Genomic DNA, 127,783 nt, shown 5'->3' on the forward strand with positions numbered 1-127,783 from the left:
TCTAAGGATTCAGAACTTACTGATAAAATGGCATGCACCTCGGAAGGTAACCTTTGCAGCCATAATGATTTTAAAAATTCGTCAGTTATACATTTTCCACCCAATTCTCTCATTTTTCTCACTAAATGAGATGGTTTGTCATCCCCTAAATGCAATTCCGAAAGAAGTCTGCGTATTTGTTCGTTTTCCGAATCCGAAAATTCCGCTATTAACCTAGCTTTTGGGGCATTATATTTTTCCGTCGCGGGGGGATTAAATAAGATATCCGATACTGCAGAAAGAGTTTCAGGGTCTATGGAAGAAATCACGTGGTTATATTTCGTAATATCGTTACTAATCTTTGCTAGAGCAAAGTTACTTTCAACTTGAATAAACCAAAGTTTAACATTATTTTTCCATAAAGGGGGAATTTTAACCGCCACATGTGAGATTTGTGGCTCCTGTGCCACCACATTCGATTCGTCGTTGGTTTGGCCTTCCGATCCTGGCATGTTTAACAATTATAAATATATCATAAATCGTTAACTTAATGTTTTGCACTATGCTTGAGGACTTACGTATCAGTTTAGAATAAAATAATGAAGTCATTCAATATCTCAATAAAATTGCGTACACCAATATTACACAAAGATAAATTTTAAACAATGAATAATTAAATTTAAATTAAAACTATAATTTTAGAGCAAAATATATCACAAAAGCACATTAAGAACAATCACAGATAAGGAAAAAAATTTAACCTTATACCTGTAAATCCTTCTTAACAGTGTGATAAACCACGTGTAATCCCTACCATAAAATGAGAAAGAAATTAAGGAAAATAAAGAGGATGGAGCAGTTATCACTCAGAAAAAAGAGCATTCTCATCAAAATAAGGCATATTTTTAGTTTTATAAGAAAGATTGAGACAGATAGCCATTAGGAATCTGAAATAGAAGGAGCGAGAGACAGGGTCACCAGTGAGGTACGCGTGCCTACAAAAGTATAGATAACCTTACGTACAAAAATAGCGATCTTAATTGAGGTAGGCATTTAACATTAAGAATGAGATTTAATAAGGAGAAATAATATACATACATAATAATGGCTTAAGGAAGCGTACAGTCCCAACACAGCTCAAAGTTACATATCACGTGGAAGGCACAAGACGAGTTGTTTCACAGACGCGCACACACAGACTAAAGTTGTTACCCAGAACTGCCGAGGAAAATTCTTCTCTTCCCGTCAGCCCGTAGGATAGTCAAGTAGGTTTACTGTTTCGCCAATTGGCGCTTTTCTCCAGAGTTTTTGAGTCTGTATCCCCTGTTTGGCGCTGCCGCTACAGGTTGAAGGCATGCGGATGAACCGCTCTCGATTGGAAAGTTTGAAAACATCATATGGACCTTACAGTTCAACTGACGTAAAGTATGTAAAGCCATACAATAATATAGCAAGGAAGGGAAATCTATATACCATATGCATGATATTTTTCTTGTTTTTTTTTAAACTCCTTAAAAAATATATATATATGATGTACCAGCTTTTGTCCGGCATAAACAGAATGGTGAAGAATCATAAATGTAGTCGTAGCTTAAATTATCAGACGATAAGTTTAAAAAACAGGATCCATTTATTATTATTCAGGAGAAAATAGCAGTTACAAAAATCAGATATCCGGAGTAAATAAAAAGAATTACTAATAACTTTTTGTATGAAGTTTACTGCATCGTGACATTTAAGAAAAAGCCCCGATATTCCTTTTGCGAGTCCTTTTACAGCCTCTGGAAAGGCGGAGCTTCCAAGAAATGACGTCAACCATTCCAGTTCGCATTAAATACTTCCAGAACATTCTAAAACTGTACGTGTAGAAAAGGCGGGAAAAACAACTTGACTACAGGGCTGTGGATTTAATTCCACGTACTTTCAAACAAGAGAACGTCGCCATTAAAAATGAAAAGAACATACAGTTAGAATTTAAGTGTAATCTTGATTATGGAATTTTATTATTACATATATATACTTTAAAAATAATTCTACGTTAATTAGGATTCACTCTTTTAAAATAATTCTATGTTAATTAGGATTCACTCTTTTAAAATAATTCTACGTTAATTAGGATTCACTCTTTTAAAATAATTCTACGTTAATTAGGATTCACTCTTTTAAAATAATTCTACGTTAATTAGGATTCACTCTTTTAAAATAATTCTACGTTAATTAAACTTAGGAGATAATATAATCAATTAATCAATATTGTTTAGAAAATAAATTGTGTATATATATATATATATATATATATATATATATACAGATGGAAAAAAGGCTTCATATAATCTTTCCTTGTTTTTGCCTTATAAATGCAGAGGAGGTTTGTCATAATGTTTACTTGCTCTTAATATTTATTAATTCATTCACATAATATGTTCAACCATCGAATTGTTGCCAAAGCAAAATTTATAAGTTCTATTTACATCTGGAAAGAAAATGTATAAAAATATTTCAATATGAAATATTTAAACTTTATTTTGGCTTGCTAAACAATTTTCTGCATACAAAGCAGGGTTGTATCCGTATTGTCGTGCAGTCACTCTGTGACTATAAAACTGCTACTCTGTGTACTACTGTTTAACTCTGAATCCTTGATCATCATGAGGGAAGAAAATTATGTATGTGATCAATTTCAGGTTAAAATTTAAAGTACTGATATTAATGAGACCAACACCTTCTGCCATGTGTTACAATATCTCTGTTTGATGGAGTAACGCCATCTGCACTCTTGAAAACAACTGCAACTTCATCTTCTTTAAGAGCGTTGTAACGTCATCTGTGATCACCTGTAACAACACTTTCGCCCTTGATGTATATATGGATAGTAGCAGCAGTTTCAAGACTTTGCTATCCTAGAGTTCCTTCAAATTGTTTTCAGAATCTTGTAGGCTTCTACATATGGATTCACATTCCTTAAAACTACATCCAATTGTGTCAACATTCAGAGCACCATTTCCAAGTATATTTATTCTGTGAAAACCGTTAGACCACGAAGGCAGGCTGGAAAGGAGGGAGAAAATACTGTTACGTTCTTTTCTTCCTACACGTTCGTAGATTTGGAGTGAATAACGACGATACTTGATGAAGTATCGAAACACACTTTATTTACCAGTATTGTCAGGACAGCTCCAAAACACGCTTTACAGTCGTCGAAGAACTACTATAAACACTCTGTCACGATCAGCGACACAACCTTCAGGTTATCAGGCTATCACGGTGGAGACAGCTTCCTGCAAAGCACCCGACTCTCCTTTCCGGAGTACAAACTGACTGCGGACCAGCAGGGTTTATATAGCTTTCGGCTTGTTTACGAGAACATTCTGGGCTAAACTGGTAAGAATTCGTTCCAGAAGGTTCTCCATCCGTCCATGGCATATCGCCAATTTTGTAACCAAATGGACGATTTCTCGCCAAATGTGGCAACCCTGCCCTCCTTTGCCATTTTATGGCAACCCTTAAACTGCTTTGCGGGGAAGCTATCTCACCGACATTCCATAACCATACCTTATAACATTAAAATACAAATTGTGGTGAGGACAATGGCTACGATTTCAGTAACAACCGCGCAGACTTAAAGACGAAGAATTTTATGAAATTTGCATGAAGTTGCGTTAAAAATATGAACTTCGTTTCAAGCATTTCAAAATTTATTGTTTCAAATTCAGTTTTATGTTACTCTTTGGCTTCTGTTTGTCGCAGAACTTCCCTGCCGTGTTTGTTTCAATTGTTATTATCAAACCATGAGTACGTGTACATGCACTGTTATTCATCATCATAACTTTATTATACAATTTAAACCGAAATCTTTTTCTTGAAGTACCTAATTTAGTTATCTAGTTAATATGTACCATCATTTTGCTCCAGAGGTTATAGTATCCAGCCTATATTTTAACTAGAAACGCTCTTACTGACGTAAGCGTGTCCAAAGACGCTCACCTTTCCCTACAGAGAAGCAAATATAACCATCCTACACCAAACATTACCCTTAGAGCACACATTAATCATCCTTTAATCTTTTCTGCATTTGAAACATCATAATTCATTTAAAGTTCGCTTTTTTGCAAACTATTTGAAATCTGATCTTAAACCCCTGCCGGATTCCTGTGTCACCAGTTTTGTTGGCTTTCAGTGATATATGCAATTTTGCATTTTCTACTAATTTCCGAAACTAAACTTCTAACTTTGTACGGAGCAAAGGCAGCTTCACCCCCATTCCTTCATATATCTGATAATCAAGTCAAGTCAAGGACGAGTTGTATTAGTTATTATTCAACAGCGAGATTTAGCTAAATTGTGAGTTTACTCTGCATATGAATCCGGCTATGGCCAATATTTCTCGTCAACTAAGGCAAATTTTTTACAATGGTTATCATTAATTAAGGGAAAACCACAAAAATGACAATTACTCAAAAAGTTGCATGTAGAATTTAATGAAACTGATCCACAGTATACAACACATAGTAAGGTAAAAACAACATGAAAAGAAATTACCAGACAATTATGGCGCTGTAGAAATTAGCATATATATAAAATAAACGGTAAAAGTATAGTTTAGGGTACCCCTTGGCGAAACTTGACGATTTTTGGCTGTACATGGATACCGATTTTGTGCAATTCTTTGACTCGTTATTTTGGCTTGTGAAGCGGCGGCTACACAAAGCCAAAATAACAAGACAAACAATTGCACAAACCTGGCATCCATGTACACATCGACTTATTTTCACTTAAAAAAAAAAAAAAAAAAAAAAAAAAAAAAAAAAAAAAAACCAAATTGCACAAAAATGGCATTGCGCACTTCTTTGACTTTATCCATGTACACGTCGACCTATTTTCGCTTCAAAAAAATCCCCGAATTGCACAAAAATGTCATCGCGCATTCTTTAAACTTTGTCCATATACACGTCGACCTATTTTCACTTAAAAAAAATCCCAGAATTGCACAAACTTGCATTGCGCACTCCCTTTACTTTGTCCATGTACACATCGATATATTTTCACTTAAAAAGTCAAAGGAGCACCAAAGACACAATATAGGCAAACAAAAAATACATAATCTCAATAAAAAATACATTTTAAACCAAACAATAAAATAACATAAAAAAGGAAAAACATGTTATACATTTAAGCACTACCAAAAGCAAATATTCACTTATCATGATTTTCGAGTTCCCTTCGTACACCCAGAGCCACGTAAAAATCAAAATATCAATCATACTTAAATGAGTTTTTTCAAGTCAGGTATTCTTTCTGATCGAACGCTTCACATATTGACCATCTGAGCCTTTCTTCCTACAAACCCATTCAAATCCATCTAAACGGTTTTAACACACACCACAAAAACGCTTACAAAACATCCCGTTATTCAAAACTTCCCAGAATCATGCACCCTATTACGTCACAATAGGGTTTCCATAACATTCAACTACTCAGGCTACCATAAATGAAACAAAAACTTGGCGATAAATCAAACAACTTCGCCATGATACAAGGGGTACCTTAAAGTGTACTTTACCCAAATAAACAAATTGGATGTGTCAGTTTGGTATAGGAAATTTACCTTCAATATGAAGTATGATCTCCCCAGGAGCAATACAACACGTACAGCGATGTGCCATGCTGTCAATTATGCAGTCTATCAGTTCTAGGAAGTGAGAACCATTGCTCTTGCAAAGCAGTTGCAAGCATGGCAAGACTCTGAAGAGGAAGATTGAGAGCCGCTATGCGCCTTCTTAAAGCATCCCAAACATACTTGATACAATCCAGGTCCGGTGATCGAGCTGGCCACTCCATGCGCTGAATTGTTTGCTGCTGAAGATAATCACTCGCGATGTGAGCCCTGTGCGGTCTAGCATTGTCGTTCTGTTGCAGAAAATTATCACCTATTGCCCCGGTGTAAGGATGCACATAAGCATTTAGGATGTCACCTCTGTAGGTCTGAACATTCATGGTTCCACGTGGAAAGACATGGAGGTCTTTGCGTCCACTTAAAGAGATACCACCCAAAACACAGACACTATCTCCTCCATGTGCATTTTTTTTCACGAATGTTTGATGGAAGATAATGGGTTCCAGGTTATCTCCAAATCAAATAATGCCTACTATCACTTTGGAGGCTAAATCTAGATTCATCCGTAAAGAGAACAGCCCTCCACTGATCTGCCATCCAATGGACATGTTGATGTGCCTACTTCAAATGCTCCCTTCTATGACGTGAAACGAGTGACACGCAAATGGTTGGTCGCCTTGCTTCCATTGTGAAAGCTTGCTACGCACTGTTCACGTTGACACCAACCTTCCAGTGGTTCCAGATTATTTTCCTTCGTGCGCATAACAATAAATATCGGCTATGAGCACTCGTCATAACGGTTAGCCATCCTTTGCTGAACCTTCTGGATGTCGAATCTGCAGTTAGAAATTGTTGCCAAAGTCTGAGAATCACAGAGGGGCTTGCATTTAGCCATCTGGCTACTTCTGTCTGAAGCCTTCTATGCAAGACCAACCTTCCAGTGGCTGCAGCAAGGGAGGAAATCTGAGTTGAATCGGAGTTGCCGTTCTATTCCTTTGTGCGCATAATAACAAATATCGGTCATCAGCGCTCATCGTAGCTGTTGGCTGAACCTCCTGGATGCCAAATCTGTGGTTAGAAATTGTTGCCAAATTCTATGAACCACAGAATAACTCACAATTAGCCATCTGGCCACTTCTAACTTCCTGCCTCTATTCTCCAAATACCTCTTTATCGCAGTTTTTCGTGCAAAGGTGCCTCGAGGTCATTGTTACAAATTGGCTATCTCAGATTTCTTATACCAGTATCACAGCGAAATTTGCAGACTTGCTCTGAAACATGCAATTTTATCCTCCTCGCAGATGACATATTTCGATAGCAGCGCTACTAATTTGCATAATGCAGTCTCATTCAGAAATTCTTATTTTATAAGAACTGGCTTATTTTTGAACGAGTTATCACTATTTTTGTGATTTTTCCTTAATTTTTGGAACCAGTGTATATCTGCGTTCTGCTTAAACTGCTGAAGGAAGTTGCTGTGCTGTTTGTAACTAATTTTTATAGTAAATTTTTAATTTCTTTCTGTGTATATCTCTGCATAGTGATCCTTAGATTTAAACGAATTAATAGTCCGCAACAGTATGTTTGAATATATTAAAAAATGATGTAATAAACAAAACAAACGAACAAAAAAATGTTGAAGACAAATACAGAGCAGTGGTGTGATGGATAAATCAGTAATTTTGCATGTGCATATGACACATCCTAATATTCTGATTGGTCGATGAAAATCTTTGAGCTCCATGTGCTTTTTTCGATAGATTCAATGAATTATTATATTCTACAACATACATTTTCCGTACTAATTTAATGTTTTGTGAAATTTGACAGTCATAATACCGTAATGAATGCAAATTAAAGATGACATTAATGCAACTGCGTTCCCCCTTTCCCAACTTTAGGAGATTTAAGACTTTCAAATAACTTAGTTCCTAGTTTTTTGCAAAGAAGCCTCTCCTCTCTGAAATTATAATCTACCAGCTGTTACTCATTTGAATACTGAATTGTGAGCATAAATAAAAGGCTACTGGTTTCAGATAACTGGCCGACTGCTGGTTATTTGCATATCAAAATGTGAGGTTGTAGGTTATTTTGAAGTAAAGGCATAAAAAATTAGCAATGCCCTCACCAAGACTCGGACCTGGACAAGGAGACCCAATCGCCAAATCCTGGTAGTGATGAATTATCGACCACCACCTTTCAGTTCAGCCGCAACTGTAGAATCATTATATTATTTTGAAGCGGAAGACACGAAAAATGAGTAATGCCCTCGCAGGGACTCGAGCCTGGTCCTTTCGAATACGCGCAGAGTGTGCTACCGTTACACCACGAAGGCATGCTGAAAGGAGGGAGAAAATACATCATAAGGTTATGAAAAGATTAAAATTTTGGACGCAGGGGTTTTTGAATTCTTTGTAGAGTGATATATGTACGTTAATATCTGAGTAAACGAGATAGAAAATAGGGGAAGTGCATCTCCCTGCACCTCACTGGCTATGCCCATTAAATCACCCTATATACTTCGTAATTAAAAAAGTTATAAAAATTAACTTTGCTTTAACAAATAAATTTAGTTATTGTTTGATAATATTCAATACAAAATCTGAATAATAACTCCATTTATTTTATGAACATTTTCTTCACGTACAAATAAAATGACATTTTGTTGACAGGCATTGATTATTATTGACATTTACCGAAATGGTTTGGTAAAAGACTAAAATGGAAACATTATTCGGACTTTTACCGCCGCACTATGGAAAATACTAGGATTTGCCCCCAAAATGCATGTAGAACTTATGAAATCCAAAACTAAAGACCAGTCAAACCTCAAAGTGTACAGCTTTTTTGTTATTTTTATCTTCATTTATGAACAGAATTATTTTTCAGGCTTTCAGAATTATTTTTCAATATGTACAGGCTGTGTCATAAATTAGTACAAACTTCAGAAATTCATAATAAAAAAATAGGTTCAGAAAAAATTTCGGTTTGTGCGAATAATGATCAATTCCAAACGTAACAGAAAGAGAGCGCTCACTGCATACATTTTTCATATCTATTTATCACTGATGATTTCAAAAGTAAAAATAAATAAATAAATAAATAAAAAATGAATGAATGAAAAAAAATGATTTCAAAAGTAACCGAAAGATGGTGCTCACACGTCATACTGAGACGTTTTTAGCGAATTAAACAAACACAAATAGACAGTGAAACAAATAATGATAACCTGAAACTGTGCATTTATTTTAAAGTAAAAATAAGTTCTATATGAACACAAACACAAGGTATAGGCAAATAAGGCGCATCACTATGCCTATTGCAGCTGAGTGTAGCATGTCGACATCGATGCCAAAGACGATCCACGGAATGTCATCTTTTCAGTTCCACCAAAATGGCTGGGATGCCCGAGTTACACAAGGCTTTAAGTATACTCACAATCAAAAATCTGCCGGGGTCAAGGCTGGTTATCGTGATGGCAACTTAAACTTACAACATCGACTTACGACTCGAACGTCAGTGAAATTTCCAACAGGAAAATCTTTCCTTAATGTGCAATGTGGGGGAGGAGCACTATCCTGCATGAAGGTGATGACAGGTAACGCATATCTTTCCTGGAATGCATGCCCAACATGGTGACGCAAAAGCGTAACATAACGTTTTGCAGTGACTGTACAAGTTTCCCAGCCAGATATAGGACAACATCTTCAAACAGAAAGGGCTGAGAATGAAAGACACAGTGAAATGAAAGATGCAAACAGTCGCAAGAGGAAAATGCAGTAGCTTGATCAGGCAGTTGCGAGGGTTCGACATCGGCCATATGCAAATATTTTGCGTATGGACGTGCAGTGAAAAGTGGGCTTCATCAATCCACATGACGTTCTGCAACTATTGTGGGCCACATTCTATTTGTGCCAGCGCCAATATTAAATCTGCCGGGGTCAAGGCTGGTTATTGTGATGGCAACTTAAACTTACAACATCGACTTATGACTCGAACGTCAGTGAAATTTCCAACAGGAAAATCTTTCCTTAACGTGCAATGTTGGGGAGGAGCACTATCCTGCATGAAGGTGATGACAGGTAACGCATATCTTTCCTGGAATGCATGCCCAACATGGTGACGCAAAAGCGTAACATAACGTTTTGCAGTGACTGTACAAGTTTCCCAGCCAGATATAGGACAACATCTTCAAACAGAAAGGGCTGAGAATGAAAGACACAGTGAAATGAAAGATGCAAACAGTCGCATGAGGAAAATGCAGTGGCTTGATCAGGCAGTTACGAGGGTTCGACATCGCCCATATGCAAATATTTTGCGTATGGACGTGCAGTGAAAAGTGGGCTTCATCAATCCACATGACGTTCAGCAACTATTGTGGGCCACATTCTATTTGTGCCAGCGCCAATATTCTTTTATCTGTATCTGCCGGTAATAACCGGTGAAGTGCCTGTGTTTTGGCAGATTCAAGATTCCGTGCAGAATACTTCGATTCCGGAATCCCCATTAATCTTCTACTTCATGAGCATTTCAACTTCCCGCTAATGTCACTGCTGCCAATTTTTCCCTGACACACTGTACAACATGGAAGCTGTCCGCACTCTAGGATGATCTGCCACTTCACGTTTAACCACCAACGATCGATCTGGTGATGACAGTATGTTCCCGGCATAGAATGATGAATTCATTCCCAGCCAGGTGTTTTACTGCTAGTCTGATTTGCATAAAAATGTCTCAGTATGACGTGTGAGCACCCTTTTTCCGAATAATTTTTTTGATCAATCATCATTTACTTTTGGAATCTTTTTTTTTTTAATACATGGAAAAAATATTCCAATGTCCCTCATCATATTTGTGCAAACAGACATTTTTTCCAAACATTACTTCTTTTATGACGAATTTATGGCGCACCCTGTATCTTTCCAGTATAATGGAAATTGAGAAAAATGAGTTGCATAGCATTTTTCTGTGTTAAACAGATGTCAAAAATGTACATCTGATTTCTTGTAATTAAATCTGTTACACAAAAAAAGATAGTGAGTCATTCGTGAAAGACAGTTATTAAATCACTTAAAGCATTGAGAAGGCACTTTAAAAATAATATACACTGATGGGAAAAGAAATTCTAACGTCAAGGATTTGTGCATGATAAATGGAATTTGGATGATGTGTTTGCCCATCTGAAAGATAATGTCTACTTAAATTTCGCACTAGATGAATAAGTGTGTCGCTAGTTAGCACCCCTTATGAACATGCTCGCTTTAAATGCGCCATGTAAATTTTGTTTACTTTATTTATCTTCCGAACTAGGCCTTGTGAGCAAGAATTGAGTAAGGAACGCCTTTAAGGAGAAAAAGGCAGTATCCCCAGTTTACTGAATTTGAACGAAGCTGTGTAGCAGGGCTATGAGAAGATAGATTTTCTTTTTTCGTGATATTGCAGAAAGACTTGGCAAGGAATGTATCCACTGTGCATGTGTGTTGGCAGTAAGGTGGCCACGGAAAGGTATTGTCTAAGAAAGCTGGGGGGTCTGGCCGCTCACATAACACCACTCAATGGGAAGACAGCGTATCTGCCGCATATCCGTGGCGGATCGCACTGCGTCTTAAGCAGACATTCCAGCTTTTGTTGGCACTAAAAGGCATAGCAAACCATAACAAATTGATTATTTGAGGGACTCTGAGCCACACACCCTGTAGCCACTATACCAATAACTCAAAATCTCCGCCATCTGCGACTTCGGTGGTGTCAAGCTAAAGCTCATTGGAAAGCTCAGTAGAGATATATTGTGCTCTTAGATGACAGCTGTTCCTGTCTTGGTGGATCTAGGGATGGTCGTATGTTGGTTTAGAAGGTGAGCACTTAGAACCAAGTTATCTGCAACATAGACACACTGGAGATATATCAGGAGTTATGGTCTGATGAGCAATTTCATGGGACAGTAGGGAGCACTTTCTTCGTTAACCGACACACATTGACAGCCCATCTGTCCGTCAGACTAGTGACCGCACAGGTTATGGTACCATTCTTAGGCAATATTCTAAGGGGCATTTTCCAACAGAATAACCTCATCCCCATAACACTACTATCAGATAGTGTCATGGGGATGAGGTTATTCTGTTAGAGAAGTGCCTACAAAGAGTTGAGATGTTGCCTTGGCCTGCTAGATCACCCAATCTTTCATTCATTGAACACATAAGGTACTTGATTGGATGTCAAATCCAGGATCATCCCAACCAGTATGCTCAGTTGCTGATTTGATTGACCGAGTGCAACAGGCATGGAAACCATCTCACAAAATGGCATGCAGTGCCTGTATGACATAATGCATGTGCATTTACAAGCTTTTATTTAATTAACAACTACAACAATTATTAATTAATGCCAGTGTGGTTTAATTCACATTGGCCAAATTAAGAGAGCCTTAAAATTTCGCATCAAGGAACATGAGGCATATGTTAAGAAAAAGGAAACACAGAAGTCTTCTGTTGCCCAACATTGCTGACCCAAAAATCACACTTTCAGTTTTTCTGCTGCCAAAATTATTCAACAACAGAAAAAAAAAAAAAAAAAAAAAACTTCCATTGGAGAACTGGATTTTCTAGAGGCATTTTACATTAAAAAAAATCTTTCTGTTCTAGTTAACGATCCTAATTCCAATCCATCTTTGCCTTCGGCCTTTAAAGAAATTATGTTTTAGTTCTGGTTTCATCAACATATGGCGCCACTAGAATATTTTTTGTCCAGGTTTTCTTATCTTATCTGAGCAGTATATATTATCTCGTTCATTTGCGCTTTTTGCAGCTGATGATGGTGGTTCGGTAAAACCATCGAAACTAGTCCTGTGAAAATTTGAAAATATAACGCTGATTTTTGTTGTTTGACTTATGAATTAGTATTTTTTCCATATTTATATAATAAAACACTGCCATGCTAAATTTTCTAAAAATTGAAGTTTTGTTTGTTTGCATCCAAAAATGACTGCAAATTATATATATTCATGGATTAAGCAGTATTTAATTATAAAAATCATTAAGAGGTATAAAACAGTAATAAAGGAAGAACTGGCAATTCTGAAAATAGTACAAAGATTTGCTTTTATTAAATCTCTGAAAGAAAATGATAAAACATTTATAATATGATTCACACACACACACAAAAAAAAAAAAAAAAAAAAAAAAAAAAAAAAAAAAAAAAAAGCTTCATTTTCATACAAAAATACTGACAAACAACAAAAGTAATCATACTCATAACAAATGACTTAATTTTACAGAACTTAATAATCATTTTCACTTTGATCAACAATATGATCTTCTTACATATAAATCACACAAATGAGCAAAATTTGTTCATACATCATAAAACACACGAGAAAGTCCATATCTGATACAAAAAGCAATACATGTGCACAGCACCTAAATAAAGAAAAAGTTAAAATTATTAGCACTGAATTAAACTGCACATAAAGAAAAAACAAGTTTACAGCTTTATAAGCTTAAGTTTATATATAAAATGTTTAATTAAGAAATTAGGATGTTTTATTATAAGAAAATTTTGAGCACCTGGAAATACTATGTCATAAGGGTTGTTCTTGAGATCAATGCAATAATTCAGTTACACTTTTAGAGTAAACATTATTATTAATAATGCCAGTTTTATTCGGATAAATACTGGCCAAAATAATCATTTTTTAGAAAAATGAATATAACTTAAAATTTGAATATTTCTTTCTTGAGATGTCTTGAGAAGTTTATAAAAACATATAGCTAGTAACCAAACAGTACACATTCATGTATATTTCAGTAGCACAGATTTTACTACTCAGGCATGAGCATTATAGAAGTTAGCCCGCTGTTATTTATCTACAATTATTTAATAATATTTTTTGCCCCACTACTTTTAAAATGTATTAATAAAATACAGTCAAAAGTCATTAATCCGGACTTGTCGGGACTTTGGCGATTCCGGATTATCGATTTTTCCGGATTATAGATCATCAGTTTAAATCTGGTAAGATGGTATGCAGAAATTATAAAATTAAATATATGAAACCGTAATTTATGAAATAAAGAACAATTATGATCTAAATGGTATCAAAATTAACAAAAAAAAGCTTAATATTTATTTGTTTACTTTACTTTCTTCGCTATCAGAAGCGAATTATAATGACGAGGAATTTGATTTAAATCATATCAAAGACAGAGTACATCGAGATGAAATACCACATTTAGTAAGGAATTATAAGTCAAATAAAATAGAAACATCTGCCCTAAAGATAAAGATAGTGCTGACAGATCAACTTCCAATTCATTGCACGCCGCGGCGTCCCCCTGCCGCAGAGCAGCGTGAAATTGATAAACAGATTTCGGAATGCTTAGATAAACAAAGGATATGCCTTTATCCATTTTTTGCAGCAATTCACTTTTTGTTTAATGGTCTTCGAAACATACTTTTGCTTTGTAGATCCTTTACATATTAGTAAATATATATTGGAAATTCTATTTGACATAATCGAAAGTTCAAGCTTACTTTTATAAAATTGCTCTAACAGTCTGCAAAAAATAATAAGCCGGATCCAATTCGAAGATTAAGGAACAACGCAATCTGCAACATTAACTGAAATAGATAATTAGATAATTTTAGCTTAGCTTATACCATCCGTTGTACATTAAACGTGCACTCGTAAACGTATTTTGGGCATGCGCACACGCATACTCGCAGCCTCTTATGCGCATGCGTCAATGCGACGCATGCGCAGTAAGTTTGGAGCTTTGAGGTCCGGATTATAGATCATTCCGGATTATGGGTGTCCGAATTAACGACTTTTGACTGTACCATTAAAATATATATGAAAGAGAAACCTACTACTTTGAAATTTAAAATCATGAAAAATTCATCCTTAGACAGGCATTAATTTTATGGAAAAACCCACAAGGTATTTAAAATCAGACTGCTACAAATATATGCTAATTAAATAAACAAAATAAAATGAGATAATGAACAATGCAAAAATTTAAGTGCCATGTCTTAAATGAATATACGAATGAAAAGATTTTAAAAAATTATAAGGCTTCTGTACAATTTGGGAAAAACTTGATTAAAGTTCAGATCAAATATTAAAGATGATAAATTTTGGTGAATGTGGAAAACTTCAATGAACAAACATTACAATCTTATAAATTCCATTTTTACTTTCTATTGGTTAAAAAACATGAGCAAACTAACAGTGTGCAATTTAAAAGTAAAAAATGAAATCATTCAACTTTATAATTAGCACAAATAAACAATAACTTTATTGCTGACCATTCAAAGTTCCATTGCAGCTTGGTCTAACATTATAAACATTAAGACACAATAACACGCCGAATAAATACTGATTCAGAAGTCAAACAACAAAAATCAGCGTTAATTCACAAAATTTTCACAGGACTAGTTTCGATGGTTTTACCGAACCATCATCTTCAGCTGCAAAACCGCAAATGAACAAGATAGGAAATAATGTTTAGATAAGATAAGAAAGCCCGGACAAGAATAAGCAAGTGGCGCCATCTGTTGGCGAAACCAGAACTAAAACATAATTTCTCTAAAAGCCGAAGGCAAATTTGGATTGGAATTAGGATCGTTAACTAGAACAGAAAGATTTTTATGAATGTGAAATGCCTCTAGAAAATCCAGTTCTCCAATGGAAGATGTTTTTTGAATAATTTTGGCAGCAGAAAAATTGAAAGTGTGATTTTCGGACCAACAATGTTGAGCAACAGAAGACTTCTGTGTTTCCTTTTTTCTAACATATGCCTCATGTTCTTTGACGCGAAATTTTAAGGCTCTCTTAGTTTGGCCAATGTAAATTAAACCGCACTGGCAAGGAATCCTATAAATACCCCAGGAATTCATATCCGGAATGGGGTCCTTGAGTATAGAAGTTGGAACGTTCCAACTTCTCAATGTAAATTACTCAATGTTCTTCTCATGTACTCAATGTACTCAACTTCTCAATGTTCAACAATGTAAATTAAACCACACCGTTGCCGGTGTGGTTTAATTTACATTGGCCAAACTAAGAGAGCCTTAAAATTTCGCGTCAAAGAACATGAGGCATATGTTAGAAAAAAGGAAACACAGAAGTCTTTTGTTGCTCAACATTGTTGGTCCGAAAATCACACTTTCAATTTTTCTGCTGCCAAAATTATTCAAAAAACATCTTCCATTGGAGAACTGGATTTTCTAGAGGCATTTCACATTCATAAAAATCTTTCTGTTCCAGTTAACGATCCTAATTCCAATCCAAATTTGCCTTCGGCTTTTAGAGAAATTATGTTTTAGTTCTGGTTTCGCCAACAGATGGCGCCACTTGCTTATTCTTGTCCAGGCTTTCTTATCTTATCTAAACATTATTTCCTATCTTGTTCATTTGCGGTTTTGCAGCTGAAGATGATGGTTCGGTAAAACCATCGAAACTAGTCCTGTGAAAATTTTGTGAATTAACGCTGATTTTTGTTGTTTGACTTCTGAATCAGTATTATAAACATTGTTATGAAGCTGAATGTCGTAGAGGTATAATGGTTGATGTGGAAGTTTAGGTATTTAGTCAAAAGAAGAGAAATGAGGTTGAAATTTTCATTCATTCAGTATTTATAAAATTTTTTTTTAAAGTACTTTTGCATATACAGAATAAACCTACAAATCCTTAATACGTAATCTCCTTAATACATAATTATGTAACATATGATATGTTATATAGGAGGAACTTAAGTCTTCAGTAATTTCTTATTGGTAGAATAAAAAGAATAAAAAACACAAATTTAAATTCTTGGATGTAAAAAAAAAAAAAAAAAAAAAAAAAAAAAAAAAAAAAAAAAAAAACACCCATTTCAAGCCTGACCTTTTCCTTTTTTCAACAAAATACTATAACTTTCAATCAAATACTTCTACTGCATTCGCCACTTCAACAAAGTTGAACTAAACTCGGAGGAAACTGAAATCAAAGAGAAAATATTTGGCAATTTGTACTATTTAAATAAAACTTCATTTTCGATTTCATACAAATTTCAGCTTCCATATTATTTTCTCTTCTTGAAACAAAATTTCTTCAGTCATTAAAAACTATATTTCAGATTTTTAATTCTTGGGAAATTTATAAAACTTTTAGCAATAATGCATTTCAGCTAAGCTAGGACAAGTCTTTTTTCCTTATGAAATTATCATCTTCTATGAATAAAAATTTTAAAAAAGCTTTCATAAATAATAATTTTTGGTTCTTTAATAATTTTTAATTCACAAAGACTTCTTACGTTCCAACATCAGAATTTTTTTAAGAGTTTTTCACATTCACCAAGATTTGTTAGCTTTTAAATATTTACTTTATTCCACTCCAGGTTCTTTCAAGAACGTTTAAAAACTGTCAAAAGAAACAAGAAATGGAAACAGAAATGAAACATCCTACTGCTATGACAGAAGAAATATGGTTCATTTATATTAAATTAAAGCATTATGATCCTTTGTCTTGATTAAATCATACAAAGTGCTGATGACTCATTTAACCATTTAGTCAATAGTCATAAATTAAATCAAGAATTAACTAAATCATTAGGTTGATCTAATAACAGGAACAAGATCCAATCCACAAAACATAGCAAGGACATCCATAATGAGGAGACTAATAAAACTTGAAAAGTGAAGCAAGATAAGGAAGGAGGAATTACTACATGGATGGAATATTGAAAAATTTGCTGGAATAATTTGAACTGCAGAAAGCAAAATGCTTGTCAATAAATGACAAAGTTCAGGCAGCTAGACCAGACTTATACAATAGCAATAAAATTATTATATTTTCAAATCTTTAACCAAATCAATGCTTAACAATATACTGACTTAAAAAGGTTATACAGTCAAAAGTTGTTAATTCGGACACCCATAATCCGGAATGATCTATAATCCGAACCTCAAAGCCAAAAACTTTCTGCGCATGTGCCGCGTTGACACATGCGCATAGGCGTTTACGCGTGCGCGTAAGACCTCTTACGACTGCGCATTTGCGTGTGCGCAAGTGCAGAATACGTTTTCGCGTGCACGTTTTATGTATAACGGACGGTATAAGCTAAAATTATCTAATTATCTATTTCAGTTAATGTTGATGATTGCATTGTTCCTTAATTTTCGAATTGGATCCGGCTTATTATTTTTTGCAGACTGTAAGAGCAATACTATAAAAGCAAACTTGAACTTTCGATTATGTCAAATAGATTTTCCGATTCTGGAGCTCCCAAAGGATCGTACAAAACGAAAGTATGTTTCGATGTCCATCAAACAAAAAGTGGAATTGCTACAAAAAATGGATAAAGACATGAATAATCTGACAGAGAGGTTAGTGAAAACGAAAAAATTTCGATTGACAAGTTAGTCGATATTCTCGGCACAGCAATTAACGGGACTTGAACAGCGGAACTTTGTAATTGAACAAAAAATTATGTCTGTTTATTGAATTAAAGAGAAAGTATTATCACATAAAACGAAGCAACTTAAACAACTTACATTGAAAGAAATGTTTAATAAAGTAAACAAATAAATATTAAGCTTTTTTTTTGTAAATTTTGATACCCTTAGATCATAATTGTTCTTTATTTCATAAATTACGGTTTCATATTTTTAATTTTAGAATTTCTGCATGCCATCTTACCAGATTTAAACTGATGATCTATAATCCGGAAAAATCGATAATCCGGAATCGCCGAAGTCCCGACAAGTCTGGATTAACGACTTTTGACTGTATCTCATTTTTAAAAATCTTTTTGTTTTTATTTATTCAACAGATTTCACTAGAACTGTTGCTTCCCTTATTATTCCTTTTTTTTTTTCATCCTTTCTCCCCTTTTTCTTTTTTAAATTCAAGTTTTGCACATATATGACAAAGAATACTTTTGCTCCATGAAATAGGAGAATCTATTAAATTCTCTCAATATGTAAAACCTTCTACAAAACCAATGCCACTCTGAAGCTGAATTTTGTTCAATTTTAAATCATTACTCCATACAATTATTGCTCTACATAACAAAAAAGGCATATTTTATGTTTAAAAAGAGACTCATTATAAATATGATAAATATACTGATTAAGGAAACAACATGAGGTAAATTAAAAAATTAACTAGGAGTAGCTAAACCAAGCCCTGAAGCTTAGTATGATGATGAAAAAATTAATATCATAAACTATCCAGTGCAAAACAAAACTGTTTCTGAAAAAAATATAAAAATGAAAAAAAAAAAAAAAAAAAAAAAAAAAAAGTGAGTGACAATAGAGAATGTCAGAATATCTGGAAGTCATTTTTATTTGTATTCACAACAGTACATAAATTACTTGTGCATAATTCAGAATATATTAATATTGAAGAATAAACAACAAAAAATTCTAATCAACTGTTTATTACATAAGTTCGAACTCGGTTCAAGTTCTTTGTAAATATTGGTCTTTAAGTCATTTAATTCTCTTTCTTCTATTATTTACAGTGTTCTTTTTATTTTGAATACTGACTTAATTTACATAATTAAATAAACTTCTGTAAAGACTAAATTGCTTGAAAACACAGGTAAACTGTTAATATTATTTCCATATTAATTACATTATAGGCTATTTCTCCTTGCAGTTTCTTAACTGTATTCAAATTAACCATAAGCGCCATCCCCATTAGTAACAATTGGGAGCTGTTGGATATGAAACTGAGGTTAGGTTATTTTAATTACGGCAAAGCCTCAAGGGCTATCTGCCCAAGGGGAGGGTTGAATTCATGGAGGACTTTTTAAGGGAAACTGGCTCGTATACACGTTACACATTGGGAAAACCACAAAAACACCCATGCAGCCAGCCCGTTCGTGGGATTCGAACCGGATATGAAACTGAAGAATAGCATTTACTAGTAAATTGAACACAAAATATAAAGCCAGTATTAACAAGAAGCAGAAAGAATTTTTATTGAATTCACATTTTCATTTCACATTTCAGACTTTAATATAGAAATAAGTATCTACTTACAATTTATGATGTATTAAATTTTTTTTATTTAACTACTTTGATTATTAGAATAATATAATTCTTAATATCATATATAATTTTAATCACTAATTCAGTCTATTAAAATAGATTATCATTGCTAATGACCGCTGATTATTTTAAAACAAAATATTTAATAATTATATAATTAAAGCAAAACACTTACCTGAATTGTAAGCAAATATTTTGTAAGAACTTTTTCATAGGTTGGACCAGCAACTTTCAAGGTGAAATTAATAAGAGTAAAATTGGTACACTCAGCAATGACTTCATCACCTTGAATTTTTTCATTATAATTCACAAGATGAAAATTTCTGGCAATGGATAAACACAGTTTTCCCAGGAAGGACAGAGACTTTGGTTTAAATATCACAGAACTAGTTTCCATTAAGTCAGTTTCTTTATTGTGCCTTATAAGAAGTAGAAGATATATGATATTATATAGAATATATTATATAGAAATGATATTATATAGAAACTTAAAGGATAAAATAACAGTCAAACGTTGCTCACAATTTACTAGCTAGAAATTGTAAAATTAATAAACAAAATGAAAGCAAATTACCTATTTAAAACAAATATGTGTTACAAAATGGAAATGTTTTTAAATATTCTTTCAAAATATAACATTGTCCTACAGATATTGCTATAAGTCAGTGACGGCAAACCTATAGCATGCATGCCACAGTCGGCACACAGAGGGTCATCAGCCAGCATATGCCTAAAATATTACTTCCTTAATCAATAATCACAATAAAATGATAGTACGTAATTTAAATAAGTGTTTTAGCCTGTTCTTGAATGTTTCACTTACTTGTTATTGCATAATGCCAATGGCATAGGGCCTAAGCCCAGACAGAAGATTTTCATATATTGCCATAGAAATGATATACATATTTACTGACCCAATTTAAGACATTTCAGTTGTTTGTGCCAAATATATTACTTGTTACATGGCACAGAATATGCCAAAGTTGAAGCAGCTAATGTTTGCTAAATGAATTTAAATTTATTGCAGACTGCCGGCGAGTTTTAATACTTTCATTGTTAAATAGATTCCAGTTTTCAGATCTAAGCATTTTGAAGTGACTTATGAATAATTCTAATTTAATATCTTAAATGGAATGGCATGCAGCCATTCCATTTTGGGCATACAGCCCAAAAAGGTTCGCCACCACTGCTATAAGTGGTAGAATTTTAGATGGATACCTTTTAAATTAAAAGAAAATAATAATTTAAAGTAATATTGTATAATGACCATGCTTCGTAAGTTTAAAATAGGTTCACGTGCACACACATACAGGCAGCCACAAAAGGAGCTAAAATATAACGAACTAAACTACTAACACTAAAATAAATATGATTTTTATAAGAAAAGAAATTTGATAACGACATAAACTTTTTTAATTAAAAGTTATGTACCAAGCATTTTCTTTTACTTCTTCCAGTGGATATAAAAAATTTAAAATTATAAGGAAATATGACTAACTTTTCTGTTTACTGCAACTTCTGCATGGTGTTCTTTTGGTTTACCAAGCCATGAATGTTTTTAATAAATTCATGAAATCAATAAAAAATTAAGAGGTATTAAAAAAGTGAGATGGAGAACTGATAAATTAAAAAGATTTAAAATATTTATAAAATGAACAAAACATAGAGGAATTTTAAAAATATAACTTTAAAATAAAAATATAATCAAATTAATTCTTTATAAAGACACTTAATTTGATAAGGTAGATTAAAACTATTATTTATCCATTCAGACAAAATACTTATAAGGAAGAAAGCTACACATCTCTTCTGCATACCACTGAGTAGTCTGATTGGGAATCAACAGCATTTTAAAATCTTCCCTCCATATGGAAAAGCATTTAGCAGTTTAGTCAACAATCTCTGCATTTCCCTTTCATTTAAGTAAATGCAACTCTTATCAAATTACCGAAAAGGGCTATTTTTGCAAACAGCAAGAGACTCATTGAAAGAGGGGGAGAACAAAATACACACTCCAACACCTGTCTTTTTAAGGATCTTACAAGCGTCAAATTCCCTAGCTCAAATGGTTAATTGCATAGGTGTGTTCTACCTCCCCAACAATACAACATCCCATATGGCAAGGACAATCATGGATATCATTCAGCAACTCAGGTAGGAGACACTGTGCTCATTAGAACAAGTGCTTACAAATTACTTGCTATTCCCTTCTCTGGACAACCACTTCCATGAGAAATCCTTTAACAATAAGGTAGACCTGCAACATGTACTCATGGACTCCTTTGCTTTTAAAATTTCAGAGTTTTATCCCATGGTGTTACTCAACTGCAGGAATGTTGGAAATGGGTACTGGAAGCTGATGGAAATTACTTGAGACCTAATACCTTGAGTACCATCTGCTGTATGTCTCTTTCTGATAATAATAAATTGCAAAAAATTTCTGGTTACCTTCTAAAAAAATCAAAAGATGTATTTTAAAAGGAAAAACTTAAAAGGTTTCACAGTAAAAAAATAGTTATCAGAACGAAAGGCATGATATTGAAAATCCTGAAGAGAATGAATCTGAGATTGGTAAGAACACTCCAAATTTAGAAGTACTTATAATGTTTCCTGTATCAAACAGAATAACATATGTGTTGTATGTTCAGATACTTTCGAAACAGTTGTTGTGTCACCGAATTTTGCAAATGGCCATGCCTATGTTACTCATTGGTAGTACTGATTATTATATTTTTATTTCTGTTAAAAATAAGATGTCATATATGTAACTGCAATTTAAAACATGTAACTGTAAGTGTAGTATAGAACAGTAGCCAACAATACTGATTAAATGATGTTTTAATGATCCTGATACATCTAATTTTCAGTTAAACACATAAGTATATGACAAACACACACACTTATATAAATACTTTTGCATAAACTGAAATAAATTCAAGGAATTATAATAAATTTATTAAATTTGAAATTTAAAGAATTCTTTCTTCCTACTGCAGAGTTGCTCAAATTATGATTCCATTTTATTACACCGACTTACCTATCTCATGTTTGATATACAAGATGTGACACACACACAAAAGAGACTGGTCCAATAGATCATTGTACTTATAGAATCAGTTCTCTAAGACATTATCACCTTCAAAGTAGTTCCCTTCTTTCGCACACTTCTGCATTCGGTGCTGCCATTGCTGGTAACAGTTCTGGAATGAGGTTTTTAGAAAGCCCTTCAGGAGATTCTCTGTTTTTGCATGAACTTCTTCAGCTGAAGTAAAATTGGTTCCCTTTAAGTAAGATTTAACTTTAGAAAATAAAAAAGTCGCATGGGAAAAAATCAGGTGAATAAGGAGGATGCCCTATCACAATGTTTTTGCCGGTCAGAAACTGCTTAACAGTTAGGGCTGTGTGAGGGGGTGCATTGTCCTGGTGCAACAGCCATCCATCACTTCACAACTATAGCCTTTTTTTCCCTAATTTTTCATGAAGTCTTTTTAATACTTCAGTGTAGTAGTAGTATTGGTTAACAGTCTGACCACTGGGAATCCATTCAATGATGATAAACATGATAGGTGCCCCTTTGGGTGTGCTATGAGCCCAAAGAGGCACCCAGCATGTTCACCATCTTCCACATTGTCTCTTCACCATGAAACGACTTATGCCATTCAAACACATGCGCATAAGACAAAGTTTCATTTTTATAAGCTTTGGTTAACATTTGAAATGTTTCCTCCGTGGCTGATTTCTTAAGCTTCACAAGAAACTTCATATTGATTCACTGTTCGGTTTTTACATTAGACATTTTTTGGGCAGAATGGCAGTTGCATGTGTTCACTCAATGACACAGTATTCCCCACTAGTATGGTTGGTTAAGTCGAAACTGGCCGCATGGATAGAGGAGGCGTGTGGCATGACGTCACCAAAACAGTTGTAGCCAACTCCATTCTGTTTTCAAATTACACATTTACTCTCTTTTTTTTTTTTTTTTTTTTTTTTTTTTGTGTCACACCTTGTAAGCAATGACTGAAATCTATAAAGTATTACGATAAAATTATGAAATTTTGTAATTATACCTAGAATAGATATTTAAGGAAATATTTAAATACACAGGTGGTTTGAAAACGTAGCATGCAGCAGCTTTTTCTGAATATCATGTATGAGAAAAAGCAACGAATTATTTATGTTAAAAATGTTTAACATAAAGACGTAGTGATAATTTCTAAAAATATGAATGTGCTTTACCTAGGCAGCCTGTGACGAGGACATGGCACAAAATGAAATAATTGTGGGCAGGAAAATAGAAAATTAATAATCTGGGGAATGAAGAACAGTAGCATGGTTTTGCTAAAATGCCCTAAAATGCCTACGACTGCAAATGTCATCCCAGCAAAATAGCAGAAAGTATCTCCCACAAAAACAGAAGCTGGATACCTGTGAAAGAAAAAGAAATTTTAGAATGCAAGTATAAAATATACAGAAGAAAAGCAATGGTAGTTTCAAAGGTAAATCAAGGCAAAATCTAATCTCAGACTGTCACTGGTTTCATATGAAACACCTATAGTGGACACAAGCACTATGCCTCTTTTCATCAAGCAGCAGCCACCAGCAGCCGAGCACATAAGATCGCTGAACATTCAGAGTTTGATCTAGGTGCACATCCAGTGAATGGGCTGATTACATGGGAGTTTTCATGTTTTCTTCCCCTTATGTGACATAAATATGAACCAGTTTTTCTTAGGAAACCCTCCACAAAAGACACCCATCCCTGTAAGCATATAGTACAAGTGTATTTTGCCATAAGAAATTCAATCTAAGTCTACCAGAGGTTGAGTATTAAAATTGCTGAATGCTAGTAGTATGACTTGGGCTCAAGTTTCAACAAACAGGCCGGCTGCATGGGAATTTCCATGGTTTTCTCCATGTATAATGTGCATATCAGTTAGTTTTTTTTCTCATAAAGGCATTCTTACCCTTAAAAAAAGGTATACTTTAACATAATCCAAATAATTCAAATCATGAAGTGGCAGAATATTTCTGTACTTTGAAGAAAAGGGACTTCTTGACCATCTTCTTCAAAATGCATATAATTTTCTTACAAACCAGTGCCAATCTAAAGCTGAATCTAACCTTATTTTAAACAAACATAAAAAATAAAACACAGTATACTCCAAACGGAACATAATATAAAAATACAGTCAAAAGTCTTTAATCCAGATGTCCATAATCCGGAATGATCTATAATCCGGACCTCAAAGCTACAAACTTACTGCGCATACACAAACGCATAATGCATTTACGCATGCACATAATACCTTTATGCATGCGCATTTAATGTATAACTCTCGGTATAAGCTAAGCTAAAATTATCTAATTATCTATTTCAAATAATGTTGCAGATTGCGTTTTTCCTTAATCTTCTAATTGGATCCGGCTTATTATTATCCGGGGGGGGGGGGTTGACATCGCGGCGCATAATGAACTGGAAGTTTATCTGTTAGCACTATCCTTATCTTCAGGGCAGATGTTTTTATTTTATTCTGCTTATAATTTCGGCTTATAATGTAGTATTTCATCTCGATGTACTCTGTCTTTGATATGATTTAAATCAAATTCCTCGTCATTATACATATCACGAATACAAATCAAATAGTTTTCTGGTTGCAATTTTCTAATTTCGAATATGCATAATGTATGCTTTACACATGTGCCCATTGAAAGAAATGTTTAATAAAGTAAACAAATAAATATTAAGCTTTTTTTTTGTAAATTTTGATACCCTTTAGATCATAATTGCTCTTTATTTCATAAATTACGGTTTCATATTTTTAATTTTATAATTTCTGCGTGCCATCTTATCAGATTTAAACTGATGATCTATAATCTGGAAAAACTGATAATCCGGAATCACCGATGTCTCGACGAATCCGGATTAAAGACTTTTGACTGTATTTAATTTATACGTAAGAAGTACAGATTTACAGCTGCCTATATGGTGCCCAAAAATATTAGAAATATTCTTCACCACAGAATTCAAAATCAGTCTTAATAGTTTTCATTTTTCTTTTTACTCCCCCTCCTCTTCTCATTTTTTCCCCTTACTTTTTTTAAAGATTTTTCTCTTAACTTTTAACTATAGCTTTAATTTATATTATAAATACTGCTACTGCTACTCTACATCATGAAGACCAGCTAACATCTTGATGTATTTATTTATTCCTACTATACATACATGTTTGTGGATTTAAATTGTGATCACTTAATAAGGGACTGATGCTTATTACTACTAGAGTTTTGGCAATCATATTTTTCAAATTACCTTAAATGTCTAAATATGTAAATATTGAATAAGGACCTGATACATCTGATATGTAATAAGATCAAAATTCACTCTAAGGAAATATCAACTGTCAAAGCTGAGGACAAAAACTTGCAAAGTTTGAAGTATTAGTCAAGAGTTAAATGAAGTGTTTTTTGCTACTTTACATGTTGATGTCGATGTAATACATACATCAGACATGCAAGGTAGTGAAAAATATATGTATGTAGTTTATAAGAATAAATAGTAAAGTTAAATTAAATTTAAATAATTCTCTTGCGCATTTGCTGCAAGGAATGAAATTTGAATTTAACAAACATTCTCTATTCGTAAAAAGCAAATTTAAAGTTAATTAAAATTTAAATTATGAAATTTTAATTGCATACAAATAAATGATTAATTATTGCTGCGAACTAATCTACAATATCATTTAAATTCTGAGAGCATATGTAAATTAAGTGAAAGTATCTAAATCCATGAATAAATATTTTTACAATATGTATATAATTTCTATACATAATGCATCTGTACAGAGAGTAATGTTACCATGGTATTTGTATGCATCTAGCACATGATCCTTCATACAAGTTTTACTTGTCATGCATAAATAAATCCTGAGAATTTTCCATCGTGTATGGATACTACACATAAGCTAAATATTTCGCTTTTTATTCATATATAGTTATTATAAAGTTAACTACACTTTGTACAAAATTTTCAAACAACAGATGTTTGACTTTAAGGGTTTATACTTTTTATTGCCTTTTTACTTCCTTTATACATGTGAGTGTTACATTATATCTGAAATACAAATGATACATTTTGATTGAATTAAGTATGACCATAGAATTTTGATTATCCAGTATTTTACTTTACCTGACATACTAAGAAAATCTAATTCATGCTACAAATTATTATCATTACTGTGTTTTCATTCAAGATACACAATCAGTATTGCTGACGAGTCACAATTTTAAAGTCAGCAAGCCTGATTTCTCATAGCTAAGGCCATAGCAATTCATTTTAACAATCTATTTATATCAATTACCCATATTATACTGGCTCATGTAAATATTTTTGGTAATGAGAAGGCCGATGAGCTTGCAAAGGCATCCCGTGATTCTCCTCAGCCATCCAACTGCCTAACCCTCATGGATGCCAATGCAGTTGCCAGCCAAAGACTAATCGGTCAAGTTAAAGGAAACTCCATCCCGGAATTGAACTGTGACAGAGCCATATCGACTATCATAACCAGACTTAGGACAAATCACTTGAAAGGGACGAGGATTTCTGCAGGCGGACAGCGTAGTTACACCAACATTTGTCCTCATTGACCAGATGACATCCCACTGTCTCGCCATCACATCTTCAACTGCCCAGCAATTCAGGCCAGACTGTTTAACATCAGCATTGAAGATCCAGTGGACCTACTTTATACTGATAAAGCTGCTGAGGCTGCAAAAGCTGTCTTTGACAGCTTCGGTGGTGGTGGTGTGGTGGTGTATTTAATTATGGCAAAGCACACTAGGGCTATCTGCCTAAGGGGAGGGATGCCTTCGTGGAGGACTTTCTTTGAGAAACTGGCTCGTATGCACGTTACAAATGGGGAAAACTACGAAAACACCCATGCAGCCATCCCGTTTGCTGGATTCAAACCTCGGACCGAACTACCAGTGTTCAGCAACTTTACCGCTCGGCCGCTGGTGGGCCCATTGACAGCTTCGGAGCTATATAATTGCACTTTGCCATAGACACGACATCATCATCACCCATATTATTATAACATAGTTCAACTAGCCCATGTTTTAGTCTAACATGGGTGCTACAATAAAGAAGAAAAAACAAGTGGAAGAAAATAGTTCTTATTATCGAATAAAAACTTAACAATTTCCAGATAAAAGTACTATTATGCAATGCAAGAAAATGAGCTTTTTAAAACATGATTTTTTAGCCTATTTCTTCCCCCAGCAGATTTATTTTACCAACCAATATTTGGTAATTCTGTGTTATTACACATTCCTGATTATACAACCACTATTGAATCCCATTTGTATTAGAATCAGAGTTTCACTGTATCCACAATTCAGAAATGCTTTTTTCCTGCATAATTTATAATTCCTTCACTTTTATTTAAGATTTTTATTGAGTTTATTTCATCCCATTAATCTGATCAAGCATTGATAGATTTTGACATCTAAGTTTTCCAAAAAACATAAGCTTGAACATTTCAAACAGTGACATCTTGCATAACAAAAGTAATCTATGTAAAGACAGTGTTTTTTTTTTTTTTCTGCAAATCCTTTGCTATTTCAGGATGGTTTTCCTATAAGTTACTAAGGGAATGGTGTTAATTCATTTCTGATCTCAGTTCAGAAATCACGAAATGTTATCAAAACATATACATATACACAAAGTGTATTAAAAATCTCACCAAGCCTGAGAATGCTACAAATGTATTTATTTTTTAGTTATAAAAACATTTATGTGCATAATGTATGTATGAAGTCTCACAGTTTTTCCAGTTCAGTCTAATGTCACTTTCAGTCTTCATTAGAGGTAGAAGACTGTCTTTGACATTTTTATACATCTAGTTTCGATATTTTAGGCGATCATGGTTCCAAGAAAGTGCCTAAAATATTTGCTTGCCCTGTTCCTTCAGGATGATTTTAAAGCAATGCATGCCACTGTGATAAAAAAAAATCTTCCTCTTTTAATAACTGAGAAGGTACCACTCAGTTTTGGCTTATATTATTTTGCACTTCATCAGAATATCCTTGATGGTTGCAGCAGAATGGAAACTTTATGTGTTTTTCTTCTCCACCAGAAAAATTTCCTCGTGTTCCTGTTCAAACAGATCCTGCTATTCTTCACTAATAGTACAGTATTAAGAAATGTGTTAGTTCCTGGTCCTAGGTTTGACACAGATGCATTTTCTGCATTTATGGGCTGCCTGAGCAGAAACATTAGAAATGTTTTCTAATTAGATATCACACAGATACAGAAATAATGTTATTCAGACATATTAATTACATTATTTTCACACATTAGTTGCAATACATTAATAATTAATTAGGACATCTGCATACAATTTATATGCAGGACTTGCTATATGAGACATTTTTCAGTCTGCAAGTGTCTTCAGCAAGCAAGGCATTAGTTATGCCAAGCATCATGGTACTAAGAAAAAAAGAACAGTTGAATTTCTTCTGCTAATGAGGGAAATGATAATCGGAAATTCGAAAAATCATAAAAGGAGTCATATTTAAATATAAGAAAAATCTGCTTTGGAGATGCATCATGCAAATTTTTTAAATCTGAATATTAGGAATGTATAGCATGTACTCATATTAAGTTTTTATTTTGTTAACTTATATATCATCTTAATTTGATTTATTATCTGCTCACACTTTATATAATACAAGGTGAGCTCATAAAGTAACCACAAATAACTGATTAATAACTGATAAATAAATCACAAAGAACTGATAAATAAATAAATATGAATACGAAAAAGATTACTAACCTCAAAATAAATTTATCTCCTTCAAAATAACTGCCAGAGGAGTTTATAAAATTTTTTCAACATTTTTTCAAGTCATTGAAATACTGTTCATAGATGTTGAAAACTGTTTGCAAAATAAGCGTAACATTTGTAACTGAAGGGTGCTCTATCTTTAGTTCACCTTCAATTCTTTCTGTCTCATATTCCATACAGTTATACTACTCACATACTTGTGCCCTTGATAATGATGCATCACCATATACAGTCAAAAGTCGTTAATCCGGACTCGCCGGGACTTCGGCGATTCCGGATTATTGATTTTTCCGGATTATAGATCATCAGTTTAAATCTGGTAAGATGACATGCAGAAATTATAAAATTAAAAATATGAAGCCGTAATTTATGAAATAAAGAACAATTATGATCTAAAGGGTATCAAAATTTACAAAAAAAAAAAAGCTTAATATTTATTTGTTTACTTTATTAAACATTTCTTTCAATGTAAGTTGTTTAAGTTGCTTTGTTTTTTATGTGATAATACATTCTCTTTAATTCTATAAACAGACATAATTTCTTGTTCAGTTACAAAGTTCCGCTGTTCAAGTCCTATAATTGCTGTGTCGAGAATACCGACTAATTTGTCAATCGAAATTTTTTCGTTTTCAATAACTGTCACTTTTTTCGCTATCGGAAGCGAATTATAATGACAAGGAATTTGATTTAAATCATATCAAAGACGGAGTACATCGAGATGAAATACTACATTTAGTAAGGAATTATAAGCCAAATAAAATAAAAACATCTGCCCTGAAGATAAGGATAGTGCTTACAGATCAACTTCCAATTCATTACGTGCCGCGGCGTTAAAGATAAACAAAGTTTAGATAAACAAAGGATATGCCTTTATCCATTTTTTGCAGCAATTCCACTTTTTGTTTAATGGACTTCGAAACATACTTTCACTTTATAGATCCTTTACATGTTAGTAAATAGATATCAGATATTCACTTTGACATAATCGAAAGTTCAAGCTTACTTTTATAAAATTGCTCTAACAGTCTGCAAAAAATAATAAGCCGAATCCAATCTGAAGATTAAGGAACAATGCAATCTGCAACATTAACTGAATTAGATAATTTTAGCTTAGTTTATACTGTCCGTTATACATTAAACGCGCATTCGTAAACGTATTTTGCACACGCATATTCGCAGCCGTAAAGGTCTTACGCGCATGCATTAACACGACGCATGCGCAGAAAGTTTGTAGCTTTGAGGTCCGGATTATGGGTGTCCGAATTAACAACTTTTGACTGTATTGTTCAAATCATCTCTAATTGTTTCGGTAACAGATTTACCTAATTTATAATAAAATTTAATGGTAGAACATTATTCCATCAAAGCAAATTTTTTTTGTACAATGCCTTTTCAGTATATGAAAATGACTCTGACATTTTAGCATGCAAATGACAAAATAACCAGCTTAAACTGGCTTTGACAAGAGTTGAGATGACACTATGCATAAACACACATTTATTCTTTCACATTTATATTTCATCGTTTGGTCTTTTAATTTGTCCAGTTATTTTATGGGTGCACCTTGTATATCTTCATACATAAATGAAGGAGAAATTAAACATGTAGATGTACTTTAACTCAGTCATCTCAAACTTGTGGCAACTGAAGCGATTTTATGCAGCCCATGAACACATTGAATGTGTTCATGGCATGGTTCATGTGTTAAGAGATATAAAGCTTATGTGTGCTACTGCTGAAAGAAAAAGAGAGGTGGAGCTACCTCTTTGCCATTGTATGCTTGTACTCTTCGCAAAAAAAAAGGGGGGGGAGACAGTTCTATATCTCCCATTCTACTACTCCAATTGACGAAATTCAAATTGCATTTTACATGTCTTGAAAGTGCAACTTAGGATTTGTATTAGACTTACATATAGCTTTGTTCTAATATAGGTATTTTGACACAAAATCAGATTTTTTCTGAAATGAGATGCCAATTTTTTTCCATATTTCGATTCTATGACTCAAATTATGCCAAACTATGAAGTTTTGTTAAAATTGCACGAGTAGTTTTTAAAAAACAGTTTTAGCTCCTCAATGTTAATTGAATCTGATATATATTTATTAATATCTCTTTTTTTTATATAAAACTTACTTGATTCATTCTTCCAGGATCCGAAATTTTGGCTTAATCCAAACATAGTAATTTGCACATTTATTATTATTTACTATTAAAATTTGTATTTTTAAATATGTTTTACAATTTTTTTAAAAAACATTATTCACATTTATTCAAAATTTTCTAAGATATACATGAATTTACATATTGGAGCATTTTGAAATTTGGCATCTTTTTTTTTTAGCGATAATAATGCACTTTATTAAAATTATTCGAAAATATGAAGGATGACTTTTTTCTGCTTATTTACAATGAAAAAAAGAAAAGGAAAATTGTTTGCCATAAATTAAGAAGTTTGCAAAGTAAATTATTCTTGGCGAAAAGAGAAAAAACTACACCAAAATAAATTTTTGAATTTCTCCATAAATTTTGAACCAAATTTTACAAAATTTAATATTTAGGCATAACTTGAGTCATTGAATCTACATATGGAAAGAAAAACTGGCAAGTCATTTCAGGAAAAGTCTGATTTTGTGTCAAAATACCTATGTTAAAATGACTATATATATATATATATGTAATACATATCGTAAGTCATGCTTTCGAGACATGAAAAAGGCAATTTGAATTTCATCAATTGGCCCAGTAGAGCGGGAGATATAAAACTGTCCCCCCCTTTTTTTGCACAGTGTACAACACATCACGATTAGGGTAAGATGGGAGAATATCCCACATTGATATTATGAGTAAATTTAGTTTGTCAGCTGATAGCTGGTGGCCCTTCAGTATTTTAAAATTTCTGGTTTAGATTAAAATAAAGTTATATAGAGTTAATTTAACATACTGAAATTACCTGAAATAAGTACCAGTCTAAAATTTAATATTTAGCTATAAAATGTTTGAATTAAAAAGTATAACCAAAATATATTTCATGGAAGAACCAACCTTTAGATTTCAAATACAAAATATAAATTTGAATTTTTTCTTTGTTATTATTATTATTTATGTATGTTTTGATAAATATTTGGGAAGTGAAATTTAAAATTTATTTTTTTGTTTTGTTAAAAAAACTGTAAATTTTGTTAAAAGAAGTGCTCTTGCCAGTTCGCTGCTTTCGGATAAAACATTCGACCAGTATGCAATTTGAGTTTGAGACCAGTGCTTTAACTGATGATTTTAGCTATAATTTCAGCACAGAACAAGCGATTTCCTTGTGTTGTTGCTATACTAGCAAGCAGTGATAATTTATATTAAAGTTGCTTTTAAAAAAATTATAGCCATTCTGATTTGGATTTGTGTAAGGTAAGTATGGTTTAAAATAATTTTTATACAATAGGAAATAGTGAGAGCTAGAGTAACAACATTTCTCAAAATTCTAGCTAAATTTCTATGACTTCAAAAATAATTACACTGTGACTGTGCAGGTCATTGTGTTTTCAGACTGTACGCTACATATGACAATTTACTAAAACAGAATAAAACTTCAAAAATTAGCAAGAGAATATAGCAAGTTCTTTATAACTATGTAATATTTTCTGATTCTAAGAAATACATCTTAAAACTTTAAAATTGGTATGGAGGAATTAAATCTGCAATAAAAATGCCATAATTGGCAAAAACTCATAAATGACTAAACTCTCTTGCAGAATAGTAAATAGTAGAGAGAAATTTATTTTAAAACTAAACAAGTTTACCTATAACACTGAAAATATTTATTCAAAGTTCATATAGCAGAAGATTCATACTCAAGTTTTGCCTGACCTTTTCCATGGAATAATTTACAAGAAAAGACCAATTTTGCTGCTGTTTCAAAACTCGAAGAAATTTTAATTTGTTCTGAATTAATGACAATCTGGAAAATATTCATTGATCAGTACTAGTGGGCAATATCATTCATTATCAAATAACTGAAAGTTATTAATCTTCATATGCATAATCTTAATATAAGATCACTATATAGAAGCTAAAACATTTTATGAGCTTTCATTGCAGAAAACTGTGTTGGGAAAAGGAGTTGACTTTGAGAGAAAAACTATGATATAAGGCACAGAATATGGATTTGGGTATGAACGCTTTCTTCTCTTCATAATTTAGTTTTTTATTACTTTGAATGAAATACATAAGCTAGCATATAATGTTGAGTTATTATCTAATTTAAACTATTTTTTCTAGCTCTTTTTCAGAAGGGAGGACTGTATTCTTTTATTCATTGTTAAAGATTAATGTTACACACATAATTTTTCAGAAATATACTGATCTAAAAAACAAATAAAAAACTGAATATATTTACAATTTTGCCATTATTAGAATAATGTGCTTATTAAAACAATAATTGTTTCTATTAACATGTATTAATTAAATACATACTGTTTTCACATATTAAAATTAAGCAAGCATTACTAATTAATACTATAAATACTTTTATTATTTTCTGAGGTTTTTGCTATTCAATGCAGGTTAAAACTGTTTAAAACCAATTTATGAAAGAGGCAGGGCAAAAACAGTTTTCTGTTGGCAGAAAGCCAGCGTTGCTTCTAGATAAAAAATTTCTAATTTTAGGTAATAAATAAGATAAATGTCTCACCAGTTGTAGTAAAGTAATGCTAATGTTATGAAAAGAAATGGAAGCATAAAGTATAAAGAAAAGAGATGAGCTTTCCAACAGTCTCCTAAAATAGATGACAAATCAAAATCAGGATATTTATACAATTTTTAAAAACTAAATAAAAAATTATCAATGCTATTAAAATGATAAAATGAAGCACAATTAAAATTAATTAAAAAAAATTTTGAATTGGTATACCAGAAAGCTCTATGAAGTTGAAGATCATAATTGAAAAACCAATTACAACAGCTTGTCCCACTTCGAGTCCATTGACACCAGCAAATATATTGATGGCATTAGTACAAAAAACAGCAAGCATGCCCATATACACATAATACAAAGGACCTGTAATAAAATGGGCATGTTAATGTATATATTGTATGTTTTTGTACATATAATATATATATATATATATATATATATGTATATATATACATATACATACACATACACACATTGCTCAAAATAATTAGGGGGTATTGTGCATTCGATATGACTTAACCATATAATCAACAACTTTTTTAACAAAATGAAATAAAAGAGGTTAAAAGGAAAATTATAATATTTACGAATTTGGGAACATGCAAATTTTGCCTGTGACACTGAAAAATATGCATTTTAGATAAGCAGTGAAAAGCAACCTACAGTATTCTTTCTGTAGGAGATTAAAAACAATAAACATGCACTGAATATTTTGTAACAGTGAATACAATGTTTCAGCAAGATGACTTAGCTGAATCGGTAGCCTGGACGGCCACTGGTCATTTAGAGATGGTCAAATGTAATCCATTATAGTGGAAACATTATGAGTTTCTCAAAGTATCCTTTCCAGACTATGGAATTAGTTTCTGGAAATTGTAAATGTTTGCTGACGATCGAGACAAGATCGTACGTCTGCAACAATGAAAAATGCACAAAATGAAAATTGGTATTAAACACTATTGCCAAAAGAAACCACACTATGAATGGCACTTTCCTGCAACAGCACCTACTGGTACCAAGATTTTGACTCAAACTGTTCAAAACCAACTCTACCATGTGGGCTTGTATGCTCACAGACCTATGATTTGTGTTTTGTTTTCATAAGACCACGATGCTGCCCGCAGAAGGTAAGCACAGGAGCATCTCAGGTGGAGACAAGATGAGGGGGGCAACGTGCTCTTCACAGACGAGTCCCACTTTAATGTATAGCCTGATAATATGCGGATTCTCATTTGGAGAGAAGATGGTACATGGAATATTCCAGTATGAAAGTGTCAGTTTTGGCAGAGGTAGTGTAATGGTCTGAGCTGGTATTTCTATTAATGGCTGCACCGACCTGTACATTATCAGGAATGCAGCACTAACAGCTCAGCAATATAGGAAGCTTCAGCAATAACAAATTCACAGTATCTAGTGGGAGTAGCCATAACAGAAACACGACCAAATCTTTTTTTTCAGTAAGTCCATTCTTCTAATCTGGCTTTTAAGTAGCTTTAAATAAATGCTGATATCACCAAATCAAATCATCCTCTTATTATTTCACTTGTAAGAGTTTCAGAAGAATCAGTATTTTGCTTACACTCAACCTCTAATTCTAGCTTTCTCAATCAATTTTCTCCTCCTCTTTCCAAGCTATATTCAATAAATTGTAATGATTTTGATTTTCTCCATGAACTTAAATATTAATTTCAAAATACAAATGTGATTGGCTTCTAATTCGAATAAGATTTAATTATCGTCTGCAGCATTAAAAATATTCTTTTTTTAAAAATGTTGCTGAAAAAAAAAAAAATGGATCAAAGGCTACATTTTTGCACTCGTTCGAAAAGAAATACTCTTATTCAATTATTAAAAAAGATCTGAAAAGCACGGTTTTAATATTTCTACACATAAAATAAGTGACATAATATGAAAGGAAAGAAATGTCAAAGTTTACGCCTGACTGAGAAAAAGGCAAAAACGTCATACCCAACAAAGGTACTAACAGCTCTTATTAAATCTAAAGTCGCATCTCATGTTTTAAAAGGAAATTCAGCCCCCCAAAGAGCTACTGCAAAGTTTTTAAATATCTCTGTAGGAACTGTGAATAAAATTATGAAATCTGATCTCATGCTAATAAAAACACAAAAACATGGTGTTGATCACCTAACATCGGAACATGTTTCTCAGCACAAGACTGTGCAGATTGCTGTATAAAAATTATTTGGCATGTGAAAAATGGAAATAAGAAAATTTATGAGGCTTGAATATACTTATCTGATTGTAATAGAAAAAGATCGATTTACTACTGAAAAAGAGGAGAGAAAGACTTAATATGTTGTTTCAGAGAAAACAAGGAATGTTTTTCTAAAGGTTTTATGGCTATTACTGGATTCTCATATAACATAAAACTTAAAATAAAGAAAGTAGAAAAAAATGTCAAAATTAATTCGGATTACTATCAGAAATATGTTTCAACACCTATTTTTAAAGAAGAAACTCCATTTCTTTACCCAAACAATCTTCATTGCATTAAGTTCCATCAGGATAAGGCTCCAAGCCATACCTTTAAATCTACTGCTCTATTTTTTGGGGAAAAAAAAAAAAAAAGAGAAACAAAATCGAAATTGAAGCTATTCCCTTTAAAAAACATCCCACCCTAGTCTCCTGTGGATTATTGTGCATCTGGACTTTTAAAACAAGCTCTTTATAAGCAGCATCCCAAAACATTGGATGAATTCTGGAAGACTGTGAAGGAGGAATGGATTAAAAACAACCTTGATGTTTTAAGAAATGGACTTTTATCTTGGAAATGAAGATGTAATACGATAGTTCAACAAAAGGGCTATTAGAAGAATATTGGAAAATAAAATTCTAAGGTTTGTTAATACATAAATCTTTTCAAAATCATTACAAAAATGTGTGAACACCCTCTGTAATCTTTACCTTAATTGAAACAGTTTCATTTCTTGGAAAATTAAAAGATTGCAATTAATTTTATTTATGTTTTATTGCAATCAAAGAAAAATCAGAGAAAAAGACAAGTAAAATAACCTTTCAAAGTGTAGACTTAATGCTAGGCATATTGTTAAGATGATTCAGATGTTGAGGGATTATTAATGTGCTTTAAAAGATAATTAAGCGTTAAATGCGAGTTGGAAATAGTATAACACAAAATAAGTAATGTAAAAATATTTCCTCAAGCAACAATGAAATATGAATAAAATTTTCACACTAGATTTCTGATTGATAAAAAATACATATAAATCTTAAATTTTGACTAAATATTCCATTAAAAATACAGTGCTTACATATTATCCCATGAAGCATGACAGTTAGTTACATGAAACCATGAAAGTCAGTGGAGAACTGCCAAAGTTGCACCAATCACTCCTGCAGAACTCTGAGCTGCACTTCTGACTGCAACTCTTACAAGTAATATAATAATACATTCGTTAGTCTCTCTGTACAATTCTCCAAACAACCATTGCTGTAGAAATATTCAACCCTCTTTGTTTTTGCACTTCCCGAAAAGGCTTTCGTAGATTTCTATTTTATTACCAGGCCTTCCGATTTTACTGGAAGCTTTGTTTAGAACGCTATGAGTACAAACTTCCTACAGGCAATTGCTCCAATCTATTACTGTTTTGTCAGCTGGCTGTTTTTACCCCATTTAACAGGCATTAATTCTCTCAACTAGCTATAAATGGAGAGTTGTAAGTGCAATTACAAATGTGCTTCTACAGTTCTCAAACTCACTTTTTTTTTTTTAAATGCAAGAAAAAATACAGCAAGAACATATAATATACATGTATAATGTATAACAAACAAATAACATATATCCTTATTCATAAAAGCAAAAGGTGGCTTATCAAAAATCCATCAAGGTTACACTAAATGAAAGTGCAAATGTTACGAGTGTGTTGTGATATTATACTCATTCACAGCCGATGCTCAATCACGCTGCTTAGTGACAGTTTCACAGCTGACAGGATAATACATAAGTACCAAAAATACTACTATTAATGATCTGATACTAAGAAAACACCAGTCATTAATTATACACCAGAAATACACAGCTGCCAACCTTGAAATATGAGAAACTGGGAGAATTTTAGACACACAGCAATGAAGCTTCTATGATAAATATGAGTTAAATGATACTTTGTAATGCATCCTTTGAATTATTAAACCGGTTGTAAGATGACTGTGATTTAAAATATATTAACTTAATATTAAATTCATTATTATAAATTTCAATTTTGTTTTAAATTGAGCTTTTTTCCCCATTTTATTTTGCAACTTTTATATTGATGAAAAAAGGAAAAAAAGTTCTCATGTATAAAAGTGCTTTTAAACACAATAAAAATCAAATTTACATATGTAGAGAAAGTTAGTGCTGCATCATCTACAGATGTAAAGAAAACTTAATGAATTTTTACCCATTAAATACTGGTAAAATCTTCATAAAATGTTCAACAGTCTTTCATAATGGATAACAAAAGTTTAGATTGAATACAATTTAAACAGAAAAATTCTATTGAAAATCACTTGGAAAAATATGAAATTTATAACTTATTCTATTGAAAATCATTTGGAAAAATATGAAATTTATAACTTATTCTATTGAAAATCACTTGGAAAAATATGAAATTTATAACTTAAGTTTTACTAAGAGATGATAAACCCTTTATCTTTCTTTAAGGATTTGCCACAACATTTTTTTTTTCATATTTTCAATATTTCATACTTTCTTTTCCTTTGATACTTACTGATCACAGAAATGCATTTGAAACAGATAACTTAAATTCAAAGAAACTTAATACTAGAAGATCTAGAGATTAACTAAGAGATCAGAAAATAGAATGAAAATTTAGAAATCTTTCAGCAAAATTAGAAAGGTTTTCAGTTCTGTAAATATACACAATGTTAGATAATTATTATTAACATGCATATTATTTTTAAAAATAGCAGAATTCTGTTTACCTAACCAAACATCGTTACCAAAAAATACCCTGAATGGCTTTGGTATTATTACAGTGGTGCCATTGTAAGTGACATAGTAAACCATAAGTAAAGGTAGTGAAGCCATCGTAGGAAGTAGCAATTTGTAACGCCATTTCAAGTCCAAGACATCATCAGCAAAGCCCAAGAGAAGCATGCAGCAAATAGATAATAGAGCAGCAACCAGTTCAACAAACTGAAAGAATAAATATTTAGATAAATTAATGGTACTGACAATCAAAGAACATGTACAAAGATATTTTAATACATTCACTACTCACGTGTAAAAAGAAACTGCCCCTCTTAGGCCAAAGAAATGTTTTTCGATACTATCGCGTTATCCAACCAACTCTGACAAGAATCATTGGGCAAAGCGCTATGTTGCCAGAATTGGCAACACAGAATTTTATGAAAATGGCATTATCTGGCAGCCCACTAATGGTTCCATATGCATTATGCCAGTGCATAATGCTGCCATCTGTCTCGATAATGGTAGTAATGTGCATGGTTTTGAAATTCGAGAGTCATGTTTGTGGCTTCTGTGTATTGTAATTAGTATGTGGAGATTTTTTTTCTTGTGATGGATGAATCATAATGTCACAATGGAGCTTGCCTGTTAATGAAAATGTTGCATTTTTCAGAAATATCAAATTTTGATTAATAGTAGACAGTGCAGGAATGTGCATTCCATCAAGTTAATTTGTGCAATTATTTGATGTTTTTTTAAGTTAAAATAGGTCAATGGGTACACATGGGAAGTCCTGCAATGTTGAGAATTCTGAAATTTTCTGATGTTTCATCAAATCAAAATGAATCACAGATGATCTATCATATGTGCATCTAGTTTCTTGAAATTTTTTACTAAATCATTTTTACTGAACCAGTCATACAGTTTTTATGGAAGATGGACTTCCTCTCAGCTTATGATTTCATTGACAAACTCACACTGATTTGGCAGCATTTTCCATGTTTAGATAAAACATCAGTTTACCTCATTGTTTCCCTGTAAGTGTCCTCTTGTCAGCATGTTCGAACACCTGACTGAAGAAACAATCTTCTCAGACTGCTTATTAAAGATTTTTCAAAAGCAATGCTTTGCATATGGTGTTCTGCGACTGGTGCTTCTACTGTCTATACCTGCGAATTATGCAAAGTGTATCAATGCAGCTCTTCTCTGTGTATCACTGGTCCTTTACAATGCTCTTCTTTGCAAATGTTTTATGCGGACAATTTTCTTCATACAAGGCCATTAATGGCTTGTCAATGGACTAATCAATTTGTGTAGGAAAAAAGTGGGTGTTGCCATTCAAAAATTTTGAAATGTTTTCACTATAACCATAACCACGTGAGCTCTGTTGCTTTTAAATTATCACAATCTCGAGCGCATACCTTCAAACAACAATATCTGAAATTTCTTTTCCACTGGTTGAGCAGATAGGTTGCTAGAGTTTCATGTACTAGGGAAGTTTTTTTATGACAACAATGCATAAATGTTCAAAATATATTTGTTATTACATCTTTAAGTACACAAACATGCATCTTGAAATATGTTCAGACAATTAAGGTAGTAATATATTTAAAGAAAATTAATCAACGTACAATGTAGAAGGGTCATTTTAGAATTAAGATCATGAAAATACCATTTGCTCATGCCCAAATTCTAGGCCACATACATGGTTAAATATTCTGGATTTGTAATTCAAGCAAAGCTTTTTTTATTGTTTCCTTTTGCAGTGTGTGCATGCATACACACACACACACATATGGCACTTATGTGTTACTGCAATAATCACCTTAATAGAAATTACTAAATTTTCAGAACATGCCTAACTCTGGTAGCCATTCCCTTAATCATTCCTCAGGCAACCATACTGATAACAATCCTTCAGTCAAGCAATAGCTGCATTTCGTTTGCATTCTTTTTGTTCTCTTATTTGAATTCTTTGTTCTATTCCAAGTTCCAACTTTCAAATTTGAATTTTCAAATTTCAAATTCCAAATTTGAATGACTTTTGTTCATTACAAGTTCCAACGGTTTTTATAAACAAGTCATGATAATTTTGCTTTAAACTTAAATTTAAAATATGCTCCTGTGGAATTTGCTAGCAAAGAAAAAGTGCAGTCAAATTTCTGCACGGATAGAAAATTTTGGCACAAAATCTCTAAAAGGATCAAGATGTGTTTGGTAGAGCCTGTATTGCTTAGTCTCTTTAATTCTCTGATTTTTTTAAGCAAAAACAGATCACTGTGTACTTGAGAAGAAGAATAGTGCAATTAATTATAGAATGATTTGGTGAAGAATGTAAGTAATTTATTTTTTTAAAGTGTCATATAATCCTTATTTAATAGTTAAAATTTGTATTTTAAATTGCTAAAGTATGTTTCCTCTACATACATTGATAATGTTTGTAGACTTATGTATCAACAGTTTGGGAATCTTTAAAAAAAAAAAAAAAAAAACTTGCATCTGAAAAATCGCTTTACCTTTTCATCAGCAAAAAATCATCAGATTACGCTAAAACAGTTGCATTAATAAGTATGTACCATATATATGTATGATAAAAAATATGTGAATCAAAATTATAATTTAAACTAATAGTAAAGTCTTTACTTCTCCCTCTCTGTTCTAAAAATCGTAAAAATTTCTCTCGATTATGTCATTTCTAGATCTCTCCTTTGCATGGCCTGCTCAGTGCTTATTGTGCTCAGCATTGCAAGAACCAGATTTTCAATGCAATGCAATCACGTAACCAATCACATCATATTAGTGTTTCCACAGCATTCAACTACTAAGGTTAAATTAAATTAAACAAAAATTTGGCGATAAATAAAGCAACAAACATTGCGAAAATCCAAGGGTTACACTAAAATGTAAACTAACGATGAATGCTATCCAAAGCCGCCCATGAGTTAATGACGTTTCTACGGGAATGAAGATAATCAGAAAGTGCCTCTTCTCGTATCTAATTCTAATCCCAAAATAATTTCAGTATGAAAATTCAGGACTGTTTTAATCGAAGGTATAATATTATTTATACAAGTCAGAACATGAGAAGATATAGATGAAAAGATTTATCTGGTGCAAGTTGGAAACTTTTGTGACTTATTTAAAAAAAAAAAAAAAAAATTCCAAACTATTGTCATTTATCATAAATTGGAAAATATCAACATTTATTTTAAAATTTTAAATACAAATTTTAATTTTTTAATGAGTATTATATGACATGTTAAAAATAATTAAAAACACTTTTTTTTTAAATCCTTCTCTAATACTTTAACAGTGTTCTTCCCCCCCCATACACTCATCTGTTTTCAGATTTAAAAAATCACAAAACTGAACAAACTCAGATTTGTGTACTGGCAGTCTACTAAACACATCTCATCGTTTCTTTTCATGATTTTGCGGCGAAATATTGTATTATTGCACAACTTTTATCGCAGCTTTTACCATAATTACTTGCAAATTTCCCAAGTCATATTTTAAAATTTAAAGCAAAATCCATAATGATTTGTTGATAAAAAGCAGTGGAACTTGAAATACAACAAAAAGAATGCAAACAAAATGTGTACAGTTTCCAGATTTTGGCATACTCTGATTATTCGGAAACATCTACTAAGATAGTTACAATAACATTTAAATACCCTTTCTGATTATTTCCACCCTTCTCTCGAAAAGTAACCAATTGCTGGTGACTAATTTTTCGCCAGAATAACATACAAAAGACAACAGACATTTTAAAAAATGGCAGCATATTACCATAATAAGAATTGCTAGCTAGATATGCTACTGTCTGCTAGATAGATAAGCTACCTTTTACATTATGAGAACTTGCAGCAGGGAAAGTGAAAATTTCTTTTCTCCACTTAAAAGATGATTATGCTGGGAGAAGAAACAGTTGCCAAATCTAGGTGGTGAAGAATTATCACACATATTTTAGTCATTGAGTAAGTATTAGATTATTTATTATTTATCTGTGTATTAGATTTTTTTAGAACCAGAAACGTAAGAAAGATATGCCATGAAAGCATGCAGAGGAAAAAGCAGAAATTCTTTATGAGTCATCTCATTGCCTAGAACTTTTTTTTAGTAACATGTCACTTGATATATTTTGTAGGGAAACTGCTAAATATTGAATGGAAAATCAACAATGAATCTTAGTCTGAATATTAAAAACAATGATTGTTGGTTATTTAGTTACGGGAAAATGTGAGAATTACCTGTCTAAAAAGGTACATCTTCCATAGAGAATTTTATAAGAAATAAGAGACTTGCATTTGCACTATGCAGGAAGTAAAGAATAATAAACTCACACAGTTAATCATTTCATCATTGGGATATGAACTAAGGATATATAACTACAATGGTTTCACAGCTTTGTTTACATAAAGACAGAAAAATACTAAAATTATATCCAACTGCAACCCAGGGATTAATACACCACATTGCTGTATTGCCAATAAAATAATTTTTTTTAACGGTGTGGATTAGTTACCTTGGTGACATATGTATTGTCGGGTGAATTCTTTTCAGGGTTGGGTGGATAATCAGAAAATACCTAGAACAGTTATACCACCATGAATAAGTTGATCTGGTCTTAAACAAGAAACGCGTTTCACTACTAAGTGACTCAGAAAAATTTAAGACAATAATTATGGTATATATAATCATTGCATATTCTTAATCAGACCTGTTAAAGCTATACTATTTTTTTATTAAAAACAAATTTAAAAGAAAATAAGTATTTACCTGATGATGAGGAAATGGAACTTTAGTATTTACAGTCCAGTATTGTATGAATGGAATTGGAATGAAGAGAAACATAACAGTAAGAAACACAGATCCACATACAACACCCATCGCTTCTGGTCTGAAAACATAAAGAAATCATGGAAATGACAATACAGAAATTTGAAAACTTCAAAAATTAAGAACAGAAATGAAAGAAGCATAAATATCTTACATGTGCACAAATTATATCATCTGCATATATAATCCATCATTTAATATCTATTACATATTGTAATTTTTAAAGTAACTATAAATAAGAATAACTACAAAATATATTTCCCACTTGATATCTTTCAATGTCTGACAGATTAAAAAAAAAATACAAAAATCTCTTATTTTCACAAGGACAGGGAGAAGTGAGTAGTACACTAGAATTTCACCACTGCCCCCTTGTAAAGGTATAGTCCCACTACACTAGCTACACAGCTGTACTCCAATTCTAATGGACAGCAATCTGGGAGAAAAATTGGGAAGTCTTCCAGACCTCTTCCCCAATGACCAAACCATTCGAGAGAACTTCCCGGCTTGTCAGTACTTTAAGTGCCAATGCCACAAAAGAAACTATACATTACAAACATCCATACTTTCTCTGGGATACAAACCCATGTCTATTGGTATCGCGGACAGAAAATTCTACATTTTCTATTATAATAAAAAAAAATTATAACTAATTCCATATTAGAAGCTCATGATGTGATGGAAATTTGTTGCACTGCTATCGATTGCCATTTCTAATTCCAGTCTTCATTTCAGGCTTTTTCTTACAAATTGATTTAGCAGGCAAATTTCACCACTGGTTGTACAGGTATGGTTCCACCATACAAAGTATACAGCTTTTTTCCTATTCTGATAGACAGTATTACAGGAGAAAAGAACTGGATGGTCTTCCACCCCTCTTCCCCAACTAACAAATTACTTGCAAAAATAGTACAACTTATTCCATCGGCAGACAGGTTGCAAATTTTCATCGTAATTAAACTTATTGAATTTCTGGTAAAATAATCAAATTTAAAATAAAAAATAATCAAATCTGAGCAGAGTACGATGGGAAGCATTTGCAGTATCAATGTTACAGGCAAAGTATGAAACACCAGCATTTTATATAATGCTGGATGTTTTTAGGCAAAATATGAGAATTATTACATACTTTCTCTAGGCATTTATATAATACCTAGTCATTCTTTAGAACAGCAAATGCTATTTAAGCAATTTATGAAAAAAGGTTATGATAAGGCTATTATTAAAAGACATGCATTCCTCAAAAATACAAATGTTATTACTTCCTTGTACGAAGTAAAAAGGAAGTATTTTTAAAAATTAATGAAAGAGTGCCATTAAACACTGTTATTCAAAATATGTAAAACAAGATAGTGAGATGATCTTGATACAAAATAATAAATTTGTATTTTCTATCTGGCTGAGACTGGGAATCTGTAATATATATCTGACAATGGAAATTAAATTCAGAAACAGTCATAAGTTCCACAACAATGCTCTTTTTAATACTTTTATGTTCTTTCTAGCAGGGCTCATAAAGGTGGTTGTACAATTCAATATCTTTATGTGTAACCTTTTTGTATTTGTTTGAAAAGTTCTTTTAACATTCTGTCACATAGTCTGTGGCCAGTACTCAAATCAGGTTTCATGAACTACAGGAAATAACTCAGAATCTGTGACGTAATACTATATAGTACTGAAGCTTTCTTTAACAGGATAAATGAATGTACTTTTGTTTTCCGCAAATATTGCTATTCAGCGGCCATTAGTCCCATGATTCCTTCTCAATAGTCATTTTGGCTTTTTTTACATCATTTATTAACTTCTGGTGAGTAGTTTCGGTTCTTCGAAACGAATCGCAGATGTATTTCATACTTTGCCGGTTTACCATTTGGCATTCTATAGAATGTCTATTAAATGTGTGAAATATGAATCATTTCATACATTGCCAGCTAGGTTTAGGCATTATGTACAATGCCTAGGCATTCTATAGAATGCCAGATTTAAAACTTTGCTAGTAACATCAATAATGGCAGGTGAAATAATAGTTGGCACTATATCACTTGTGTCCAGCTAGAGATAAAATACCCAAAGATTTACAGAAAACATCAAAGTTCCAATATGACAAAATACAAATAGCATATGGATAAACTAGCATAAAGAGATCTATTTTTTACATCAACTTTTATGTAATTCATTATTAGTTCTTTAAATCTCCAGTTTCTAAAAAATATTATAACACCAAACTGCATCTATATAAATAAGTCATTTTTAAATTTTCTGTTTAACTGCATACATTGTTGTTTACCTATAACAAATTCTACAGCAAATACTGTTGATAAAAACACTGTTTGCAATTTTAATTGTTCAAATGGAAATACACAAGTAGCCATTATATGCCAAAAGCTTCTTTACTTTCAAATACATGAATCAGATTAAAACCACAAATAAAAAAAAAATTAATAAACCAATATTTATTTGGTTAAAAGTTTCAGAAAAATTAGCAAAATTTCCAAAGCTTATTAAAATTTATATTTAACAAATTACATATATAGCACCCAATTACAATGAACTCTCTGATTACTGAAAGTGCCAGAGGATTTGATTGAATTAAGGCAAAGCACATGATGGCTATCTGCTTATGAAGAATACATCCATGGAGGACTTTTCCAGAAAAACTAGCTAGCATTTACACTGCACACGAGAATGCAGCCATCCTGTTTGCTACCAACTGAACCCAGATCAAAATGCCAGTATTCGGCAATTTCATTATTCAGCCATTGGTAAGCTGACTATTTCATAGATTTTGGTCTTTTGCGATGACAGTTGTCTTAGAAAGATGATGATCTCTAGTGGTTAATTTTTACAACAGCTTCTTTCTACAGATTAGAAAATGATCTTTACATCAGTGAGGGCATCCTTATGAAGGTTTCTTTTTGAACAATAGTTATCTTGCATAAATTTCACTGTTCAAAATAACTGTAAAAGTGCCAGCACTTTTATGATGATATTGCAGGGCATCATTGTGAAAGCATTCCTTCTGAAATATCAGATAATTAATTTTAGATGAAGACTTTTAATCTATCATAAATGAACATAAAACTTGGATTACACTGAAGAGTGCAAAAGATTCTATCTACATGACTATAAATCAAATTAAACTACGAAATTTCAAATCCTTATTTCTTAAATTCACATTTAGCGATTTTCACGAAAATGGTGATGAAATATATGAAAATCAAGCACAGTGTTTCCATTAATAGTTAAAAAAAAAAATAGGTAACAGGCTTGTTAGAAAGCAAAGATTATTATTGCAGATACATGCTGAATGTTATACTGTGAAAGTATACAGGGATCACAAATTGGAGTGGTCTGAAACTGGTGGCCCATGAGCTGCATACAGCCCATGAAGACATATTCAAAGATGTATTAATTCCAAATACTATGCTGCAAAGATTTCAAAATTTTCATCATTTGAAGTCCGAGCTTATATTATTTTCATTTCCATTAATAATAAACAAAAATAATGCACCAGAAAACCTGTAGATAGATTTAATAAATTTACAATGTGATAAAAATTTCATTAAAATATTTGAAAATACAGGTTTCATTAACCCGCGGGAAGGCACGTGGTGTGTATCATACCCCAACCCTAGATAAAAGTGGAATATTCCTAACCTGTAAAACTGAAATTCTGTGCTGCTTTCAGTAGCTGAGTTTCTAGTTGTGGATGACTTTCAGAACCGCTTTTTCTTTGCCTGTGTGTTTCAGAAAAAGATTTATCGGTATTTTGTTGGAACTGAGGTATGACACACCCCACGTGCCTGTCCGTGTAAGTGTTTTTCTGACTGAATATTTAGTTCAGAAATTTATTTCTAGATTGTAACAGTAAATATTTCTACTCGCAAGTGATTTTAAAGTACTTGACATTAAATTCTTAAAAATTTCTAACTGCATTATGGTAAAAAGAATGAGTCCCTATGAACTGGAGATGCAACGCATGTGAGATTTATTATTAATATTTGAAAGCGATGAAGATTGCATTTCGGAAACTGAAGATGAAACTAAGAATATTTTCCACAATGTTTTGGTTTTGAAAAAGATAAAACATTAATTCCTGATGTTCCTAAAAAAGGAAAAACTGTTCTTATGCTTTCAACATTATATAATGATCATACTATTGGAGAAAATAAAACGTCAGGAATGTTTTAATAATATGACTAAAGGAGCAGTGGATATGGGGGAAGAAATGTCAGCCAATTATTCAATTGCCAGAATAACAAGAAGATGGCCAATGGTAATTTTCTTTCGGGCACTGAATGCTTGAATTATATTACATTCAACTGCTAATCCACCAACAAGAAATAGAAGTCTGTTTTTGAAGGACTTAGCATTACAATTAATGAAAAAAAGTATTGAACAAAGATCAGAGATTAATACTTTTCCAAGAAATTGACATACTGCATGCAAAACAAAAGCAGAAGTTTCGACGAAGAATTAAAACGAATACATGAAATTTGAAACAACTAAGTATGAAAGATGTGTTGAATTTTTCGCCCTCATGCCAATTACAGAAGAACGTGAATGTGAATGCAATGTTTAAAATGTGAAAACATTCTGTGCCAAGAACACATGAATGCAATGTTTAAAATGTGAAAACATTCTGTGCCAAGAACACATGAATGCAATGTTTAAAATGTGAAAACATTCTGTGCCAAGAACACATGAATGTATTTCGTTCAAAGTGTGAAGAAATAAAATAAGCATGGTATATTAGAGATGCAATGAAACTTAGAGGCATGATGTTTATTATTTTCATTTATCTTAATTTTGACTCTAAGATTATTTCGGAAATTAATTTTTTGAAACCCAATTATTATTCATTTATTTATAATACACGAGAACAAAAAAAAAAAAAAAAAAAAAAAAAAAAAAAAATTAAAACTAAATAATACTATTTTTATTGTATTTTAAATATTGGGGTATGTGATACCCCACGCACTCACTCTAGTAACTTTTCTTGGTGCGACTTCCGCCGGGTTAACTTTTATTCGCATGCATCAAAAATAAATGAGCTTAGTTATGACTTTTCGCACTAAAAATAACCGTTTTGTTTGGGAAAACATTTATATGTGTATAGCCTTTTCCTGCAATTCAATACTATTCAGAAAAGAGCTCAATTGATCAATGTCCATGACAATAATTTCTAATAATTTCTTTCCAAGGTTATAAACTTTACCAGAAGTGAAATGCCATCAAGTGTCAAGTTATAGCAAGAAATAAAGAAGTTTTATTTCTTGTACAAACATATGTAGTTTTATTTATGCATCTAAAAAATTCTATAAATAACAGAAAGAGACCAGGTTATTGTCATTTATTTTGAAGTTTTGTCTTGCTTGGTAAATTTTCTCTAGAAACTTAAAATAAGTAGTTAACTTAAACTGGTTAAAGTAAGTTATTCATAGATTAATTACACTTGTTATAATTATTTGAAGGGGGGAAAAAAAAGGTCAGTATTTAGTATTTAACTACCAATATACTTGAATTACAAAATGTTACCAAAAAAAACAAGTCTTACAGGTACTAAACATCAGATTTCATATTAAAAATAAATATAAGTTTTTCCCTCTTTGCTATGTTATTATGTATGTTCTGATAAATATTTAGTAAGCAAAATTTTAAATTTATCTAAAATATTTATTTTATTCAAAAAAAAAAAAAAAAAAAAAAAAAAAAAAAAAAAAAACTTGTGGCCTGTCAATTGTTTTCAGATTGTTCATTGAGGCCACATGCAATTTGAGTTTGAGACCACTCACATATAAGATTAAAACAACAAAAGCAACTTTACTATCAGGGTAAAATAAACACAAAATTCATTGGAAAAAAAATTTTGAATATGTAAACAAGAAAGCCTTCTTCTTAACCCGGAAATGTTCATGCCAAAAACTAGCAGTTTATGGGATGTTAAGTTTTTTCCTCTTTGCTATGTTATTTATTGTTTATGTATGTATGTTAAATATTTAGTTTTATTAGTTAATTTAGCAAGCAAAATTTTAAATTTATCTAAAATATTTATTTTATTAAAAAAAAATTGTGGGGCTGCAGAATTTCGAAAGAAGTCAATTTTGTAATTTTCTAGCACAATTTTAAACAGAAAAAATCCTAAACAGGGAAGGAAAGATTTAATTTTTAATTTATCAAAGTAATTTTAAACACAATAAAAATAAAATTAATTATTTAACATACACTGTTGGGTGGATAAACTTATAATGTACCATATTTGATACAGTACAACAAAATTGAACACAATTATTTATTGACTAAGCATTGGTTGAATCTTCATATACAGTTCTACAGATGTCTACAGTAGATTAAGACAATTCAAATCAAATAAAATTTATTTAAAAAAATTATGCTGAAAATCATTATAGATGGAGGAATGAAATTCATTCAATGTAAGCTTTATTACCAAAAACACTATCCTTAGTAAAGGCATCAAAAATTGGAAATTTAGTGATCTGACGAGAAATCAGGATATGAAATGAAAAACTGCAAGTTGAACAGTAAAATGACAAAACTAGATGGCAAGAGTATTTTTGGTAATTACGTATTAATGCAACCACCTTAGTGCAATTTTCTTGACTTTCCATACAGAGACTTTAAGCATTGATATTTATTGTAAAACACACTTTAACAATTTAAAATACAAATTTTAACTATTAAATACAGATTATACAATAATTACGGAATGATTGATTAAAGTTTTCTTTAACCAATCTTTTTTACTTTTATAAATCTTTGATGGTTTATCATTTGCATTAAAAATTAGATTATCATGATAATCACCACGTTGTTCAATTCTTCAGAATTGATTTGAAAAGATTTTGCAGTATGAATATCTGCACATCCTCTTTTTTTCTCAAGAACCACATTCTTTTAAAGCGATTCACTTTTTTAAATGTGTTTTCTTATTTTAAATTTAGCTTAATTTCTAAACCAGCATAAATCTGAATATTTGTAAAATGGAAGCTAATTGTATATGATTAGTAAAGGGGTTTTCACAGTTTCAGGGACGAATGCCATCAGCTTTTATTCATCTGTTAAGTATTTAGTTTTAGTTTATAAATGTAAAAAAACTACTTTTAATTTTGGTATTTATAAAAATTTTCCGTATATTTTACTTGTTAAATTTATAAAACACATTAAAAATAATCTAAATAAATTTATACGTATTTTTCGAGTTTTGGAAAGAAAAGGGGGACTGATCATCTAGCAGAGATTAAAGAGTACATGTAGTAAAAAAGGTTAAGAACTACTGGGCTTGACAATACCATTATTCATTTTATGCTTTATAATTTATACAATGTTTTATTTAATGTGATTATTATCAATATGATGTTATTAAAGATATGACTAGTTCCACTTCACTGCATATGGCTTCAAAAAGAAGAGAAAAAAAAAATGACTACTTTAAAATTATTATGAAGGAGGGCATAGCACATTTAATAATCAAAGAATATAAATGCAAATTTGTCAACAATCTGGTAATTTTTAGATCCGTGTCTCAAGATAGGAATACATGAAATTCATTTAATTTGAAATATACATGTTTTATTTCAGGTGAAAGTATAAGAAGAAACCAGTAAAAGTAACACAAAAAAAAATGAAATAAGTAACGTCAATTTATAGCAGAATGAGAGATTCGACATGTTTCAAAGTACATAAATATTAAAATTTAAAATTTAGCACTTTATTTAATGCTCACATTTTTTCAGTAGTCTGTTTGCCTAAATCTATGCCAAAAAGATTAGCTTTCAAGAACATATTCTTAAGTTTTGGCAGAAAATGAAAAGTTATCACAAATCCCAAAAAGGATAACATTATATTAACAACTAAAGTAAGAATAATGGTCATTATGCCTAATCTATTAAAAAAACTATACTAAATCAGAAGAAAACTAATAATTGCATTGTACTAATAATGTACCACGTATATTTTCGCAAACTTATCAATCATTTTTTCGTGCTATAGTACTTAACGACTTCCGAAAGACAAATAGCGGTAATGCCAGCCACAGGTTAAGTTTGGAGTTATTAGTGAAGTTTGGAGTTTAAACCCATTATTTTGTTTACAGAATTGGGATTTATGAATAACACAGAGAAAAATTATGTTCCTTTAAATTAATAGACTGCGAAGAAACTACAGATAAAAATGATATCATATTATCTTCAGAACAAAATTTAATCATTTCTATATTATTTTTTGAACTTTTTAAGAATTAAGATTTGGCAACATGGCCACTTATTTGTTCTGGTGGCAGACGAATTCCGGGTTCAAGTATGAATCTAATTAATGAAAGAGCTCAACTCAGCATGAGGTATCTTGAATTCAGTTTCTTAATGCTTATGAAGACTTGTAAGACCGTCTAGTTAGACATGCGAAGGTGTGTTCTATGCTTATTTTTAGCTAAATTACGTGCCTGCTTGTGACATACGCTTTTATACTTGCATCTGCTTTTCTCTTGCATCATAACGCTAAAATGTTTGCTAGAGCCTCATTTTATCCTACTTTAATGTACAATGTAGTAATGGAAAAATTGACGTCTAGAAGGTGGTATGATCGTATAGATGAAAATGTTATTCTCGGAGCTTTACCTTTTCGAAGTATAACTGAAAAGGTAAGTAAATAGTATTGAATGCTTGAAGATTTATTGTCTCCTGTAATGTTAATAGCTTACCAGATTATCTTTGTAGCATTGTACGTTTAATGAATGATTTTTGCTTTATCTTAAGAAATATTTTTGGGAGAAGAGATTTTAGGCGATGATTTAATTCTCAATTTTATTTTTCATAGTATACACTTTATTGATAGTTTCTGCATAAAAAACTTCGTAAAATTCATTAATTGTATTTTACATTATTTCTTTTAGCTAACTATTTTGTATAGAAAATGACTGCATTTAGTATGAAATAAACTAAGAAATTATTTGGGTAGCGAAATGGAATTTTGGTTATTAAAGAAGTTTTACCAATCTTCCTGAAAATGCATACCTTTCCTAACATCCAGCATTAGTTTAAGGAGAATTTTTTTCAGTTTTAAGAAAAAATGCGTTTCAAATGATGCACCATTATTGAACAGAAACATGAATGTGAATAAGAATAATACAACTAAACATAAAAAGCATGTCTACATAAAACGAAAGCAATTTTGTAATTAATACTATAGATCGAACGTACATTATTAAAGAGAATTTATCTGGCATAATAGTAATATTTTATGTTTGTGATTTATTTATCTTTCATGTATGTAAAACTTCAAAATAGGTCCTGGTTTAAATTCTTTATCATAGGCATATTGCTGTATAACACTGGTATATACTTTTAACATTCATACATTGACACTTTCCTTGTAACTATTTTATTTTGTCATGTATTTTACCTTTTATTTTATGTGTGATAAAAAATCATATTTGTCTTCATCACTTTGATGTGTATACTGTTTTATAGTTCTATTAGATATAAATACAGGGTGAGGCAACTAAAAGTGGCCCGGAGAATAGAGTTACTGGTAAAATCCTAGTATACGGTGCAGCCTTGGCACGATTTTGAAAATTATCACCAACACCAAAAATTATCCAAAGAACATCTAAATATACTATGTGTGTATATACATAGTATATACATTATGCTATATATCTTGAATGACCCGTTGACTACATCGTATATGTCTCGTTTTTACTGCTCGTCATAAAGTCGCCAAAAGTAGCCAAATCCCGTGTGCACCGGATACTAGGATTAAACCGAGTTACTCTGTTTTCCGGGCCATTTTTATTAGCCTCATCATCCTACAGAAAACATAATTCTAAGGATTTTTACTTAAAAAGAGAAACTCATTGAAAGACTATAATTTGAAGGAAATATTAAATTTTAAAAATATTTGAAGACCTAATTTAATGAGTTTTCATTATATATATGATTATGTATGGAAACCAATCTCTGTTGTCTTTTACAGCAAATGTCTCCGTTTATCCATAAGGCATACTGAGAATTAAAACAGTTTTTAACTCTTGTTAAGTAGCATATTTTGAATTCAAAATATAACTTTGAAATTTTGCTTATTTAAAAGAATTACTCATATATTTTTCTTATGCATCATTAATAATAATCAGACATAGATGCCATTTTAGGTGATTGTGTAGTTGACAAAAAACACGCTTGTATAAGTTGTGAATTTATACACAGTTTATAATTTTTCGTTTCAGTTAATAGAGGAAGAAAATGTTAGAGGAGTTATCTCAATGAATGAAGATTTTGAGCTACAGAGATGGGTAACTACAGAAGAAGTAATTGTGATTTTTGAAAATATTGCACAATATGAAATGTATAAATTACAGTCAGTAACAGACTTTGTCTTAGTTACTATTTTGTTTATTGTACTTATATTATTAGCATTTGATTCTAATTGTATTTTAATAGGCATAACTCTTAAGAAAATTTTATCAATTAAAAGAAGAAATGCTAGTTCTATTAGTAAACAGTTTTATGTAATTTAAAAGTTCTGTATTCACATTTTCAAATAAATATCTGCTGATTTAGTTTAAAATTATTTATCTTTTATCATAGTAAATAAATAAATAAATGTAGTTTGCAGAGATTTTCAGATAATTTCATTTGTGTCATTCTGTTTTTATCGATGATAATCTAAATCTTACAATCTGAAAAATTGTAAGTTTTTTTTTTTTTTTTTTTTTTTTTTTAATGCCATCTTAACATAAGACTCAAAATGAGGAGGAAAGCATTTCATTTAAAATGAAAATCTTAGCTTATCTGTGCCTCCAGCTATCTTAATAATAGTATGCCACTCTCAAGACTTTTTTTTTATGTTATAATGTAGATTTTACTACTTTCCACCATTATTTTCCCATTATATTAAAAAAAAAAAAAAAAAAAAAAAACAATAATATTCATAAAATTTTGAAGTTTTGTTTTTTTGTAAGTGAAATAAGTTCTTCACTGTTCTGCATAAAATAATTGTTGGTAAATGTATGATCATTGGAATTTTGTCTAGTATGTAAATAGCTTCCGATAACAAATTTTCATCGTAATTGTGGCTGTAAAATCGTAAAATTAAATGTACTGTTAATCCTAACATGCAGTAGCCATACTAATTGTGAGTGTGCCTTTTAGTGTTTTAGGAGATTACTCTTGTTTTAGGAGATTATAAAAATTCCGTTGTCATTCCCTTCTTTCCATCAATTAGCTATAACGTTGCACGTATTTTGCAGAAATTTAACTTTCGCGTTGTTCATTCTCCCATCAATAAAATTCCGAGTTTCATACTCAAGGACCCCATTCCGGATATGAATTCTTGGGGTATTTATAGGATTCCTTGCCGGTGTGGTTTAATTTACATTGGCCAAACTAAGAGAGCCTTAAAATTTCGTGTCAAAGAACATGAGGCATATGTTAGAAAAAAGGAAACACAGAAGTCTTCTGTTGCTCAACATTGTTGGTCCGAAAATCACACTTTCAATTTTTCTGCTGCCAAAATTATTCAAAAAACATCTTCCATTGGAGAACTGGATTTTCTAGAGGCATTTCACATTCATAAAAATCTTTCTGTTCTAGTTAACGATCCTAATTCCAATCCAAATTTGCCTTCGGCTTTTAAAGAAATTATGTTTTAGTTCTGGTTTCACCAACAGATGGCGCCACTTGCTTATTCTTGTCCAGGCTTTCTTATCTTATCTAATCATTATTTATCTTGTTCATTTGCAGTTTTGCAAAAGAGGATGGTGGTTCGGTAAAACCATTGAAACTAGTCCTGTGAAAATTTTGAAAATATAACACTGATTTTTGTTGTTTGACTTCTGAATTAGTATTTATTTGACGTGTTATTGTGTCTTAATTATGCAATAGCCATGTTACCAAACAACAGGCATTATAATAAGTTTACTTACTTATTAATGCAACCACTTTATTAGGTTACCAGATTTTCAGAATGTGTCAGTTTTTGGCAACTAAGTGCATAACCATTCTTCAGAGAACCATGTTCATAACAATATTTCAGTCAAGCAGTGTCGCCATTTGCATTCTTTTTGTTGTATACTGATGGCTTTTATAAACAAACCGTGATATTTTTGCCTAGAACATAGTTTAAAAATACAAGCTTGTGGAACTTTCAGCATCAAAAGAAACTGTGTTAAAATTTCTGCAAAAACACAGAATTTTGATACAAAATCTCTAAAGGGCTCAAGAGGAGAAGCATTTGGTAGGTAGCTGATATTGCTAAAATTTCTGCAGTGGCAAGTCTCTGAAATCCTCCAACTTTTTTTAAGCAAATATAGATTGTGTTGTGTACTTGGAGAGAAAATAGCACAAAAAAAAAAAAAAAAAAAAAAAAAAAAAGAAAGAAAGATTTAGGTGAAGATTGTGTTATTTTTTTAATATATCACATAATCCTTATTTAATAATTAAAATTTGAATTTTACGTTGCTGAAGTATGCTTCCTTCCATATGTAGGTAATGTTTCCTGACTTTTTAAGAAAAGTCTCAAAAACCACCAGCTTGTACCCAATAAGTAATTTTATCTTTTCATCTGCAAAATATGATCCAGTTAGATTCAATTTAAAAAAGTGTTTATTTTTTAATAATAAATTATCCTTTATTCAGAAGGAAAATTGCTTTGTAGTCTTGATAAATATTATATATTTTTAATTTTGTTTTATGTAAGAAGAATTAGATTAAATGAAAACTTCATTAGGTGTTGATTACATTTAATTTTACCAAATTCAAGCATAAAAATTGAACTGTTTACATTCTGTTTAGAACAAATTTGTATTATATTATCTTTAAGATTCTTAAAAAATTAAAGAAATTCTGCTTTTCTTTGAAACAGGAATGGAAGAGAAGAGGTGTAAAATTTCTTCAGCTTCACACACAAGATATTTTTCATGCTCCAAGCCAAGAAAAGCTAGCTCGTGGTGTGCAATTTATAAATGAATTTGTTGGTACTGGTAGTAGCGTTTATGTCCATTGTAAAGCTGGAAGAACACGCAGTGCAACATTAGTCGGATGCTACTTAATGAAAGTTTGTTTCCTTCTTAATAATTTATATCGATTTTAATTTGAAAATGTACATCTTAAGTTTTATATTATATGTTTTGAACACACAATTGTTGTTTAATTTTTCTCCTATAAAATTATTTGCATGGAAGATGAAATAAGAAATTTTGTGGGCTAATCTTTGGAATATGGTACAGGTAGTTCGGCGACATTTTGGTAAGGCGATAAAGGTTACTAGCTAGGACTTTAGCAGTGTACATAGATAGACAAAGTCGAGTGTGCGCAATGCCATTTTTGTGCAATTCTTGAATTTTTTTTAAGTGAAAATAAGTCAACGTGTACATAGATACCCTGTATGCGCAATTCTTAAAAACGCAGCAAGCAGTTTGCGATTCTGCACTTTCTCCCAATTTCGCACCTAATCTTCGTCATGATTAAGCACTTTTGTTCCATAAAAGTTCTAGCATAAGCGTAATTTGGCTAGCAGATTGTTGGAAAAAAATGTTGAGTAAAAAAAAAAAAAAAGCATGCCTTTACTTCGTGAAAACAAAATGGCGTCCAAAACAAAACTAGCAGGTTGCTGTAGTAGGGTTGGTTGCCAAATTTTAGCCAAAAAATTGCCAAGTTACCATAATCCAAAGATTAACCATTTTGTGACCTTTCAAAATAATTTCCAATTAAGACTTATCTAGATGAATATATATAAAGGCATCATTTTAACATATCATAGCAAACTGGAAAAAAATCTAAATTTCATCGCGCGGGGGTAATATGCATTATTTCTTTTATTAGTATTATTGTAAAAATGTATGGCTATATTATAAAACAAATAAAATTTTGTGTGGACTTTAAAATCTAGTTTACGTTTAGTAAACATATTCAAAAGTATTTTCAAGTTCTAATTGCTAAACTAAATTTTTAATAATTATTATGGAAACAATTATGTTCATGAACAAATTATCTGAGCAAAAAATGCCTTGGCTGGTAAATGATGTCTTTAGTTATGAACACTCGGGTCGGCACGAAGTGATTTTTCAAATGTGTCTTGAAGTAAACTCCGATACAGAATTGATACTCAGCAGCTTTTAGAAATATCATTTTAATATTTTCTGTTATTTAGTTGTGATTAACAAGATGGCGCAGCAAATGATTTAAAGGGCCATGAATTCAGACTGGGGAAAATTATGGCCTGATTGCATTGTAGGCAGAAATTTCGAGTGCTTTAACACAGAGATTTCTTTAGTATCTATGATATTGTGTCTGTAGCCAAAACCATATGTAAAAAAAAAAAAAAAAATAATAATTATAAGCAGACAAAGCTCATCTCTTTAACTTGCCAAGTTAAATGTTCGCGTTTCTATATCTCTTTGATAATAGAATTGCACATACAGGGTATCTATGTACACGTCGACTTATTTTCACTTAAAAAAACATTCAAGAATTGCACAAAAATGGTGTACTATGATTCTAAACTAATAAGTGGACTGTATAGCAAAAGAACTAACTAATTTATTTACAGTAATTAACTATTCAGATCTAATACATGCTCTGGCATGTTGCTTAGCCGAATCCAGATGGCCAAGTGAGAGTTTCTCTCCCTATCCAATAGGTAGAGAAACTCTCACTTGGCCATCTGGTGGCGCTATATTCTAACTTAACATGCCGCCGCCCGTTGAAATTACAAATTTCAACATGTAAATTACAAACAAACATACAATTTAACAAATCAAGAACAACTAATTCTACAATACAATATGAAAGCTAATAGATAATCTTTCATCATGAATATAATATAAAATAATGTAACATTTTAAGAACATAAACATTCACTATGCTACAATCGAACTTAATTCTTTAAACAATTCCATTTTAATGTAAAGCACAATTTTCAATAAGAACATAATAATGTAAACTAAGCATTATTATCCTGGATAGGTAATAAACAAATTTTACTAATACATCGAATATACACACCATTTGATGTTTTCACTTTAACAACTCTGGCCTTATTATCTTTACCAGGTAAAACTTCTAGAATTCTAGCTAAAGACCATTTAAATGGAGGAAGATTATCTTCCTTTAACACAACTAACATACCTGCCTTTAAATTTTCTTTATTAATAAACCATTTGGTGCATTGTTGTAGATGATTTAAATAATCAGTTTGCCAACGTTTCCAAATAACTTAAATGAACTTGGTAATAACTTGCCATTTAGACAGTCTATTATCTGTAAGATGAGACAAATCTGGTTCAGGATATGAAGTAATGGAACGTCCAATTAAGAAATGACCCGGCGTTAAGGCTTCAAAGTCATTTGCATCTGTTGATAAGGGTAAAATTGGACGAGAATTGAGAATACCTTCAATCTGTGTGACAACAGTCCAAAATTCTTCTAAAGTTAATTTATAACTGCTGATTGTACGCTGAAGATGGTATTTAAATGACTTAATACCTGCTTCCCATAAACCACCGAAATTTGGTGCTCTAGGTGGAATTAGTTTCCAATTTATACCTTCAGATGTTAAGAAATCTGCTATATCAGAATTAGATTTAAGGACTAAACTATGCAATTTTTTCAGTTCTGATTTTGCACCAACCATATTAGTACCGTTATCTGACATTATGGTATTACATTTTCCACGTCTAGCAATAAATCTTTTAATAGTAGCAAGTAATGAATCTGTGGTTAAATCAGTTACTACCTCTAAATGTACTGCTTTAGTAGCTAAACATATGAATATAGCTATGTAGACTTTTGCATAATTACCCTTTCTCTGATTTTTATACTTGATGAGGAATGGACCAGAAAAATCGAGTCCACAAGTATTAAATACAAACCCTGGGTTAACTCTTTCACCAGGTAAATTTCCCATAAGTTGTTCACATACAATTGGTTTAATCTTAAAACATGTTACACATTCATGTACAACCTTTCGAGCTACATCTCGACCATTAATAACCCAAAATTTACTACAAACCTGATGCAATAGTGCTTGAGCACCAAGATGTAAATATTTAACATGGTAATACTGAAAAATTAATCTAGTAAATACATGATCTTTTGGCATTACATAAGGAAACTTTTGGTTGTAATTAAGATTACTATTGGCAAGTCTGCCTCCTACTCTCAGAAGAGAATCATTATCTAGAAATGGACATAAAAATTTTAACTTACTTTTGGAAGAAACACAATTCTTATTTTTTAAAGACAGAATATCCTTGCTAAAATGCTGTAACTGTACATACCTGATAATGATTTTCTCAGCGTCATCCAATTCTTTAACAATTTCCTTACAGTTAGAGAACCTATTAAATGTTTTCCCTTACAATTGGCTATAAATCTACAAACAAAACTTAATACACGAATAATACGAATATAGTTATTACTAATGTTAAGAATATGATCTAAAACAAGGGAATTAGAGTTCACATTTAGATTAACTAAGTCATTATCCTTAAGTTTGAGTTCTTTGACGTATTCCACATCATCCATATCAGATGAAATTAATTCACAAGGATTAGTCAAAAACCTCTCCTTAGTCAAGAAAGTTGGTCCATACCACCATAAATCATTATGAAGAAGATCTTTAGGTTCAGCTCCACGTGATATTAAATCAGCTGGATTATTGTGAGTGCTAACATGGTACCGCTCATGAACCGCAGTCATGCTTCGAATAACAGATACTCTATTAGCAACAAATGTCTTTAGTTGATAAGGTTCCTTCTTAATCCATGCTAATACTATTGACGAATCAGTGAAGTAATACACCTTGACAATAGATAGCTGAATGGCTTTTAATATTCTTTTCATTAGTTTTACCAACAGAACTGCACCACAAAGCTCCAAACGAGGAATGGTAATTGACTTCAGAGGTGACACACGAGACTTGCTGCACAGAAGTCTTGATGAACATTCATTTGAAGATGACATACATTTCACATAAATTGCAGCACCATAGGCTTTCTGACTAGCATCACAGAATCCTATAATTTCTATTTGTTGTAATCCATTGGCTAGAACAAATCTAGGGATGCGATAATCGTTGACTATTTTGAGACTATGCAGAAATGCCTTCCATTCTTCAGAGTAGGAAGAGGTGTATTCCAATTTAATTTTAGAAGCCAAAGTTTTTGTAGAAATATTTTAGCTTTTGTCGTAACAGGTCCAATTAAACCTAACGGATCAAACAGGCGACCTATCGTTGATAAGACATCTCTTTTCGTGCTTGTTTCTTCAAAGTCAGGTATCTTTAGATTGTAAGAAAAACAGTCTGTAGACGTATTCCATGACATTCCTAAGGCCTTTGTAATCTGAGGCTTATCCATAACTTGAAAGAAGTAATCCTGACTAGCACTTTCTTTATTCTTCAATAATTCTGGATTGTTTGAACACCATTTGTGTAACTGCATTCCACCACGTTCTAGAAGACAGGTTAACTGTGTCTGCAACTCCTTGGCTTCTTGCATGGTATTAGCTCCAGTAATAATGTCGTCCACATAAGAGTCCTTCAGTATGGCTCTTGAGGCATGAGGAAAGTCTGTCGCTTCATCCATTGCTAACTGCTTCAGGACCCTTGTTGCAAGGAATGGTGCACTTGCTGTTCCGTATGTTACAGTCCTTAGACGGTAAGTCTGCACAGGACTACCAACTGATTCCTCCCACAAGATCAACTGCAGGTTTCGTTGAGATGGTTCAATAAGTATTTGTCTGTACATCTTCTGAACATCAGCTCCTAATGCATAGTTGTACTTTCGAAATCTAATAATAATAGAAAATAAATCTTCTTGAGGTATTCGCCCTTTCATTAATATTGAGTTCAGTGACTTTGCATTGCTAGTAGCAGCGGATGCATTAAACACAACGCGAAGCTTGGTAGAGGCTTTCTCTGGCCGATAAACTCCATGATGACTAAGATAATTGCAAGTCGATGTTTCAATTTCTTGAACTTCTTCCATGTGATTTAGATCCTTATATTCTTTAATAAAATTCTTATATAATGTTTTCATATTCGAATCACTTTCTAGTCGATTCCACACTTGATGCAATCTTTTCTCAGCCAGCGTTTTCGATTCTCCTAATTCTACGTCTTCCCTTATGGGTAACTGAACTACGTATCTTCCATCATTTTGTCTATAGTGAGTACGCTTGAAATGTTCTTCACAGTATTTTTCTTCTTCACTCAAAGCATCCTCGATATTTTCAATGGATTCAACTTCCCAAAATCTTTGCAAAATTTCTTCAACTCTTTCTTCACTATTTAGAACTAAACCACAATAATTTACTTCTGAGTCACTCTTGCATGCACCAGACGCGATATATCCAAAAACTGTTTCTTGAAATATCAACAGTTGATTTTCTAATTGAAATTTTCCTTCTTTTAAAATCTCAAAGAACAATTCGGCTCCTAGTAACATATCTATTTTGTTAGGTGTTCCAAATTGCGGATCCGCTAATTCAATATCAATGGGAATATTTAATGACTTTACATCTAAACACCTTGATGGAGTTACATTGGTTATTTTAGAAATAACTAAGCAATTAACTGATCTTACATATGTTAAATCCTTATTCGAAATCTGTACATCTAGTTGATAATTAATATTTATAACGTTCTCGTTAATTCCGGATACAGATGCATAAATTCTTTCTTTCTTTAAATTTAACAAATTAGCAACTCCTTCACTCAAGAAACAACTCATGCTGCCGTTATCAAGTATTGCGCGAACTGGGATTCTTTTTCCTTCGGAATTGCAAATATATATTATTGCAGTCGCCAATAAGACGTTTTTTCTGCGTGTCAAAAGACAACTTGATTGATTTTTATTAGAGGCATCTGCGTTTTTGTTTATAATTTTGTCACTCATTGCTTCCGTTTTTGTTTTGTCTAACTTATGTTGAATGGCGCCATTTCTGAGCAGGCGATGTATTAATGAATGGTGTTTTTTATGGCATTCTGAACATCTGAACTTAGAATTGCATTTTGCGATTAAATGCTCATTACTGAGACAGTTTAGACACAATTTATGGGTTTTAACTATTTCATATCTTTGATTTGGATTTAATTTAAAAAATGAATCACATTTATGCAGTGGATGATTATTATTTTTGCATATAACAAATCGAAACACTATTGGTTTTAACCATCAGAGCCTTTGATTTCGAACTTTTTTCTAACGGATATTTCATTTTATTAATACTACGGTTAATGTTATCCAATAACTGACATCTTTTCTCTAAAAACGAAATTAATTCATCAAACGTAGGAACTTCCGTAGCATTAATGCTTAGTTCAAATTGTTTGCGCGTTTCGAAATCTAGTTTCTGAAGTACGATATTTAATAACAGAATATCCGATAAATTATTTTTCTCATATTTTAAAACATTCAAAGCCCTAACGTTTTTAGTAACATTATCTATTACATATCTTATTCCTTTAGACGATTCGAATGTTAAAGTACGTAAATCCATTATTGACTTTATATGCGTCTCAATTAATATTCTTTTCTTTTCATACCTATCTTGAAGAGCTTTAAATAGAGAACTAAAAGTATCATCAACAGTTTCAAGATTTTTTGCTTGATCAGTTAATGCAGCCTTTAAATAGTAGAGTTTCTGAACTTCTGTTAATTGCGTGTTATTCGCTATGATGTTTTCGAATTGAATCTTAAAATTATTCCATTTGGTATATTTACCAGAAAACTTAGGAATTGGTAATTCTGGCAAACGTATTTGTACTTTAAGATCAAATTTACTACAATCATTTTCATTTTCAGAATGTGCTATAGATGATAGAATTTCCATAATTCTTACCTCTAGAACTTCCGTTCTTTCTTCCATTTCGGCGATTTCTTCATCGATGTCTGTGACATCTTTTTCATCAACGCTTTCGAAATATCTAATCCTCAAGTTTCTAATATCCATTTGAATGCTTTGAAGGGATCTATACTTTATTTGAATTTCATTCTTATTCGAACTATCATCATATTCCTTCACTACATTTTCTAACCTAGTTAGTTTCGCTTTTAACGAAGTTTTGTTTCTATCTAATGCCAGCATTTTGTTCATTTCTCCGGTTCGACGGACCATGTACTATGATTCTAAACTAATAAGTGGACTGTATAGCAAAAGAACTAACTAATTTATTTACAGTAATTAACTATTCAGATCTAATACATGCTCTGGCATGTTGCTTAGCCGAATCCAGATGGCCAAGTGAGAGTTTCTCTCCCTATCCAATAGGTGGCGCTATATTCTAACTTAACAAATGGCATTGTGCACACTCGACTTTATCTATCTATGTACACCGCTAAAGTCCTAGCTAGTAACCTTTATCCTTTTTTTTATTACTTTTTTGCTACTATGTAGGGTCTTTTAGGCTTACAGTGTTATTCAGCAGCAACCAAGAAACATGTTTAAAATGAACTGTAAGTTTCTGACAAGTTAAATTGTCTCTTCTTTTTAATCTTTGCTTCGGTTGCACAAACCACTCAACACAGATGGTCAGATTCTGCATTTCTTGCCATGCTGTTTTCCATCCCTCATTATACTGTCACACATATTTTCATATCATTGAGGCACTCGCACTCTGGTTCACTACATGTCTCACAAATATGGTTATGAGTTACAATTACTGACATGGGATGGTTGAACAAATTTTCTTGGGACATTAACACCATCCCTGAAGCATATACATTACCAACTTACCTTCAACTGGTGCATTTGCCTTATATATGTGTCGCTGAATTCAGGGTGAATGCACTTCATCATTATTGCAGCTTTGCTGTGGCAAAGGTTGAAAATGGAACTTATTTTCAGAATGCACTTTTATTTGTGAAGTCACAGCATTGTTATAACAATTTAGTTAAATATGATTTCTGAATTAAAACTTAGCCTGTATGTAACATTACTGTCAGATATTTCTGTCCTCCATTTGGGGGGGGTGAGGGGAGGGGAGGGGGAATACAAGTAATATACAGTACAAAGTCTGAAATCTGGACATCCAAATCCAAAATGGGATATTAGATGAATATGCATTTAGACTAACATGGGAACATTAAAATTATGTGATTTAATTCTATAAAAATATTTGGTACTTACGTATTAACGCAACCAGGCCAAAATTTGCATAAATCGCCAAATTTGGGGACCCTACTTACGGCAATCCTACATGTTATACGTAGTTTTTTGTAAAGAAATCACCGCGTTTTTCAGAATGGCACATACACAGTTACCATGTACACGTCGACCTATTTCCACTTAAAAAAACATCCCAGAATTGCACAAAAATGGCATTGCGCACACTCTTGACTTTATCCATATTACACTGCTTTTTTTCTCATAAATTAGAAAAATTTGCACGAAAATGCAGGAAAATTTTGTGAATCTTTAAAGTCCGTAAAAAGTACATATATGAAATTACCTGATTGGGAAAAAGTATATACCCTTTCCAAGGATGAACATTTGCACGTATAAAATAAAGGAATACAAGAAAAGAATACAAAATACTGGAAAGGATACAATACAAGTGAGTTCAAAAATGCTGGATTTCTGCATGGAACTGTTAATCACAAATATAACTTTGTGGATCCCAACACGGGCGTTCACACACAACATGTAGAGTGCATGTGGGGCTCAGCCAAATGGTGCAACAAGAAACAGAGAGGAACAGCCCATCATCATCTTGACTCATACCTTATCGAATTTATATGGCGCCCAGCTCAAGCTGTTAATGGCGAAGACGGTTTTCAATCAGTGCTAAAAGCAATAGCCAAAAGATTTCCACCGAAAAAATAATTCTGCAACTTATTCAAATTCAAAACCACAAGGGTTTAATTGCTATTTTATATTTTAAAACAAAATAATATAAAAAAACTGTATTAAAAATTATCTGTAATTAATAAATGTACATTTTCTTTCTATTCATACTTTTTTACTCAAACTTACAAATCGCGCCAACCTGGTTGCGATAATACGTAAGTACCAAATAATTAATATTTTCAATTAGATATATCATGAATTAAATTCATTTTTGTTTAAATCAATCGGATTTAAAAATAATTAGTTTTAAGAACTGCATCTATTGCTTTTAAATAGTTTTAATTTGTTAATTAATAACACACAGATTAAATGTGAAAGAATAATATCTTACATTTTCCCTAATGGCAACAGATTTCAATGAAAAGTGAAACTATGCAAAATTTGTTGAGACTAATATCCATTTTGGGCTAATAAAAAATCATCCTGTCCTTCCCTTACAAAGTCTAGTAATGGGCAATATAATAAATACTCAAAAGGAAGCAGGTATGCTCTAAATGTGTTTTTTTTCTCCCGACTAACTGAGATTCCTATATGTCATTTTCAAAGGATTACTGGCTAGTGAGTGACTCTCGCTATATGTATTCTTGGCCTGGGTTACACTTTCATCCTTTGAGTGGTTGTGGGAGGTTAGCATTTTTCTGTCTGACCTAAATAATAACTGAAGCTGGTATGGTGCTATGTCAGTATATCATCTTAACTGGGTTTAAATTGATGATCTAAAATCCAGAAATTTCCAAAATCTGAATTCCCAAAGTCCCAATGATTTAAAGTTTGCGTTGGAAACTTACTTTTCATTCTTCTTGACTAATAAGAAATAGCAGTCAATCAAATAAAAAAAAGTTCAGCTGTAAAAGTGAGCTCTTTGTATATCCTTACTAAAGACAGTAAAACTAGTAAATACAATTAGTCTTAAATACTTGAACATTACTGTATATTACTGTACTGTACTGTACTGTATATTATTTATATTTTTTAAATGAAAATGAGCATGTAAGGATATAACAAACATTTTTATTATGTTTCATTTTTAGCATATCCATGTAATAAGAAAAGTTGTGTTGTAATTCTAAATATTTAAAAAAATTGTATATAATTACTTTTTAAAGTTATATTAATAAATAATTTCATTTTAAATCTGTAGCGTCATAACTGGACCCCTGCACAAGCTGTTGAACTGATGCGCAATCGTCGACCACATATTTTATTGGGAAGGAAACAACTTGATGCTCTGGACATCTTTCACAAGAACAATGTTGCAAATAAGTGATCAGTTCTGTGATTTTTTTTAAGTGCCCTCTCTATTATATAAGAATTTTTTAATTGCAAAACTTGAAACACTGAGTGGCAAAGCTATTTTAGAATGTAGCATTAACTTTGGAGCACAAGATGTGGGCATTTCTTACATGTTGCACAAAGTGCTTTTGTTTTCAAGAAAAAAAATTAATGTTATTTATTACTTTAATTAACAGTTTTTTAAAACTGTTTGGTATATTTAATTTTTTTTTTTTTTCTTTTCAAGTTCCCTTTAAATTATTATTCGAAAGGTTGAGTTGAACTTTGATTACCCAATAGAATTTCTCATTAGAGAGAGTTGAATGAAAATTTAAGTATAAATTAACATTATTAATCTGAGTGATATATTTTTGTAGCTATGAAAAATATAACAGTCTTTGAATTTATTAAGAATGACTTTATTTACACTTTCATGAAAATATGAACTTTTATATTGCATTTTTGATACAACAAACTTCAACAGTTCATAATAGTTATCTGCAACACTAACTCTTTGCGATAGCTTATTCAGTGTATTCTCATGCTTTAGCAGGGTTCCCATTCATCTGGAAAGTCAAGGATATATTGGAGAACGACAGACAAAATAAAGAATTTTTTTAGAAAGTCGAGGAAATTCTGTAAAATTTTCCACAAAATCAGTCAAATTTTTCTCATTTTAAAAAACACTTGTACAGTCAAAAGTCGTTAATCCGGACTCATCGGGACTTCGGCGATTCCGGATTCAATTTTTCTGGATCAGTTTAAATATCGTAAGATGGCATGCAGAAATTCTAAAATTAAAAATATGAAACTGTAATTTATGAAATAAAGAACAATTATAATCTAAAGGGTATCAAAATTTACAAATAAAAGCTTAATATTTATTTGTTTACTTTATTAAACATTTCTTTCAATGTAAGTTGTTTAAGTTGCTTCGTTTTATGTGATAATACTTTCTCTTTAATTATATAAACAGACATAATTTCTTGTTCAGTTACAAAGTTCCGCTGTTCAAGTCCCGTTAATTGCTGTGCTGAGAATACCGACTAACTTGTCAATCGAAATTTTTTCGTTTTCACTAACCTCTCTGTCACGTTCTTCATGTCTTTATCCATTTTTTGCAGCAATTCCACTTTTGGTTTGATGGACATCGAAACATACTATCATTTTGTACGATCCTTTGGGAGCTCCAGAATCGGAAATTCTATTTGACATAATCGAAAGTTCAAGTTTACTTTTATAAAATTGCTCTTACAGTCTGCAAAAAATAATAAGCCGGATCCATTTTGAACATTAAGGAACAACGCAATCATCAACATTAACTGAAATAGATAATTTTAGCTTATACCATCCATTATACATAAAACGTGCACGTGAAAACGTATTCTGCGCTTGCGAAAATGCATATACGCAGTCGTAAAAGGTCTTACGCGCATGTGTCAACACGGCGCATGCGCAGAAAGTTTTTAGGGTACTTTTCTGTTTTGCCGGCGCAAACGATAAAGTCGCCAATAATGGTTTAACTGATGCCAGACGGAATATCTTCGCTGGTAACCTTTTACGCCTCAGTTTCAAAACAAGTTGAAGCCATTTCTTATCAGATTGTTTCTTTCAATACTGGCATACAATAATATAGAATTTTTACACGATATTTAAATTTTATCTCCTAAGACAATTCACGGTAATTAAGTCAATTAGAACGCAATTACACCGCTCATCCGAAGGCGAAATCAAGTGTTAAATTCATCAATTCTAATGAGAATGCACTAGCGAAGTAAAGCACTGCGGTTTTGCATAATTTCTGAGTAAGCTATTCGTACGAATTGAAGTAATTCTTGCATTTAAACTTGTATTCCAAATTAAGATTTAACTTAAAATTAATGTAGATAATTACTGAGCGAATTAAATTTTAGTAGCGTAGTTTACGTGAGATGAGATCACTTGGGGTCACGTGATACGAACCGGCGAATCAGGATTTTGAACCATGAAATCATAGTAAATTCTTAAATTAATGTCTTTTTATAAATTTATTGGCTTTTTACAAAATTTTAAACGATATTAAAATGTTTATGCCTTCACAATAAAAAAAAAATTCTTAGAATTAACATTTTTTATGTGTATACTGTATGTTGTCGCCAACAAAGTCTGCTTGGCGAGATTTGCGCCGGCAAAACGGAAAAGTACCGTTTTTAGCTTTGAGGTCCGGATTATAGATCGTTCCGGATTATGGGTGTCCGAATTAACGATTTTTGACTGTATTAGTTTTTTAAAATAATAAAAAATTCATGTTTTGAGTTTATATAAAAACTTATAAATGATCTTAGGAAGAAAGCAAATGAAGAATTACTAAAATATTTTGTTTTCCTTTTGCCAAGTGCATTTGAAACAATTTCATCAATCTTGAATCAATCTTTAATCTTTTTAGTCAATCTTTTCCAACTATTAATGAATGATTGGTTCATTCTCTTTTTTAGAAATATGACTATTCTGTCATCCTTCTCTTTACAAGTGATGCAGATCTGAAGCCACTGTATTGATTAGTTATACTTTATAATCAATAGCTGTGTTAATTAAACACATACTTTTTAATCAAGTACAGATCTTAGTTTTTCAGATGTATTTTAAAACACAGTAGCATTAATATTTATTATGAATGATACATCACTGTTATAATTTCTCTGTGAAATGAACAGTTTTGCTCAGAATTTGATATTTATTTTAAAAACCTTACCAACTTTTTTGAATGGTTTAGATGTGTACTTCCTATGCATATTTCTTTTGTTTGCAATAATAATGAGTGAAGTAAATTATGTTAGTATAACATCTTATTTACTTCATTGTATTTTGTTATAAATGTATAAAACTATTAATTTTCTTTATTTGATAACTAGTTCATTTTATTTCATCAAGGAAATTTTTCTCTTTAGTCTTGAAAAATCAGAGAATGTCAGAGATATTAAAAGTTAAATTTGGACCTGTATAATGTAGACTGTAATCTAAAACCAATCAGTCAGTTTCTGATTATAGAGACTAATAGAATCAAAAATATTTCGGCGAATCTTTGGAATATGGTAACAGGTAGTTTGGCGACATTTTGGTAAGGCGATAAAGCTTACTAGATAGGACTTTAGCAATGATCTGAGAAGTACACAGTTCGAATCACAGATTATTTTGTCTCAGAGAAATGAGACATCATGAGACATGTCATGTGACATTTTCCGGAAAATTTCGATCGTGATTTTAGCTATAAGCACTTAGAAACAATTTCACTGCTAAAGTGCAGAATCGCCCACTTATTTGTTTGGCGCTTTTTACAAGATTAAGAAGAATTGGATTTTTGTCAATTTTCTTTGACTTTTTAAGTGAAAATAGGTCGACGTGTACATGGACACCGCGTACGTGAAATTCTTAAAAATGCGCGAAGCAGTGGGCGATTCTGCACTTTCTCCCAATTTCGCACCTAATCTTCGTCATTATTAAGCACTTTTGTTCCATAAAAGTTCTAGCATAAGCGTAATTCGGCTAACAGATTGTTGGAAAAAATGTTGAGTTAAAAAAAAAAGCCTTTACTTTGTGAAAACAAAATGGCGTCCACAAAAAAAAAAAAAACAACTAGCAGCTTGCTGTAGCAGGGTTGGTCGCCAAATTTTCCCCAAAAAATCGCCAAGTTACCATAATCCAAGGATTCACCAATATTTCCTGTAGCGTTTTCGCTGATTTTTTATCACTTACTTATTCTAAGCATATACCTTTATCTGCCTCCGTAGGTAATAAAATTCTAAGCTAAATACATATTGTTTTGTGTGTGTGATTTTTTCATGATGATGCTTTTATTATATCAAAAGTGGCATTATTATAAAAAGTTACATTAATATTTTTTCTTAATCTACCTCATTGTTATTTTACATCTTTTTTTTAATCATGCACATTTATTACTTTATTAAGAATTGTCTTCATGCTATTATATATTTTTCTGTTTGGAACTCTTCCTGTATTAGTGTTGGTTCAGTGTGCAATAATTTTTGCAGAAAGCGTTAATTGCATTGTGTAAGGTATTGCTGTGTGCTTGAACATTTTTTAACAGTTCATAGATGATGATCATTTGGCTTTTGTAGGATTAGTAATATTTATAACTAATATACAAATGCACTTATTCTTTAACGTAAATTCAAACATAGGGATTTATGATGTTATTAATGTAAGAAAGCTAAAATTAGTTTTTAGATTTAATTCCTTCTTAATAAAATGCATTAAAAAATTTCTGAGAGAAACACATGTACCAAATACCCTGAAATTCAAACTTCAGTGCATTTTATAAGAATTGTAGAGTGCTCTTGTAAAAATTCTTGTAACTGTGAAATTAACTTAGAAATATAATTTACATCTGCAGAATCCGAGATAGTGATGTATTGTAGTTTATATAGATGGTTATAAAATAATCCTTTATTTACGTGTATATTTTCTGAAGTATAAAATGGTACATAGGTCAGAAATTTTTAAAAGCCTTTAAGTAGAGTTTTTATTTATGGAAATAAATACTTTTAAGTAATATATTTATATAAAACTTTTATGTAAAAACTATATGTATTTATTGCTGTAATTATAACAAAGAAATATTATTCAGTAGTGCCATAAGTGTAAGAAATCATACTTTCATTGCATTTAAATATTTACACATATTTAAATAAGTCTTAAATCTAGCAGTAATGAAAAGTATGACTTCATTAATAGTTTATAAATTTCAGTCCTCAGCATATTTAATCCAAGAATGCAAAAAGAAATTTAAAATTAAGATATTTTCTAATTATCTACACCTCTAACAATCACAAACTCATTGCCAACTTTAGAGAGCATTCACAAATTTATTGGTTACTAATTTTTCATCAAGTTTATGTATGAAAGGCAACTGCCATTTTCAAAATGGTGCTGCACTAAGAGTTCTACGAGAGCCATCGCTCAATAAAATTAAAAATGCAAGAAATATGAGTAATAAAATACTTACCTTATTTGAGAAATCCTTCCCCCCCCCTACTGTTGTTGTTCTGACGTACACAGCAGTCTGTTTTTCACTTGAAAAAAATATCAGAGAATTGTACAAACTGAGCATCTTATAACGTTGTCATTGTGTGCTGGCCAAAATAGACATGTGCAACATGTATACCCGAGTTGCCACATAAATACTTTTTGGCGACATTGTGGTCTATTATATAACTACAAGTATTTCGGCAACTTACAGCTTTGTGTTGTAAATACTTTTTTGTAATATTTAGTGGGGGTGTGGATAATCGGAACTAAGACTTGCAAGTACAAAAGTTATATTTTTTTTCCATAGTCCAATTCAAAATAGTTTCAGGTTGTAAGAGATCTAGTTTGTGTTATTACCTTAAACACATTTATACAGTTTTCTTCAGTTTAAATTTTTTACACCCCTCTGATGGCTTAATGTGAATTTTTTGGCTGCAATCCTTATATTGCTTTAAATAAATTTTCATGATTTATAAGAAAAAATGCACATTTCAATAAAATGTGATATTTCTATTTTTTTAAGTTGAATACAAAATATTAAATGATCTGTTCATACCATCATGACAGAATAGTTTAAGTTGATTCAATAATAAAAAAAAAAAAAAATCATGGAAATTTATAATTCTTTTTCAATACCATTAACATGGATATTGCTGCCATAAATGTCACTAACTGTGCTTGATGACATATGGCAACAAAACTTTTGCTCAATATTATAGATAGCTCTTATTTGTTTTATTTTTTTATTCTAATTATGGTATATTGTTTTTCAACTATGAGCTTGTAATTACATTTATGTTATTTGTGCATCTAAGATGTAGCTGTATACACTGAAGTGTTTTTATATTTATTACATTATAGAGTAAAGCACATCAGTGTTGTATTGTGGCTGTATAATCATAATTCTTTTGATAATTTAAAGTAGCTAAGTCACATCTCTTGCATTTATAATAAAATAGATTTTAAGCCCAACTGTACTAGCCTTGCATTTGGAAGTATAGAATGGAAATGCATTTGCTAGCTGTGTTTTAAATACAATTAATATAGTTGAATGTCTTTTCAAAGGTAGCTTTATTTATTTATAAATTCTAGCTTTATTTAGATGTCCAGAATCAGGGTCTTTAAAACTATTTCAAATAGTCATGTTATAGTTCGAGAACTAGATAAAAAAAAGTATACACCGGCTATTCATAAATTATAATTAGATTAGTATTTGGGTATTAGCTGACATCTACCAGTACACTGCCAACAATCTATTGCCACCTTTTGGTGACGAATTATATTTTCAATATCAGCAGAATGATTAAACAAGTTTGTTGATTCCTGGCAAGCACTATCTGCCAATGGCATCAAACAGATTGTTATTCTTCATAGCTTGTCCCTTCTTCATGTGAACTTTGCTAAATAAGGAGACAAATTATTTTCCTTGAACCAATTCTTATTCTAATGCTTTGTTAGCAGCATTAACATTACCTTCTCATCCTATATCTTCTATTACATAGAGTTAGTTAATTAGTTAGTTAATTAATATAGTTAATTTGAATAATTTAGAATAAAAAAAAATGAAATGCACGATTTTTAGCACCAGAGGTGTTTTTGAATTCAAACCTCACTTTATTATTATTATTATTATTAACCTCACTTATTAGTATCATTTTTGTGTCCATATCACTTCCAAATGTTGCTTGCAAATCTTATCGGCAATACAATACATACATTTTTAAAGAAATATCATAGCGAAAAATTTTTAAAAAAATCAGAACATAAATAAAAGGATGTTGCCACATATTATTTTTAAAGAAAAAATATAGTGAATATAAAAACTGCACGGCAACATTTAACATTTTATCAAGCATTTCAAAGATAATCAATTTAAAATATTTTTTAACTTCCATGTGTCATGCTGCCATTTGGCAAAGCATTTTTCTTTTAAATTTCATCTGCTTGTAGCAATATAAAAGCAAACAAACTTAGCAATATAAAAGCAATAATGCCGTTCTTTATATCCTATATTAATTACATCTTCTGGTCTAAAACATGTATGGCAACCTCTTAACATTGCATCAGGAATTCTAATAATATGCTGTTTTTAAAAATTTTGTGATTTTGCTGCTGAATTTTATGTGGCATAAGTGTGAAGAAAGTGATGTTTAATAATAAAATTAAAAAGAAAAGTTATGTCAGTGTGCGTGAATCTAAGTTAAACTGCGAGATCAGCAAAAGCTTAACAAACCCTCTAGTGCGACATTAAAACCTAAATTGTTTCAGATTCTTTTTTTCAAAATATCTCATACTTAGAAGTAACGAATTGTTCCTATTTCATTTCTTAGAAAATGCTATAAAAACATGATGCAAAATACAGTAAAAAATAACATAGGACAAAGAAAACGGTACTATTCTGTTGTTGGAACTGGATTCAGAAATGTATGTAAATGCATGTATGTGTGTATGTATACACGCACACATACATTCATACATTTTACATATATACATGCATACATGAACACATAATCCATACGTATATGCATACATACATACATTTCCTGAATCCAGTCCTGATAACACAGCAGTACCAAGAAAACATATTAAGAACTTTGTCAGGAAAAGGTTTATCTCCCTTCCCCAAAAAAAGATGCAATGCAGATATATGTTGTAACTGGTCAGAAGTTGATACTGAAATAAAATGACATACACTCCCTATTCTTCCTTACTGCCTCTACAAAATTTGTAATCTTTTCAAAAGAATAAAAGAATTTGGAACAACTTCTGTGATTGTAGCAATAGTTATAGGAAAGCAGATTTGGGCAGTATTATTGGAGGAGTACTGGTAAGTGTTGGCTAAAACCAAGTACCATTAGATTATATGGTATTAACAATAGTCTTCCACATATTTGTGATAAAAACACTCACTTTTTTCTAATAAGCTTGAATATTAAGTGACAATCAGTTCCTTGCACTAAATCTTGTAAACTGGAGCTTAAAAGATACTTCCTTCCTCTCTTTATGCCCAAGATTAATGTAATTTAAACTAAGTTGAGAACATCACAAGTTTTTTATTTTGTTTTGGGGAATGTATAACTTGTGGTTTGCAGGCCTAGCTTATTGCATTCAACTTTATTTTTAAAGTTTTAAAAGTTGTAGAAAATTAACCCCTTAACTGCCACGGGCGTATATATACGCCTTGCTCAGCCGATACGTTAACTGCCCCAGGCGTATATATACGTCCTTCCAAACTGCTATCATTTGCTTTGCGCTGCTACACCTAAAATTATTCGCAAAGTTAACGCATCGGCTGAGCAAGGCGTATATATACGCCCGTGGCAGTTAAGGGGTTAAAACAAGCTTCTTTTGTCTTAGTTTCGCAGGAAAGGTAATAATAGATATGATATCAATCATAATGTCAATATAATTTATGTACTGTTTTAAATACTAACTTTAAAAATAAACCAAAGTGTAGTGGGACTACACCTAAATTACTTATAGTAAACATAGGGTGCCCCACTACACTTCCACCTGAACTTGTATGCAGGAAAGAAAAACTATCATTATGCACAAGATATTCTTAAAAGGCATTCAGAGTGAGGCTTCTTTGCAATTTATTAAAAATAATATCTAGAATGTAAATATATACAAAGCAATGTTTGTTTTTTACAGCTGTTAACTAAGAAAATGGTTACTTCTTTGATTATTCTGATTGTGAATTTTATTAGCTGGTATTTATTATATTAATATAATTTTTATCTTCAGATGCATGTATTTAATGTTTTTAAAATAAAGTAATATATGGAGTTAAAATTGTAACTACTGGGGGTTTACATTTAGAGCAGGCCTTGGCAACCTTGACTCACAAGTCACCAAATGATCCATTTGAGTTCCAAAAATAATGTATAATACATAAAAAATTATAAAACATAAATATAGTATGAGTACTTGAAGAATACGTAAAAAATTAACTGAAAATAAATAATAACAATAACATTTTTATTTGATTACAAAGTTCCGATAATGAACATGCAGTTTTAAAAATTGTAATATAATTCTGAGGAGAAATCGAGAAATTTGGGAATGCCAATCTGTTATTCTTGCAATTCCAAAAAATTGGCTTTGCCATTTTGTCCACATTTGGTTCTGTTTATGAATGCAAGCAAATATTTTCATCTATGAAATTTATTTTAAATAAGAATAGGAGCAGGTTAACTACCAAAATCCAGATATTTGTGTTTGTCTTAAGACAACTAATTATAAGCCAGACTTGACTAAATTGATGTCAGAAATTTAGCATCAGTGAAGCCATTGATATCGAAGAGGAAAATAAACTTGACTCAATGTTGTTTTTATAGCAATTAGAATTTTTATGCTAAAAGTTTGCATATTGCAATATTTTTTTCCTACGAAATTTATCTTATCATTCATCAAAAGCTGTTCTAAAATGAAAATACCACTGACCCAAAATGTTTTCTTAATATACACTTTGGTTGATTTTTACGTGAAGCCAAAAAATGGTTGCTGGCACCAGATGTAGAGGATAACAGCCCACCTTTGATTCTAAACTTATTACTATTTTGGCCAGGGGGGGGGAGGTCTGGTGAAATTCTAAAGAAAATTCCATTCTAGGCAAAAGTAATGTTTTTTAATAAATAATTATCCTTGACTGTTTTAAAGTACAAGGATCAGAAAACAGAAATTTTTCAATGGCAGATATTTAATGTAATGCATGTAGCATCAAAGTTTTCTGCAAATAGAATTGTAAAGATTTAAAACTATTAGTTATTTATTTTTTTTTTTTTTTTTATTAAGAGAAAGATACAGTAAACACATATTTTGCTAATTAATACAAGTATCTTCCGCTTGCCAGGTAAGGTCCAGAGCCTGGAAATTATTGAAATGGGGGTCTCAGTTCTTTTTTGAATTGAAATACATTTTGCTACCAAAATATTTAAACTGAACACCATATATTACTAATTAAATGCAAAGAAATCCTAAGAAGCATACTTTTTTCATGATAATGCAATAAAATAAAATGAATTTTTTCATTACTTTATAAAACATTAAAAACTGCATACTGAGACACAAGAAATACTTGTAAATAATAATTAAGGAAAAAATATTCATTCACAAATAAGCATAGAATTTGATGTAGTTTTATTTCTATAACAGAAATTAGTATAAAAATTTTTATGCCTTTCAGGTCATGACTATTACTTTTTTTCTGAGTTACCAAAAAAAAAAAAAAATTACATTTAAATACATGCAAGAGATTGCCAGTTTAGGCATTGGTAATTTTAAGCAGGGTGGAAATAGAAATGCAGCAGCAATCAAAGAGCTTTTAAATCTCTAGATATGTTACATTAAAATAAAATGTTCTGCACCATTAACTTAAAAGTTGATAACATGCATATATTAATGAACAAATTTTTGCTTAAGTTGTTTTTGGTTTCATATTTATTTATTGATATTCTTTAATATTTTTTTAAATATGGATCTGTATTTAAAGCCTGATTATTTTTCATTTAGTAGATTCTTACTTATCATGATCTATATTTAAAACTTCTCAGATCTAAAAAGGAGATACTGATGAAAAATCTTCTGTTCTGTTGATCTTTGTTTTTTATTATTCTACGTAATGGTGTTTTAATAATATAATATAAAATTTTGATCAGAAACCCTTTTTTAACTCGTACTCATATTATTTATCCTGTTATTATACTCCTACTCCTGTATTTATTAAACAATTCCAATAATATTTATTTAAATAATTTATCAATTTTATCCTTATTCTACAATATGCATAGAATTAGAGATAATTGTTAATGTTGTAACAAATATGATTTTCTTTGTTTGATTATAAAAATTTAAATCATGGCCTTTGTGCATGTTCAATGAAACAAATAAACTGGAATTTTTAATTCTTCATTAAGGAGAGGGATGCATACAAATATATTGAGAGATTTAATTCATGTAAATTATAGGAAATTGATGTAATAATGGAAATACTTATTCTGTAATCTGTTGTCATAATTTATCAGATTATTTAACTTCTGCTTTTGTATCATGTTCTCTATTTACAAAGTATTTATTACATTAAGTCCCATATTTAAATAAGTCTTGAAAGTACTAAAAAATATACTTTGTTATTTAATTGATGCAAACTCAACAAATCTTTACCTAAGAATTAATCTAAAAATGGAGAGAAAAAAAAAAAAAAAAAAAAAAAAAAAATTAGTCATTTTATAAATTAAATTACATTATTTATTACATTAAGTCCCATATTTAAGTCTTGAAAGTACTAAAAAATATACTTTGTTATTTAATTGATGCAAACTCAACAAATCTTTACCTAAGAATTAATCTAAAAATGGAGAAAAAAAAAAAAAAAAAAAAATAGTCATTTTATAAATTAAATTACATTATTTATTACATTAAGTCCCATATTTAAATAAGTCTTGAAAGTACTAAAAAATATACTTTGTTATTTAATTGATGCAAACTCAACAAATCTTTACCTAAGAATTAATCTAAAAATGGAGGAAAAAAAAAAAAAAATTAGTCATTTTATAAATTAAATTAATCATTTTTATAAATGATTTACAAGTAAAGTTATGTATTTTTTCATAGACAAAAGTCAAAATAGTTCTAAGTTATGAGATATAGTTTGTGTAGTTATGTGGATATGATTCCGTTTATATTTATTTTTCTCTGATGAGTTAATACAATGCACATTTTTTGGCTCTAAGCCTCATACTTATACTGCTTTAAGTAAATTTTTCATGATTTACGAGAAAAATATGCATTTTAACAAAGTTTGATATTTTTAATTTTGTAACTTCTAATGTATAAAAATGGCAAATTCTGAAATATTTATATTTTTGACAACAGTTTCATGCATGTTACTATTATAAAATTTTGTGCTATGTCTTCTAAGTGCTCATTTCTGTGTGTTGTATCTAGAAGTTGAATTATATTCATTTAAGTATTAAGCATTATAATGGGCCAGGTTATTAATGCTCATAAAAAGCACAGTACAAAGTCCGTAATCTGGACACGTCGGAACTTTGGCGATTCCAGATTAGGGGGTTTTCTGGATTATAGCTCATCAATTTAAATTTGGTAAGATGGCATGCAGAAATTATACAATTAAAAATATGAAACCGTAATTTATGAAATAAAGAGAAATTATGATTAAGTTGCTTCGTTTTTTGTGCTAATACTTTCTATTTAATTCTATAAACAGACATAATTTTCTTGTTCAGTTACAAAGTTCCACTGTTCAAGTCCTGTATTGCTGTGTCGAGAATACCGACTAACTTGTCAATCAAAATTTTTTCGGTTTCAATGACGTTCTCTGTTACTTTCTTCACTATCGGAAGCGAGCATGGGTAAATGCTTTACTGGCTTTACGCGCATGCGTAAGCTTGTGGCTCTGAGTCCAGATTATAGATCATTCCGGATTACGGACTTTGTACTGTATTGATTAAAATATGGATTTTGCAGCATTTTTAGAATCACTCTGTTCAGTATTATTTTCCATATATTTATTTCATTAGAAGTTTTCATTCATTAACCCTTTCCGGCACGCTACCTTTTAAAGTGGGAGTTTTGATTAAAAAAAAAAAAAAAGGTAGGCAGTCTAATTAGGCCTAGTGGAGTAAAATTTTGTAAAGATAGCACTCATCATTTTAATCCTGTGGGTGTGCCCAAAGTAGCAAACTGATTGAATACAGCTTCGAAAAGAGTGTTGAAAGGAGCAGTGTCGTCAATGAACTGACCAATGAAATGCGGAGAAACAAAGAATACAGACTCTCAGTTGTCCTAGATTATCGGTGAGCCTGGTCTGGGCACACCTAGGGTTCACCGTTTGATTTTAAGCAAGATTTCAAGGTAAAAATTTAAAACTAATATAGAATAAGGAGATTAGCATACAGCCCAAAAAAATAACATAGAAATTTCTTTTCAAACAATTCTCTTTATACCCTAAAAAAAGATCTAGAAGATTTCTTTGAAAAATGAGGGTCTTAAAAAACTAAACATGGCTAAAATATATGGACTGGTTTATGTTGAGCTGCCATCTACTATAAATAAAGAAGGTTCAGAGTAACCTATAAATCCTTTTTCATTCAATTTTTCTGTGCGTACAAAAGGAAATTTTTAGGTGTGTCCAGACTGGACACACTGTGCCGCAAGGGTTAAGACACCATGTTAAAAAGATATATTTATTTCTGTATGAAAAGTTTTAAATACCTCAGATGCTGCATCTTTTTAGTGGACTGTGTGAACTAAGTCCGCTGTTGCCTAAGAACTGATTGAACTTCCAGTTGAGTTAGAAAGACCTTCATAGTTAAATATTCATATTTTTTATTAGTTATCAATTCACACCTGATAGGTTGAAGAACAACCACCTTCTTAAATTATACAGTAATCCTTATTCTTTCACTTGGTGTAAGCTTACCCTTTTCAAAAATCAACTGAAAAATTTGAAATTCCAGCAATTTTTTCATGCATTCACAGTAAAATCAAGATATTATTTAATTTTGCACGTGAAAACGTTTTGAGCTTGCAAATGAATTTAAAGCATAGAAAATAGAAAATAATTTGTATAACATTGAACATTAAAGAACAAACTTAAACTTGCATTACAATGCACAAAATTAAAATATTACAAATAGTAATTGACATATTTGACTCTAGTTTGAATTACCATATTATGTACATTTTACTCAAAATGTTAAAATACTCATTGAAGCAATATATCTGTTAATGTGTAATTGTTTTTATTGGAAGAATGTAAGAAGCCTGAATTGTTTCAAGTCCGTTATTATTAGAAGAAAGATAATGAAAACTGTATTATTTGAAAATTATTTCATAAAATGATACTTAAATAAGCAAATTACTTTTTCATCTGACATCATTTTGCTTGTTATTGTTGACTTCATAAATTTATGGTGCTGTATATATTTAAAAAAATATGGATGAACAAGAAAATTTGTGACTAATAAGTGTGTATTATAAACCTTTTAAGACTTTTCTAATTTTATGAAAATTATCTATATTTATTTATTGTCATATGTAATAATATATAGAATATCAGAAAATTTGAATATTATAATTTCATGAAGTCTGTATGAAACTGTAATCTTATTTTTCATGTATTTAATTGTATAAGACTATTTTATAATTTACCCGTTTTAATTAGAAGTGTATAAGAACTGAAACTGGACCAAAATATGTATATAAAGAATTAATTTTTTATGTGCCAGAGTTACTGTATTTTATTATGCAACATTTGACATACTATATCACTTTAAACATTTTACATGTGAATTGTTTTTGACTGTTTAATAACTTATGACATAAAGCACATTACACCAGAACAGTTTTGGCAAATGTTTTGAATTATAAACTATTTTTATGTGGCAGTGCAAACTCTGAAATCCGGATTTCCAGTATCTGGGACTCTGGATGCAACCTTTTTTTTTTTTTTTTTTTTTTCAATGCTGCTTTTTGCCTGCGAATTTATTTTTTATGATAATAAAATACATAGTGAGTTCCAATTCTTAATTTCAATTTGGCACTTGATGCTAAGCTTGCAAATTATTTATTTTTATCACTGCATAACTCTCAACACAGTTCACATTTGAGAAATTATTCGTGCAGCGATGTCCAAAAAAAATTTTTTTTTTAAATATTTGGATAGCAAAGAGCATGGTAGCCTTTTATGTTTGTACTATGCATACATTACAGTCAGTGCCATTTGAATTTGAGAATAAATGATTTATTGTTCAAATAAGTCTAGGACCGTTGCCAGAGATGGTGCAGCCACATCCAACAGCAGAATTTAGGAGGGGCACAATTTTTAGAATTTAGAGAACCATTAAGCAAAAAAAACTCAAGGTGTCAGAAAATCTTTAGAATTTAGGGCAGGTAGTAGGACAAAAAATGTAGGGGAGGCAGAATTTTTAGAATTTAAGGAGGCACTTGGCAGCAGAATTTCGTATCAGCAGAGACTGCATGGGCTGCAAAATGTCTAGTGCCACCACTGGATAAGCCTTAAGTATATGTGGGAATTTATTTATTTATTTATTTATTTTTTTTTTTTTGGACTCAGCATTTCGAAAATTTAGCGGAAGATGTCTTCAGTCGTCATCTCATGGTACATCGCTAATAAGATGCAAGCTACGCTTTATGATAACAATCACGAATTTGAAGGTGTTCATTTCCCAAATAAAAAGTGAAATTTTCCAATTAATGGATTTTTTTTAATCGAGAAATATGGTAATAAATAGATAAAATAGTTTTTAATTGCGATGAGAATGCCTCAATCATCAGTCAACTAATGGATAGTGAAATCTGCAGTATGGTTTAAAATATCTCTATGATGACAGAAAGGATAATGAAAACGAAATAATTTAGTGAGAATTCTCAAACCGGCAGTTACAGGACTTTGTAACTGAACAAGAAATTATGCCTATCTATAGAATTAAAGAGAAAATGTTAGCACAAAAAACACAGCAAATTAAACAACTTACATAGAATGAAATGTTTACAAAGCAAACAAATAAATACTGAGCTTTTCTTTTGTAAATTCTGATTTCCTTAAGGTCATAAAATTTCGTATTTTTAATTTTATAATTTCTCTGCACTATCTTACTAGATTTAAACTGATGATCTAACATCCGGAAAAATTCCAAATCCAGAATCATCAAAGTCTCGTTGAGTCCGGAATTTGGACTTTGTACTATATTTATTTTTATTTAATTATATGGAGTACTTTTTTATTTTTACACTCCGTAGTATGCTTGTCAATGTTGTTTCCAACAAATAGTGATATTTTTTTAATCTTTTAATTTTTTTTATACTGTTTTTTAAATGCTATAAAGTACTTGAATGAAATATTTTATTTATATTTTGTAAGATTAATTATTTCCCCCCTCCATTTTTAAAATTATTTTTACATATAAGGCAGCAGGCACATCTTAATAAAAATAAATATTTTGTATTGAAAAAGGAAACATATATTTAATTTTTGTGTGTGAAGCATACTTGTATAGTTAAAGAGTTATATATGCAGTCCTTCTAATTAAATAATTATGCAAAAACTACGAATTGATTTATCATGTATGAATGGAGATATATTTTAATCAGTATTACAAATAATCTCTTTATAGAAAATCAAATTTTGTATGTTAGACAAAGGCTTCGGTACCATTTAATATATTCACACCACAACCTAAATGAATTTACGCTGACATCTTAAGAAAAGTGTTCTGAGAATCTCCATTTTTAACTACCACCGAGCCCAAGAGGTGTCCAAAAATACTATGCAAGCAACATTATAACATCCATGGATCTTTAATCTCTTACATGCACCAAACATAATTGGATAATTGAAACTTTTGTTTGTTTGTTGAAAAAGGTTAACAATAACAAAATTACTGCACATTCTATTTAAGATTTAAAATATACTTCCTATTCAGATTTTTACAGCTTCAGTGTTCAGTACCAATTCAGTGTTAAAATATCCCAATGTTTCTTTTTCTACCCAAATATGTATTTACTTTTTGTTTTAAAAATCAAAAATCAGATTTTTTAAAAGAACTTAGAACAATTTTTTTCAGTGACAAAAATTGATACTCAACATGCTGAAGGATTTATCTTTAAATAAACTATAAATACTATCTAAGTAATTTCTGAACGTGTAGTCACTAAATTTTAAATGCAGTTAGTATAAAAATACTCATACATAGCTGCTACTCTCCTTGTTTTGAATTACATAACCCTAGTTTTTAATGTTTTCCAGAAATAAAATTTATTTAATTTATGTGACTTTCCCAGTTGCACGAATTCCATTCCTCCGCTCCTAGTGATATACAGCATAATGTTTCTCACTAAATTTTATGTGATCTCAATTGTGTCAATCTATTATAGGAATTTTATATGGGGATTCAACCAAATGTTAATCAGTAGGGATTTGTACGAGGGTTGGAACTTTAATAGTGGTAACTATTTATTTACAAGGAATACAAAAGTGATTCATGTCACTATGTTTTACAGTCCTTCAATATAATCGCCAGCATTGTGTACAACCCATTTCCAATGATGTGGAAGTCGCAGAATACCTGTAGCAGCGCCTGTTTTGTTGATAGTTTGAATGGACCGGTCTACTGCCGCAAGAATCTCAGGAACAGTTTGGAAGCGAGTGCCACGAAGTGGTTCCTTCATCTTAGGAATTAAGTCATAGTCACAAGGGTTTAGATCTGGGGAGTATGGTGGATGGTAAAGCACTTCCCAGCCCCATCGCTTGAACAAATCAGTCACAGCTTGCGCTGCATGCGGCCGAGCATTGTCATGCAAAATGAGAGAAACATTCTGCAGAAAGTGTTGCCATTTTTTTCTCAAAGCTGGTCGGAGATTGTGCTCCAAAAATGAGCAGTAATACTGCACAGTGACGGTTTGATGTTGGGGAACAGTATGCGTTAGGATGACACCATCACAGTCGTATACAAGAATCACCGTAACTTTCACATTGCTGGGGTTCTGACAAAATTTCAAACGTCGTGGTGACCCGTGATGACGCCATTCGTTTGATTGGCGTTTCAGTTCTGGCTGGTACGATCGGGCCCAGGTCTCATCCAGGTACGGGTAAAAAAGCATCTTCGCGCTCCAGGTGGGTTCGGGCAGCATCGTATCGTAGCCATTTCTGCATTTCCGTCAATTGATGTGGAACCCATCGTGAAGCAATTTTTCTTATGGACAGGCGTTCCTTCAGAATGTGCAGCACAGTCATATGCGCTAATCCTGTTTGTTCGGCCAGCTGACGAATCATTTGGCGGCGATCACTGTCCATTAGTGCGGCAACAGCTTGCACGTCTGCATCGCCGAAACTTGGACGACCTGGCTGCAGCATGTCTGCCACGTTTTGGCGTTCTTCATTGAATGCTTTCACCCATGTTGCTACGGTTCTGTAAGGCAATGCAGATTCCCCGCAAGCCTCTTGAAGCCCTTGATGAACACTGTCGTGCTGTACAACCTCTGGCACATTCAATTTTTATCCAACATCGTTGTTCTTGTTTTGAAAACATTCTGACAACACTTACTTTAGACCGCGAGCTAATACAAGGATCCGTTCTTCGCGTCACTCTGCATGCACGTGACATAGGCAGGATGAATCTTTTTGCCGAGAGGTAAGGTAAGTACGTAGTTTACGTGTGGTATACGCGATATTCTTTTGTTTTGTTGCGGAGCATTTTTTCAGTCGTGTTGCCACTATTAAAGTTCCAACCCTTGTATTTTGTGTTATGCAAATGTATGGTGCATACTAAGTTTATCCCACTTGATATTACATATAATAATAATTTTATTTTTATCATATTTAAAAGTACTTAAATAAAAGCGTTTTTTTGTGTGCTCAAGATTTTCTCAATATAAAAGTTTAAAACTTACGAAATGAAATTATCTAAAGAACATAAAAGTTGGAATATCTATTTAAATAATAATAGATTTTATATCATATTACAAACAATTCAGTAACCTGAATCATGCCTAATTAAATAATAGATTTTATATCATATTACAAACAATACAGTAACCTGAATCATGCCTTGTAAAGTGAACTTACATTTGGAGTTCTTTTGAAATTGTGAAACTTCCTTGGTTTTCATATTTTAAAGTTTAGCAGCTATACTCATATGTTTAAAAAAATTATTATTTGAAACATTTTATCGAAAAACAGTAGTTTTATACATTTTTGTATAATTCTTAACATCTGTAACAGATTTTATTTTCTTTACGAAAGAAGTATCATATGGGATATTTTGAAATTGATATGAAAATAACTTACTTGAAGCTATGTCTGTGAGAGAGAGTTTTCCTTAAAGAACTGGTTTTCACATAAGTCAATCAATTAGATATCCCGAAAATGTTTCTTTTGACACAGTGTTCAGGATAGATAGCAGCTGTGAAACTCATTCTACTGGTTTGATTTTTTTTTTCCTTTTAGAATTATTTTCAAGGCAATAATAAACATCAACAATGAATTCATCTAATATTGGTAAATAAGCTGCATCTTCCATAGCTGCTAATTTAAAAAAAAATGAGTATTTACAATATAATTTGCAAATCTTAGTTACCTTTTTTCAAGATGCCTGCAATGTCGGTCTTCATGCCTACCATTGCAGGTAAATTATCTGTACCAAGAGCTAAATAATTATTTAGAGGAATTTAATTTTCCTTCAATGTTTTTAAAATCAGTTGTGCTATATTAAAACCTGTTGAATCTCCTTTCAAGCACAAAGTAAAACTACATTCAACTTCCAAAGCTGCAGGGTTAAAAAAAAAAAAAAAAAAAGTAACAATAACTGGACACAGTTTTGTATCAATATTATTGTTTGTATCTGAAAAAAAAAAGGCCGAAAGGAGCTGTTTTAAATACAATCCAAAACTGAAGAATTTTTTTAATACTCAATTTTTTTTAACATTGCATTCAATTTTGTCTTTACATGAGTATTTCTAAACAATTTTGTTAATAGGAAATATTTTTCTAAATAAAACTGTAGCCTGTGGGAGGCATTTGGTAGCAGATTGTGCTTTAAGAAAAAGGCAAAAAATATACATTCTGCATTAACGACTTTTTCACGTTTTCTTTCTACAGAAAATTTGAATTTTTCTTAATACAATTTACATTGCTCTTATGTTTTTCGTTAGATATATTTCTTAGAACAGAGATCTCCAAACTACGGCCCACAGGCCAAAACTGGCCCGCCAGTGTCATCAATCAGCCCTGCGATAGCTAATGGCTAATTGTTATTGTTGCTGTGATAAGTTGGATAAAAAAAACACAGAATAATGATAACTCATTTATTTGATAGGTAAAGGTTAATGACAAGTGTTCACTTGTAAAAATACTAATGAGATTTATGTAATTATGATTTTCCACTGAAGTTTGTATTTGTGGACCCATTTTACTTGTACCAATTATTAAAAGAGATTTAAGATACTCATCGGTTAACTTAGATCTGCAAACTTTATTTTGGAGAATGTTTTCTCATACAAATAAGTAGTACAAAAAAACAAAAGACAGCCCACGAGCAAACTTATGCAAAAAATTGTACCAATGGAAAAACTCTTATAATATTCCAACAAAGATGAGTTTTGATATTTGGTCTTAATTAGTATGTCACTGCAATGTAAATAAATAATTTCCAGTTGAAGTTCTGGAGCTACGGTTCCGATGTCAATATCAAAACGATTTTGAAAAATCTTAATTTCATTTGCAATAACATCAAAGTTTGAAAAACGAGTATTAAAATTTATCTTCAAAGCACTCAAAGCTTCGATTGCAAAATCAACGGGAAATTCAGTCTCAGGCTGTGGCTGAATATTGCACATGTTTTAAAATGTGTGAAACATTTTTTATGCAATTGTGTTTTTTTCCAATGGCAGATTGTGGACAATTACAAATGCAACCCAGTCCGTTAATCTATACAAGACCGGATGTGGTGGTCTCTTTATTATGGAGGCACCTAATAGGTGGGCCACCATTGCCTTTTCCTATGAAGGCACGGACAGTTACAACCATGCCTTCTCCGAAATTCGAACCCAGGCCCTTCGGCATCGCAGTCAGCTTCCCTGATCACCATACCGACTGGGCGGTTCGGATGCAATTGTGATTGAAACAGTACTATTTTCTGCTGGAACGATTTGATATTAGTGTACAAATCAAAAGACGGTTAATATAACTTATTCTAAAACTTAAATACTAATTTTGGAACATTAAGAAACAACTGCTTGAGATGATTGTTATATCGTAACTCAGTTAATTCAAGCTGCAAATCCGACATCACTACTTCACAATTTACATTGAAAGGCATGGTAAAAATATCCAATTCTGTTTGAATGGCACTGAAATCTTGAAATCTGCATTCAAACTCAAATGCTGTTTTCTAAGGTCATCTTTTATCTCTTAATCTGTCTTCATTTACTGAGGCTTTGAAATTTAACCTTGCAAAATATGATAAATCATTCTAGATAGCAAACAGATTAAAATTTAGTTTAAAACCGCTCAGCCCAGATATCTGCAATAAATGGATTTCTTCTTTGCATCTTGACATTTAAGTTATTCATATGGCAAATATATTTATATGTAAAATATAAAATATCTATCTTTCAAAAAATAAATTAATAGCACTTTAACTTCTGTCTTCATTCTAAAAATAACAGAGCAATAAATTTTCTAACTAAACAAAAAAGATCCGTCATCTAACCTGAATTGCGCACTTGAGTCTGAACTCAACACCTGTACATTAAACTGCTAAGTGATCTGAAATGGAATGCGGTATAAAAGCTTAATTGCATTACAACTCTCTTCTGTCTTCCCTTGTGTCGCCTTGCTGTTATCCATGCAGAGTTTACTTTTCTAATTTTCATCCTTTAGGAAGATGCAGTCTGTACAAAATTGGGAGGGATGCACCCACAGTGATAATGTGCATTATCCAGAAATAAAATTATGTGTAGTATTTACTATTATGCCTGTTCTTCGAGTATCATCTTGCTAACTGCACAGTCTCTAACTAAGCAGTCCTCTTCAATGCCAATCCGTTGCAACTCTCACCAAGTCAATCTTATTTCAATAATAATGCAGTTTTATTATATATATATATATATATATATATTAATTTGCAGTAGGTCAGATATAACCTTCAGGCAAGCCAAAGCTGGCCTATGAGCCCGCAGTTAGCTGATCCTTGCTCTAATAGAATGTCTACATTTTTTTCAGCCTTTTTTTTAATTACACGATTTCAACCAGGCTTAGCAGATCTTTGGTGTAAACTTTTTGTCAGATGTTGGAATGATACCCTTCTCTAAGACCACGAAATTCTTTATGGAGGAATCTCTGTGCTACTTCTTTCCAAGAATATAACTGCATTGCTGATCATTGTAAACTGGGAATAATTCTAGAATGTGTATAAATTTAGAACATCATGATTATCAAACCAAATTATCAGAAAAGAACACTTATTTCTTTTACTGAATTGAGAGCTGGTGCAATGTAAAATACTAATACACTCAAATACAGACGTAACACTGCATAGAAGCTTTAGTTGAATGATGATGATGATTAGCACATTTTTAAAACGCTAAATAAAATGTATATTTCATTATTGGGCTTAAGAAAATTCCTTACTGACAGACCTTACTTTTATTGAGCATGTATTCATAAAAGAGTGTATTTCTTGGAAAATTCAAAATTACTCTGAGCAACACACAGTTACTATTTTATTGCTTTTTCTATAAATGCTGTGTACATAGTTATAAAACAAAATATGTTTAAGCAGTGAGTTTCCGAGATTCTCTACAAACATTTTACCCTGTATATGTACTAAAATTTAAAACAAAGAGTTTTTATTACCTAATTTAATAACCGGTTAAAAGCATTTAACAAAAGTTACAACTTCCACAACATTCTTATTGCTTGGCACAATCCAATATCATTATAGTTAAAGTAAAATAATCCACCTAACATGAACACTGATAATGAATACACAACTGCCACAGCTGCCTTAGATAATGTTGCTCCTACTATACTTGGTCGAACGTAGTCAACAGCTATAGCTTCTATCCCCCTGAAATTATAAAAAATCAATAATAATTTTCAAAATTCATCATAGAAAACTGAACATTCATTATATAAATACTAACACACATACACATAGGATGCCCCCCCATAACACAGCATTCCTACAACATGGTTGAGAATTGGAAATATATTTATTTCATACAAATTAAAAGAGGAATATATTCATTGATTGTTACTGAAATAGCAAAAATAATGTTTGTTATTATATGAATAAATATATATTAAAGATATATGCATAACTTTCCTTCTATATATATGTAATAATAGCAAAGAAAAGCTGAAAACCCTATTAATGCGTACTTAGATCCATATTGAAGAGGAAGACTTCTGATTGCATAGTATGCTAATATGTCGACTTGGTAATATCCAAGAAATTTGGCAGTCGAGGCAGTTTTAATTCCATTTTTATTTTCCAGTTGACGTTTGTGGCCACAATCACTTGGCACTCTGGTCGTGCCTTTTTACAGAACATTTACATTTTTGATATTATTGCAATAGCAAACAAGACAGCGAAGTTATATCTTAGCAGGGTACAGAGCGAAGCTGAAGTGCATAGTTATGCAAGATGGAAGCACACGAAGAGAAAGGTTTTGCTTTAAATTATCAGTTCCCAATTATTACATCATCAGCACGCATTGCACAGGCCATGCAAAAAGGAATGATCTAGAAATGATGCAATCGAGAGAAGTTATTACGATTTTTAGAACAAAGAGAGAGAATTAAAGTTTTACAGTTAGTTTGAATTACAATTCTGATTTACATATTTTTTTTATCTTACATATATTTATTAATTTATCTTGGAAAATGTGCTTATCATCTTATTTTTAATTACAGTGTGTGTTGCTTTACAAGGATCTTTTTAATGACCTATAGCAGAAATATGTAATATTAAATTCTAAATTTACTCTTAAGACTTACACAATTTTATTTTCATTAAATTGATATCCATGAATGCAATAAAAATTGCTTTGTTTATCATGCAGAGGGAAACAATGATATCTGTTAGGATATTTTTTGTTATAACTTTTATAACTAATGTTGTTTAAATGTTCAATGTTGTTTAAACCTTTCACATAGTTTGAAAATTTTTAAAGCGCACTTTATTATAACTTCTTATCCCAAATCAAAAGGACAAGTGTTAAATTAAAATATTTATAACAGCAGGTGATCTAATTGAAGTAGAAGCTTTGCATTTTAATCTTAAATAATATATATTTGGAGCTGTGTGGGCTTAAGTAGTTCATTAGGTAAAAGAACCTTCATTGATCACTTGTAGCGATAAATTTCACAGTTAAAAAATCTAAGGTCACTCTAAAATCCTCTGCATTAATATAACTGAAGATATATGCACTCAGATTTTTATCAGAACTTACGTGCATGCTTTATTAGATAAGTTAATTTGTGACATGATACTGGCTGCTTATAGAGTTGAAGTTTGATGACTAACTCTGTTAAGGAGGGGTTTGTTTTGTTAATTATTCCCTCAATATTTAACAAAAGACCATCCAAAATGCAGAAAAATGGCAGTGTTCAAATTCATGTGGTGACTCATTTGATTATGTAAATATGATATTAAAGAAAACAATACTTAAATGTCAGCTTAGAACATTTATTATTTTCATAGTTTTTTAAGCATTGATAATAAATGTGAAATACATTTTCTTAAAGCACATTGAACTAATTAAAAAAATTAGTGAATTCTCATTGAACTAATTAAAAAAATTAGTTCAATGAGATTTACCAGCAGTGTGACAGAATGTTAATGAAAAACTGATTTGCAAGGTGAATTTCACTGTATACAGTTATATTATTTATGAAAAGATCTAGAATTCCAAATGGGGCCCACCAGCGGCCGAGCGGTAAAGTCGCTGAACACTGGTAGTTGGGTCCAAAGTTCGAATCCCGCGAACGGGCTGGCTGCATGGGTGTTTTCGTGGTTTTCCCCATGTGTAACGTGTATACGAGTCAGTTTCCCTTAAAAAGTCCTCCACGAAGGCATCCCTTCCCTTAGGCAGATAGCCCTAGTGTGCTTTGCCATAATTAAATACACCACTAAATACACACCACTAGAATTCCAAATATGATAATGAATACACTTTAATAAAATGGTCTACTACATCGAAAATTTTCAATGAAGTGCAACGTGCAACTTTTTGACTTTGTCCATAAAGCATAGTACAGTACAAAGTCTGTACGTTCAATATCCGAAATGATCTAAAATCCAGACCTCAAAATCACTAACAACTCGTAGGCTTTCCGCATGCGCATTTGATTCCCCCCTCCGCCCATAATAAAACATTTGGAGAGTCCCGATTCTTAATTTCACTTCAACATTAAATAAAATACCTTGTTATTGAAGAAACACTCATTTTAGCATAAATTTGTATGATCAGTAATTTAGCTCCGTTGCTGCGTATCTGCTTGGCACACATCTCAAACCAAAACATTCCACATAGATACATTGTTGATCTGGCGGCGAATCATTATTTATTATACTTTCCTTTCATCACTGAATGTTTATCAAAACATGTTAACTTGAGTAATGACTCACGTAGCGATGCCTAAACAATTTTTTTATGTTAGTAATTGAATAATAAAGGAGTATGGTAACCTTTTATGTTGACAGTTACGCTTGGCAATGATTACAGATTTAAGGAAAATTTACTAAAAATGTTGACACGGAAAAATTTACCAGAAATTTATTTCTATATGCTAAAAATAGATTTTGTTGATGATACTCATAGACCCAAAAATTACATTTAGAGCTATTTGAATTAAGAATAACTGATTTGTTATTCACATAAACCCAGAACCAGCGTCAGGGCTCGTATGGCAGCACAGGGTCGCAGAGACTGCATCAGGCGGTAAGATATCTAGCGCCAGCCCTTAATAAGGCTTAACTATATGTGAGAATTTATTCAGAACTCTGATAAGCCTTAAGCATGTGCAAGAAATAAACATAAGTATAATAAATAACTAAACTAATACAATTCAGGCTTAATTGTCTCAGTGTGCGATCAAGATAAAATTTAATGGAATAACTTGTCGTTAGTCACCAAGTTCATGATGCATAGCCAAATATGTATAGTGAAGGATAGCTAAATTTAATGATGATAGCCGCTAATTTTAAAGGTTTTCGGATATCAAAAACAAAGGTGAAATTTTTCAATTAATGAATTTTGTAAAGAAATGTGGAGAAGTGATAATAAATGAAGATGATTTAAAAGAAGTTTTTCATTGTGATGACAATGCTTCTCAATCATCAATCAATTAATGAATCACAAAATCTGTAGCATGATTCTACATCCAAAAAATACCACTACCGATAGTGAAGAAAGTGACAGAGAAGTTACCGAAAACGAGAAAATTTTTATTGACAAGTTAGTCGGAATTCTCGAAACAGCAGTTACAAAACTTTAACAGCATAACTAAACAAGAGATTATGTCTGTCTACAGAATTAAAGAGAAAGTATTAGCAGAAAAAATGAAGCAACTTAAACAATTTGCATTGAAAGAAATGCTTAATAAGGTAAACAAATAAATATTAAGCTTTTTTTTTAAAAATTTAGAAGTCAAACAACAAAAATCAGCATTATATTTTCAAATTTTCACAGTACTAGTTTTGATGGTTTTACCGAACCATCAAAAGTGCAAATGAAGGAGATAAGATATAGAAATGAGTGAGTGAGTGAGAGATTATGGCGCAAAAACCAAAGATGATTATAGCGCGCCAAACATGAGATGGGATGATTACAACTGATGACTTAAATTTCAATAAATAAACAAGTAGACAAATGTACCAAATCCAGAGGATGAAGTCATATAAAAACAAATTAAAAGCACATATTAAAATTCAAGACACAGTCTTCAAAACAAATTACATTTGGTAATAAAAGCCAGTCTCTTTCAAATAATAAAACAAACCACAATTGACCTCTCTTCCAATTAAACGGTCGAGAGGCAAGTCACAGCTATTAAAATATTTCTGGTGAAGCCTATTAAAACATGGACACTCAATTAAAATATGACGAACAGATAAACAAACAGGCTCATTTTCAGCTTTTAAAAGGTAGCTATGTGTCACTCTAGTGTGACCAATTCTGAGGCGAGTCAAAAGAACTTCCTCCTTACAATTTTTGGTTAATTCCCAGTGCTCAATTCTAGGTTTTACATGTCTTTAATTTATTTGAAGCTGAACATCCCAAAGTTGCTGCCATTTTTTTCGGATCTTCTGTTTCACAACACAACAGATGTCTGCAAAAGGGATGAGACGACTGGACAGTTCAACAGCACATTTTGCTGTGATATCTGCCAGCTCATTCCCTTTTATTCCGACATGCCCGGGAACCCAGCAGTACAGGATTTCATATCCACGATTCATTAAGTTTATATGTATTTTGAGAATATCCACTATTACTGGATTTTGAGTATTAGGAAAAGCTTCTAATGATTTAAGAGCACTATATGAATCTGTATAAACTATAAACTTTTTGTAGCAGAGCCCTGAGATGTACAAAAGACTATAATATATCGCAGTTAGTTCGGATGTTAAGACAGAGAAAGCATTGTGCAAGCGTCTGCCCTCCATGTGGTCTTCAATTACAAATGCCATCCCAACATGATCTTTTGACTTGGATCCATCTGTATAAACTGGAAGATAACTGCTATATTTGTCCCTGTGCTCAGCGAAAAGTTGTCTGTAAATAATCTCGTTAGTCCTTGCCTTCACATGATACTTAAAAACATCAAGAAGCTGAATCCGTGCATATTCCCAAGGTGGGATTTCAAAATTCTGTACTGCTTGGGGGTGCATATCAGAGAGGGAAAGTTCCTCAATGACAGGGCGAACTCTTAAAAGAAATGTAGGAACACAGGATGGACGTGTTTCAAATAACGCGTTACACACATCATCAAGTAAGCACAGCTTATTGTGATGTTCAGGTTGGGATAGAATATTAAAATATTGCAAAAGGGACAATTGTTCACGCCTCAGATAAAGTGATGGTTCATTACAGTCAACATACAGGCTCTGGACAGGAGAAGTCCTGAAAGCTCCTGAACAGATCCGTAGAGCTTGATGATGAACAGGATCCAGTTTTAACAATACTGATGACCGGGCGGATCTGTAAACAACTGAGCCATAGTCCAGTCTAGAGCGAATTAGAGCTCTGTAAATGCGAAGCATGGAGCAACGCTCTGCATCCCAGGAGGTGTCCGCCAAAACTTTTAGAATATTTAAAACTTTGGTACACTTTTTTCTCAAGTTTAAGACATGAGGAAGGAAAGTCAATTTTCGGTCGAACATCACCCCTAAAAATTTTACTTCCGGTGCAACTGGAATTACAGACCCATTGAGGTATAATTCAGGCTCAGTATGCAGACCTCGCATTTTACAAAAATGCACGCACACAGTCTTCTGTTTTGAAAACGTAAATCCTTGTCTTTTTGCCCATTCCTGGATCCTGTTCAAAGCGATCTGGAGCTGCCTCTCTACATGTCTCATATCCGCACCCCGACAGCTAATTTGTAGATCATCAACATATAAAGATCCTGAAATGGTGGGAGGAAGTTGCTTTAATACAGAATTTATTTTTAGGCTGAACAGAGTTACACTAAGCACGCAGCCTTGAGGCACACCCTCTTCCTGTTCAAAAATATCTGAAAAAACAGAGCCAATCCTTACTTGAAAAGTCCTAGTATTCAAGAAATTCTGAATGAAAATTGGTAGGTTGCCGCACAAGCCACTCTTGTGAAGATCCCGAAGTATACCGTATCTCCATGCCTTATCATAAGCTTTCTCAATATCAAAGAATACCGAGACTAGAAGACTTCTTCTTACATAAGCTTTTCGAATGGATGTCTCTAAGAGGAGCATATTATCTACGGTAGTCCTCCCCTTTCGAAAACCACTTTGATAAGGCGATATAATATTATTCTTTTCCAAGAAGTAGACTAGGCGGCTGTTTACCATTTTTTCAAACAGCTTGCATAGGCAACTCGTAAGGGCAATTGGCCGATAGTTGGAGGGATTCCTTGGATCTTTCCCTGGCTTAGCAATAGGAATTACAACAGCTCTCTTCCATGCACTGGGAAAAGTATGCTCCTTTCACACTCTATTGTAAAGCGTGAGAAGGGCATTCAGTGACTTATAGGACAGATGCTTTAGCATTTCGTAATTCACGCCAACGAGACCCGGAGACGACCTATGTGTCTATAACAAAGCTCTCTTTAACTCTAGCACAGTAAAATCTCTATTATAAGGCTCAAATTTAGAAGAGTTGAAAGCGATGAGATTTTTCTCAGAGCGTTGCTTGATAGAAAGAAATGCAGGTGAGTAATTTCGGCTGGAAGAAACGGCAGCAAATGTCTCACCAATAGTATTAGCAATTTCTTCTATAGAGCTAATCACTCGGCCATCTTTTTCCAAAAAAGAAATTGAGTGGTCTTTATATATTCCGCATGCTTTTCGAACTCTTTCCCAAACCCGCTTACTAGGCGTAGAAGATGTTATTGATGACACATATGAAATCCAAGAATCCCTTTGGCTCTGCCTCCTTACTTTTCGTGCATTTGCTTTGGCTCTTTTAAATGCTATGAGGTTTTGCAGAGTAGGATATCTACGAAAAATACCCCATGCTTTTTTCTGTTTTTTCAGTGCTTCATGACAGTCGCGATTCACCATGGTTTCGAATATTTTAGTAGTTTTCCTGAAGTTCTAGGAATGGAAAGCATAGCTGCCTGAGTAATAGTATTAGTAACAGCTTCAACAGCGTCATCGATATGCACATCTTCTACCATTTGATCTGTGAGCTCTGCAATGGAAGAGAAGAGTTCCCAGTCTGCCCTGTCCAGTATAAACCGAGGGAGTCTCGACATAGGGTTTGCTTCTCTTCGTGCAAGGAGACACAAAAATGGGATAATGATCACTGTTATAAAGATCATTTCCCACACTAAAAGTGCAAAATGGCAACAGAGATGGTGAACAGATGGCAAGGTCGAGAGCGTGGAATGTCTTTGAAGGCTCATGGAAGTAAGTATCCTGCCCATTATTCAGGAGACAAAGGCTATGATCTTCATTCAATCGCTCAATTTGTCTTCCTCGGCAATTTGTATCTTTACTACCCCAGAGCTGACTATGGCCGTTAAAATCACCTATTATGATGAAAGGCTCAGGCAGATGCTCTATAAGGCCATTTAAATCTTGCTGATCAATATGCTCATTTGGAGGCAAATACAGGGAAATGACTGTAACAACAATATCAAGATTTGTTTGAGTAATGACAACTTGGAGGGGTGTCGTCAAAGGAAAGGAACTTGATGGGTAGTCCAGTGAGGTGAGGAGACCTGTACCTCCACTGGCACGCTCACCTGCAAGGTTATCCTTCCTGACGAAAGAAAACCTCCAAAGTTTTGCTTGTTGTTCCGGTTTTAGATTTGTTTCCTGTATTGCGAAGCATACAGGTTGATGAGCATTGATTATAGCTTTGATGTCGAGCAGATTTCGGTGGAAACCGCGACAGTTCCATGATACGAGGGTGGCCATTATGAATAGTTTTTGTTCTTTCTGTGCTCTTGTTTGGTTTTTCGTGGAAGTAGATGCTTGGGAACTTCCAGACCCTCTTCTACTTCCATACCGTCTGAATCCGCAGATTCAGAAACCATTCCATCAAGAGAGCTATTCCTTGAAGAACTTCTATTTTTATTTGTTTCTTTTCGTGTGGTAGTTTTGGGTTTGCTTTGAATTACTATTTCTTTATTTTGTACTGTATGGGTTGGGTTTTCTGTCTTCTTGTTGTTTGTAGTCTGTTGAGTTTTGTTTGGTGGAGTCTGCATACTAACTGATGTTTGGGTGGCAACTGTGCGAGATCTTTTAAGAGCATTGGCGTAAGATGTATTTGGTCGTAGCTGTGTGCTTTGGACTAATCTTCTGGCTTCGGCATATGAGATGTTCCTCGTAACCTTTGCAGTCTGCACTTCTTTTTCCAATTTCCATTTTGGGCAGAGGCATGAAAATGCTGGGTGCTCACCCTTGCAATTTATACAAAGGGGCGCAGCGGTACAAGTTTCAGAATCGTGGCCAATCTGTGAGCATCGGGCGCACGTGAGGCTGCCACGACAAGACGTCTTAGAATGGCCAAAACGCTGGCATTGGAAGTATCGCATAGGGTTGGGAACATAAGGTCTTACAGGACAATTTAAATATCCGGCCTTAATATTCTTAGGCAGATCAGGCGTGTTGAAGGTAAAAATCACGTGTTTCGTATCGATCAACTTACCTTCCTTACGCATCTTGATCCGCCTAGCACCGCAGACATTTTAATCGGATAGCTCGGAAGCGATCTCTTCTTCAGGAACATACAGAAGGTCGAATTCCGATATTACGCCACGACAATAATTCAGTGTCTTATGTGCTGTTACAGTGACATTCGCTTGCCCAAGTTTAGTTATTTGAAGTAAAGAAGCAGACTGGGTGGCTGAGATTGTATCAATAAGCAAGTCTCCAGAGCGGAGACGCTTTATATTTCTCGGTTCACCAATACAAGAATGAATATATTTATTTATTATGAAAGGAGACATCTTCTGCAGCTCACCAGAAGGACTAGAGATAACTAGGAAACGGGGATTACTATTAGAATTATTTGCATTTGCATCTGTCCATAATTTTTTTGAAGTAGACTTTTCAGGACTAGGTTGAGTGACTGGTTTAGCAGTAGACTTTTCAGAATTCGGTTGAGTGACTGGAGTGACTTCAAAATCCTTAATTAGAAAAATTTGAGGGTTAGCCATCATGAGGAAGAAAAAGGTTCGGGTCCGACGGCCCCGCCCACCACGGAGCCCTACAAGGGAACACAGAATCCTGTGTTAGGGCTAGCCGGACCTATACGCAAACTGAAGCCCCACAGTCGGCTTTCCCGAAAGCAGGTACTCCCGAGAGCTTGACCCCAAGCCACTGACACAAGGACTAGTGACCAGCCGATTGACACCCGTGAGGACGACTAAGGTGCCTCCCGTTTAGCTGAAGCAGAGGCCAAAGCAGTGTGTTGGGGACAGTACCTCGCCCCTCAACTACCAGGACCCTCCTTTCCAGCGACATGGGTCTCCACGCATGGCAAACACGTGGGCAGTTTTCTCGCCACTCGAAAACTAGAAACAAGGTCTGTTCCAGTCTCTCGTGACGAGCCCCAAACTCCGTAGAGAGAAACCACAAGGGAGAAGGGAAGGAAAAAAGTTTCAGCCAAGAGGAGAGGAGATGGAAAAGAGGATAGATCACTGGGGCTCCAGGATCGTGACACCCGTCTCATCAAGAAGATGATCCCCTGAAGGGCTAGGGTACCTCGGGATTGCCACACCCGTACTCACAAAAGTGAGCCCCCTGAGGGGAAGATATAGAAATGATTAGATAAGATAAGAAAACCTGGACAGGAGATAAGCTACTGACGCCATCTGTTCACGAAACTAGAAATAAAACATAATTTCTTTAAAGGCTGAAGGCAAAGATGAATTGGAATTAGGGTCGTTAAGTAGAACATAAAAATTTTTTGAATGTGAAATGCCTCTAGAAAATCCAGTTCGCCAATGGAACATGTTTTTCGAATAATTTTGGCAGCAGAAAAATTAAAAGTGCGATTTGAAAATATAATGCTGATTTTTGTTTTGAAATAAATTTCTAAATTAACATTTGTTTGGCAATGTTATTGTATCTTGTGCTTTTTTTTTTTTTTTTTTGTAAATTTTCATACCTTTTAGATCATAAATACTTCATTATTTTAGAAATCACGATTTCATATTTTTAATTTTATAATTTCTACATGCCATCTTACTACATTTAAACTGATGATCTAATACCAGGAAAAATCTCAAGTCCGGAATCGCTCAAATCTTGACGAGTCCGGATTTCGGACTTTGTACTGTATTATTTATTTGGATTCTTTGGCTAATCTTTGGAATATGGTAACAGGTAGTTTGGCGACATTTTGGTAAGGCGATAAAGGTTACTAGCTAAGACTTTAGCAGTGTACATGGATAAAGTCAAGAGTGTGCGCAATGCCATTTTTGTGCAATTTTGGGATGTTTTTTTAAGTGAAAATAGGTCGATGTGTACATGGATGATACCGTGTATGTGCAATTCTTAAAAATGCGGTAAGCAGTGGGCGATTCTGCACTTTCTCCCAATTTCGCACCTAATCTTCGTCATAATTAAGCACTTTTGTTCCATAAAAGTTCTAGCATAAGCGTAATTCGGCTAGCAGATTGTTGAAAAAAAAAAAAAAAAAAAAAAAAAAACCTAGCAGGTTGCTGTTGCAGGGTTGGTCGCCAAAAAATCGCCAAGTTACTATAACCCGATTCTTTTAATGCTGAATATTCTGCTTTATTGATTAAGTTCTTCAGGTAAAAAAATCAATTAAGTAAGTACATCTTTCTTTGTAATTTTAAGAAAGCAAAGTTATTATTTTCTAAAAATTGTGTTTTTATAAATAGTTTTAAAATTTATATTATAATGATTTTATAATAAACATTTTTTATAAGTAGATTTGATATACTTTATTTACTCACTCACTTTTCCTTATTTTTCAACTAGATTTGCCCCTTTAAAACTGAGAAGGGAAAATTACAGAGTGCATAACCATTTCTGAGCAGGATAAAGGAAAAATATTGATGATTAAAAACATATATAAACAGATACATCAATAATACTGTTAGTGCCTTCAATACTTTTCCCTCTACACAGACCTTCTCTCCATCCCTTGGATTATGCATACGATTTCTTGTTAAATACATAATTTATATCTGGAGATTTTTAAAGGCAAACAGCAAATTTAAATAAATAAATAAAAATAAAAGTGAGAGAGAGTAGAAAATTGCAGAGGATGCTTTCCTCATGTGTTTATAGTACCTTATTATAAGAAGTTGACAATATAGAAAAACATAATGAGGTGATCATGTGGGACAATGTTCTATCCCACTAAGAATACAAGCATTTAATGCTCCCATCTCAACATCTCCTGCACACTGAATATGCAGGAAGATTTATACACAATCCTTTCTATATAAATTTCAATAATCCACACACCTTGAGACAAAGGATTGAGCAGATTAAAGTATTTTGTGGATTATATATCATGGCTTTTAAAGTTTTATGTACATTTTTCCCCATTCAAACCTGCCATTACATGCCATTCAATATTGCAATTGAATTAATAGCACTACCAGTAATGAACAAAAGTCCTATAATTGAAATTTTGAATTTATTAATGTTCTTCAATCCATTTTTCTTTATCATGATTTCCATTTTGAGCATCAGCAGAATCTGTACAACTGCTACTTTTAATAATCTGTGTCTGCTTGCTGCAATTATAAGTTTTTTGGAAAGAAACCTAGGAAGATCATAAGGGCAGTTTCAAGGACCAGGGTTTGAGAAAAGATGATCTACATGGCTAATTCAGAAACAGTGGAATATTTCTACACAGAAAGATAATTTTTTTCTTGCATTCTGCAATTTCATTTCTGAAAGAAATTTGTTTACAAAACTCTACCAAATTTTAGAGCAAAATAATAGAGTTCTTATTTTTGAATAAACACAATGTGCGAGTTGAAGTATCTGAACAAATATGGTGAGAATAACATCTATATACCCATTCTGAAATATTAAAGAAATAATTTTAATTTTCCTTTTAAACTTCTGTAACAACACACACGACTTTTGTCACCAAAGATCAAACTAAACAACAGATAGTTCAAATTTTTTAATAATACCAATTTCAGATTAAAAACAAATTACTTACCAATGAACATGAGCAGTCAAGGCTACAGCGAGAGCATAATCAAGAGCAGGGGCAGGATATGCTAACGACAAAGGAAGAAGACCAACTAATCCAGCAGAAAGGAATCTTTCTGCAGTCCAAATTTTAGAATGATTGTGATCTAAAAATGAATTATAATGCTATGAAATAATTTTAAAATATAAAAAATACATTTTCTTGTATTTTCTATATTCTATTTCACTAACAATATTAAAAAATATCAAAAATTTGAAACTTAATGCTATCCACAAAAGTCCTTATGCAGCTTTTATTTTCACAACTGTTATCTATATATGCTACCATAAATAGCAAAAATCCACTTTGATATGTAATTACTAGTGAATATTAGAAGTATCTATGAGCATCTGTAACTCCGCATTCTTGCTTATAACAACTGGTCATTAATATCACGGTTAGGAAAAACATGAATTAAAATTTTAATTTGGCTACTTACTGCAGTTTTCAGTTAGAACCCATGTATAATAGTAACTACTCAGCCTGACTTGGGCAATGAATGATCTATGCACTAATTGGTTACTTCTCCTCTTACGGTGATTACATGACAGAAGAAATTATTCTAAGTGATCAGCTAACCCTGTCGGGGAAAAGCATTTATATTGCTTAATTGAAAGTTATTATAATCTAAACCTTCTCTCCATCCCTGTGCAATGCTTTTTTTTTTTTTTTTTTAAGTTTTTTTTGGGGCGTGGGGGGCCAAAAAACGAATATTTTGTTGACTGTGAAAAAAGAAGTTTACTAATGACTTACTAAATACCAAAGATACCATATTATCTAAATACTCTGTTATGAACTAAGAGGTATATGAAGAATTACTTCAGGAAATTGAAAATGCTTAATTGGCAATGAAGAAAACTTCATTGCAGTACTGACTCACAAACTGTTTCAACATTATAAAAAAGGCATTTGGCAAATAATTGCAAAGTCCAAGGGTCATGAAATATTATGTTACCTGCCAGTTGAAGAAATTTTTGATGTAATCAAAGCTCACATAGTAACTGGACATGGAGGACACAATCTGCATCAAATGGAAAGAGGCAAAAAATATGCCAATATTACTACCAAAATGATCAATTTGTTCTTGCCAATGTGCTAAGTCTACAATAGTAAAAAAATCTAAGAAGAGATTAGTTTCTAAATTAGTTCTACACAATGAGTTAAACAGATGATGATGCCAAGTTGATCTTATTGATATGCAGAGTCAAGCACATGGACAAGTTGGTTATTATCATGAGAGTTATTTTTCAAACTGTTGTATTGACAGTCATGCAGTAATGAAAGTAAAAAATAATAAATGATGATTCATTAGGTTGAGTAGGTGTAAAATCAATGATGTTGTTTTGGTTCGAGACGTATGCCAAGTAAAAAAGGTGGAGCAAAATTACTGTTCATACAGATTTATGTTAACAAATGATTGTTTTTTCAGTGTGGAGGTATTTTTAGTGATGAAGCAAAATTAAAAAATCAGAACTTTCCACATTTTATTATGGAAAAATATCAGATATGCATGCATAAAGCATTAAAAAAAAAAAAAAATTACTGGTGGTGCAGGGATCTGGATTTTAGATGTTTCCGGACGTTGGAGAACATCTGGATTTTGGACTGTAATTACCGAGTCAGAGAACACTCTTTAACTTCCAAAAGAACACTAAAAAGATTTAGATTAAACTGAGCTAAAAAAAAATCTGTGCCACTATGTGCACATATATATAGCAGTACTGTAATCACGAAAAATTTCGGGTATCATATTTGAACAGACATATCCACTTTGACAAATTCATTTGAACGATTTCTTTTTATTGTCATCTGTGCATGCACAGAGTATAAAGGACTCTCTACCAAAACAGATTGTAAAATGGATTTAAAAGGAATTTTTTCATGATGCTTGTATGTACACTGCGGGGAAAAAAAAGGGGGGGACAGTTTTATATTTCCCGTTCTACTGGGCCAATTGACGAAATTCAAATTGCATTTTTTATGTCTTGAAAGCGCAACTTAGGATATATATATAGCATTGTTCTAATATAGATATTTTAACACAAAATCAAAATTTTTCTGAAATGACATGGGAATTTTTTTCCATATTTCGATTCCCTTGTATTATGGCGAAGTTGTTTCATTTATGGTAGCCTGAGTAGTTGAATGTTATGGAAACCCTACTGTGATGTAATCGGGTGCATGATTCTGGGAAAAATTGAATCATGGGATGTTTTGTAAATGCTGTTGGGTTGTGTGTTGGTTTTATTGTTTAGGCGGTAGAATGGCCGAATGTAGTAAGATTAATTTGAAGTTTCTCTACGATTTGGAACGAAAGGGAAAAAGAGTGTTAATTGACTGGTGTGTAAATGAAGATTTAATTAGCCATTATAAGTGTCCTGTATGTAGGAAGGATATGCATCTAGTCGAACGTAAAAACCGTTTAGATGGATTTGAATAGGTTTGTACGAAGAAAGGTTCTGATGTGCCGACACCGATATACGGATTTGAGTCCAGATAATTTTAGGAATTTTTTAGATGCTGTTAAAGAATTTTGTGTGCCACAGACTAAAGACGAAGGAACTTCTAAACAGGGTAAGTGGATATTTGCTTTTTGTAGTGCTTTTAAATGTATAACATGTTTTTCCTTTTTTTTATGCTATTTTATTTTTATTTTTTGTTTGGTTTAAAATGTAGTTTATTAAGATTATGTATTCTTTGTTTGCCTGTACTGTAGAACTGGGTGCTCCTTTGACCTTTTAAGTGAAAATGACATGTACACGGACAAAGTGAAGGGAGTGCACAATGTAAGTTTGTGCAATTCTTGGATATTTTTAAGTGAAAGTAAATCGACGTGTACATGGATAAAGTCAAGGGATTGCGCAATGTCATTTTTGCACAATTCGGGAATTTTTTTAAAAGTGAAAATAGGTCGATGTGTACATGGATACCGAGTTCGTGCAATTCTTTGTCTTGTTATTTTGGCTTTGTGTAGCAGCGATTTTTGGCTCAAAAATTGCCATTATGCAAAATAATTAAGTCAAAGAATTGCGCAAAATCAATATCCATGTACCACCAAAAATGGCCAAGGGGTACCCTAAAATATACTTTTACCACTCTACTCTTATACGCACCCTAATATCACCAAATGTGGCGATATGCATTCTGCGGTGGTTTTTGGCACGATTGCCCTGGTGTGGCAACCCTGTTCACGTTGAAAAATCTTTTGTTGGAATGGTTTAATTGCTCGTTGGTTTGTGTCGTGCGTGTTTTGAAATGGCCTATGTTGCAATGATAGACGTGGTGGCAAGATTTCAGTCGTGTATTTTAGATTGTGTGGAAAGTAAATTTAGTATTGAAAGGTACAATGTTGGTGTTTTTAACGGGTCTTTTGTTCACGGGTGTGTTTATGAGGATTGAAGTGCATTTTTGGAATTTCTGTGGAACTTTTAAAACAGAGTCCGAAATGCGGAGCTGCTATAAGAACTCGAACGAAGAAGGGCATTTCTGATAGTTCTTGTGTGGATTTGCAGTTAAGTTGCTGGTAAGTATGTTTCTGTGAGCAGAGTTTAAGATTTGGATTGTGGTTTTCATGTTGTAAGCTAACTTTGGAGGAAGTTTTTGTCATTATTTTTGAAATTTTGATTCTCAGAAAAACATGTCATATAGCAAAATCGTGGCTTTTTTGTTCAGAGACGTTGAGTGACTGATGAAATTTTATTCAGGAGTGTATTATGGTAAGTCATTTTATTTTGTAGAATGTTATGTTCATTGTTTTTTTACTATGAATTTCCGTTGTTATTTGAATTGTTTGTAATTTAGTTCAGTTTATTTGTGCGCAATGCCTAGATTGTGCAATTCGTAGATGTTTTTTTAAGTTTAAACAGAATGCTGTGTACGTGGTATTCTTTGAAATTTATTGTTATTATGTTTGATAGCGGACAAGAAATTCCAGATATTCTGATATTGACTAGAGTGGAATATGAACTTTAGGTTATTATCAACAGCTTTTAACTCTATCAAAAATCAAAAGCATTTTTAAAGTTTCAATGATTACAGTTCTAAACAGAAATTTTGATAGAATAATCATTGCTCAGTATAAAATATAAATGTTCAGTATTTTCATAAAGCAGCATTGAAATATTCATATAAAATAAATATCATGAACAAATATTATATATTCTGGCTCAGGTACTGCACAAATAGCTCAATTTTAATTAGTCAAATAGAAAATGAAACTTATAGCTGTCCACGATACAAGATTTTTAGTAAAAAATTATAAACTTGTGTTTCAAAAAGAAAGATTACTTAAATATGAATGCACATTAATTATTGCTTTCAGAGAAAACTGCTAATTTACTGTTTGTAAAAAATTTCAACTAATTTAATTACTTATAAACAAATAAAAAATGTACATAGATTATAAAAAATAACAGTTGACATCTAATCTTTAATTTGCCTTGAGAATCTGAAATTTTATACAATTCATTAAAAACAATTGTTTGAATTACTAAGCAAATTTTAAATTATGAAAGAAACCTTCGAACTCACCAGAATGTGCAGATGCAGCAGTATTAATCTGCACTTTTGCTAACAAATTAGAGGATACACTATATGGCACAATATTACGTGAAAAACTGATTAGATTTCTGCGCGGCAAAGCGGCTAAAAAAAAAAAAAAATAATTATAATAGCAGAGTAAATTACAGCATTACAGAAAAAACACAAACGAAATAAAGCTTTACTAACACAGTCTTTAAAAATTTCAATCGGTGTCAGTGGTATAAACATTTCAATAGGTATTAATTAACCTATCTAATAATGACAAGTTTTTTTTAAAAAAAAAGATTTAAACAAATAACGGTCATACTTATGACAATAGATCTTTCTGACAAATTTGTAAAAGATTAAGACGCATATAAATTTTTCAAATTTAAATATTTTAAATTAAGTCGTCGAGTATATTACATTTTCATATTTTATAAAAAGGTACGACTTTAATTACGAATATTTTTTTTAAGAAAATTTAATGTTACCACGACAGCTATATCTTGCAGCATGGGCTAACATTCTTGGACTTTTTGAATTTAAAGCAATTGCAAAGCGAAGAGAAATTCACACACAAATCACATAACCCGCAATTCCACCGAAAAGGCAACACGGATGCCCTTAAACACCGTTGCCAGGTTGGCCAATTGCATGACGAAAATGATGTGTGAACTTTAAGGAGAGAGCACGCAGTGGCTAAGCGCATTGACGGTGCGAATAGATAAGAGGCTATTCACACCGGCTACATTCACGCATGCGTACAATCAGCTACGCCGATTTCCGTAAGGCAGGCGGTAGTGGGAGCGAAGGTTGTTAACCCTAACTCCGCAATAGAATGGGTTGTTAATAAGAGAATAATTAGCAAGTAATAATTATCAGTTACAAAGACGAGATCAATCTGTATACATAATAATGTTCAGGAAATGATTGGACAAAATAGGGATTTAATGATGTCTGTAGCATAGGACTGTCAGAATTTATCATTCAATAAGAAAACTTACTGAAAATTATAATATTCATCACTTTTTCAGAACCTATAAACAGTATCCGCACAGTTTTATAGGTTCAAATGCCATATTTCAAAATCAAAGTTATTTATGAAATAAAACCTTATAAACTCTGATAAATCATTTGTGTGTGCAAATTTTTAAATCTAAATCTCTTACATTAAATTATTTCTGTCTTTTAAATTACATCCCATTATTTATTTCAATTTAATTTATTAATGTGTTTGTAATAATATTTCAAAGTTCTTCGAAATACTATTTGTGTCCTGAAAATGTTAAGTATTTCCATAAAAAATATAAACAGGCAGACAAAATTGTTAATAACCAGTATTATATGATTAATTATTCATTTAATAGTTGATTTAATCGCTTTTAACTTATTTCATGTCTAAATTTTCTACACGGAAATCCTCTGTCTAATTTTTATTATCTTTTCTCAGACGAAAATTGTTAAAGAGGAATGAAGTTTTGATTGTGCAAATCACATCTTTGAAGCTAAATGTATTCTAAGAAGTACAAAAAATGTAAACAAGATTTTGTCCCCCACCCACCCAAATCAGTCATTTAAACTATTCCAACCGTTCAGGAAAACGATAAACAATCCAAATTTAAAAATCTGCCCTTTTCTATATATACGTTAATAAAAGGAAATGTGTTCCTTTTTCATATATATACAAGAAAAGGAACCCATTTTCCTTTCTAACTTTTAAAAGTCGCCAACGCTTAAAAAATGATAACCCGCCTTCAAAAAAAAAAAAAAAAAAAAAAAAAAAAAAAAAAAAAAAAGATTTACTGCAGTTCACTTAGTTCGTGTACGTAGAATCCGTTCTTTTCGATTGGGTTCAAATGACAAATCCGATAACTCAATGCGCATGCTTGGTTAATGTTGGCGCGAATAACTCAAGCAGCTAATCTCACCGCTGTTGCGAATAGCATCGGCCTGGTGTGAGCAGCACAAGATCCAAGTTCTGCGCATGACGTTACAATCGAATGACGGTGAATTAGATGCAAGTAGAGCTACTAGAGATATAGAGTAGAGCTACTAGAGTTAATATTTCCTCTAATATTACACTCAGTTTTTAAGAATCTATTCTAATTAGGTGTACTAATGTACTGCAGTAAGAAACACAGTAGAACTTCTGTAAACGGCCATTCCTCTTTAGTAAATATTTCGAAATAACGAATAATTCAGAATTTTCGGACTTTCAAAGAGGCATATTGGGGCACTTTCATTTAACGGGCGCTCTTGCTAATGGATAAAAGCCATTCCATCAGTGTTCGCTAACTGGAGATTTGATTGTAATCATGTAAGTAAATTATTTAATACTATTACTGTTTCGTTTACCTATGAGTGCAATTGACAGTTCCACAAAGGAGACCGGATAAATCCTATTATAAAATGACATCGTGTAGGTTCAGAAGCTTCAGAAATAATTTTAAATGATGGGGAAATGAAAATCCTTCTTTTCTCATTCGTAATCTTAAATCTGGCGGCAAAATATAATTTTACACAAGCGGAAACGTAAGAAAGGGCTCTGATATTGACGAAATAATAAACCGCAAGGATATGAGATGTTCCACAGTTCTTTCTGTCGAGAGGTATGGTTATAGTTGATTATTAGTATACAAATGAATCATCCAGAAGTAGGGCGATTATATAAATTGACGAGTCTTGCGGTCAGATTTGATAAGTGTAGTTACGATCATTGACGGATAACCATATTTATCTAAAATTTTTATATACATTGGAGGTAACGTTCCCGAAAATTTTGCAGTTATAGTTGCATTACTGATATTTTTGCCTAAGTCCTTGATTTGATGAACAAGATTTTCAATTTTAACAATGTTCCTCATGATTATTCCTTTGCTTTCCCTTTTTAACTGATGAATTTTGTCAAGCTATAAAGCTTTTCTTAAAGTCAGATTTCAGTTACAGAATGCAATATTTTAGTATTTTGTTTGCGGAGATCAACGCTCAATAAACCTGACTTGCGAAAATTCCATCACAGGCGATGTCACATTTCTTGTGCATCGCCCTTTTTCTCATTTTATTGCCGTCGTGTTAAGCAATTTGAAATTTCCATTGTGAGTAATTTTGTTCGTTGAATTTGTTTACAGATGGAACATCTACACAGCACATGTCGACAGCGTTACTTCTGTTTTCTGAATTCGAAAAATATAGAAGAATAGATTTACCTAAAGCTATAAGTCGTTACATGGCGTAAACTAGGCCCGTAATCTATCAGGATTTCTCTGTAAATACATTTATTTATTACAGCTTAAAGTAGAATGCGGTAACTATCTAATATCGTCGACACGTCACAGGAATACATCGTAAACCACAATGAAATTAGATGCTGTCAAGTAGAATGTTCTACTGCTGTGCCGGGATGCTGCGTTGCCAAACAGTACAATGCGAAAGATATTGTCAAATAACATTAGGAAATAGTAATGTAAAACGACCATAGGTCCCAGATTTCCTGGGACAGTCTCGAAATTTTAGCCCCAGTCCCAGTTTTTTACAATAAATTTCAAACAATAAAACCCTCTCCCTCTCTGACCCCGAATTTATAGCATTTTCCCCGAAAAACAGTAGAGAACATAAAAGTTTAAATGCATATATTTATTTAAGTAGCGTAGATTGCAAACTGAAAATACGAGGGTAAGTTAACAGCCGCAGTCCATAGCAGCCGCATGAACAGGAGATTCCCCATCTAGCGTTTACCTTAGAAAAATTGTATTAGGGATGTTTTATTTCTCATTTCTGTATTTCTCTCTCCAGCCCCTCCTAACACACTTAGAATTTTTGTTCACAGCTCACAGCTGCAATTCAGACTTTCACTTACAGACTGCACTTCAATTTTTAATTGGTATATTAATTCGATTGTGATTTGAATTTATAATATATACATATATTTTTAACTTATCAACGGTACATTACATACGTTAGTGTGCATCCTTCCCTCATACATTATTACATGGCATCTGAAAATAATTTTTTTATCACGGCTGAAATTTCATTCTAGACATACCTATCTAAAATCATCTTTGTTTCGTCACATTTAGATCGTAAAATTTGCACTTCATCATCATTTTTATTTTGCATAAGGTTAAAATTTTTTTAAAAAAAATCGTCCAAAATGATGACGTGTAAGGCTCTACTCTTATATGCTCCCTAAGATCACCAAATGTGGCGATATGTGTTCTGCGCTGTTTTTTTGGCGCGATTGCTTATTGTATGGCAACCCTTTTGACGTTGAAAACTCTTTTGCTGGAGTGGTTTAGTTGCTCGTTGGTTCGTGTCGTGCGTGTTTTGAAATGGCTTATGTTGCAATGAGAGACGTGGTTGCAAGAGGGTCTGGGAGATTATTTTTAGTGGCTGTGCATGATAGAAGTAAGGAAACACTGATGCAGTGTATTAAAGAGTGGACTGAGCCTTGTACAACTATTTTTTCGGATGGCTGGAAATCTTACAAGGATTTAGGAAAAGAAGGTTTTGAACATTTATTTGTGAACCATAGTATTAATTTTGTGGATAGCGAGTCTGGTTTGCATATAAATACCATAGAGAGTACGTGGCGGCATGTTAAAGCTACGTTCTGCTGTCCGAGGAAGCATTGACTATGGTAAGTGCATTTTATTTTATTGTTTTTATTTTGTAGAATGTTATGTTCATTGATCTTTTACTATGAATTTCTGTTGTTATTGTTGTTTTTTGAATCATTTGTAATTTATTTTAGTTTATTTTGTTGATTTGTGAGCAATGCCTAGATTGTGCAATTCGTAGATTTTTTTTAAAGTTAAAACATATCGCTGTGTACATGGATTCTTGTCAAATATTTTTGGTTAGAAACTTTACGTTTTTGCTATCTAAATTTTTTGTTTTTGTTTCGGTTTTTTTAGCTTAAGTTGTGTGTTCAAAACGTGGTTTTTTTCATGTGCGAAAACCGCGTTTTTGGTTCGAAATGTAGACAAAAAATTTAGATACTAATATGACACCGTGGAGTTTCTCGCCAAAAATGTTTGGCGAGAAATTTATCGTCGCATTTGGCAACCTGAGGGCGCATATAAAAGTAGTTCCACGTCTAATAATGTTTTCCGTATTTATTGATCTCTCAGAACTCTTAGCAGCCATAAAAACCACTGGTCTTCAAATTACACTACAAACGAAGGAAATTACCCAACTAAATAAGAACTTCAATTCTACTAACCAAAATAATAATGGGTAGATACAACCATAACAGAGCTCCGATAAAACTTACTGTTTAGAATGCCTGTGGCATATGTTTCACCATGTAATAACATTAAGATTCCGAATTATATGTACTACAGGTGTGATAGGTTGAGTCATCGTGGTGGGGGGAGTCAGAATTTATGTCCTTTCAGTCATGTCACATTGCAGACTTCGGAAATAACAGTCAGGAGATGATCAAGGTATCCGTACTGCTCCCTTATTACGGCATACTGGGTTTCTGTGCCTTCTATAACCCGCCTTTGGCTCTATTGGATAAAAACATCTTAAAGAGTTTCTTGCCTTTAAACACGCCCATTATTCTCGGAGGTGATTTAAACGCAAAAAGTGAAGAATGGAAATGCCGACGTACTAATAAAAATGATACTAAGTTACACGATTTCATCATGAATAATCCTGTTTCGTTCTATACTCCCGAAGATTACACTTATTTTCCTAGCGACCCTAGTAGGGCTGACATTCTGGATTTAATTTTGACTACTTCTTCTACTATACCCATGTACTTAATTAAAAATGTACTTAATTATTGAAATTAAGCAGGAAATGACCTCGGACAATGCCCCGATTATTGCTACTCTTGGTACGACTAAAAGCATCCCGAAGAAGGAAATCAGTTTCACTGACTGGATATTATTCAATCACCTTCTTAGCTGAAAGCGCACCAGCATGCCTAAGCTTAAAACTCCTCAGAATATAGACGTTGCTATTGACAGACTTACCAATTCTATTAGTCATGCAATTACCAGTACCATTCGTAAACTCTCGGCCAATCACGGTGTGGATAGACTACCCTCCTTTATTCGAGAGCAAATCAGAGAGACGAATGAGCTCAAAAAAATCTGGAATAAGACTTAGAACCCAGCCCACAAGAAAGAGCTAAATAAGCTAAATCGAGTTATGAAAGAGAATATTTACAAATTCAGACAAAAAAAATGGGAGGGAAAAAATACTCATTTTGAACGAACCTAACGGGGACTTTTGGTCCTTCGTTAAGCGCCTCAAAAATAGTTCCACTACGAATAAGCCTATTTATAGCAATAATTGTATTGCATTGACCAACAAAGACAAGGCAAAAATTCTCGCTGATCATCTTGAGCAGAAATTTAAACCAAATGACTTACACTGTAACTATAGCTTTATTTATGATGTTCGCTACTTTGTAAAAGACTGGATAAATGCGCCTAGTATCAGAAACAGGACACAGTTCACCACCCCAGCAGAAGTGCAGTGCAGGGTATTATCAAGACTCTGAAAAAAAGAAAAGCGCCTGGTCACGGCATTATCTTGAATATGACTATTAAGAATCTTCCCCGCAATATTATCACTCATAAGCATCATCAACGCCAGTTTAGAAAATTCTTACTTCCCGCGTGCTTGCCAAGATCATTCTACTACCAAAACCAGGAAAAGAAGTAACCAGACATGACGGCTACCGCCCAGTTAGCTTGCTCTTGGGCCTCGGGAAGATTTATGAGAAAATTATCTATGCTCGCTTGCAACGTTAATTTAACGGACTACTTTTGGAACAATTTGGTTTCAGAAAAGGCTTATCCATAACCAAACAATTAGTTAGACTCACCGAGTTTATTGGCAGCGCCTTACATAACAAGCAAAGTGTCACCTTACTCATGCTGGACATGGCGAAAGCCTTCGACCGCGTCTGGCATGAGGGGCTCATTTATAAGCTGATCCATCTAAATTTTGACCGAAAACTAATTCTATCAATCAATTCTTTTATTTTTAACAGAAGATTTTATGTTTCAGTGGGTCAGGACACCTCTAGCGTCAGAAGAATGTGCGCCGGTGTAGACCAGGGATCCACTTTAGGACCTATTTTGTATCTTTACGACGTGATGGACTTCCCTAAATTACAGAATGACCACAACAGCTTTCTTGGATACTACGCAGATGACACTGCGATAGCGATTAAATCTATCCGTCCGACGCACGCTATTCAAAAACTGCAGAACTTTATACCTAACATTGAAGACTGGTGCATCAAATGGCGCATCGCAATAAATGCACAAAAGTCACAATTAATGATTATCAGGAGAAGGCAAAGAATAACTATTAATGCTAATCTCAGTCTTTTCAACGAGACGATTCCACTTGTAAAGAAAACAACTTATTTAGGGGTTGTCATCAATCATAAGTTCACCTGGTCGGACTAAGGCTCCTCTAAACCAGGCTGAATCACCAACTTTTCTCTCTTGGCGAGGGAGGGAACGCGCTACCAATTTTGGCGCGTTTATCGCACACGCTGGCTGAATGTCTGCTGTTTTTTTTTTAAAGATTTATTTTATAGACGCGCGGCATTCAGCGCACATAAACTTTTCGGATAATTAATTAATTCTCGAATAGTATATAGACGTTTTCACTTAAATAAAAATTTCGCGTATATTTTGTAAACATATTCAAAATAACTTATTCTTTAGATGTTTCAGTTTCGTTAGCAGACTAAAATAAATAAGATATGAATAAAAACTTTCAATAGTGTCAAATGGGGAAATAGTTAAAGCGTAGAGTGTGCAAATAAATTTATCTTAATGACATTTTAACAAAAATTTCCATAAAAACACTGTAAATTCATACTAAAAAAATAACTTAAGAATATGTTGTCATTTTAGTCTGAGGTATATGGAAATAATTGTGCAAGACTCTGAAGAAACACTTTCTTTTAAATGTGTGAAATATTTCATAACATATATGGAAGAAGAAAGTACAGCATTCTGTGTTTTGGATGACTTTCACCAAATGTAATATAAATACGAACTAGAAACCGTAATAAAAAGTCCTTCCTCTCCAATCAGATCACCTTTGTGTTGCATTGTATTTGTAATACTTCTAAAAATCCAATTTTTACCTAAATTAAAAAACAGTTATTCCATAAAAGATAATAAATTTGAACGTATATAGAATGAATTTTGTAATTTGAGTTATGTTACAAAATAATTCATAGTTTATATATTTTATACTAATAATTTAGATAAAACCTGTCCAATTTAAGAATGTGTGTTAACCACATTCTTAAATTGTAAAAGGACGACTTAACCACATGTAATTCATTTCAAAGCATAAAAGAAAGCTTATTTTTTATTTTACACAGCAACAGCATTTTCATGCAGTCAAGTTTTTTTAATTGTTAGTTATTATACATAATACTTAATTTTTAACACATTCTTATTAGAAAGCATAACTAAGAAACTTCTTTTTAAAGCCCCACAGTAATTGCAAAGAATGTCGTTAAATTTACAAAAGTATTGAAGATATATTGAACAGCATTATAACAAGAAACTACTGTACAAAATATGTAAATTTAACATAACTTCTTTTTTAGTATTTGCATAGTTTCCTCCAAATGAACCTTAATGGGAAGTTATCTTGCAAAAATTTAAAAGTATTAAAATGGCCTCTATTTAAGATGTAACTGCATTTATAATTATTTTTTAATTGTGAATAGATTATATTATTGCAATTAGATTATGCACTTACAACATAATTGCATAAAGTAATGAAATTAAGAGTTCACAGATACAATGTAATATAATTACAAAGCAATTATCTAAATTGTAATTATAATCACTTATTTAATACCACAATATTATTACAATCACAATGTAATTTAAATTGAGTACTATATACCCTCCACTCAAAAGGAGGTACTGGTAAGCCTGGAAGTTATTATCAACAAAAAGCCTGTTCAGGACAGTTTGATGACAATTTCCACCGGGCGAAAAGTACATTCTTAAGCCCAGGCAAATCATGACAATAAAAATCCTTTAGTCTCATGATTCACTATATTTCAAACCCTAAATTTGAATTCTGCACCAAATTATTTACCTATATTTTAATATACTTTATGAATTATTAGAAGCGATATGGCAAATATCTTCTAAAAATAACTGTAAAATATTTGTATCCATTAATTGATTCAGATACACACTTTTATTATTTAAGTATATCAAAATAACAGTTTCATGTTCCTGAAATACAAAAGTTATGAAAAAAGTTAAAGTAATATTCTTAGAAGCATATGATATTAGTCACCAGCTGCAAAACAGTTAATTTTTTGCCCTAAATACAAGTTTATTACACAGTAGTCATACGTGTAACTTAATAACATGGTATATAAAAAATTAATGATAATAAGTTTATCAGAAATGAATTAATTCTGCAAATAAACTTTCTGCATTTGAAAATTTTCTACACCTGAGGGGAGGGAGAGATCTAGTAAAATTAGATTTATTATAACTTCAGTTGGACCAAATACCTTCTCTCTCTCTATATATATGCATCACTAAAGAAATAAATAAAATTATCATGCTTAAAAAACAGATGTACCATACCAGTTTTTTTCCCCTTGTTACCCTTTACATTGAGAAATAACAAACAGTACAACGCTGAAAAATACTATCTTTGAAATTTTATTTAAATGAAGAAACACACACCATCTTTTTATTTAATATTACACTTCAAATTTATTTAGCATTACACTTCAAAAACAGATACACATACCAATTTATTTTCACTAGCCTTTATACTAATAACATGCCATATAAAAATGAAAAGAATTATCCTTGAAATTTAGATAAAATGAAGTAACACAATGAAAAATTTATGCACACGGACATCTTTTTTCTATTGCATGTTGTCTGACATGATCCACAAGTGCCTAAAAATGTACCCAAGGAAACACATTTCAATATTAACAAAAAATTGTTTACAGATTAAAATTCATTCATTTCATACCAGTATTATAAAGATCATGCATGAAACAAATCTGCTTTCCCATACTTTTAAGTAAAACTGAACTGAAATTTTATACTGGAAAATATGCTATATTTCTATATATTAGAAACAAGAAAATAATACCATAATAATATACTCATAGCCTAGCAGAAAGTAACATATATAACATCAAACACAGAAATTTATATACTCGTAGCCTAGGAAAAAGTAATACATATTACATAAAACACATAAATTATTTAATATAAAACATACATACCTTCTAAAATTATTTTACTTTTTGTTTCTTATTGGCCGATGCTGATGAATATGAAACGTTATGGGCTCTTTTGTTGATAAGATGCTGTGTAAGGCCTTTGCATCTAGTAATAAAAAATTATCAATAATTACTTTCTTAAGATTACAGCATTCTGGTATGGCCACATGCGTACATTTATCAATTATTCTTTCAACTAATTCTTTTGTGATGGCTGATTGTAAACGAAGGAGTACATCTTTACATTTTTGAAATTCTCGTTCAGCTTCCCTACATATTTGATACATTCCTGAAGAGATGACCTTCAGTCCACCTTTATTGCTATGTTTTGTAAGAATTGTGCGATGCTCGGGTATGTCAGGTTCCAGCAGGTCCTCTGAAATGGTCATAGCTGTTTTACAATTTTCACATGTGCTTTTTTTTTTCAACAACTTATTATATATGGCTCCTGCGATGTAATGTATATCATTTTCTTCCACAGCTGGGGGCAAGCGACGTTTTACTGCCACTGCAGAAGAGGTAGATGGCACTACAGAATTCGAGATAGGATGCAAGACCTCCTTTCTGATAGCAACCTCTAATTCAGAAGCATCAAAGAGGCTGTGGTCACTTTCAGAACAATAATTTGGATTATTGATATCTGAAATGAACTGTGATAGGCACACTAATTTCAGTGCTCTCTTGGCTTGCAAAGCAGTAGGCTTTGCACCCAATTTTCGTCTAATCTGTGAAAAGGCATTTTCCAGCGCATCTTGTGTCAACCTGCCTGGTAAGAAAAATGTAAACCCCTCGGAAAATAATTCTTTTGAGAGTTTCACAACACTCAATGTGCTCATAATAATGCCAGTTTGAAATGGCTTCCATGTTTTCCCAAACTGAACAGTTTCAGTCACATGAATGAATTTCAATAAAATATTAAATTTCTCATCTTGATTTTTGATAGTGATGCCTTTTTTTGGATGCCTTGTCATAATTGTAAACCATTCTGCTACAAGTCTCAGCCACCATGCAGAAGTTAATGCTTCTTTTGCAACTTGGTGTAAAATAACTGCTTTTTCAATAGCAGCAGCTGTTTTTACAGAAAACAATTGCACAGCAGATGCCACATTCATCGAGGAAAAGTGTGTTGGGAAGAGATGAACTCTGTTCAAGTGATGTAGAGATCTCAGGGCAGCGTCTGCTTCTATCTCACTTGACCAGAGTCGTTTCACATACACTGAAGATACTATCCTCGATGGCAAGGCATGCTGGTGGCGAAATTCCTCTGGTAATATTATAATACTTGAAAGAAATGTATTTCTCATATTTTTAATGATGGTACATCTGCAATACTGTGAATGAAAACATCAGGTCCTCCAATGTTGTAATTTGTCTTCCTATCTCTCCTAGAGACAGACACATCCAATGACGACCACATTGCTCTGTTATTGCTTCCCATATCTGAAATAGAGGCTCTTACAGTTAAACCTATTTCTGTAGCTGCTACTACAGTTCTATGAATTAGATCTTTCATGTCAGAACCTGATGTTGAAGGCCCTGTTAATTCATTGGCAACAATCTGTTTCCATGATGTTTTAAGGCCTCTAAGCATTACAATAGTGTAATGCTTAGCTTCCTAACGTAACATTTCCAATGAATGACTTAGACGATGTATCAAAATCTTGATATGAAGCTATTTCCATTTCGTCAACTAAAAGGCAGCAGTTCCTATCAAGAGCATCCAATGAATGAACTTTTGTCTTGAGGAAAAAAAACAAATTTTCTAAAATGCCGAAATTAATTTTTATGTCCCTAATCCTCCTGTTCAAGGTACTGTACGATGGTGCTGGATATCCAGTACTTCTGAGGTAATTATATCCATGTTTGCTCAAAGCAAATCGCATCTTCAGTCCTTTTATAATGGACTTTTCTGACCAGTTCCTTTTTGACTGCACAGCAAGGGTTCCTACTTGCTCATCGGACAAAAATGATGTCAATTTTGCATCTTTTTCTTGAAGCTGTTGCTCAAGGAATTCTAATTTTTTTTAACAACTCTTCATTTGAAGCAGGTAGAGTTTCCTAAATTCAAAAAGAAATAGTAAACATGTTATGCTGTGATTATTTTTTTAAACAATGGTTGACTGAATTAATATATTTGTAATAACAATGATTTTTTCAACAATTTTTTTGGAGAATATTAAATAATTTACCACTTCAGTATTTGGCTTAGGACATCTTACTTCTCTTATCCTCTTGTCAGTTACAGATGGTGGTGGATTTGGAATGCTAAAGAGTGTTGGTACTGCAGTTTTTCTTAGTTTTTAACTATCTTTGCATAGTGACTCAAATTGAGATTCCTCAAAATGATCCTGTAAATACATAAAGTAATAAAAAAAGTATACAAAATAAATAAAAGTACAAAAAACAAACCACACGAAAGAAATGTGAGAAAAGTGTTTCACACAGTGAGGTTGTGCCAAAGGCAGCAAGCATGAACTGTAAGTAAGTATAGGCAATAAATAAATATGCAGGTAATTAAATTAGGCCCAGTATTATAAAAAACTGAAACAATAAACAAACCATGTCTAACATATCAGCAGCAGCATCTTGTAAGTTTGGGCAGAATTTAATTATCCAATATTTATTTTTTGCCTATAATTTAAAGTGTTCTTTAGAACATTATCCAAAAATTAAATGAAGTAGTGTTTTGCTATAAAATTAAAAACAACTAAAATAAAACTTTATATTTCTTGCTATAGTGCTCTTACAATAGATAAGAAAATATGAGTTCACTTCACCCAACTTTTAAGATACTAGGCCGATAAATACATTTATAATTAGAGCAGACTATGATTCTTGTTATAATTGTAGTAATGTTTATTGCTTTAATTGAAATATTTAATTTTTAATTCTCTAATCATTCAAAACATAGGCCTAATTTCGAAGCACAGTGCCAACATGCATTTTAAAAAGCATCAAGGCCAGTTTAAACGACAATTTTTTAAATTACATCCCCACAGACATATCCAATTAAAGTTATTAAAAACTCTAGAACGTAGTTCAGTAGCTTTCTGAATTTGTAGGCAATTTCTTATTTAGAGATGACAACACAAAATAACGCTTCAGAAAATATTATTTATCATGTATAAAAATCTGCTTTGTAACACATATCAGTAATAACTGTTTATCAATGTCATGAGGATTTAATTTGACGAGATCACATTCTTTAGAAGTATCAAATTCATGAAAGGATTTTGGCTTGGCCTTTGAAATTCATCATTATAGGCAGATTTATTTGATTGTTATGCATGCATTAAACACTACACATGCATTAAAAACACTACAATTATTTTTGAAAAATACACATGCAGTTTCACAAGTTTTCTGTGCTTATTTGAATGTTCTGTATTCATTTCTAAATCTTTACTCCATTGCCAAATTGTATAATACTGTGATTATAAATATATGGTACTTGCAATTATTGAAGTCAGATTATATATATTTTGTCTCATACTATTCAATTTATTCTATTGACTTCAGATGTCAATGTCAAAATTCTGGAAGTTATTTTAACCAAGAAACATTAGTGGGCACCGTGCATAAAAAACTCATCTAACTTTTTAACAATAGTGATTATAAAATAAAGAAAAAAATTATATATCATTCCAATGATATTGCAACTATAGTATAATGTTACATATATCTTTAGCAAACATTCAGATTTTATCTTGACTTTCCAAATTATGATTTGTTTTTTAATAAATTTCAATATGCTAATGATTTTCATGTTACATTAGTATAATTTCCACAATTAGCACAGGAAAACAAAATTTGCGCTTTATATTAGAAGAGAAATTTCTTTTCCACATTCAAAACATCCACATTGGCGATGTTTGGCGACGGGTACATTAACCCTAGACTAATTTAATTATAGCTATTATTACAGAAATTAGCAGATACTTAGGTTATTGTACACAAGAATTTCACTTTACTTACACATTATAAACATCAGAGAAGATATAAACTCTAAATCAAGGTGTAATTAACATTATACTTACTAAGCAAATTTCAGCGCTTGGACCAGGTTTCCAATTGTCTCTTCGGCAATTATTTACCCATATTTTTCTTCTTTCTTCATTTTTAGGAAATTTTACCAATGTATGACCTTTCCGTGAATGATTTGAACAATTAATAGCTGCACATCCGCCCATTTTACACACAAAAAAAAAAAAAAAAAAAAAAAAAAATTGTTGCACCGTAACTACACAGCCGCCATTTAATCTCCCACTTGGGATAGCGAATGCCTGATGATTCAGCCTGGTATATAGGAGCCTTAGGTCGGACCATATTGACAAGGTGAGACGAAAGGCTTTGTATATTATTCACCAATTATATCCACTGCTACGTTCAAGCTCGAAACTCAATCTGGTCAAAAAGAGGCACATCTACACTGCTGTTATCAGTGTGGTGCTCTGTTACGCCTCACCGGCATGGGTCACGGCCTCCAACTCAGAGATTGCAAAATTACGGATCACCTAAAATAAGTACCTACGCCGGATTACAAACGCCCACTACTTTGTTAGCAACGATAACTTGCTTAAAGATTTAAAAATTGAGTATATGGATGACTACCTGCAGCTTACAAACGGAAAATTCTTTGCTAAAACACGTGAATGCATACATCTAAGCTATTTAAATGTTTCTAATTATGAAATTCTGCAAGAAGACCACGATATTCGCCCCCTCGCGGCCTACCTCACCGGAGATTCTAATTTCCCCACCTAAATACTGCACTGTATATTGTTTTGATAGTGTATATACTTCAACTTCATTACTAGCATTTTATTTTATTTTGTTTCATTTACTCGGCATTATATTTTGTGTATTCTCTCTACTTTCACATGTTATTCTTCATGCAGTATTAGGGTCACACCTCGCACTATTTTGCTTCTCCATTTTACGACTCCATTTACCTCACTGGCCTTGTTACTGTCGGCCACACACTTTTCCACCCCCTTAGTCCTCCCTTGGGATACCACTGTCATGCATTCACGTTATGTGCCATATAGACAAAATTCCTGTTATTGAGCCGGACACGGCTGTGTTATATATATTTACACCTGTGTTATCAGACCAATATTTCCCTATGCATCTCCCACTTCTGAGTATGCAAGTGCAAATGATGTTCATGAATTTCAAACTGTTTAGGGAAAAAATTGCAAATAATTACGGGAATAATTAATATTGTTGCGTGCGTACGGGTTCGTTATGAAATGAATCCACAAGTCCGAGGAAAAATGAACAAAAATTTATTATTATCACAACAAAAATGCTTAAATTTTCTCAAATTATCATGCAGTATTACAATATCTCACAGTAGTTATCTTTTAACTACTCAAATGTACAATAGAACGTAATTCAAAACAGCTAAAGAACGCTAATCCGCGAATTCGCTACAATCAACAAGAGCAGTTTTCTAAACAACAACAAACTAAGCAACTCCTACAAAATGAGATGTTTTCCTCCTTTTATAAGCTTTTAAAATCACGCGCTAGAATTTTCCAGTACTTTCTCGAAATCAAAAAAAGAGATATTTATTTATTTAATGCACGCGCTCTTGTATTTTCAATTTTCCTGCTTAGCTTTCTTTTAATATTCGTCCCGCGCTGACTGCGCGAGAAATAAAACCATTTAATTTATAATTGAACTAACATTAGCTTTTTAAATACCAAATTCGTAACACTGCCTCCTTCCCAAGGACTGCACGTCCCGGGCAGTACAATCCCTGGACAGGAAGCTAAACTTACAACTGTGGCATAAATGCAACTGAGGCATAAACATTACATTACAATATCAAACAATATAAACAATAAATGCAATAACTAACTTAAACAAATCAAATGCTATCAAATACTAAATACAAAACAAATACTAAATACAAATCAAATACTAAATGCAAATCAAATACTAAATACAAATCAAATACTAAATGCAAATCAAATACTAAATACAAATCAAATCAAATACACATTTATAAACAAAAAGGACCATGGTCTTATACTATTTACAATTATTTACATTACGTACTATGGCCATAGTAATGAGCTAACCTGTCGTAATATCAGGTTTAGACTTTAGGTTTAGAGTTCGAAGACTTACGAATCCGAACCACGACGTAATTCGTGTTCAGCACTGTATATGGACCATCCGAAGGTGACTGTAATTCAGGCCTGACTCCTTTTCGTCGAATCGGGTTCCACAACCACACCTTGTCTCCTTTGTTGGATCTCTGTCTAGTAACTCTTGTGTCGCATCTGGTCTTCATTTTCTCCGTCGCCAAGTTGACTCGCTTTCGTGCAGAACGGTGCATCCCCTCAAACCGGGCCTGGGCATCTTGGATGTGTTCCTCAGGCGATGAAGGCGCATCAGTAGGGCGACTAAACAGGCGGTCACAAGGCAGACGAAGGTCTCGACCGAAGAGCTTCTGAGATGCAGAATAGCTGGTAGTCTTGAGTTTCTTTTCGACCCTGGTATGATTTCGGCAGCTTCCCGAGCTCGATCTTTCGGACAAGGCGTCGACATTTCCAGGCGAGGATCCCTTTTGAGGATGGATAGTCATGCCATCAGATGCTGAAAGCAGCTTATTGTTTTTGAAATCTAGGGAAAAATTGTATTTCCTTAAAAAGTCCAATCCGAGTATGCATGGATCTGTAATATCCGCCACATATGCCGTGTGATGGTAGGCGGCACTTCCAAACGTGATGTTTACGTTTAACTTCCCAGTTATGTCGATCTTGTCACCAGACGCAGTCTGAAGGGTAACACAGGATGGCGTCCAAATAAGTTTATCTTTAAACTGTTCAGCTAAATCTTTCCTAATGATGGTAACATTAGCTCCTGTGTCAATGATCATATTGCAAGGAACTCCATCGATATTCCCATTGATGGACAGTCCGTTATTGTTGCCACTCACTATAGAGATCTTAAGCGCTTTAAAACAGGGTTTTTCATTATCTGGCAACCTCCGTTCCTTGATATGGTCATTAATTTGTTTCCTGCGTCGTTGCTCAGAAATTGTCTCAATTTTCGTACCCTGGGGTGTTCTGCAATTCTTTCGTACGTGGCCTTCAGCTCCACAGTTCCAGCACTTTGGTTTCTTGTCAGTCCTTTTCCTTCCCGTCGCATTTAATTGTCTGTTTAAATCGTATGCCTTATTTTCCGTGCTCTGGGGAGTTCTGCAGTTCCTTCGTAGGTGGCCTTCAACACCGCAATTCCAGCACTTTAGGATCGGTTTTGTTTCACCACTATTCCGTCTTAAAGCATTCACTGGTCTTGTTAACTCATCCGTTTCATTATCCGTGCCCTGGGGTGTTCTGCAATGCCGTCGTAGGTGACCTTCAGAACCACATCTCCAACATCTTACAGCCACTTTGTTCTCACTGCTACTCCGTATCAAAGCATCGACTTGTCTGGATAAATCATCTAAACGAGCCATCAGTTGATCCACTGGCTCATGGACTCGCACAGCTCTAACTGGGTAGCGATCTCTATTAGTTGCTTGCTGGGCTGCCTCGAACTTCATGGCGTACGATAGAGCGCTTTTTATGTCCTTTACATCTGCCATTCGAAGAGCTTTCTGTATTTCAGGATCCCGGATGCCGTCGATGAAATATTGCAGCGACAGGATTTCTCTTGTTTCTGTCGGGCACTCCGAAAAGGCGAGGTGGGACAGCCTTTCAACATCCGTGGCTAGCTCCTGAAGTGTTTCGGTAGGCTTCTGTTGACGAGATTTTAATTGGAGCCTGCTGTAGTCTTTTAAACACTTCTCTCCAAAGCGCAGCTCCAAGGCGCCGGACAGAGCTTCGAAATCTAACCTTTTGTTTTCGGGAAGAGTCTGAAGGATATCCGCTGCGTCGGCTCTTAAAGAAGCGGCGAGATGACAGACCTTAGTTTGGGAATCCCATCCATTCGCATCCGCCACTATAGAAAATTGTATTTTATACACTTGCCAGGAGGTCTTCCCATCATAAGTGGATAACTTCAGAGAGGGACGAGCAGGCATGGGTAAAAATTTAAAACCATCACAATTGTTCCCTGCCGTCGCTACGAATTTCTTTAAAATATCCACTTCTTTGGCTACCGCAGAAACCCGGTCATCAATTTGTTGTTCGATTTGTTTCTGAACGGAACAAACTCTTTCTTCTATTTCTTCTTTAACAGAAGAAACATTTTCCTCAATTTGTCCCACTTTATTCTCAACCACATCTATTCTGCCTTCCATAGCATCGAATTTGGTTTCTATTATGCAGGCAATTTCTCTTTTCATTTCGCATTGACTTTCTTCAATCTTGACTTGAACATCTTTTATTTCTTCTTTAACAGATTCCTTAACAACTTTTATTTCGTCTTTAAAAGTTAATTGACCAGTTTGAATGGCCTTCATTTCTTCCTTAACGGATTCTTGGCTCAATTTCATTTGTTCCTGAGCCGTTTTCATTTCTTCCTTAAGGGATTCCTGGCCCAATTTCATTTCTTCCTGTCCCGCTTCAATCTTTTCCTGTACGGATTTTTGACCAGCATCCATTTTCTCCTTAATTTCTTCTTTAAAAGATGATTGGCCAGCTTCTATCTTTTCTTGGAACGCAGCAAAAGCAGTAATGAGCTGTCTCAATTGTTCTTCCATCCCTCTTGTTATTGGCATTCAAATCCCACCGCTGCCACCAAAAATTGTTGCGTACGTACGGGTTCGTTATGAAATGAATGCACAAGTCCGAGGAAAAATGAACAAAAATTTATTATTATCACAACAAAAATGCTTAAATTTTCTCAAATTATCGTGCAGTATTACAATATCTCACAGTAGTTATCTTTTAACTACTCAAATATCCAATAGAACGTAATTCAAAACAGCTAAAGAACGCTAATCCGCGAATTCGCTACAATCAACAAGAACAGTTTTCTAAACAACAACAAAGTAAGCAACTCCTACAAACTGAGATGTTTTCCTCCTTTTATAAGCTTTTAAAATCACGCGCTAGAATTTTCCAGTACTTTCTCGAAATCAAAAAAAGAGATATTTATTTATTTAATGCACGCGCTCTTGTATTTTCAATTTTCCTGCTTAGCTTTCTTTTAATATTCGTCTCGCGCAGCGCGAGAAATAAAACCATTTAATTTATAATTGAACTAACATTAGCTTTTTAATTACCAAATTCGTAACAATATTGTTGAAAATAAAGATGGTTTATATCGATCTTGTGAAGACTGCCATCGCCTCAGTGCGCAGGCAATAATTGATTGGTTACCCAATCCTTCGAACTGATAATTTTCATCATATTTTATTTTAAAAGGTGCAAATATCTTCTCTAAAACTGATTCATGTAAAGCTTTTTTTTTTTTTTTTCTTTTTCAAAATCTAATTGAAGTAGAGGACAAATGCATAGAAACAATATGGTATCCACTCGATCTTCGTCATCCATATCACATTAAGTATTCTCACACACAACAGTCTCTTCCATATCACATTAAGTATTATTTCAGAACTACTAGATACGCGTACTACTCCTCGACAGCCGGTCTCTGTTTTTCCTCTGCGATTCTATAGAAACTTCTCCTTAATATTACAATATTTATCAGCAGCAACAAATGCGCAAGGCGCGCTCATTATCGCTCTCATCGCAGAGTTTACTCCCGTTTCTTTACTAGCAATTCAAAGGTTAGGAAATATTTGGTTTTGGTTAGGGTCTCAAAGGAAATATTTCAGAGAATCCGTGCGGTTGAGGTTTTTTCTTTAATAACAATATTAGGTTAATTAGAAGAAATCAAAATGCGATCCAACATATGACAATGTAATAATGCATATACATAAAAATGAAATATTAATAAATATGTGACAAAGAAAATTTCAAAATTTTTTAAAATTGTATTGTAAGAAACAAGTTTTTTTTTTTTTTTTTTTTTTTTTCTTAAATGAACATGTCTTTTCGATCTCATCACAGTTTGTATCCTAGAGAGTTTGTTAGCAGATTTATTCTGTTGAACTGTCTTTAAGTCTCTCTGTAGTTTCAGTTCAGAGAGTCCGAAACCAAATAGGCTGGTTTTACACGGTCTACAGACTCAACAGATTTAAGGCCGTTTATTTCAATTGTTAAAGTTTTGTCCTTTCTTGTAAGGACTTTGTGCGGATCTGTGTATGGCTGGCACAGCGGAGGCGTGGAATTAGTAGAAATTTGAAACTGCCCTCTAACATGTGTCGGAATTTCTTAATCGTAGAATTAAATTGAAAATAAATCCCTATCATACGCGAACCATTTCTGTTGAGTTTTATTCAGTTTCATAGATATAAGTGCTATGAGTCGCTATCTATTTCCTAACGTTCCTAACGCAGTTTAGTTACTGGTGGGGGAAGGGTACAGTGACTTAACTATAGCTCAAGTAATGACAATTTTTAATTTTCAATATTTTATATTTTTATTTTATTTATTTATTTATAATGAGATACATTCCATAAAAGAAGAGGAAGAATGACCTTGCTTACATTAGTTATTCACAAGACACGGGGTCTCTGAGGTCATCTATATGGATTTGTGGTCATCGAAATGTATACTCATTAACATTTTATTGTTACTGATATTTATATTTCTTTCTGTGAGACGGCAACAAATAGTTCTTGATGATTTTTAGTTTTAATTGAGATTCTATTGTCTATATCGTTTAAAATTGTAGTTCATACTGTTATTACAAATTAAAAGGTTAAATTTAGGTATTTAAATGTGATTCTTGTTGTTTCACGGTCGGAAAAAAATTTAATACTGATAGAAAAAGCAAACAATGTTCTTATTTTACATAGAATTCGGAGCACTGTCACTAACAAAGAAATGAAATAACTTTTCTAACGGTTTTATATTCTTTACGAGACTGTAAAAAATGAGAAAAAATTTGCAATTTAGCTTCTTTTGGCAGACTTACTTTAATAATAAAATTTATTTTCCAATTTAACTTTATTACAGTTGTCCAACCTCTTTGTTTCTAAAACAAACCACCAGATGGCAGCATCTCAGATACTTCTGATACGAAGAAAAAGATAAAAACTGAAAAAATGAAATCTTAACTATGCAAAGAAATCTAAAACGTGCGAGGGGATAACCTTAAAGCTAGTTTCAAAAGTTGCTGTAAAGTAGATGTAATTGATTTTGCTTAAAACGAACTTAATATTTTTTTTACAGTATATAACCATGTTGAAAATTATCTAATATCAACACGGCGAGTAAAGTGGTAGGGTGTGCTGCCATCTAGTGGAGATAAGTAGAACTAATACATATACTGTGATCTAATGATAAGGAATAGAATCGATAGATATTTGAAATTAAATTTAGCAGTTCCATAATCACTGAAATTTCAAATAATGCAATGGTTATAAGCTACAGGAAAAGAATGCTTTTTTAAGAAGAAAAGTTTAATC

General features: G+C 32.4%; 4 protein-coding genes across 6 annotated transcripts; 1 reads left to right on the forward strand and 3 right to left on the reverse strand.

Moving 5' to 3' along the window:
* Positions 1-8,194: 8,194 nt before the first annotated feature.
* Positions 8,195-52,013, reverse strand: Alg7 (Alg7 dolichyl-phosphate N-acetylglucosaminephosphotransferase). 2 transcript variants are annotated; one of them, XM_085816477.1, is made up of 8 exons: positions 51,913-52,013; positions 43,888-44,008; positions 39,123-39,336; positions 34,374-34,520; positions 34,155-34,239; positions 23,864-24,052; positions 19,803-20,046; positions 8,195-13,008 (listed from the first exon to the last, which is right to left on the reverse strand). In XM_085816477.1, the coding sequence occupies exons 2-8, from the start codon at positions 43,996-43,998 to the stop codon at positions 12,943-12,945; spliced, it is 1,056 nt and encodes a 351-aa protein (XP_085672603.1). In that variant the 5' UTR covers positions 43,999-44,008; positions 51,913-52,013; the 3' UTR covers positions 8,195-12,942. The 2 variants fall into 2 exon arrangements, with proteins under 2 accessions (XP_085672603.1, XP_085672602.1); XM_085816476.1 differs by having other exon boundaries at positions 51,692-51,994.
* Positions 52,014-52,208: 195 nt separating this feature from the next.
* PTPMT1 (protein tyrosine phosphatase, mitochondrial 1) lies at positions 52,209-81,362 on the forward strand. Its single transcript, XM_035360150.2, has 4 exons — positions 52,209-52,603; positions 54,188-54,268; positions 56,824-57,015; positions 66,952-81,362. The coding sequence occupies exons 1-4, from the start codon at positions 52,466-52,468 to the stop codon at positions 67,075-67,077; spliced, it is 537 nt and encodes a 178-aa protein (XP_035216041.1). The 5' UTR covers positions 52,209-52,465; the 3' UTR covers positions 67,078-81,362.
* Positions 81,363-89,357: 7,995 nt separating this feature from the next.
* SdhD (succinate dehydrogenase, subunit D) lies at positions 89,358-106,727 on the reverse strand. Its single transcript, XM_085816478.1, has 4 exons — positions 106,568-106,727; positions 106,083-106,196; positions 101,520-101,658; positions 89,358-89,722 (listed from the first exon to the last, which is right to left on the reverse strand). Exons 1-4 carry the CDS (start codon positions 106,599-106,601, stop codon positions 89,545-89,547), a joined length of 465 nt encoding a protein of 154 aa, XP_085672604.1. The 5' UTR covers positions 106,602-106,727; the 3' UTR covers positions 89,358-89,544.
* A 9,111-nt stretch (positions 106,728-115,838) lies between these two features.
* On the reverse strand, positions 115,839-120,666 carry LOC146997058 (THAP domain-containing protein 10-like). 2 transcript variants are annotated; one of them, XM_085816480.1, is made up of 3 exons: positions 120,381-120,666; positions 116,347-116,449; positions 115,839-116,010 (listed from the first exon to the last, which is right to left on the reverse strand). In XM_085816480.1, exons 1-2 carry the CDS (start codon positions 120,531-120,533, stop codon positions 116,405-116,407), a joined length of 198 nt encoding a protein of 65 aa, XP_085672606.1. In that variant the 5' UTR covers positions 120,534-120,666; the 3' UTR covers positions 115,839-116,010; positions 116,347-116,404. The 2 variants fall into 2 exon arrangements, with proteins under 2 accessions (XP_085672606.1, XP_085672605.1); XM_085816479.1 differs by lacking the exons at positions 115,839-116,010; positions 116,347-116,449 and adding exons at positions 117,797-118,401; positions 118,533-118,691 and having other exon boundaries at positions 120,381-120,665.
* Between the last annotated feature and the right edge of the window lie 7,117 nt (positions 120,667-127,783).

The sequence above is a fragment of the Stegodyphus dumicola genome, chromosome 5 (assembly GCF_044657685.1).
Source record: "Stegodyphus dumicola isolate Sdum_Otavi_A_Nest chromosome 5, ASM4465768v1".
NCBI classification, from domain to species: domain Eukaryota; kingdom Metazoa; phylum Arthropoda; class Arachnida; order Araneae; family Eresidae; genus Stegodyphus; species Stegodyphus dumicola.

Coding starts and splice junctions, on each gene's coding strand:
- Alg7 (XM_085816476.1), bottom strand. CDS start 51,840: ATGACCATTATTCTTACTTTAGTTGTTAATATAATGTTATCCTTTTTG. Junction 39,337..43,887: donor TTCCATTTCCTCATCATCAG/GTAAATACTTAT, acceptor TTATTCTTTCAG/TTTGTTGAACTGGTTGCTGC. Junction 34,521..39,122: donor TGGTAACGATGTTTGGTTAG/GTAAACAGAATT, acceptor ATTTTATTACAG/GTCCTTTGTATTATGTGTAT.
- PTPMT1 (XM_035360150.2), top strand. CDS start 52,466: ATGTTTGCTAGAGCCTCATTTTATCCTACTTTAATGTACAATGTAGTA. Junction 54,269..56,823: donor GATGGGTAACTACAGAAGAA/GTAATTGTGATT, acceptor TCTTTGAAACAG/GAATGGAAGAGAAGAGGTGT. Junction 57,016..66,951: donor TCGGATGCTACTTAATGAAA/GTTTGTTTCCTT, acceptor TTAAATCTGTAG/CGTCATAACTGGACCCCTGC.
- SdhD (XM_085816478.1), bottom strand. CDS start 106,601: ATGTTAGCCCATGCTGCAAGATATAGCTGTCGTG. Junction 101,659..106,082: donor TGCTGCATCTGCACATTCTG/GTGAGTTCGAAG, acceptor ATTCATTTTTAG/ATCACAATCATTCTAAAATT. Junction 89,723..101,519: donor TTGACTGCTCATGTTCATTG/GTAAGTAATTTG, acceptor TTATAATTTCAG/GGGGATAGAAGCTATAGCTG.
- LOC146997058 (XM_085816479.1), bottom strand. CDS start 120,533: ATGGGCGGATGTGCAGCTATTAATTGTTCAAATCATTCACGGAAAGGT. Junction 118,692..120,380: donor CAAGCGCTGAAATTTGCTTA/GTAAGTATAATG, acceptor ATGTATTTACAG/GATCATTTTGAGGAATCTCA.